The sequence below is a fragment of a genome, unplaced genomic scaffold, assembly GCF_019419815.1.
Source record: "Pyrus x bretschneideri cultivar Hongxiangsu unplaced genomic scaffold, Pyrus_bretschneideri_v1 Contig40, whole genome shotgun sequence".
In the NCBI taxonomy this organism is placed as follows: domain Eukaryota; kingdom Viridiplantae; phylum Streptophyta; class Magnoliopsida; order Rosales; family Rosaceae; genus Pyrus; species Pyrus x bretschneideri.
Window position 1 is genome coordinate 3144067 of NW_025999724.1, and position 124634 is coordinate 3268700.

Here is a 124634-nt window from a genome sequence, read left to right on the forward strand (position 1 = left end):
TTATACCATATTTTTACACCACCTTAGTTGGTATATGATGTGGACAGCCACATCATTCAAAAAAATTACAAAATCCAAGGAAATGAATGAGAAAGATTCCTCGTATACCACAATCATTATTTAATTAACTTATTTTTCTTAGTTATTAGTTTATTAAATAATAAACTAAATTTTAAAATATGATTAATTCAAATAATGTGGCTGTCCATATCAAATACCACGTAAAATGGTATGAAAATGTGGTACAAAAATATAATATGAATATCATTACTCATCCTTTTTAGTCTTGCTGCCCTTTTATGCCGCGTCAGAAGTGTTTATAAATCTTTGGGCAGTTTCCTGTTTATTTCTGTTAAAATAAATACCCAACAACAAAATCATGAGTTAAGTGAGACGTTGGGCTTGAACAGGTCCAACTGTTTAATTTGGATCAAAACAGTGATTATTGAAAGTCCATAAGTTTTTAAGGAAAATTCATGGATCAATCATCAATGCTCTTGAGTACTTCTCCTTTTAATTTTTTTATTTTTTTTTTATTTTTTTTTTACCAATTATGATGAAGAGTTAATGATTTTAGTTTGCGAATGGCTATCTTTTGATGCTTGTAAATTCTAATGGATCCCTGCTTGTTGGTGGAATACTGGAAGTATTACTTTGGAGGCAGCTCTGTTGAAGAATGGGGAGGAATGTGAATATTGTTTACAGTTTGCAGGTTGGTGAATTGTTTCTCTTTTGTTATTTTTTTATTATTATTTTTTATTTTTTATTTTTATTTTTGGAAAGCAAGTTTTTTTATTAAACACCGAAAAGCAACACAAACAAAGAAAACCCACAGGCCCAAAACTAACTTATAAACAAGCAAAAGGGGCCAAACACAAACAGAAAAACAAAAGGGCCAAACAAACAGAGTCGGCCCAAAAGGCAAAACACAACAGATAGCAACTAGAAAGTTCCACTGATTCCGCCACCACAGAGAATTCCGATCTACTCCAATCCTCACCCACAACCAAGCAACACCTCATCAAATGCACTAGCGAATTTCGATCTGCTCCGCGAGCACAGCCATAGAGTAAGGATAGCAACAACAAAGACAAAGAAGCCAACTATTAAGATGAAGTCCGTGAAGTCACTGCCAAAAAAGGCAAATAGAAACAAGAAAGTGGTGGTGTTGGAAACACACGAGTCATTAGAGCTCTACACACAATCTCAATAGGAAACATGGCTGAAAATCGAACCAAGGATGAACAAGAACAAGGCATACCAACGGGGTAAGAGACAGAAAACAAATTGAGAAACAAAACAGGAGGAGGAAGTCATAGAAGAAAAAAAAAAGAGAAGAGAAGAACACAGCAGAGAAGTGGAGAAGAGAAGAAAATAGAAGAAGAAAAGGAAAAGTGGCAACCGACTCTAGCCAAAGCTGGAGTTGGCCCTAGAGAAGGTGGGCAAGATGAAGACCCTCACCAAAGGGGGAAAGAAAACTCTCATAGAGGAGAGAAGGTCTCTCACAGAAGGATAGAAAAATGCCCTTTTTCTTCAAGGTTAAATATTTTTTGAACTTTTGTGAAGAAGAAAATGTGGCATTTTCTTTCTCTTTTGGTGTTTTTTACTTAGGTCCACTTATGAAACCTCCATTGATGTAATAATTTACAATTTTCAGCATGATCTAAACTTACTCTTTTACTCAACAACTGTGAAAGAACAAATTGAAGTGGTTCATATAAGTATATTTCTTTAAATTTCCAAGCTTTTATGTTATTGTCATTATGATTTCTCTCCTTCTCTCTCTCTCTAAATTGTTAATATATATGTGGAATATACAATTTACTTCTCTTTTTTGGTTGGCTTTGGAAGGTTAACTGGTTTTGCAATCATGTCTTTACATGTTGAGATGGATGCCCTGCATTATATTTTTAATTTTATTTTGGTTTTGGGTTTATTTTCTTCCTATTTTGCCTAAAAATATTTTGGATTGATCAGTGGTAAGAAAGCAAATTCTGTTAGATGCCATCTGCACAAACCTTTTATTAATTACAATTGCTTCCAAGTTTTTCTATTTCCAATCTTGCCAATCAGACAAACATATTTGAATATTTGGTTAAATTGTTACATATTAATAGCTATTAACACTTAATAATATAGTCTAGCGGTATTCCTCTTCACTTGTAAGTAAGAGGTTTTAGATACGAGATTTGCTAAAGGCGAATTTGAACAATATTATTGCTTTCCCTTGTAAAGCTAAGTCCACCCTTTCTTCCTTAGTGTAGAAAATATCGTTTGTTTTTTGAAGGAAAAAAAAAGGGAAGTGTTATTGACACTTCAAAAATCTCATTTTACACTCCTCACTAGTGTATTTTTCTTTTCAAATATAGAAAGTTTAGAGTTTAGAATAAGATTTTTGAAGTGCGAATAACAATTCCCAAAAAAAAAAAAAAATAGCTATTAATGCACTGGTGATTGTGAAGTGAACTTGAGTTATAGTAACGGCACTTAGGATATAGGGGCACTTAGTGTCTATGATAATAAAAATGTCCCTTGTATGCGCATCAATACATTTTAAAAAATGTGATTGAAAAAAAGTCTCACGTGCTTTCAGAGAGGCTAGTTGATTTATAAACTATATAATCAAAACTGATTTAGGAGCAAAAGGAAAGCTACCAATGGACCATCTACTTTTCTGTAGGTAGGTGTAGTAATGAAAGGATGACTCGTCACTCCAAAATAATGATAAAGCCTGCAACAATCAACACAATTCCGCGTTGATTGTTTCGTTTTGTTTACGTTTTATAAGTTTTTTTTTGTTTTTTTGTTTTTTTTTTTTTTTTTTTTTTGTTTTTGGTGGAATTAGCAAACAACATATATGCACATAATTCATGTTCTTTTGACCAAGCTAAAAAACGCAGAAAACAACATATATTTTCAACAAATTTACATTTATTTTTCAGAATGATTGTATCGGTACATAAATGTAATTTACATCTTGAGAGATCAAATTTACATTTATTTTTCAACAAGTTGCAAACTGTCAGAATGCTTAATTCACGTTATTTAGACCAGGCTAAAATACATGGAAAACACCTCAATTCTTGAGAGACAAATTCACATTTATTTTCTAAACAAGTTGCAAACAGTCAAAAGCCATTTTGGAGAATAAGAGGAAAGATGAATGACTCCCACAACATAGATGATTCTTCTCCACTTTCGTTTGTCATTTGTCTTAATCAAGTTTCAAAGTAAATTACAAGTTGAGAACAATAGAGATCTACAAACCAAAATTTACACGATGTAAGTGGAAATGTATTGTCTTGACTTAGACCCCATGCGATACTTCAAGCAAGCTCTCAAGAGTTTTAGCTATTTCGAATAATTCCACTACGACTGGGGTCTTTACAAATTTAGTCTTAAGAGTTACTAGATTAGAAGACACAATAATTGACCGACTTATATGTATTTGCACATATATTATGGTAAATTGTTGTTAGTGAAGAATCATCACTGTCATTTGACCAAGACACTACTTTTCGTCTTTTAGCAACAGTTCCTTGCATTGTATTCACTTGAGACTGTTCGTTTATTGTGTGATTATTGTTAATGCGAGGGCTTCCGGACTCGCATGAGGAAATTTAGCTAACTTGGTTTTAGCATACAACCATATTACCGTGACGATAGTTATTTTGAAATTTACTGCACGAAATGTCAAGGCAAACATTTCATTGAAGACGACCATTTTCTTACAAATTACTGATAGTGTATTTCATTGAAATACAAAGAAAAACAACACAAAATGCCTAGGGTGCTTTCTATGTTCAGGTTCAGTACAGATCTAAGGACTCTATCACGAGGAGAGCTTGGATGTGAAGTGCAGTTAGTCTTTGCTCCGGATCAAGAGTCGAACCAAACTGACTGGCTGCCCATAACAAGGAAGCAGATTTCTCACCCAAAAGACGTCTTATGTCCTCATGTACAGTTGCCAATGGGGGTGTATCCCTCCCATTTACATGACCAATGAGCAGCAGCAAGAACTCTCCACATTTCAGCAAAAGCAACATTTTTAAGTTTATTAGCAAAGAAAGGATCCAACCTAGGCAAACCAGGAAATTTGAAAAAATAACCAAAATTTGATACCAGATAGAATTATGGCCACATTTTTAAGTTTATGATAATTATTAACCAAAAATTAATATAAAAGTACTAATATACTCTTAAAAAGCCTAAGCGCATGCGAGACCCTGGAATCGGTTGGCGGGCTCCTGATCTTCAGAGGCTCCACGCCGAATATGTGATCCAAATTACACACGATCTCATCGTCCGAATCTTTTAGCGAGTGCCGAAACAGAATGGGCACCGCTATAAAACAATAATTAAATCAATTTCAACAATTAGAAAATTAAGCAAAAAATTAAGCAGAAACTAGGAATTTTGTAATTTTCTGGTTACCTTGAAGCTCGAGGAGCGATTGCGTCTGAGAGAAGAGGTTGATGGTGGAATCGGACTCGGCGGCCGATCTGAGGAAGTTGAGAAGGCCGCGGATGCTGAGGAACGAGAACTCGGAGGAACGTCGCGGAGGCCGCTCCGGAGCGCGAGCGTGACCTCGCTATAGACTCTTTGCTAGTCAACAAGTTGGCCGGATCGCCTACGGCGGTGGACGGTGGTTTGGTTCAGATTCCGACGAGGCCTTCGGTGTTATTACCTCGCCCCATAGCGGCTTCTCCTTGTACATCGGCCCAGTCTTTTACTCTCACTCTTTAGAATTTCAATCGTTGTCCTCTGCTTTTTGCCCCGGAAATGTTCTGATCAAAACGACCACGCTTTTGGTCCTAACACAGCTAACAGACGACGACGACGTTTCGGTTGAGTTTTGTAAGTAAGTTTAGCCATTGCATGCATATAGGATGTCTCACATCCTTGTTGCCTGCTGGTTACATGAGTACTATTTTTACTTAATTACTCACTTGGAACGAAACAAGTTTATATCTTGTTAGATGAGTAAAAGTCATCAATTTAAAACATTCACACTTGTGTGTCAGAATATTTGAAATGTGCAATCCAAATACATCGTAATTAAATTGCACATTTCAAATTATGTGATACAAAATCGTATTTGGGGTCTTGAGTAAAATTAAAAATCGTTGTGGATTAATGCATGTTGTTTCTAAGGGTGCTTAAGTTTGTAAGCATGGTTGCTTATGACGTATATCGTAAGCAGTTTAAGATATTACCAAAAGGAAGATCTCATATTCAATTTTGTATTACTAATCAAAAGGTATTAAAAACAATAGTACACACAACCTTAAATTTTAGCGAATTCATAGAATAACAATCACATTTGGGAGTGAGTAATCATATTAAATCGTAAACTTTTAATATGTTTATCACGTCATGAGCATACAACAGATTGAAAGAAAGAAATTTGCACACTATCTGTAAAAAAATATTTACAGATTAGTGTGTTACTCGACATATAAATAGATTTCCACATGAACTTAAAGTTTGGTGTCGGTATAAAGAATACGGTCACTGTAAATAACCTCAAAAACATGTTTTCTAAAGCCTTTTTAGAGCTCATGCTTGTGTTTTTTGGTCAATTTTTGGTGTTTTGTTAATTACGTTGAAATTTCATTGCTTTTCTTTTCATGTTTATACAACAAATTTTGTATTGAAATTAGTAACTTATATGTTCGCAAGGTCACTAGTTGCTGTATTCAGAGGCTTCGCAACTGCACTTGAAGTTATACAAGCATGGACATTAATAAATGATTTTTTACTAAACCCTTTTGTTCAATTTGAATATTTGCATGCTTGAACCGTAAAGAATTAACATTGATGATTTGAGATACAGTGATTGAATTATCTGTCTGCTTGTTCTCTCTGTAACTTGATTAATAAGTTCTTACAAGTTTCTCAAGGAAATTTATTGAAAATGATCAACTGGTACACTTAGTAAAAGAGGATGAAAAGAACCTAATTAACCCCTCAAAGATAATCTAAGTAACGTCATTGCAAAAACAAAAAGGCCACTAAATTAAACACAACACTTTCACTAAATTATAACTTCAAATTGCACTCCTCAATCTCCTTCTTCTCCAGTTTAAGGGGAGCATTGCTTACCAACGGTAGATGCACGAGCTAAAAAGATTAAAAAAACCACAACATATATTAGTCATAATTTAAAGACAATTGTAGAGACCAAAATGATATTAACCATGATGGCAATGATGCCATATCGTTATAGTCAGTTTTCTATGTAAAAGTGCACTTAGCCAATAGTATTAATAGACTCAAAACTGCAAAAATATTATTCATTATGTGGAAGAGTACTTACAGTTTGCCCATCAATCTTCGTCGCTTGATCAACGCCACCCTCACATAAAGCCAATCGTACACACAATTCAAGAACCTGTAGTATGTGTATCGCCATGACTTGATGAATATCAAACTCCCACAAACTCCCCAAAATCCAACAACAAAACCAAGCGCCAAACTCAAGTAAAATCCAGTTGTTATAAGCCCATCATTCTCTTTAACTTGATCCCCAAACATTGGTTGCTCCTCTGGACTTGTTTCCTCAGGAGAGCACAACTGTTGAAGTGGAATTCCACAAAGCAGAGGATTTCCAGCAAAATCAGATGAATCATAGGTTTGGAGCTGAGTCCCCATTGGAATTTTTCCAGACAGGTTGTTGTTTGACAAGTCCAAATCACCAAGACCATATATTTGAAAAAGACTTGTTGGTATTCTGCCATATATGTGGTTTCTTGACAGATCAAGGGACTGTAAGGACTCCAACTTCCCGATCATTGGAGTTATTGGACCTGTTAAATTGTTTCTTGACAGGTTTAAGGAAACCAACCCCACAAGATCAGTGATTTCCGTAGGAATCTCCCCCATTAATTGGTTACTCGACAGATGAATACTCTTTACAAGCCCCAAAGTACTTTTGTATTTGGACATTTTGCCTTTCCATATCAAGGATGCTTCCTCCAAATAACCGTATCCGGCAACGAAGAACTCAAAGAAATGAATGATAGTTATACTTGAACTTCCTTTTTGAGCCAAATTTGTCAAATTGTTGATGCATTTGGGTATATTTCCAGAGATGTTATTCATTGAAAAATCTAGAATTTGAATGTCTCTCATATTACACAATTGTAGTGGAATGCTTCCATAGAAATGATTAGAACGGAGGATAAGGATAGCCAAATTTGGAAGTCCAACCCCTAACCATTCAGGTATCAAACCTGATAAGTTATTTTCTCCAACATCAAAAACACTGAGTGTGGCAAAGTTCTTCAGAGATGAAGGCAATTCCCCCACAAACCCATTCTTGTCTAACTTCAGCGTTTGAATAGAAGGTAAAGAACCCATTGTGGTAGGAATTTTCCCAAAAAGAGCATTATCACTCAAATCAAGAAAGACAAGATTTTCAAAACGTGTCCAACAATTAGGAAGTTGTTCCTGCAAATTGTTGCTTGAGAGATCAAGAAAGGCTAAACCACTAACCTTGTTCGGAGTCTTTGGACACATGAAAGAAATTAACCCTGAAAGCTTATTGTTGGAGAGATCTAGAGATACAGCTGTGGAAAGGAATGAAGGGACTGGACCTTCCAATCGATTCCAACTCAAATTCACTTGACTAAAGGAAGATGAGGGAAACTCAAATCTTGAATTTGGAATTGTTCCTCTAATTCGGTTGTTGGAAAGATCTATAGAAATATATCCAGAATCCGGATGAGACAGAGGGCTCCAAAACCAACTTGGAAGCATATCAGAAATTCTTGCATTAGAAATATCAAGTCCCGCATAACTTTTCTGAGTTTGAAGCCATTTTGGAAAGTGCGGACCCACCATGCAAGAGCTCAAATATATAGAATACAATTGGAAAGGAGGAGTCCAATTAGAACTGAAGCTTAAAGATAGTGAGGTAGAGGATAGATCCAAATGCCTTAGTTTTGAGAGATTGGAGAAGTGGCTTTCCGAAACCACACCTTCCAAAGCATTCATACCAAGGTAGATACTCTCGAGTCTAGACATATGCCCAATGCTTTCAGGTACTGTTCCACTCAATTGATTGTCATGGAGAAATAATTCTTGCAATGATGAAAAGTTTGTGAGATTAGGAATTGATCCAGAAAGATGATTGGATGAGAGGCCCAGAGTCTTTAATGAGTTCTGATCAGGGCATGCAGACATTAATATTTGAACCAACCAGGAAAGTTGTCCACTCAGAGTGCTGTTGTAAAGGTAGAATTCTTGCAGATTACATAACCCGGAAAAAGATTGCGGAATCCCTCCTTTAATTTGGTTGTAAGAGAGGTCAAGAGAAACAAGGCTGGCATTGTATTTGGATAACCACACAAATATGGAAGAAGATGAAGAAAATGGGAGTTGGTTGTCCTTAAGATCAACATGAGCAAGAGATTTAGAAGAATTTATGTTAAAAAGAGTACTGGAATGAATTAGAGGAGATGGAAGACTACAATAAGACAGAGACAAGTCTGTAAGTTTAGGGAGCTTATTAACTGCTTCCATCCAGTCTGGAACATTACTGAGATTGGTGTCAGTCAGGTGCAAATATGTTAAAGCAGAAAGATGAGGCAGCCATGAATTCATATTTTCTACATTAGCAAAGTTATTGGATATGAGATCAAGATAACCAAGGCTAGCATTGTATTTGGACAACCAAAGAAGTATGGAAGAAGTGAGTTGGTTGTAATTGAGGTCAACATGAGCAAGAGATCTAGAAGAATTTTTGTTAAAAAGAGTACTGGAATGAATTAGAGGAGAAGGAAGACTGCAATCAGACAAAGACAAGTTTGTAAGTTTGGGGAGCTTATTAACTGCTTCCATCCAGTCAGGAACATTACTGAGATTGTTTCCACTCAGGTCCAAATATGTTAAAGCAGAAAGATGAGGCATCCATGAATTCAGATCTTCTACATTAGCAAAGTTATTGTATCTGAGATCAAGATATTGCAAGTGGGTAAGGTTTCCGATCTGAGTTGGAATTCGACCACCAAAAGAAGCATAAGTGAGATCGAGGTGCCTTAAGTTGGAAAGAGACCCAATGAAATCTGGAACTTGGCTTCCATTGAAGTTAATCCGTGAAAGGTCCAAATATTTCAAATGCTTCAACTTAGTCAGTTTAGGACTCATCATCTTACCTTGCAAATAATAATAGATAAACTGTGGGCGTCCTTTCTGTTGAAGTGCGTGAGCTTGATCCAAATAAGACCTTCCAAGATGAAGTTGAGTAACATGGTTGGTTCGATTGCTGCAGTGGACGCCAAGCCATTTGCAACAATCTTGCTTGTGTTCTTCTCTTCCCCACGAGGAGAGGAGATCGTAGTCATCCACCAGGCCTTGTTTGAAAGCAAGGAGTGCTTCCCTTTCACTCTCTATGCACCTCGTCACCACCCGATGGCTAATTGCTCTGAAATCGGCAGAAACATTATAGAATCCAGAGGATAGGGAAGGGTTGAAACATTGTAGAAAAAGTAGCACCACAATGGAATTATGAAAGAGTTTCTTCAAGCACATGATTCCGTCATTCTCCATCTTAATTTAACAAAATCAAGGCAAAGACGATTGAAGAATGAAGAAGAAGTGTACAATCAGAATTGATTTAGGAGCACAAGGAAAGCTACGAGTGTTTTATAAGGCTGGGTGAGTACGTAATAGTTCACAATACAATCCACACACTGAGTTGTCTTGACTCAAATGGTAAAGTATGGAACACGTGTGAGTGGACCAGCTACTTTTCTGTAGGTAGGTGTAGTAATTAGAGGATGACTCGTCTCTCCAAAATAATGACAAAGCCTGCAACAATCAACACAATTACGCGTTGATTGTTTCGTTCTGTTTACGTTTTAGAAGTCTTTTGGTTTTTTGTGGAATTAGAAAACAACATATATGCGCGTAATTTAAATTATTTGGACCAAGCTAAAAAATGCAGAAACCGTCTCAACTCTTGAGAGAACAAATTTACATTTATTTTCCAAACAAGTTGCAAACCATCAGAATGCGTAATTCACATTATTTGGACCAGGCTAAAATACAGGGAAAACGCCTCAACTCTTGAGAGACAAATTCACATTTATTTTCCAAACAAGTTGCAAACTGTCTAAAGTCGTTTTGGAGGATAAAAGGAAGGATGAATGACTCCCACAAAATAGATGATTCTTCTCCACTTTTGTTTGTCATTTATCTTAATCACGCTTCAAAGTAAATTACAAGTTGAGAACAACAAGACCAACAAACTGAGATTTTCACGATGCAAGTGGAAATCCATGCGATAGTTCAAGGTTATTGACTTAAATGGTCAAGTATGGAACATGTGTGAGTGGACCAACTACTTTTTTGTAGGTAGGTGTAGTAATTAGAGGATGACTCGTCACTCCAAAACAATGACAAAGCCTGCAACAATCAACACAATTCTGCGTTGGTTGTTTCGTTCTGTTTACGTTTTAGAAGTCTTTTTGTTTTTGTGGAATTAGAAAACAACATATATGCGCGTAATTCACGTTATTTGGACCAAGCTAAAAATACGGAAACCGTCTTAACTCTTGATAGAACAAAATTACATTTATTTTCCAAACAAGTTGCAAACAGTTAGAATGTGTAATTCACATTATTTGGACCAGGCTAAAATACACAGAAAACGCCTCAACTCTTGAGAGACAAATTCACATTTATTTTCCAAACAAGTTGCAAACCGTCAAAAGTCATTTTGGAGGATATGAGGAAGGATGAATGACTCCCACAAAATAGATGATTATTCTCCACTTTCGTTTGTCATTTGTCTTAATCACGTTTCAAAGTAAATTACAAGTTGAGAGCAACAGGAACCAACAAACCAAAATTTCCACGATACAAGTGGAAATCCATGCGATGGTTCAAGGATATTGACTTAAATGGTCAAGTATGGAACATGTGTGAGTGGACCAGCTACTTTTCTATAGGTAGGTGTAGTAATTAGAGGATGACTTGTCTCTCCAAAATAATGACAAAGCCTGCAACAATCAACACAAAAATCGTTTTGAAGGATAAGAGGAAGGATGAATGACTTCCACAAAATAGATGATTCTTCTCTACTTTCGTTTGTTATTTGTCTTAATCACATTTCAAAGTAAATTACAAGTTGAGAACAACAGGACCAACAAATCAAAATTTCTACAATGCAAGTGGAAATGCATGCTCCATGCGATACTTCAAGGTTATTGACAGCAAGTTCTCAAGAGTTTTCCTATTTCGAATAATTCCACCGCCACTGGGGTCTTTATAAATTTAGTCTTGGAGTTATTAGATTTGAAGACACACAATAATTGACCAACTTAAATGCATATGCACATATATTACGCCAAATTGTTGTTAGTGAAGAATCATCACTGTCATTTGATCGAGACAATACTTTTGGAATATTATTAAGAAAAACGGTTTCAAAATTTTGAATTTTAATAATAAAAAAAAACACATCTTATAACTTTATTAACAAAAAAAAAAAAAAAAAAAAAAAACTTAACTACGCGCGTGCAATTGCACAGCGTTTTTTCCCAGATTTTGTTTGGTTTGGTGTGCTGGTGTTTTTTCCCAGCTTATGTATTTGCTTCAATGGAGTCTTTTATCCATTTAAAATGTATGCCGCAGCTTTAAAAAATAATAATAATAATATTTATGTGGAGTGATTGATGGCTGGAGAAAGGGGATTCATATTAATAAAAAAAAATAAAAATAAAAAAAAATAAAAAATAAAAAAAAATTGCAGGAGAAGGGTTTTTTTTTTTTTTTGGAAGAAAATAAAAGCATTCTTACTTTCTTAGAGAGAACTTGTGGAGTTCATTAACATAACATAAGGAACTCCAAAAAAAAACTTTGAGTTGTGAACCATATGAATTTTCAATTACCTCTAGTTCTAATTGGTTCTTTGTTTGATTAGAAAATATAAATAATTGAAAGAGTTCAATATAAAACACTGAACCAAAAAAGAGACACTATTTATGAAATTAGACTAAGAAAGAGACACTATTTATGAAACTGTATCAATTACTATACACTATTTATGAAATTGGACAAAAAACTAGACATTATTTATAAAACATGACCAAGAACTAGGCATTATATATGAAAGTGAACCAAGAACTAGACACTATTTATAAAACTGGATAAAAAATGAGAAACTATTTATAAAATTGAATCAAGAATGAGACATTATTTATGAAAATGTACCAATTACTATACACTATTTATGAAACAGGACCCAATAACTAAACACTATTTACAAAAGTGAACCAAGAACTAGGCACTGTTTATAAATCTTGACAATAAATAGTGTAGTACCGTTTAGTTTTATAAATAGTATAGTACTGCAGTTTTATAAATAGTGTTCAGTTTCATAAATAGTATAGTACTGTTAAGTTTCATAAACAGTATAGTATTGTTTCATAAATACTGTATTATAAGGCTGCGAGTGTATTATAAGGTTGGGTGAGTACGTAATAGTTCACAATCAGAACTGATTTAGGAGCAAAAGGAAAGCTGCGAGTGTATTATAAGGCTGGGTGAGTACGTAATAGTTCACAATACAATCCACACACTGAGTTGTCTTGACTCAAATGATCAAGTACGTAACATGTGTGAGTAGACCAGCTACTTTTCTGTAGATAGGTGTAGTAATTAGAGGATGACTTGTCTCTCCAAAATAATGACAAAGCCTGCAACAATCAACACAAGTCCGCGTTGATTGTTTCGTTATGTTTACGTTTTAGAAGTTTTTTTGGTTTTTTGCGGACCTAGAAAACAACATATATCCGCATAATTCACGTTCTTTGGACCAAGCTAAAAAGCACGAAAACCGTCTCAACTCTTGAGAGAACAAATTTACGTTTATTTTCCAAACAAGTTGCAAATAGTCAAAATGCGTAATTCATGTTATTTGGAGCAGACTAAAATACATAGAAAAAGCATCATCTTTTGAGAGACAAATTCACATTTTTTTTTCCAAACAAGTTGCAAAAAGTCAAAAGTCGTTTTGGAGGATAAGAGGAAGGATGAATGACTCCCACAAAATAGATGATTCTTCTTCACTTTCGTTTGTCATTTGTCTTAATCACGCTTCAAAGTAAATTACAAGTTGAGAACAGGGACCAACAAACCAAAATTTCCATGATGCAAGTGGAAATCCATGAGATAGTTCAAGGTTATTGACTCAAATGGTCAAGTATGGAACATGTGTAAGTGGACCAGCTACTTTTCTGTAGGTAGGTGTGGTAATTAGAGGATGACTCGTCTCTCCAAAATAATGACAAAGCCTGCAACAATCAACACAATTACGCGTTGATTGTTTCGTTCTGTTTACGTTTTAGAAGTCTTTTGGTTTTTTGTGGAATTAGAAAACAACGTATATGCGCGTAATTTAAGTTATTTGGACCAAGCTAAAAAATGCAGAAACTGTCTCAACTCTTGAGAGAACAAATTTACATTTATTTTCCAAACAAGTTGCAAACCATTAGAATGCGTAATTCACATTATTTGGACTAAGCTAAAATACAGGGAAAACGCCTCAACTCTTGAAAGACAAATTCACATTTATTTTCCAAACAAGTTGCAAACTGTCAAAAGTTGTTTTGGAGGTTAAAAGGAAGGATGAATGACTCCCACAAAATAGATGATTCTTCTCCATTTTTGTTTGTCATTTATCTTAATCACGCTTCAAAGTAAATTACAAGTTGAGAACAACAGAGACCAACAAACCAAAATTTCCACGATGCAAGTGGAAATCCATGCGATAGTTCAAGGTTATTGACTTAAATGGTCAAGTATGGAACATGTGTGAGTGGACCAACTACTTTTTTGTAGGTAGGTGTAGTAATTAGAGGATGACTCGTCACTCCAAAACAATGACAAAGCCTGCAACAATCAACACAATTCTGCGTTGGTTGTTTCGTTCTGTTTACGTTTTAGAAGTCTTTTTGTTTTTGTGGAATTAGAAAACAACATATATATGCGCGTAATTCACGTTATTTGGACCAAGCTAAAAATACGGAAACCGTCTTAACTCTTGAGAGAACAAATTTACATTATTTTCCAAACAAGTTGTAAACAGTTATAATGCGTAATTCACATTATTTGGACCAGGCTAAAATACACGGAAAACACCTCAAGTCTTGAGAGATAAATTCACATTTATTTTCCAAACAAGTTGCAAACCGTCAAAAGTCATTTTGGAGGATATGAGGAAGGATGAATGACTCCCACAAAATAGATGATTATTCTCCACTTTCGTTTGTCATTTGTCTTAATCACGTTTCAAAGTAAATTACAAGTTGAGAGCAACAGGAACCAACAAACCAAAATTTCCACGATACAAGTGGAAATCCATGCGATAGTTCAAGGATATTGACTTAAATGGTCAAGTATGGAACATGTGTGAGTGGACCAGCTACTTTTCTATAGGTAGGTGTAGTAATTAGAGGATGACTTGTCTCTCCTAAATAATGACAGCCTGCAACAATCAACACAAAAATCGTTTTGAAGGATAAGAGGAAGGATGAATGACTCCCACAAAATAGATGATTCTTTTCCACTTTCGTTTATTATTTGTCTTTATCATATTTCAAAGTAAATTACAAGTTGAGAACAACAGGAATCAACAAATCAAAATTTCTACAATGCAAGTGGAAATGCACGCTCCATGCGATACTTCAAGGTTATTGATAGCAAGTTCTCAAGAGTTTTCGTATTTCGAATAATTCCACCGCCACTGGGGTCTTTACAAATTTAGTCTTGGAGTTATTAGATTTGAAGACACACAATAATTGACCAACTTAAATGCATATGCACATATATTTTGCCAAATTGTTGTTAGTGAAGAATCATCACTGTCATTTGCTCGAGACAATACTTTTGGAATATTATTAAGGAAAACCGCTTCAAAATTTTGAATTTTAATAATAAAAAAAAGCACCCTATAACTTTTTTTACTAAAAAAAAAAAAAAAAAAAACAAACAAACCTTGCTACGCCCGTGCAATTATGCCAAATTGTTGTTAGTAAAGAATCATCATTGTCATTTGTTCGAGACAATACTTTTGAAATATTTTTAAGGAAAACCGCTTCAAAACTTTGAATTTTAATAATAATAAGAAAGCATCTTATAACTTTTTTTACTTAAAAAAAAAAAAAAAAAAAAAAAAAACCCTAACCACGCCCGTGCAATTGCACAGCGTTTTTTTTCCCAGATTTTGTTTGGTTTGGTGTGCTGGGGTTTTTTCCCAGCTTATGTATTTGCTTCAATGGAGTCTTATATCCATTTAAAATGTATGCCGCAACTTTAAAAAAAAAAAAATATATATATATATATATATATATATTTATGTGGAGTGATTGATGGCTGGAGAAAGGGGATTCATAAAAAAATAAAAATAAAAAAATAAAAAATTGCAGGAGAAGGGTTTTTTTTTTTTGGAAGAAAATAAAAGCATTCTTACTTTCTTAGAGATAACTTGTGGAGTTCATTAACATAACATATGGAACTCCCAAAAAAAACTTTGAGTTGTGAACCATATGAATTTTCAACTACCTCTGGTTCTAATTGGTTCTTTGTTTGATTAGAAAATATAAATAATTGAAAGAGTTCAATATAAAACACTGGACCAAGAAAGAGACACTATTTATGAAACTAGATTAAAAAAGAGACACTATTTATGAAACTGTATCAATTACTATGCACTATTTATGAAATTGGACCAAAAACTAGACACTATTTATGAAACATGACCAAGAACTAGGTATTATATATGAAAGTGAACCAAGAACTAGACACTATTTATAAAACTGGATAAAAAATGAGAAACTATTTATAAAATTGGATAAAAAATGAGACACTATTTATGAAAATGTACCAATTACTATACATTATTTATGAAACAAGACCCAATAACTAAACACTATTTACAAAAGTGAACCAAGAACTATGCACTATTTATAAATCTTGACAATAAATAGTGTAGTACCGTTTAGTTTTATAAATAGTATAGAACCACAGTTTCTTAAATAGTGTTCAGTTTCATAAATAGTATAGTACTGTTAAGTTTCATAAACAGTATAGTATTGTTTCATAAATAGTGTATGTGATGGATGCAGGTATCTAGGCGAGTCAGGTGTTTTTTTTTTTTTTTTAATATTAAAATTATGTCATTTTCATTAAAATTTAAGTTTTTTTGTCCTCATTATTAAAAGTTAAGGGTTTTTCATTACAGTTTAAGTTTTTTTCCATTAAATAAAATTATAACATGATTTTTTATTAAAATAAACTTAACCCAAGTTCTTTTTATGAAAACTCTCATATTATTATTCATTTTGGGTCTTTTACGTTTAGTGACAACAGTCCCTTGTGTTTTATTCACTTGTGACTATTCGTTTATTGTTAATGCGAGGGCTTCCAGACTCGCATGAGGAATTTTAGTTACCGTGACGGTACTCCGTAGAATGTTGTATGATTTTGAAATTATACTGCACAAAATTTCAAGGCAAACATTTCATTGAAGACGACCATTTTCTTACAAATTACTGATTGTATTTCATTGAAATACAAAGAAAAACAAAACAAAATGCCTAGGGTGCTTTCTATGTTCAAATTCAGTACAAATCTAAGGACTCTATCACACGACGAGCTTAGGATGTGATGATCAGTTAATCTCTGCTCCGGATCAAGAGTCGAACCAAACTGACTCGCTACCCATATCAAGGAAGCAGATTTCTCACCCAAAAGATGTCTTATGTCCTCATTCATGTATAGTTGCCAACGGTTGCCCATCCCTCCCATTTACATGACCAATTAGAGGCAGCAAGAACTCTCCACATTTCAACCTATTCAAAAGCAACAGTGTTTTTCTTCAGTGTGCATTATATTAGCAAAGAAAGGACCAAGCCTAGGCACACCAGTGTTCAGAATCCTCAAGTCTAATTAATTCCTAGCAGATGACCTCGTTACTCAATTGACAAACATGAAAATGAGCAATAGGACATAGCTTAACTAAAAGCCTAGAAAAAAAGGAAAGACGGGATTCTATTAAGAATCGTCGGATGAACAAACCTATTTTTGCCAAAACTTTAACATTTACCCCAAAATTTATCCAGATAGAGCTTTAAATCACAACTCATGACAACGAGAATCAAGCAAGCAAAGAGAAATAAATCAAAATCTGAGATTCTCATCAATTTGTTTGTCCCTTATGAGCCCTACAACTTCCTCAATACCATGAAAAGCCTCAAAATCCTACACATTACACAACAAAACAATCGAATCATAAAAAAAAAAACCCCATCACCGCTCCGAAACCAATCATAATAAGGGGTATATTCAATTGTGATTTTGTGGAATTTTAATTCTTTTAAAGAATCTAAGGGTATTCAATGATCATTCAGGATTCTAAGTTATCTTCTGAAATTCAAAATGTATTTAATCAAGATTCTGAGATAGTTTATTAAAATGCTTAGAAATCCAAGTGTATTTAATTAAAATTTTAAAGAAGTTTATAACATTCTAGGTGTATTCAATTAAAAATTGATTTTAAAGAATTTTAAAAAGTTGAGGAATTTGAGGGAATTGGAAAGATTTCGTAGTGTATTTTAAGCATTCACATATCTCACGTCTTCTATGAGATTTCGAGGGAATTGAATCAAACTTTATATAAAATCTCTACAAAAATTAAACTCCATAAATCTGACTCAAAACTGAAGTTTGAAGCTTTACCATTTGATTAGCTGATGAATCCAACATAAAAGCAATCAAAGCATCCAAACAAGCTCCTTGCTCAATCACGCCGCGAGTCGGTAATATATTCATCAAAACCTACAAAAACCCAATTACAAAAAACCGCATTCTCATCTCAGTAATCCAACCTCCATAGATTTTGGTTAAGCTATTTAGCAACATTGAGTACCTGAATGGCCTTGTGCTGATGAGCCAAAACCGCGCTGTCCGGACGAAGCAGGCAGCAACCCTCTAAAACCCTAAGCATAAGCGAAACCTCGAAATCGGTTGAAGGGCTCGTGATCTTCAGCGGCTCAACGCCAAATATGTGATCCAAATTCTGCACAATCTCATCGTCCGAATCTTTCAGTGAGTGCCGAAACAGAACCGGCATGATTGTATAACGATAATTAAATCAATTTCAACAATAAGAAAAATTAAACAAAAGATTAAGCATAAACTAGGAATTTTGTAATTTTCTGATTACCTTGAAGCTCGGAGAGCGATTGTGACAGCCTGTCCCGGATTTTTCGTACCGTAGGGGTGAAATGACGGTTTTGCCCCTAATGTTTTTGTTTCGTTGTGTGGTCGTTTTGGGGTTTTGGTTGGTTGATTTTGGACCACACACACACACCCACACTCATTCTCATCCTTTCCCTGTCTCGTATCCCTGTCTCTCTCTCCCTTTCCTTTCTTCCTTGTACGGACAAGGTCAAACCCTTCGAAAACGTGGTAGATCGAGGAAGAAAACTATACATTTGTGCTCGTGAGGTTCTTAGGAGTTCAACCATACCCATTTCAGGTAAGGATACCTTCGTTTTCACGTCAAACTCGAGATGTTCAAATCGGGGTACTGTTCATGCACACATAAATTCATGTGTTTTTGGGAATTTTAGGCTTGTAGAAAGCTTGGTGAGGTCCTTAGGAAGCTCGGGGTGGTTCGTTTGAAGGTTTTGGACGTCGGGATCGTGAGTTGCAGGTTTGGCCAGATTTGGTGGAGTTTTTCCGGCGAGATTCCATTGGTTTTAATGCTTGAAAGTGGTAAGGTTTTGTTCCTCTAGTTGTAAGCTTCATTTTGGTACCAATTTCATGAAATTTGGGTGAAAAATGAGTGAGAAATGAAGTTTGGAAAATTTCCTAGTTTTCCGGCGACGACGATGGTGCCGGAGGTTGGCCGGAGAAGACGACGAAATATTCCGTCAGTTTGGACGGAATATTCCTAACAGCGTTAGGTTAACTTTAACAGAATCTGTCAGAGTTAACGGAATATTCCTGACGGCATTAACTGACGCCGTTAGTGTGCCAGGCACATGCCTGTGCGTGGGCGGCGCATGTGGACGTGCCTTGGCACATGGGTGCGCGTGCGAAGTCGGAAAATTGTTTTTAAAATATGGGGATGTTCGTGAGGTTGAGTAGATCACGTTGGTGTATTCATACACCCCATTTGAGCATTGTATGAGAAATTTTTACCTAGTTTGGGTTATGTGCATTAAATTAACGTTTTTATAGTTGTTTCGCATATAGGTGAGACCTATCCCAAGGACGAGCGCAGTCACTCGAGGCAAGGGGGTTACGACCCTTCTACATACCAGTGAGTGGGCTTTTGGTTTTCCGTATATACCTATATACTTGTGATTTTCCCAGAAAATGAAATGAAACCTTTATATGTTTTAAATGACATGCTTTGCATTTGCCTAATTAATTATGCATTAGTAGTTGCATATATATATATATATATATATATATATTTGGTGCTGCGGACGCACAGGTAAGTGTCAAGTAAGTTGTGGTTTATGTTTATGTTTAGTAGTGAATTGAGATGCATAGAGAGCTTATAACCTGCACCCCCGGTGTTAGTGCTCCCGCCCAGAGTACGGCACAGCCCTTCACGTGATGTTCACCTCCCACACCACACGCTCATCTTGGATCCAAGTTAGGTGCACAGTCCTGTCGTACAAACCACTTTAGGTGGTTCCGACTTGTAGGTGACCCGCGATTATTCGCCCAGTCTTCACATGATCGTAGCACTTAAGTGTACTTATTTTACACCCAGTCCTGTCGTACATACCACTTTGGGTGGCTCCGACTCGTGTGCAGGTATAGTTAGTGAGTTGGGGATTTGAGCTCTAGATTCAACCATACAGGTCACGTTAGGTGACTCCGGCTGACAAATTATATGGCATTGATTGACATTACCTGAGTACTTACATTTTATTTAGAGGCATTCGACATGGCATATTTCTGAGCATGTTTTATATATATATATATATATATATGTATATTCTATTTTCTGAGAAACTATACAGGTTTTACGGCGATGGGTTAGAACTTTTGTTATTGAAATGATTTTGAAAAGCTTTGTTTTTGCCCACTCACGCTTTCTGTTTTGCACCCCTCCAAGTTATAGTGTGGATAGCTCTTTTGGTGGCTCTCGAGGAATTCTCGGCATATCTGACAGATTGTCACCAGAGTAGGACCATATCTGGGTGTGTTTATTTAGTGTTTGTCCCCCAGACTGCACTAGGTCTTCCGTGCTCTGAATATTGTTTTTCACACTTACGCTTGCACTTGTATGTTATCTACTTAGTGTATAGTTTGGTTTTTATTTATTCGTACTTTTATTATTATTCTTAGCTTCCGTACTGTGCACATGGTTATGTCACTTTCACATGACGGCCAGCGCGCTCTGATCTCGGTCGGGGTGTGTCAGCGATTGTGTCTGAGAGAAGAGGTTGATAGTGGAATCAAACTCGACGATCGATCGAAGGAACTTGAGGAGGCCGCGAACATGGAGGAAGGAGAACTCGGCGCAAACATCGCGAAGGCCGCTTCGAAGCCTGAGCTTGACCTCGCGGTACACTCTCTGCTGGGTCAATGAGTTGACCAGATAGCTTACGGCGGTGGGCGACGGCTCTGGTTCAGATTCTGACGAGGGCTTCGGCGTTATCCCCTCACTCCATAGCGACTTCTTCAAGTACATTGCCTCAGTCGTTTACTCTCACAACGATGACATTTTGGTACTCTAGCTAACAGAGGACGACGTTTCGGTATATTTTTACACATTTCATTTGGTTGTAATTTATTTGTATCTTACTGGATAAGTGAAAATTCATCAATTTAACCATTGCAGTTACACTGGAATGAAATGTAAATTAAATTTTGAGAGATCATTTAAAGATAGACAAGGATGGGCCGAATAATTCTTATTCCTAGTTCTTGTTTTAACAACGTCGTAAGTTGAAGAAACTTCATTGTTTATGAATTTTAAGTGAAGTTACATGGATGAAATGGAGTATAAACAAACCAAACAAACCAAACAAACAAACTACATTCATATCATTACTCATGTTTCATTATTTTCTCTTTTTTTTTCCTTATGTTTTTAAATGTCAAGTTATTTGAGAAATTGACCAAAATGATTATTTTTCAAATTTTAGTTACTAAAACGGCCAATTTTGTATATGTCGTCAATATATGATTGTATTGTTGTCAATCTTTGATCAACCCCTTTGGCCTTGGACTTACGTCATGTAGTCACATCTTCTAACTGGAGCGTCAGTAGGTCTAAAACAGTTAAATATTATACAAAAATCAAAATCTGACATTTTTCATGTCATGAACGTGTAACGTGTTAGAAGTTGTTACACATGATCTATTCGATATTTCGGACTATCAGATACTGAGTCTTTTAATAGTTAAATATTATACAAAAATCAAAACCCGACATTTTTCATGTCATGAATGTGTAATGTATTAGAAATTGTTATTCACATGATTTATTTAATATTTCGGAGTATCCCTTTGAGGCTTTTAACCGTTAAATATTATACAAAAGTCAAAATTCGACATTTTTCATGTAATGAATGTGTTAGAAGTTGTTATTCACAAGATTTCATAAATTTTTTGGTACTGTGTCAATTACCTCATTTTTTAAAGCAATTACCTATATATTTTACTTATAATTTTATTAAAACGCTATATGTATATATAGTTGTGGTGTACTACAAAAGTAACAATTGTACAAAGTATGTTATGATTATTTACTCCAATTTAATTGGAACAACAGCAGCCTTAATTATTTTCATTTTTTTTTCCTTGATTTCTAATTAGGTTTTTTTGAATAGACCACACATGGATCAATATTTTAGCTGGTTGATTGTTGCGATTGTTAGGGGTGAAATTTTTTACCAAATTACCGTACCAACTGTCCTACCAACCATACCATACCAAATTATTATAAAAAATTTGTACCAATTGGTAACAGTACTGTATTGGTACCGTACCATACTGTTTCGGTACGGTATACCATACCTACCAATATTATTAATATTATATTATGTATTTATTCATATAATTATTTAAGGACAAAATTAATAATAATTATTGTAGAAGTGTAAAAAGTGTAAAAAATGTAAAATATATATATATATATATATATATATATATAATCACACATAGTGATAAGCTTTACAACTTTCATGAAGATGTCAACTTCAAAATCCAACGCTATAATCCATAAACCTTAAATTTATATTTAACCATCGATTGTCATTTACGTTTTATTCTTCTTATTGAATTTCATTTTTTAAATTTTCTTTTTTGAAAACATGATCATCTGGCAGATGTAAGAAGATGAACGGTTCAAATCTTTGATATCACGTTTCGATATTTACGGTTAACTGAAATATGAGTCGATGTCATATAGTTTGTAGAAACTTTATAAACATCAAGCAATATTTTTACTAACCGTAAAACTTTGAACATAATATCAACGATCCAAATCGTTCATCTTCCTGCATCCTCTAATAGATCATGTTTTCAATTAAGAAAATCCGAAAAAAAAAACAAAATTTGATGAGAAAAATAAAGCGTAAATGTAAACAACAATCAACGGCTAAATTTTGATCTATGATTTATATGATTATAATGACGAATTTCAAAGTTAAGCTCTTCATGAAAGTTGTAAAGCTTGTCATTACGAGCTTTATATATTTTTTCTATATTTTTTATACTTCTACATTAATTAAAAAATATTAGATTTTAGGTAAATTAAGTAGCGTAAAACAAAGTGGCAATTACCATTGATATACCATACCAACCAAATTATTTGGTATACTGATATTCGATATACTGAAAGTTTAGCACGATAATGATAATAGATTTTGCCGTTCCAAATATTTAGTATAGTAATTGGTACAGAGGTTTTTGTACGGTAATGTACCAAAACCACCCTACTAAAGATTATGAGTCGCATGAAATTTTACTACAACAAAAGTATCAAATAATTAGATAAAATTGTGAAGTATCGAACCTTGCAAAGTGACATGTAGTCAGGATCGGAGCTCCGATCGCCGATCCCGAGATCCGGCGCTTCGTCGCCGAACTCCTTCAGAACCGCCAAACGCTTCAATTTCCCCACCAAAACCCCGGGCTTCTTCACAAACCCTGTCGCCTTCTTCGTCTTCGTATTCACTTCGATCTCCGTCCCCAGCACCATGTCCCCGCCCAGAAAATCCTTCGCGAACGGCTCCACCATCACTGTCGGATTCGCCATCACCACCACCTTCCTCTTGCACTTGTCAAACACCTCGAAGCTCTCCGCCCTCACATCCGCCGCATAGAACTTAACAATTATTTCATAAATTCAAAATTAACATTTTAAATTAAAATATTTAGATACACATATACGTGTGTGTGTGTGTATTTACGGTACCTGGGGAGGACGGCGCGAGAGGTGCGCTCGATGTCGCGGATTTTGAGGCCGGAGAAGGAAATGAAGATAAGAATCTGGATGCCGAGGGCTTCGGAGAAGAAGAAGTAGGAGACGATGACGAGGGGGAAGGATAGGAGGAGGACGAGGCCGCGGAGGCTGCAGGCTTCGATGGCCAGCAGCATGAAGGGAATGAGCTCCGGGAGATGAGCAGCGTCCCTTCCAGGTCCGCCGCGATCGACTTGTACGATGCTGTTTCGCTCGCGTTGCAAGCCGAGATCGACGGGAAGCTCCGCCGTTGCTTCTGCGGCGACATGGTTCGTTACTGAATCGCGCTCTCTTTCGGAACGAGTTTTTTTCTTTCTTTTTTTTAGGCTACTTTTTGGAGTGTGGACTGTGGAGTGGGGGAGTGAGAGGGAGAAATTAAGCGGGGGTTTCAAATGAGGGGGGTGGGGATGCAATTACTGTTGTACCCCTGCTGGGTCTAGTGAAATTAATTTACCATTTTTCATGTTTTTGGCTGCAAAATATGGTTGGGGTTGGACTTTGGTGTTAAATATTTGCATGAAATTTTGTCTTTTCTTATCATTTTTTTATAAAAATCAACAGGGAAGAGGAGAGTTGAATGCGTTAGATGTCAGAGTAGGAAAAAAGAAACGTTTAGAATGGTAACCAAACAAAGTGAAATGCAACTAGGTAATCGGCTACGTCTATTACTATAATTAGAATGTATTGGATTATTAGTTTCTAAACTAAAAATTTGCGAGTAATGGTCTCTAAACTTGTCACAGTGTGATCAATAATTTTTTGAGTAACTTCATTAGAACTTTGAGCACCTATTGGTCTATGAACTTGTAGCATTGCTTTAACGAAAATACTAATCGAGTTATCCAAGCTGACCATTATTTCACATAGTAACAAGTTTAGGGGACTCGATACTCACAGTTTCTTAGATCAAAGACCAAAGCTTCAACTCGACCAAAATTCAAGGATCAACGCTAATTTTCTCGCTTGGTTAATTTACAGTTGATATTTGTGCATTTGATTGATTCCTATTGATTTTTCACTAACTGATTAGTATCTTTTGTCACCAAAATAATTGTCCTACAGCTAGCTAGCTGTAGGGTCAAGTGAGCATTAAATAGGTGGCCACACCCAAAAATAGCTATGAGACAAGAGATGTTCATGCGTTTAGTTTCGATATTTGGGACCATCGTCGGCCTGGATTTTTATGTTTGAAAAGTAAAACTTGCAAATACAGCTTTCTTTATATAATTCAACATAACAATCCAATTTGTGATGATGTGCAACTTTGGTGACAGATATTTCTTTAAATTTTGAAATTTGAATCTATCCACTTCATATATCTTGAAATTTAAACTCATCTAACAGTGATAGATGAGTCGGTGAGCAAAAATATTTCCCTTTTCGACAATTCAATATTAAAAAATACTCTGATTTAATAAATGGTAGGTAATTTTAAACTTGGGTAGACGAGTATACTACTCTGACCAAGCAACTTAAATCGCATCTGCTAATAGATTGAAATCAAACTCAAATTTTTCGGCTTTGAATTGGAGTCAAACTCAATTTTTCGGCTATTTGTAAAAGGCCTAAATAATAGATTGACAAGACAATATCGTAAACTAATATAATTTACGAAGGAAAAAAAAAATTCGAATAAGTAAGCACATTGCCTTGTCAGCTCATGTAGACTTGCCATTTGACTTCGTAGTGAAGAAAACTGTCTCCCAAGAAATTAAATGTAGGAAGCATAGAGGGAGCTGAATACTGTTGGAAGTTAGATCATCAATCCGAGCAAATTTAATAATTTTATTTAGGGGGTTGGTTGGAATTGGTGAAGCCTTAAAGAGTTAACTGTTTACTACCATATCTAAATATGTTTCAACTTTTATGATTGCGTGCAAGGAATTAATTTTAGGACTTGTTTGGTTGCCTAGAAAATGTTTACTACCTTTTTTACGTGTGAGAATGTTGTTAAATTCGTTGTTTAGGAGGAAAACCACCCATTATGTGAACACCAATTGCCAATGCATACTGTTTTCAGCTCTACTGATACCTCTTTTGGTTTCCAATCAAACTACTCCCGATATTGCCAAATGAATTGTTATTACGAGTATATCATTTATCGCTCGGAGAAATGTTCCTTTGTTAGACAATCTAAAATGTTAGATTGGTAATCTGAACCGATAGAAGTTGATTGTAATTGAATGTGTCGTTTATCAGCTGCTAGTTTTTGGTGAGAGTTGATTAAGCAGATGGTGACAACATCGAACTACACTTTGACTTTAATATCATCACTGGTAAAAAAGCACTAGCTTCTGACGGTGAATCAGCTTATGAAATGATAAGACATGCTGATGCACAATCTTCACACATTAATGGAACGCATACAAAACACATTCAGTAGCTGGATTCTATCTGTCGTATCTATCCATTAACCATGAGAGTCGAACCAAGACGCCAAGGTGGTGGTGTATGTCAAGCCCATTACCCGACGTCATGTGTTTTAACTTGCTCAGATGACATAACGTGATTTAGTTGGAAAACAGTCACCTTGGCGTCCCAATTAGATGGTTCTTCTCCAATGATATGGTTCTTCTCCAAAATTATTATCAAAATACGGCACTTTAAGTTACCAGGAACCTCCTCCTGCTCTGAATCTCTCCTGCGCTTCAGCTGCCTTGTCCTCTTGCAATTGCCTTACAAGTTGAATAATTTTGGGATTGTAAAAACGGTCGCGAACATACTTCTTCTCCTCAGCTTGTATTTCCTTGATAGCGCTGGGATATGGGTTTGGAGGAGGCCTCTTCCCTTGAAGGCGTGCAATTTTCTTCAAGCGGGAATATGCCTTCTTCTTCTCTTTTCTCTCCATCCGGTATTCCATCTAGAAGACAACGTGAACCAACAGTCAGAAAACAACTTAGAAAACGCACACATTTAGGGACAGGAAATCCAAATACATACATCAGCTACTGCCATTGCTTCTTCCTCAGCAACACCTTGCTCTTTCAACTCAAGTACCCGCAAACCAAATATACGGGCTGGAGGAGGATCAAAAGAAGAAATCCTATTCAAACATGATGAATAAGTTAATAAGCCTTGCGTTTTCTGATAAGAAGTTAATAAGTCTTCGGATTCACGCAACATGTTCAATCCTGAATTACCAACCACATCTACTAGCCAAGGATAAACTCATGACAAGACCAAACAACAGTAACGAGACAACAACTCATATTATACCAAAAAACAAAGATAAACCATACTTGATGGCATCTTCATGTTTGGAATCTGGATGCTTCTGGAAAAACTTCTTTATGTAAACATCCTCTGGGAGAGTGATTTTCTGAATTGCATTTGCACGAGGAAACGTTACAGGCGGTGCCCTGAAAAATTCACAATACATGATGTTTTTAACAAACAAGTAAAACGAAAAGGCATTCCAAGAATTACAAAATGGTGAGAAAGAGAGGGGCAAACTTTTCCATGGCTTTGAGCCAAACAGGCTCGGCCTTGGCCAGGCCCTTCACCAGCTTTCTGGTTCTCGTAAGTAAATCTCCTTTTATGAACGACATAGTTGCCTCCCCTTAGGTTCTCCAACCAATGATTAATTTCTACCTAGAAACAAGAAAGCAGTAGATTAGCACAGCAGTGTACTAGCTGTTTGGTTGACTATAGTTTGTATTATCTGTTATTAACCACCAAGAGAAGAAGCTCAAAGTTTCATGGAGAGAATTTCCAACAAGATATACATTATAAATAAAAAAGCTTACTAGGATTATTAAATTATGCAAGGCAATCAAGTATTACAACAAATTAAAGATTTAAAATTTTACAAAACATAGAATCTGTAATCCAAAGAACAACGAAAGGAAGATTAACACCGGGAATTGATTTCAACACAGAACTGAATCATTAAAAGAAGAATTCATCTTTCGAACTTGGATGACTTACAAAAACTACATCACAAGGAGAATTTGACGAAAAACAAGTTCCATTGTCTACTAAAACCTTATTTAAACTGCCCTTGACATCAATTAAATTTTATTTTGGTACTAAAAGAAAAACTAGTTCACAGATAAACCAAAGATAAACTAAACACAAAAACCAGCAAAAGCCCATTCAATCCATCATTGCTCAAAACCCATCTAATTGATAACAAACTAATCAAAACCCACCAAATCCCATATCCAGAATCCTAACATCATCTAAAATTTCAAATCTTTCGGCAAAGTTGAGGGGAACAGGAACTACCCACTTTAGCAAATTGCTCTACCAAGCTACCAAATTGAAAGAAAACAATTCAAAGACTGGAACTCAAATCAAAATTGAAGCTTTATATTATATGGGTTTTATTAAGTTAGCAGAGATTGCTTCGCAGCACAAATCAAAGCAGAAAGGTTCATTTCGGAGAATTGGATATGCACTGATCGAAACCATATGAATAGAAAAAAAATACAAAAATTGAACTTATTCCGATAAAATAGCTAGAGACTGAAAACTCAGCAAGTGCAGTGGAGGATGAGTGGCGGTGTTACCTGGTAGAGGTGGCGTGAAGGCTGACAACGGGCAGAGAGAGATGGAGAAATGTCGAGGGAGAAGTGGGAGAAATGGTGATAGGAAAGTTTGGGTTACTCGAATTTGGGCTTTTGTATGGGGAAGAATTGAAGGGCGGGCTTTGTGTCTGTTTTTGGGTGCCCTCTGTTGCTACCCAATTTGTCTGCCTTCAAAACAAAACAAAAAAAACAACTTTTGATAGAACACGTGGATGTGGATGTGCCACTTAATACTACAGTTTAGTGGTATTCTCCGTCATCGATAAGTGATATGTTTTAGGTTCAATTCTCTCAAAAGTGAATTTGAACCACTTTCTTGCTAGCACATTATAAGGCTTAACCCACTTTCCCTCTCTGTTAGTGTAGATAATATCGTTTGTTCGAAGAAAAAAAAATTGCATTGCAGGGGATCTCAGTAAAAGTCGAACTAGGAAAAAGAGAGCACGACACATATGTTTAACAAGTCAAACAAAGGATCTTGTTTATGCCAAGGTATCTTCAAATAAAATGCCTCCAGTTAAATCAACAATAGAAAGGAAAAAAATGCCTTAATTAAATTCGTGTAAAGGGTGCTCTCAGAATCAACTAAAGATGCAGCCTAATCTGAATTACTTGAAAATCTTATAAGTGCACCACTCGACAGCATTAACTCCAACTACCAATTACCAAAGCTCGGCCATTGAAATCTACCGTATACTCTTAGAGCATCTTTAAAAAAAATGTTCAAATCAGTATTAACAATAAAAAAAACTAACAACAATGTTTTCTAACGAAAAGCCAAATCTAATGTGGCATGACATTTATCATAATGCCACTAAGTACTACGGTCTAGTGGTATTCATCTTCACTTGTAAGTGAGAGGTCTTAGGTTCGATTCTCGCCAAATGCGAATTTGAACCACTTTATTGTTAACTCATTGTAAGATTAAGCCCACTCTCCTCCTCTTCAATGTTAAATATAATTTGTTAAAGAAAAAAAAACATTTATTATAATAAAAATATAGTTTAATTTGACATATTAGGTGAAGAACAAAACTTTAAAAGATATCAAGGTGTTATATAAGCTGTTAAATTTAAATTTACGTTTGAAATTTGACATCTCCTTTGAAAATGCTCATAAGCTGTCACAATGTTTGGCATCGTTCGTTCTGATGTCCTTTGCTGAATCATAATTATGATATTCTATCATTCCCAGCCGAACGCTTTATTCAATCGTTGTCTGCTGAATAATATGGTGATATTCAATTGTCACATCCCGAACAGCTTTGTTGTGTTCCCTTTTTTATCATTTTATTCAAGACTATAATAGGAAGTATGAAATTCATCCATTGTGAATGAACTTCAAGAAAACTTAGGTGCCACAATAAAACTTAGGTGCCACAATAAACGAACAAACAAAACATATTTTAAGTATAAACACGGTCTAACAAGTTTTTTGACCTATTTACTTAAAATATAATATTTTTACCTCTCTTCTTTATCCCTCTCGAACAAAACGAATCATGAAACCCTAATGCCTAACGATCTAACCTCCCTTGTAAAAATAACGAAGAAATTAAGTAGAAACTTTTTTTGGAGAATCAATAACCTTCTCTATTGTTATTAACTCGGTTTAAGCATGATTTTGTTGATTAAACAATTTAAACCAATCATTAATTAAATCAACCTTTCGAGGGTCAGGGATCTGCTGTCCCGAATTTGATGTCTCTTTTTGTGTCTCGTTCTCAATTTTTTGACACTTGTCTATTAATTGAACACCAAACTTAGCACTGCTAATTTTTTATAAACTAATTGAAAATTTAAAAATTAAAGAAAATAAAAACCCACTCGATAGCTATCCACTGCAACTACAGAATCCCATCGCCAATGGCCACTACAACCACACAACCTATCGCCTCCGACCACTGCAACCACACCAGTGACACCACCCCATCCCCGCCGACGCTGCTCCTCACAGCGGAGAAGCTTTATTTCCTTTCATTTCTCTCCTTTCAAATTCCCATACTCTCGTCAATACGTGTGAAGTTTGAAGTTCGAAATTTGGGATATCTAATCGATCCATCTCGTCACAGCCGGCGAACAGTGTGTGAAGTTTGAAATTTGAGAATATCGTATCGATTGATTGGGGGAGGATGCTAAAGGGTTTGGGGGTGGTGGCTGCAGTGATAGATTGAGAATATCTAATCTAATCGATCCATCTCGTGGCCGAAATGCATGGTGGGGAGGTTGGGTTTCATCAGCTCTTGTGCCTTTAATTTTTCAGTTTTTTCTTTTTAATCAAATTCTATGTAAAGTAACTGTGTTAAATTTACAGTTAAGTAAAGGAACATGTGTCAATTAAAAGGGAAATATAGAGGAGACGCATTATCTCTCGTTATCAACTCGGTTCGAGAATGATTTTGTTGATTAGACAATTTAAATGTGGCTAACCAAGTCATTAATTAAATAAGCCTTCCAATGTAAAAACAAGGATTAACATAATAACAAAGTATAAATAAATTAAATAAAGTTTTCCACTAATGTAACAGGATAAATAACATATATGCACATTAGCACCTCAAATACTCCACTCTCGACATTAAAACACAACGAACGAAATAAACACAATCGCAGCATTTAGACAGAACAAGGCCCCGACGGGAAGACCCGAAAGGGATTACTATGTCAATCCCTGGTCTTGAATGGGATGGCTCTGATGACTATCTGATGGTAGAGTGCAGCAAGTGCAGCTCCGATGAATGGTCCGACCCAGAAGATCCACTGCAAACAAAACAAAATCATTGAAGATGTAAGACACGTATCCTCGCTCGCACATTTAGATCGATGCAACTTAATGATGTAAACAATTTAGTTTCACTCACATGATCATCCCATGCGTGGCCCTTGTTGTAGATGATGGCAGCCCCGAGACTCCTAGCAGGGTTGATGCCAGTTCCGGTGATGGGGATGGTTGCCAAATGCACCAAAAATACAGCAAACCCAATGGGGAGTGGAGCCAAGATCTGCATTTCCATTCGTATATAAGAACAAGTTTATAGACATAGCTGCAAAAGGGATACCAGTTGCTACTACATGGAAGAGTTTCGTGTGATGCTCGAGTATTGTAGATAAAGTGTTCCAACAAGCACTATGTACAACCTTGAAGAATTTCATCACGTTCTAAATCACAGAGAAGATTGACTAATCGGCATGGTAATTTTGGCACAAAGAAAAGTTTGTGATCATGTACCAGAGCCAAAAAACACTAACTTTCAACCAAAGACATTGCAATTAGCAATGACGATTGAGTGGCGGTTAGCTAACCGTCAATCACAATATACTCAAAACTCAATGAAATCTATGCCTTAGTAACCATGGCATTACAATGATACAAGTAGACATATGCATAAATACAACATTTACAGAAAATAGTTAAGAGCGCAGCGTGTAAACTAGTACTCAAGCAAAGGTGAGATATACTTACAGGGACATGAGAGTCTCTGGCATTTCTCTTGGCATCAGTGGCAGAGAAAACTGTGTACACAAGAACAAAAGTCCCAACAATCTCAAAGCCAAGGCCGTCACCCTTGGTATAGCCATGGTTCACCACATTAGCTCTACCGCCGAGCAACTCATACTGCTTCTTTTGGAACCCCTTCACCACCCCGGCACCAGCCATTGCGCCAAGGCTTTGCATGATGATGTAGAACACGGATTTGGTCAGGGAGAGCTTCCTTGCTAGGAAGAGACCAAATGTCACAGCTGGGTTTATGTGACCACCTGCCCAACATATCAAAGGTTAATATAATGTTACAACGAAATATGAAAATTGGTGAGGAAACATATGGTTTGAATTCATTTTTGGCTGTAATTATACACTGTCAACTTTTTACAGCAAAATAAAGATGCAGATTTTCATTTTTCCAGAAATTTGAATTTGTGAGGTAAAGTTATAAAAGACCAGTAAATCCAACAAGAAGATCAGGAACAAAGTTGATATCTTAAACCAATCCAAATTTTTTTACTCTACTATTCTTATTTTCAGCAGTAAAAATTGCTAACTATACAAGAATTTAAGAAAAATAACCCTTACAGTTAATCCCAATAATCTAAAGTTCTCACTTTTTTCTTCTCTTTTTGTTAAGTGGTTTATTTATTTTTCATCAATTTTCACACACCCAAGTAAAACAGTAAAGTCCTCCAAATTTCCCAGGCACACCAGTGTTCAGATTCCTCAAGTCTAATTCATTCCTAGCAGATGACCTCATTACTCAATTGACAAACATGAAAATACACAACAGGACATAGCTTAACTAAAAATATAGAAAATAAGGAAAGATGGGATTCTATTAAGAATAGTCCGATGAAAGAGCCGAAAAATGGCATTGCTCGTGATAATGATGATTTTGAAGAAGTAGTAGCTCACACAACAACTGTGTGGCTACCATAAACCTATTTTTGCCAAAACCTTAACATTCACCCCAGAATTTATCAAGAGGACTAATCATTCAAAAGACTGTACCCTTTGAAAACTATACTAAGCAGATAGAGCTTCAAATCACAACTCACGACAACGAGAATCAAGCAAGCAAAGAGAATTAAATCAAAACCAGAGATTCTCATCAACTTGCTTGTCCCTTACGAGCTCTGCAACTTCCTCAATACCATGAAAAGCCTCAAAATCCTACACATTACACACAAGAAAACAATCCAATCATAAAACCCAATCACCGCTCCGAAACCAATCACAATAAATTTGACGCGAAACTGAAGTTTGAAGCTTTACCATTTGATTAGCTGAGGAATCCAACATAATAGCAATCAAAGCATCCAAACAAGCTCCTTGCTCAATCACCCCGCGATTCGGTAATATATTCATCAAAACCTACAAAAACCCAATTACAGAAAACTGCATTCTCATCTCAGTAATCCAACCTCCATAGATTTTGGTTGAGCTATTTAGCTACATTGAGTACCTGAATGGCCTTGTGCTGATGAGCCAAAACCGCGCTGTCTGGATGAAGCAGGCAGCAACCCTCCAAAACCCCAAGCGCAAGCGAGACCCCGGAATCGGTTGAAGGGTTGGTGATCTTCAGCGGCTCGACGCCGAATATGTGATCCAAATTCTGCACGATCTCATCGTCCGAATCTGTCAGCGAGTGCCGAAACAGAGTGGGCACCACTGTAAAACAATAATTAAATCAATTTCAACAATCAGAAAATTAAGCAGAACTAGGAATTTTGTAATTTTCTGGTTACCTTGAAGCTCGGGGAGTGATTGCGTCTGAGAGAAGAGGCTGATGGAGGAACCGGACTCGGCGACCGACCGGAGGAACTTGAGGAGGCCGCAGACGCGGAGGAACGACAACTCGGCGGAAAGTCGCGGAGGCTGCTCCGGAGCGCGAGCGTATCTCGCTATAAACTCTCTGGTGGTCAACAAGTTGGCCGGATCGCCTACGGCGGTGGACGGCGGTCTCGTTCAGATTCCGACGAGGCCTTCGGTATTATTCCCTCGTCCCATAGCGGCTTCTTCTTGTACATCGCCCCAGTCTTTCACTCTCACTCTTTAGAATGTCAAATCTTTCTCCTCTGCCTTTTGCCCCGGAAATGTTCTGACAGACGACGACGTTTCGTTTAGCTTTGTAAGTAGGTTTAGCCATTGCATGCATATGAGATGCCCCACATCCTTGCTGCCTGCTGGTCACATGAGTACTATTTTTACTTAATTACTCACTTGGAACGAAACAAGTTTATATCTCAAAAGATGAGTAAAATTCACCAATCTAAGACACTCACACCTGTATGTCATAAGATTTGAAATGTGCAATCCAAATACATCGTAATTAAATTGCACATTTTAAATCATGTGACACACGAGTGTATTTAGAACCTTTTGTAAGATTAAAAACTGTTGTAGATTAGTGCATGTTATTTCTGTAAGCATGGTTGCTTAGGATGTATATCATAAGCAGTTTAAGATATTACCAAAAGGAAGATCTCATATTCAATTTTGTGCTACTAATCAAAGGGTTTCAAAAACAACAATACACACATCCTTACATTTTAGCGAATTCATAGAATAACAATCACATTTGGGAGTGAGTAATCATATTAAATCGCAAACTTTTAATATGTTTATCACATCCTAAGCATACAACAGACTGAAAGACAGAAATTTGCACACTATTTGTGAAAAAATATTTACAGATTAGTGTGTTACTTGACGTATAAATAGATTTCCATATGAACTTAAAGTTTAGTGTCGGCATAAAGAATACGGTTACTGTAAAAAGCCTAAAAAAACATGTTTTCTAAAACCATTTTAGAGCTCATGCATGTGTTTTTGGGTGAGTTTTTGGTGTTTTGTTAATTACGTTGAAATTTCATTGCTTTTCTTTTTCGTGTTTATACAACGAATTTTGTATTGAAATCAGTAACTTATATGTTCACAAGGTTACTAGTTGCTGTGTTCATAGGCTTCGCAACTGCACTTGAAGGCTGGGGATGGAGGCTGCTGCTGAAGCTGACCTACTTCAATTGGTGAAAAGGTGATTTTTTTAATCTCATGGTTCTCTTCCGATACCTTTGTTCTTTTATGTTAGGGCTTTTGATGAATCTGAAAAATTTTAATGGGGTCTTGGGTTTTTATTTTCATGTTGTTTTTATAAAGGCAATTGGATTCATGTAACGGTGAGGCATAAACAACATGGTTGGAATTGGAACCCACAAAGCTCAAAACACCATAGCTCTTTACAGTTTTATGAAAGTAATTTATGACGGCTCGTATATTTTCAGAGACACAAATGGGTTTTCACAAAAATGTCTCACCGAGGTGGGAAATGAGCAAAACTAGGCTGAAATTTCAAGGTTGGGTCACTTTTTAAAGATGTTCTGCTAAGTTGCTTTTAGAATTTTGGTATATTATATAGGAAAATTAGTCTTTGGCATAATCTGAATGTGGCATATCAAAGTGCATGGATTAAGTGATTACAACAATTATATGGAAAAATTTGAAGCATTTTTGTTTTGTTTGGGTTGGAGTTGCAGTTCGATAACTGTCATATTTGAATTATTTACACCCTTGATTTGAAGTTTAGCAAGGAAATTGATTAACAAAATTGATGGATCATGTTGGAAGAATAGCAAGTGGAGCTTGAAAATGGAGAGCAAAGCATTACACCAAATCACCACATTCGAGATATTCATCTGACCAAGCTGGATTGGCAATGCTGCATCAGTATTTAAGCCATTGAATAATGTAGTTAGCTCTTAGTATTACTCGGCATGCGCACCATATAGATTGTGTACTTTTTAGGACCAACAACACCACAGTGAAAGTATGAAATAGTTTCAGGCACCTACCGTCACCCTCCATCTTAATTCAACAAAATCAACGCAAAGACGATTGAGGAATGAAGAAGAAAAACTATATACCAACTTGAGCATCTCCAAAAGTGATGTCAAATACTAAACATTAAATTCAAATTTGATGGCTTATATGTCAATTTGACTTCTTCATTCATTTTAATTTCCGACCGATATGTTACTTTATTCACTGTTCTAAAAATTGGCAGTGTTTCAGCGATTTAGATCAAATTGTCCAACAAAATCACGTAAGAGTTAGGCGCCCACCTAAGTGCTCTCTTGGTAATGGGTTTTTTTTTTTATTTTTTTTTATTTTTTATTTTTATTTTTTACATACTGACTCTCACTTGTCTTCGGTCTGTCGCATCTCTCGCAGACAATGGAAGATCTAATGAGAAGAGGGAGAGTGGGTACATAAATTTAATTTACATCTTGAGAGAACAAATTTACATTTATTTTTCAATAAGTTGCAAACTGTCAGAATGCGTAATTCACATTATTTAGACCAGGCTAAAATACATGGAAAACACCTCAATTCTTGGGAGACAAATTCACATTTATTTTCTAAACAAGTTGCAAACAGTCAAAAGCCGTTTTGGAGAATAAGAGGAAAGATGAATGACTCCCACAACATAGATGATTCTTCTCCACTTTCATTTTTCATTTGTCTTAATCAAGTTTCAAAGTAAATTACAAGTTGAGAACAATAGAGACCTACAAACCAAAATATACACGATGTAAGTGGAAATGTACTGTCTTGACTTAGACCCCATGCAATACTTCAAGCAAGCTCTCAAGAGTTGCAGGTATTTCGAATAATTCCACTACGACTGGGGTCTTTACAAATTTAGTCTTAAGAGTTACTAGATTAGAAGACACACAATAATTGACCGACTTATATGTATTTGCACATATATTATGCTAAATTGTTGTTAGTGAAGAATCATCACTGTCATTTGACCAAGACACTACTTTTCATCTTTTAGCAACAGTTCCTTGCATTGTATTCACTTGAGACTGTTCGTTTATTGTGTGATTATTGTTAATGCGAGGGCCTCCGGACTCGCATGAGGAATTTTAGCTAACTTGGTTTTCGCATACAACCATATTACCGTGACGATAGTTATTTTGAAATTTACTGCACGAAATGTCAAGGCAAGCATTTCATTGAAGACGACCATTTTCTTACAAATTACTGATAGTGTAATTCAAGGTTGATAATCTCGAGTCTAGACATATGCCCAATGCTTTCAGGTACTGTTCCACTCAATTGATTGCCATAGAGAGATAATTCTTGCAATGATGAAAAGTTTGTGAGATTAGGAATTGATCCAGAAAGATGATTGGATGAGAGGTACAGAGTCTTTAATGCGTTCTGATCAGGGCATGCAGACATTAATATTTGAACCAACCAGGAAAGTTGTCCACTCAGAGTGTTGTTTATAAGGCCCAATTCTTGCAGATTACATAACCCGGAAAAAGATTGCGGAATCCCTCCTTTAATTGGGTTGTAAGAGAGGTCAAGAGAAACAAGGCTGGCATTGTATTTGGATAACCACACAAATATGGAAGAAGATGAAGAAAATGGGAGTTGGTTGTTCCTGAGAACAACATGAGCAAGAGATTTAGAAGAATTTATGTTAAAAAGAGTACTGGAATGAATTAGAGGAGATGGAAGACTACAAGAAGACAGAGACAAGTTTGTAAGTTTAGGGAGCTTATTAACTGCTTCCATCTAGTCTGGAACATTACTGAGATTGGTGTAACTCAGGTCCAAATATGTTAAAGCAGAAAGATGAGGCAGCCAAGAATTCAGATTTTCTACATTAGCAAAGTTATTGGATCTGAGATCAAGATATCCAAGGCTAGCATTGTATTTGGACAACCAAAGAAGTATGGAAGAAGTGAGTTGGTTGGAACTGAGGTCAACATGAGCAAGAGATCTAGAAGAATTTTTGTTAAAAGGAGTACTGGAATGAGTTAGAGGAAAAGGAAGACTGCAATCAGACAAAGACAAGTTTGTAAGTTTGGGGAGCTTATTAACTGCTTCCATCCAGTCACGAACATTACTGAGATTGCTTCCACTCAGGTCCAAATATGTTAAAGCAGAAAGATGAGGCATCCATGAATTCAGATCTTCTACATTAGCAAAGTGATTGAAGCTGAGATCAAGATGTTGCAAGTGGGTAAGGTTTCCAACTTGACTTGGAAATTGACCACCAAAAGAAGCATAAGAGAGATCGAGGTGCCTTAAGTTGGAAAGAGACCCAATGAAATCTGGAACTTGGCTTCCATTGAAGTTAATCTGTGAAAGGTCCAAATATTTCAAATGCTTCAACTTAATCAGTTTAGGACTCATCATCTTACCTTGCAAATAATAATAGGTATTCTGTGGGCGTCCTTTCTGTTGAAGTGCGTAAGCTTGATCCAAATAAGACCATCCAAGATGAAGTTGAGTAACATGGTTGGTTCGATTGCTGCAGTGGACGCCAAGCCATTGGCAACAATCTTGCTTGTGTTCTTCTCTTCCCCACGAGGAGAGGAGATCATAGTCATCCACCAGGCCTTGTTTGAAAGCAATGAGTGCTTCCCTTTCACTCTCTATGCACCTCGTCACCACCCGATGGCTAATTGCTCTGAAATCGGCAGAAACATTATAGAATCCAGAGGATAGGGAAGGGTTGAAACATTGTAGAAAAAGTAGCACCACAATGGAAGTATGAAAGAGTTTCTTCAAGCACATGATTCCGTCATTCTCCATCTTAATTTAACAAAATCAAGGCAAAGACGATTGAAGAATGAAGAAGAAGTGTACAATCAGAATTGATTTAGGAGCACAAGGAAAGCTACGAGTGTTTTATAAGGCTGGGTGAGTACGTAATAGTTCACAATACAATCCACACGCTGAGTTGTCTTGACTCAAATGGTCAAGTATGGAACACGTGTGAGTGGACCAGCTACTTTTCTGTAGGTAGGTGTAGTAATTAGAGGATGACTCGTCTCTCCAAAATAATGACAAAGCCTGCAACAATCAACACAATTACGCGTTGATTGTTTCGTTCTGTTTACGTTTTAGAAGTCTTTTGGTTTTTTGTGGAATTAGAAAACAACATATATGCGCGTAATTTAAGTTATTTGGACCAAGCTAAAAAATGCAGAAACCATCTCAACTCTTGAGAGAACAAATTTACATTTATTTTCCAAACAAGTTGCAAACCATCAGAATGCGTAATTCACATTATTTGGACCAGGCTAAAATACACGAAAAACGCCTCAACTCTTGAGAGACAAATTCACATTTATTTTCCAAACAAGTTGCAAACTGTCAAAAGTCGTTTTGGAGGATAAAAGGAAGGATGAATGACTCCCACAAAATAGATGATTCTTCTCCACTTTTGTTTGTCATTTATCTTAATCACACTTCAAAGTAAATTATAAGTTGAGAACAAAAATGGCCAACAAACCAAAATTTCCACGAAGCAAGTGGAAATCCATGCGATAGTTCAAGGTTATTGACTTAAATGGTCAAGTATGGAACATGTGTGAGTGGACCAACTACTTTTCTGTAGGTAGGTGTACTAATTAGAGGATGACTCGTCTCTCCAAAATAATGACAAAGCCTGCAACAATCAACACAATTACGCGTTGATTGTTTCGTTCTGTTTACGTTTTAGAAGTCTTTTGGTTTTTTGTGGAATTAGAAAACAACATATATGCGCGTAATTTAAGTTATTTGGACCAAGCTAAAAAATGCAGAAACCGTCTCAACTCTTGAGAAAACAAATTTACATTTATTTTCCAAACAAGTTGCAAACCATCAGAATGCGTAATTCACATTATTTGGACCAGGCTAAAATACACGGAAAACACCTCAACTCTTGAGAGACAAATTCACATTTATTTTCCAAACAAGTTGCAAACTGTCAAAAGTCGTTTTGGAGGATAAAAGGAAGGATGAATGACTCCCACAAAATAGATGATTATTCTCCACTTTTGTTTGTCATTTATCTTAATCACCCTTCAAAGTAAATTACAAATTGAGAACAAAAGGGGCCAACAAACCAAAATTTCCACGAAGCAAGTGGAAATCCATGCGATAGTTCAAGGTTATTGACTTAAATGGTCAAGTATGGAACATGTGTGAGTGGACCAGCTACTTTTTTGTAGGTAGGTGTAGTAATTAGAGGATGACTCGTCACTCCAAAACAATGACAAAGCCTGCAACAATCAACACAATTATGCGTTGGTTGTTTCGTTCTATTTACGTTTTAGAAGTATTTTTGTTTTTGTGGAATTAGAAAACAACATATATGCGCGTAATTCACGTTATTTGGACCAAGCTAAAAACGCAGAAACCGTCTTAACTTTTGAGAGAACAAATTTACATTTATTTTCCAAACAAGTTTGCAAATAGTTAGAATGCGTAATTCACATTATTTGGACCAGACTAAAATATACGGAAAACGCCTCAACTCTTGAGAGACAAATTCACATTTATTTTCCAAACAAGTTGCAAACCGTCAAAAGTCATTTTGGAGGATATGAGGAAGGATGAATGACTCCCACAAAATAGATGATTCTTTTCCACTTTCGTTTGTTATTTGTCTTAATCACACTCCAAAGTAAATTACAAGTTGAGAATAACAGGGACCAACAAATCAAAATTTCTACAATGCAAGTGGAAATGCACGCTCCATGCGATACTTCAAGGTTATTGATAGCAAGTTCTCAAGAGTTTTCGTATTTCGAATAATTCCACCGCCACTGGGGTCTTTACAAATTTAGTCTTGGAGTTATTAGATTTGAAGACACACAATAATTGACCAACTTAAATGCATATGCACATATATTATGCCAAATTGTTGTTAGTGAAGAATCATCACTGTCATTTGTTCGAGACAATACTTTTGGAATATTATTAAGGAAAACGGCTTCAAAACTTTGAATTTTAATAATAATAAAAAAAAAAAAAAAAAAAAAACCTATCTACGCCCGTGCAATTGCACAGCGTTTTTTCCCAGATTTTGTTTGGTTTGTTGTGCTGGTGTTTTTTCCAGCTTATGTATTTGCTTCAATGGAGTCTTTTATCCATTTCAAATGTATGCCGCAACTTTTAAAAAATAAAAATATTTATGTGGAGTGATTGATGGCAGGAGAAAGGGGGTTCATAAAAAAAATAAAAATAAAAAAACTTGCTGGAGAAGGGTTTTTTTTTTTTTGGAAGAAAATAAAAGCATTCTTACTTTCTTAGAGAGAACTTGTGGAGTTCATTAACATAACATAAGGAACTCCAAAAAAAAACTTTGAGTTGTGAACCATATGAATTTTCAATTACCTCCGGTTCTAATTGGTTCTTTGTATGATTAGAGAATATAAATAATTGAAAGTGTTCAATATAAAACACTGGACCAAGAAAGAGACACTATTTATGAAACTAGACTAAAAAAGAGACACTATTTATGAAACTGTATCAATTACTATACACTATTTATGAAATTGGACAAAAAACTAGACACTATTTATGAAACATGACCAAGAACTAGGCATTATATATGAAAGTGAACCAAGAACTATATACTATTTATAAAACTGGATAAAAAAATGAGAAACTATTTATAAAATTGGGTCAAGAATGAGACACTATTTATGAAAATGTACCAATTAGTATACACTATTTATGAAACAGGACCTAATAACTAAACACTATTTACAAAAGTGAACCAAGAACTAGGCACTATTTATAAATCTTGACAATAAATAGTGTAGTACCGTTTAGTTTTATAAATAGTATAGTGTTCAATTTCATAAATAGTATAGTACTGTTAAGTTTCATAAACAGTATAGTATTGTTTCATAAATAGTGTCTGTGATGGACGCAGGCATCTAGGCGAGTCAGGTTTTTATTTTTTTATTTTTTATTTTAATATTAAAATTATGTCATTTTCATTAAAATTTAAGTTTTTTTGTCCTCTTTATTAAAAGTTAAGGGTTTTTCATTACAGTTTAAGTTTTTTCATTAAATAAAGTTATAGCATGATTTTTTATTAAAATAAACTTAACCTAAGTTCTTTTGATGAAAACTCTCATATTATTATTTTCTGCATCGAAAGATTGCATGGATCTATTATCTTTTCCTATACATGTGAGTGCCCGTATGCTCAATTTTGGAGGAATCAATTCCGTACCTGATTGTAGTATGTAGGCATCCATGTCAATAGAATAAAGGTTCCCCAATTGTGGCAAAAGTGGCAGACTATAAGAGCCCAAACAGGTGTTTTTGATAATATTAGCTTCCAAGGAATGACCTTAACAGGCTCCTTAGATGTGTTTCCAGTTCCACCCATGATAAGTCCTTTTTCCTCTGCGCTAAGCTCTGGATCTTCTTTTGGTGTGCTATATGCCTAACGATACAACAATAAAGATGGTCTGGAGTTAACTTTAATGGATCAACATCAAAATGCAGCTCAAATCAGTTCATTCGTATATTTCATACATGTCATGTCTAATTCCGATTATATTTTCATGGTATAAGGAGAAGATCACCAGTTAAGTACGACGAATGGGCATGAGAAACAGTTAGTGTAAATCATTTCATATTTCAAAAGACAAGTGACCTTAATAACAATAATTCTGTACACTTACACTTTTAAAAATGAAGATTCAGTACCACAGTTCATTCACACAATCCCGAAAATGAAAGGAAAAAAGTTGTCGCCCCGAGAAATCAAAGCAAGTCTATCCAACAAATTTTCGTCAAATACCATTGTGAGTCAAAGAATACATTAAACACTACAATTGCATATCACATCAAACTTTCCTTTCTAAATGAAAGCATTACTGGATATTGCACAGCTCAAACAAGAACATATTAACGGTCCGGAGATAGGATAATATTTATTTTTCTTTTGAAATAGTCTATCTTAAATCAAGAGTAGACAAGGTAATTCAAGTATTTGAAATGTTGAAGGAAGCAAGAACATACTTTATTCAGCCATAATGCCAACCAGATACTACCAAGAGAGCCAAATGAGTAAAACACAGACGGCCATTTGAACTTCTCGATTAGAATCGGAGAAACGGCCAACCCAGTGACAGAACCAAGGTACATGCCAGTATATACTAGTGAAAGTGCTCTGCTTCTCTCAGACACTGGAATCCACTTAGAGAGTATATTATTCATAGCAGGCATAGCGACACCCTGTGAAACAAACAAGGAATATCTGTTCAGCAATGATAACCCTCACTTGAATTACCAAGAGAAAAATCCTATTTCAGAAAGGAAGCTGAGATACAATTAAATATCAAATGAGAAAAAATTTAAATAATTATACATAAAACCTGAAAGAAAACTTCTGCGTGCTAAACTACAAAAGTGAAATGGGACAATTGGTGTCCAAATTAACTTGTCATACAAATAAAAGTCCCTCATTCTTTTACAAGTTTTAAGGGGTAATCATTTTAGGTTATTTATTTTACTCCTGTTTTGTTTCTTAAGCTGAATGATTTGTTCAAAGCCAATTTCTAAAGGAAAAGTAAGTGTCAAGTGTCAACTAATACAATGCAGAATCGGGGTAAAATAGGATTAGAGATCCAAAGCAAAGCACTAGAAAGACGAACCTCACCAATCCCCATGAAAGCACGCATGATAAGCAAAAAAGGGAGGCTGATTTTTGCTGCAATAGGTGTCAAAATTGTCGCTACTGACCACCAGATCACTCCAAAACCCAATACACGCTTTCCACCAATTTTATCTGCCAAAATGCCTCCAAGAATCTATATACAAGAGCAATCATAAAATTAATACGATCATGCAGGAGAACTGAGAGTAGAAATTGTAGCTTCTAAGCACATCTGTATGGGAAAAAGAGATAGCATATATCATATATGTATCTTGAACAACAAATATATGCTGTTCTTAATAAAACAGTATCCTCTAGACCATAAAAGGACACAACCATGATTAGATGCCCACTAATGTGCTTAGGAGATTAAGAATGAAGGTGTGCTTAGGAGATTAAAGTTAGTTTATTTTTGAGTAATGCGCATACATTAGTATACTTAGTCAAACCTGAGTAAGCAGGTAACCCCAGAAAAAGGAGGACTGAATCAAGCCAACTGTTGCACTATTCCAGTTGAATTCCTGTGACATGGGAAGTATTGCAATGCTCATGTTTACCTACAATATAAAAATTTTACACTGTTAGCTGATTGAGAAGTATCACATTAAAAATCCAATACATTAAAAACATATTTTTGAGTTGTGCAATGCTTATGTTTAACGATGATGTAACATCAAGGTTACTATGATATAGGAAATACTTTTATCTTGAAGAGAATTGCCTTGGTAGCTTGAGACATCTTGTAACTAATTATACAAGAGTATCTGTTGTCAGGAAAGAGGCTATATATGTATGTATATATAAGTGTGTCTATATATCTTGAACCTTACAAACAACATATATGCACAATGATGCAAAACAGAAAAATACTCACACGATCCATGTTGCACAATAGGAATGCTGTAAAACAAAGGAGTACAATCACCCAGCGCTTGGGAATCTCCCACCAAGAAGGTACTTTACGAACATTTCTGGCTGCCAAAACAGCTTCACCTGACCCCTCTATTGATGTGAGTGAGTCCACCTCTGATTCTGTAATGTCATTCTCCTCCGACTTGTAATAAGCACAGGTCCTGTTAACCTTAGCATGTTCATACTTATGATATTTCCCGTAATCAAGCTTATCCAGCTTTCTTGATTGGATACAACTTCTAAAAGAGTGATTCGAAGAAAGATAGCTTTTACATCTTCCTCTAAGTATTTGTTTAGTAATGGTGCTCTGAGACCTTATACCAGATTGCAAGGACATTAGATAAGGGTTATTGCCTTCATCACGCACCCTACCTGTTGCCTTCAGAACGTTTGTATCTGAAGAATCAATTGCACGCTGATAAGGGCTGTATGAATATCCAGATATAGAACCACTAGCCCTGGGAGTACATAAAGTTGGGTAAACTGTTTTCCCCTGATAATACAGACGCTCTCCCTTCTGATGCACAATGGCGTGGTTTGTTTGACGTACCTTTCCTGCCAATATCAAAGAGTCATAAAGTAACAATGTAACCGCCTCTGAAACATCAAAATTTCAACAGTATCAGCAATCCTAAATTGTCTCATTATCTATTTGTAGTCTCCTGGTATATAATTTGTCCAAATTTTGTTGAGCCAAATTAAGCAAGTCCTTAATGAACTTAGCAAGACAAAATTATTCCCAAATTTGCTCAGTGGTTGAGTGAAAAAGGTAGTTTCTTGCTTAGTGCTTACGTGCACATATTCATACATACATGCACACATAAATGTACATATCCATGTCTGTGTGAAAACAAGAAACCCATCTAAATTTATTGGCGGAAAAATTTACATGCACCGAAAACCGCAAATTGTATTGAATTGTTGAATTCAATAGTAGAATTCAATTAAAGAATAATACTTGCGTTCCCTCATGGGGAATGCATTTCCCACCTTTTGCATATAATTATCATAATCAGAACCATTCAAATTCTTTATCTTCATTTGAAGATCATCCCTATAAAAAATTTATTCAAATCGGAGATTGTTTAGTTATCGATATATTTGGATGACTAGATGTTCTTCGATTCGAATGATTGTTTATAGGGATGATCCTCAAATAAAGCTTAAGAAGTTAAACGGTTTTGATTATAAAATTCATATGGTGAATATAGGTTATTCGAAAGAAGTGGGTTATGTGCATTCCCCCATTGGGGGAACACAAGTATTATCCTCAATTAAATTACTACATTCCCATCAAAATTCATCACAAAAATCAATAATTTGCTACTGAAAATCTATCAACATATCCAAATTATCCACATAGAATGTAAGGCGGAAGAAGCAACATGCAACTAGATTAAGTAGTTCACCTCACAAAATTGGAAAATTCAAAAAATAAAACAATCAAATTCAACCGCATGCATGCAATAATTCCACTGCAAACAAGCAAGAATTCACAAAATGCAACCAAAAATAAAAATACTGAAAAAAAAAATATATAGAACAAGTTAGAAAAGCCAAGCTACTATACCTGAACCGATAAAAGAACCGAAATTCCGGTTCGATATCAAACCTCCGATCGCCATTGAATTTATCTCCAACAAAAAAGAAGCTATAATCTCAGTGGATCGAACAAAATTCTTACTCCATTTCAGAACCCAGAGAGTCGAACAACCAGAAAGCTTAGAGGCAGTGACTGTGAGGGACGAATCGATGCGACGCCGTTTTGGAGCTCTCTCTGTGTGCCTCGTTGCTTTTCCGTCGTTTTCACTCTCTCCCAACGCTCGAGAGGATAACCAGAGGCTTTTTTCTCATACAAACATTTTATGCAAGATTTTTTCTGATTTTTATTTTTATTTTTTATTATTTAAACAAGCGGGAAAATTGGGTGGGCGTTGTACTCGAAGGAAGATCGGTCGACAGGCTGACACGTGTCGCATCATTCTCGTGAAGGGAAGAGGACAAAGTTATCCAAATACCCCTCCATGCAAGTTGGATATCCGGTGGATTTAGATGGGTGAAAGGATAATTAGAGGGAACGAGTATGGGTATTTTTGAGAATGGCGTTAAAAAATCTGGGTCCTTAAGAACAACGGAGCAATGGCTACTCACGATTATGCATAATTTATACTTTCGTTATTTATTTGTTGTGTTTATTTTTGTTTAAATTTTCTGGCCTAGTAATTTAGCCGACGTGGAATATTCGTATACGTACCCTAAGGAATACGTTGAAAGTGGGGATGGTAAACGTCAGTTTTATTAGGCCTAATGTCAAAGAGATCAAATTTTGTATATCAAATGTGTGGACGCTAATGATTTGATTACTATTTTAGTGTTAATTTTCTTTTGGTCCAACAATAGTTTTGTCAACACATTTTCATTACTGTGGTAAATAGCCTCTTGCTACTTAAGTGTTAATTAACGTGTTTATTTTTTATTGGTAACAGATCGTTTGGTTTACGAACTTAATTTAAAAATTGGGTAAAGTACAAAAAACTACCTCAACTATTGATGTCACGACATTTTCATACCTCATCTTTTGAAATTGACAATGTCACACTTCATCTTTAGAATTTGGTCCAATGTTATACCTTCCGTTACTTGGCCATTTACTTTTCAGTTAAATGCTGATGTGGCCGTTTACTTTTCAGTTAAATGCTGACGTGACTTGATTCGGAGTCCACTTTCTATTAAAAATCATTAAAATATTATTAAAAACTAAAAAAAATTATTTAATATTATTTAAATATTAAAATAATAATAAAAAGTAAAATTAAAAAATTAAAAAAAAAAAAAAAACCATCGGTTCGTCCCTCCCTCCCCCTCCCCCCTCTCTTCTCCCCATCTTCATTTTCTTCCCCCCACCTACAAACCCAAAAAAAAAAAGAAAATTTTGAAAACCCAACAACCCCCCCTGCGGAAGAACAAGAAGGAGAAGGAGGAGGAGGAGGAAGAAGAAGAAGAAGAAGAAGAGGGGGAAAAAAAAAATCCCCCCCCCCCCCGGGGCGGTCAGCGCGGAAGAAGAAAAAGGGAGAAAGAGAAGGAGGAAGAAAAAAAAAAAAATTTGAAAACCCATCAACACCCCCCTGCGGAAGAAGAAGGAGAAGAAGGAAGAAGAAGAAGAGGAAAAAAAGGAGGAAGGAAAAAAAAAAAAATTTTGAAAACCAACAACTCCTCTGCGGAGGAGGAAGAAGAAGAAGGAAGGAAAAAAAAATTGAAAACCCATCAAACCCCAAATCTAATACTCTTATCCATTCTCCACATCCTCTTCTGCACCCATCCTCCACCTTCTCTGCGCACCCATCTTCCCGCCGACAGGGTTTGGGGTTTTTTCTTTTTGGGTTGCAGGAGGGAGAAGAGTGTGAGTGTGGGTGTGGGGGAAATTGAGTGTAGGTGTGGGAGAAGACAAATTGGATTTTTTTTTTTTTTTTTGTTGGGATTTGCAGGTGAGGGAAGAAGATGAAGATGGGGAGAGGAGGGAGGAGGGAGGAGGGAGGAGGGAGGAGGGGAGGGATGAAATGAAGGTTTTTTTTTTTTTTTTTTCCCTCTACCTTTTATAATTATTATTTTAATATTTAAAAATATTAAATAATTGTTTTTAGTTTTTAATAATTATTTAATAGACAGTAGGTTCCGAATCAAGCCACGTTAGCACTTAACAGAAAAATTGACGGAAGTATGATATTGTCACAAATTCGTAAGATACGGTATGACATTGTCAATTTTAAAAATGAGGTATGAAACTGTCGTGATCCTAATAGTTGAGGTATTTTTTGTACTTTACCCTTAAAAATTTGGTTAGCTTTACCTGTCTTATTAATGCAATACCCCCGAATAAAAGATCTAGTTAGTTGAAAAGAGATGAGTCTTTCATGCTCTTGAAAAACCAAGGAGAAAAGAAGAGATTTATGCAACTTTGAATAATTTGATTATGTACACGAAAATAGAGTTTACAAGTAGTTTAAAATTACAGGATATAAATATTTTTTTTGCTCAAAAGCGAGTCAGAGTAGTCACGTAACTCAATGTAACAGTAAAATGGATAAAAATTAACTGCAGCTAGTGCATTTTTATTACAATCGATCCTACAATAAAATGTGCGTTGGCCACTATTGAAATGTATAAGTTCTTAAATTTTCATGTAAAAAAAGTCATGGGTTCAGTTTCGAAATAAGTTAAAATACAATTAAGTACAAATCGAACTTCAGTAATAGGTTAAAAAATATGTTTAATTTTCATGTATTGAAATAAGTTAAAATACTACATAGAAGGTGCTTGTTATATGTTCAGTTAATTTTTGAAAAAGATAATTAAAAAATTTAACAGTGTTAAGTCTTAGTTAAGTTGGAGGACACGTGTTGAAAAAGTATCAAGAAAACACATGAAGGAGACACATAGTTGGGGATAGCAGATTTGATTTGTCGACTTAGATTTAGTACGTTAATTTGATTTGATTCGTTGACTCTAATTTAGTTACCAATGTTAGTTATTTAGTTAAGTGGGTGAACACATGTCAAGTAATTAGAGAAGATGTACATAAAGGAGACACTAAAACGGTTAATGTTAGTTATTTAGTTAAGTGGGTAAACATATGACGAGTAATTAAAGAAGACATAAAGGAGGCACTAAAACGGCGGCTAGTACAAATCAAACTTCAATAATCTTTCCTTTTTTTCTTAGTACAATAGTCTCTCTCTTTTTTTTTTTTTTAAATACAAACAATACAATACAATACAATACAATACAAATACAAATACAAATACAATACAATACAACGCAAACAATAATAAAGACCTAGCTCCATACTCCAAAAGGCACCCCTATAGAATATTAGCGCACAAATGATGCATGCATGGCAACTTTGACTGATGACGGGGAGCAGTTGGTAATTTCCTCGATCAGAAGATATCAGGAGCTACCTAAGAGATAAAAGTAAACAAGCGGCGGTAGTTAAGTTTGATAACAAAATTACTACTCATATATGTGCGTGTGTACGTGTATCTGTGAGATGAAGATCGGTACGTACCTCGTAGTAAAATTACCGCGCGCTTGTCGTTTGAGATGTTTTGAGCATCCACCGTTGCCTGATCAAGGCAATCCTCACATAAAACCAGTCATCTAAAACATTTAAGAAGTTGATGTACGCGTATCTCCATGACCTGATGAATATCAAACTGCCACAAACTCCCCAAAATCCAGCAAAAAATCCAAGCCCCGCACATATGTAAAATCCCTTGCTTATAAGCTCATCCTTCTCTTCTTCTTTTCTCATCCCAATGTTCTGATCTGGATGATCTGTTTTTTCTGGAATACACGGCTTTTGAAGTGGAGGTCCACACAACTGAGGGTTTCCAGCATAAGTAGAGGGATCAAAGCTTTGGAGCGGAGTTCCAATGGGAATTTCGCCAAACAAGTTGTTGTATGACAAGTCCAAGACACCAAGGCGATCTATTCGAGAAAGGCTTGTCGGAATTCTTCCATCTAACTGGTTTCTTGACAAATCAAGGGCATCCAATGACTGCAACTTTCCAATGTCTGGAGTTATGTGACCTGTTAATCGGTTTCTCGATAGGTTTAAAGAAACCAATCCAACTAAATGACTGATTTCTTTTGGTATCTCCCCGATTAATCTGTTGCTTGAGAAATCAATTCTCTTCATAAGCCCCAAAGTGTTTCTGTATACTTGCATGCTTCCCTTCCATATGAAGGCCGCATCATCCTCATACTCATCTGAAATCTCGGGCGCCTCGTAATAATGTGTGATCTTCATATTTGGATTTCCTTTCTGAGCTAGAGTAGTCAAATTATTGAGGCACTTGGGTATACCTCCCGAGATGTTGTTCATAGAGAAATCCAAAATCTGAATGCGTGATAGACGACATAACTGTGATGGCATGCTTCCATTGAAATTATTAGATGAAAGCATTAGGATAACCAAATCCTTAAAACTGACTCCTAACCATTTTGGTATAGGTCCCGATAATGTATTATTTCCAAGATCAATGACTCTTAAACCTGTGCAGTTCTTCAAGGATGAAGGCAATTCTCCCAAAAACCTGTTGCTTCTTAACTTCAGCGTTTCCATCCGAAATAAGGAGCCTATTGTGGCAGGAATTTTCCCAGAAAGAGCATTGTAACTCAAATCGAGCATGACCAGATTGTCCAAATATGTCAAGAAATCTGGAAGTTGTCCATAGAGATTGTTACTTGAGAGATTAAGAAAGGTTAAACTTGTTGCGGTCGGTGCACGCAACCAAGTAATCGGCCCAGAAAAATTATTATTTGAGAGATCGAGGAATGACCCTTGTGATAGAAATGAGGGGATTGGACCTTCCAATTTGTTGGAACTCAAATGTAATTGAGGGGAATATGCAAACTCCAATGTCAAATTTGCAAGTATTGTTCCTCCAATTTGATTGTGTGAGAGATTCATGAAGGCCAAATTAGGAGACATTCCTCGCCAAAACCAACTTGGAAGGATATCGAAAATTCCAGCATTTGAAATATCAAGTCTAGAATAAAAGTTCTGAGTTTGAAGCCATTGTGGAAAATTTGGACCTACCTTGCAAGAACCTAGTATTATATAATCCAATTGGAAAGGAGGAATCCAATCCGAATGGAAGTTTAAAACTAGAGAGTTAAAGGACAAATCCAAATATTTCAATCTGGCAAGTCGTGAGAAATGGCTTTCGGAAATCACCCCTTCCAAATGATTCATACTAAGGTCGATACTCTCGAGCTTAGACATTTTCCCAATAGTTTCAGGAATTATTCCACTTATTTGATTGCCAGAGAGATTTAAATCTTTCAACGACAAAAACTTTATAAGATTAGGAAATGGCCCGACAAGATGATTGTAAGAGAGGTCCAGAAACTTTAATGAGTTTTGAGCGCATGCAGACATTAATATTTGAACCAACTGGGAAAATTGTCCACTCAGTCTGTTGTTCCTGAGGACCAACGATCGCAAACTGCATAATCTAGCAAAAGAATGCGGACTCCATCCTTCAATTTGGTTAAAAGAGAGATCAAGATAGGAAAGCGAGGTCATGTTTCCAACAACACCAGGAATTGGACCAGTTAAATTGTTGCCAATGAGGTCAAGATAAACAAGGCTTGTACTATAGGTTGAAAACCATATGAATATCGAAGAACATGTGAGACGGTTCAAACTGAAATCAGCATGAGCAAGATATTTAGAAGAATTTATGGTAAAGAGAGTGGAAGGCATTGGAGGAGAATGAAGAGAACAATCCCTTAATGAAAAGTCCCTTAGCTTAGGGAGCTTATTAATTGCTTCGAGCCAGTCATAAGTGTTATTGAGATTGTTGTAACTCAAATCCAAATGTGTTAATGAAGAAAGACGAGGGAGCCAAGAATTGAGATTTTGCACAACATTAGTAGCAAAGTGGTTGTAGGCAAGATTGAGTTGTAGCAAGTGTGAAAGGTTTCCAAGCTGACTTGGAATTCGACCACCAAAAGAAGCGTCAGAGAGATCGAGGTATCTTAAATTGGATAGGGAACCAATGAAATCTGGAATTTGGCTCCCATTGAAGTCAATTCCATAGAGGCTCAAATATTTCAAATGCTGCAACTCAATCAGTTTAGGGCTTATCGTCTTACCTTGCAAATCATATAGTAGAAGATCAAGCTTGATAACATGATCACCTTTGGTTTGGTTGCTGCAGAAAACTCCTTCCCATGTGCAACAATCAGGAGATCCCCAAGAAGTGAGTTGGTTGTATTGATCCACGAGGCCTTGTTTGAAAGCAAGGAGTGCTTCCCTTTCCCTCTCTATGCACCTCACCGCCACACCAGAAGCATCACCGTGGCCAAGTGCTACTCCTGAAGAAACTTTATTATCGAATCCAAGGGATAGTGAAGGGTTGAAATGTTGTAACGAAATTAGCACCGCAATCAAAGCATAAAAGTGCATCTTAATATTCAAATCAACGTAAAGGCGATTGAATAATCGAGAAGCAGCACAACTATTTGGGGTTTGTTAATGGAATGTAATATCGAAAAAGATGGGAGCACAATGAAGGTGCAAGTGTATATGGATGTCTGAGTACTTCACAAACAAGCTTGCATCGAATATATATATATATATATATATATATATATATGTTGAAAATCAATGTCAAAGTTAGGTATGGAAAATTAGGCAATGTTAGGCATGGTTGAATAAAAATAAATTAGGTGCAATTAATGTGTTTTGTGTGGTAATAAATAATCTTAGTTTATTCATTTGGTTTGCTATAAATACCCAAGTCCTCAAGCATTGTAAATCATCCAAGGAAAAACAAAGCCTAGAGCTAAATAAGAAAAGCTTTGCTAATTAGTTTGTTTTGTGAGCTTTCTTTAAGAGTGTGTTCTGTTTTCTTCTTCTTGGGATCATTAGAGTTATCTTGGATACTCTTCTTATTCAACAATTGGTATCAGAGCCAAGTCGGTCAGGGATCGGTCTTGGTAGAGCATTGGTTGTAAAGTCTCTTGGAATTCCGAGTATGCTCTGTGGTTGCAGTTTTGACTGATCTTCCACATCAGAAAAGGTTTCTTGAGATTATTGTTGGGGTTATCACAAACCTTGAGAGGGAGCTTCTTTGTGTCGAGAGTAGTGTATTACTCTGCACGGTAGTCACTCAAGCTTGCTCGGTGTAGTCAAAGTCTTGCCGATACGATGGGTGATCTTCAAGTTGTTGGAGGAATCAAGAAGCTCAACAACCAAAACTATAACATGTGGGCAACGTGTATAGAGTCTTACCTTCAAGGTCAAGACTTGTGGGAGGTTGTCGGTGGTAGTGAAGCTACACAACCGGCAGCGGAAGATGCTAAGGGTGTCTTGCAGAAGTGGAAAATTAAAGCAGGCAAATCAATGTTTGCTTTAAAGACCACAATAGAAGAAGAAATGTTGGAGCACATTCGGGATGCTAGAACGCCAAAGGAAGCATGGGACACTTTTGTTACACTCTTTTCGAAGAGGAACGATACAAAATTGCAACTTCTCGAGAATGAGTTGCTATCAATGGTACAACGCGACATGACGATTGCCCAGTACTTTCACAAGGTGAAGTCGATATGTCGCGAAATTTCAAAATTAGATCCAACAGCTCCTATTGGGGAAACCAGGATGAAGAGAATAATTATCCATGGTTTGAGACCCGAATATCGAGGGTTCATTGCCGCTATACAAGGATGGCCGACACAACCATCGCTTGTTGAGTTTGAAAATTTGCTTGCAAGTCAAGAAGCTATGGCCAAGCAAATGGGAGGAGTCTCACTGAAGAGTGAAGAGGAAGCGCTCTACACCAACAAAAGCAAAGGCAGCTTTAAGCAGCGTGCTGGTGGTGGATCTAAAAGAAATGGTGACAAGGAAAAAGGTCATCAAGGAGGAGGGAGTTCTCGGCCAGGGGGAGCTCCGAAGTATCACGGCAACCGTGGTCAGTCCCAGAATAATAAAAGATTTGAGGGCAAGTGTTACAATTGTGGAAAGAATGGCCACATGGCGAAAGATTGTTGGACCAAGAAAAAGCCTGTTGAAAGTAATACTGCTACTTCCAGTTCGAAGGAGAATAGTGAAGATGGCTGGGATGCTGAAGCATTATTCGCTACGGAGGAAGAATGGGACGCAGAAGCATCATCTTGTTGGTGCTCAGAAAATGAGGCGTCACCTGACCCAAAAGAGTTTGAAGATACGTTGCAAGGGAAACTGGGAGACCAAGCTGCCCAAATCCAATCAAGTCCAGATGAGCCTGAAGATTTGCTTACTGGAGACGATGTCGACCAAGAAGTACCTAAGAGTCTTTGGCAAACAGGTGTGTATCAACAACCAGACGAAGAAGGTGGGCCTAGTGTACCGGAAGAATCAACTCCGAAGGTCAACAAGAGCACGGAGACCAAATCCCAAATATGCCAATGCAGCCATAATTGAAGAAGCAACAGAACCTGAGACGTTCGAAGAAGCATCGCAGAGTTCTGAGTGGATGACAGCTATGAAAGAAGAGCTTGATGCACTTCAGCAAAATCAGACTTGGGATCTCGTGCCAAAGTCAAGAGATGTGAAACCCATATCTTGCAAGTGGGTTTACAAGATAAAGCGTCGTCCAGATGGGTCAATCGAGAGGTACAAGGCACGATTGGTAGCTCGTGGTTTCTCTCAACAGTACAGACTAGACTATGATGAAACGTTTAGTCCAGTGGCGAAGCTTACAACAGTCCGAGTCTTACTTGCACTTACAGCCAACAAAGACTGGAATCTGTGGCAGATGGATGTGAAGAATGCTTTTCTTCATGGAGAGCTGGATTGGGAGATCTACATGATCCAACCAATGGGATTTCAGAACCAAGATCATCCTGAATATGTGTGTAAACTGCAGAAAGCACTCTACGGATTGAAACAAGCACCCAGGGCGTGGTATGGTAAGATTGCTGAATTTCTAACACAAAGTGGTTATTCAGTAACACCTGCAGATTCCAGCTTGTTTGTCAAAGCCAATGAAGGAAAGCTAGCTATCGTGCTAGTGTATGTGGATGACTTGATCATAACCGGTGATGATGAGGCAGAAATTCTTCGGACGAAGGAGAATTTATCAGTCCGTTTCCAGATGCAGGAACTTGGTCAACTCAAGCACTTCCTTGGTCTAGAGGTTGATCGCACACAAGAAGGAATATTTCTCTGTCAACAGAAGTATTCCAAAGATTTATTGAAGATGTTCGGAATGCTCGAATGCAAGCTGATCTCTACGCCGATGGAGCCAAATGTCAAAATGAGTGCACATGAAGGAAAAGATTTGGAAGATGCGACGATGTATCGACAATTGGTAGGTAGTCTGATCTACTTAACCTTGAGGTGGGATTTGTGGAGGTATTTTTTTTTCCTTATTCTGGGTATTTTCTTTATATCATTAGATCAGCTGTCTGGGTCGATGATTTGTTTGTGTTTTTCGTTTCAAAACGTGTTGCTCTACGTTTTTTGGAATTTAGTTTTTGTAATTTTGGGTGTTTTGTTTATATCCTTAGATCTGTTGTTTGGTTGTATGATTTGCTTCTGTGTTTTGTTTCAGGTAACTGTGCTCTTCGTTTTTTGGGGCTTCTGTGCACAAGCTTGGAAGCCAATTATACTCAAGGTAAATAATTTCGGTTTTTTACACATTTTCTGCAACAAATTGTATTTTTTAATATTGTGAAAGTTATGTTTTCTATAGTGTGAAAGTCCAATCTGTGGGATTTATTTATTTTCTAATTTTGGTGTCGTTGCTGTGTTGTTTTATGGTTTTGGATGGTATTGGATGACTTGGTGTTTCCATTTATGTGTTGCAAAAGATTTTATCTTTGCTGCTGAGCCATATGAGTGGTACATTGACTTGCTGCGCTTCGGGGCTGTCAAACATTGTGGTTTTGGTTTAGGATTTGAACGGATGGTTATGTTTGCTACTGGTATTGACGACATTAGAGATGTTATTTCTTTCCCTAGATATCCAAGAAGAGCAGATCGTTGAATTAGTCTATAGATTGAAAGGGATATATTTGAATTAGTTGTTATAGGTTTGTGTCCGTTACCTTTATCTACATTAACAACAGTATTGCCCGATCATCATCGGAAGAACGTAGAACAAAGAATTGCTGCTGTCAATTTGATTTGTTATTAGACAAGCAGATCTGGGTTTGAATCTTTGTTTGGTGATCGAAGATTGATTTCTTTGTTTCTTCATTGTCGATTCAGGTGCTTGCCTCACATGGCTTCGGAGAAGTGATGGTTTTGCTTAAGTGTTTTAGATAATTTGAAAAAAAAATATGTAGATACTATGATTTGGGGTTGCTTCCTTAAACCTTGATAAAGCAGTCCATGTAATTTTAGCATGGTATCATTTTTTATCTAATGCATGAGTATAAGAAATGTTAAGACAATAGTATATTGGGAAACACCATGTGATGTAAAATGCAAAGAGAAACAATGAACCATGTTTTATATTTTGTTCATATTGGTTGATTTAAATTTGGGAACTTTTGACTTGGATTAATGTGTTCCGTTTAAGATATCATTTGTAGATTATGAATCGTTTGCCAACGCAAAAATTTACATCTTTTATGGTAGGATTCATGCCTTTTTTTTCTTAATCAGTTAATCTTTCAATCTTTTAGATTTTATCAATAAATTTGATTTGGGTTTCATTTATTTGTAAAACTAGACACTATTTTGTGAAGATTTTTCTTTATAATTCAGTAAATAATTGCTTCTTTGGCTGTAAATTTAACTTTTGTAAATTTCCAGGTTGTTCTAGACTTTGTCGATACTGCACAGTTCTCTTCGCGGCCCATTTCTATTTCGTATAGCAGAGCTTGATAACAGGTTTGGGTCAGTCTCAATTGCCAGTAGATATTACTTTGTTTTAATTTATTCATCTTTTTTTCAAATTTTTGTGCAAATATTTTTGAAACCCAAATAATTCAAAGTTCAAATTTATGTGTAAATTGATAGGTGTGGGTGTGGACACCCAATATGACTTTTACATGGTGTTGCTATCTGGTTTTTCACATAATTATACTGGGAACCATTGAAATTTAGGTTTAGCTGCAGATAAAACAAAATCAAAACATTACAAAGTAGAGGTATAATTTAATTTTTATATTATCATTGGATTAAATGAATATAGTAAGAACATTGACTTGACGTATGTGCTTTTGTTTCATATCTAGAATGGATGTTTTCCTGAAATTTGCTATTAATTGGTTTTGATTTTCCTCACCGAGCATGTGAAGGGTGTAATCTACTTAAAGTAAATAACCCAAATAGTTGAAAATGCACTCACCTATTTTATTGATAACTATACAGAGATTTGAATCATTCAATTTGTGTTAAAATGTTGTATTTTTTTAACTTCAATGGTTTCTTCGTTAATTTGTATCAGCTTTTTAGCTTATTAGTTGCTTATATAATTATTCCTGTGTTTTTTGTAAATTTACGAAGAAGGATTGCAAAAGATCACTTAATGCTTTGGAAAATTGCTTGGTGATTCTATTTGGTAAGCTTTGAAAAGCCTCATCTTTTTATTCTTGGTTATTTTCCCCTTAATTTGTATTTGTCTGCTTATGCTTGGCTTGGACTTTGTTTCACTTTTTTTATTGATTGCATTTGTTTTTGCTACAGTGCAGCACAGTTTTGTCAAGCCCACGTGTTGATCGTCACGTGGTGCTTTGTTTGTGTTTTATTTTCTTCCATTTTGTTTCCTCTCAGTTCCAACTTTGCTTCGCCGTTGCTCTCACCCGTTTTGTTTCCTCTCATTTTGTATTGATATTGTTATTCCTTTCAGGGTTGAGAGATCAACACAGAAAGCGTAAGAAATAGATGAACAAAGCAGATTGAGCTGAATAATCTCGGTCAAACAACAATCATAATTGTAAGCTCAAGAGTAACTGTTTTTGTGTTAGTTGCATGTCTTAGTAGTTAGCAATCCTTTCCTTTACATTTGATGAAATCATTTATGCATTACTGAAGCTTTGTTATGCACCTAGCTCTTTGCTTCTCTTGCCTACTATCGTTTTCTACTATTGAAATACAACTTTATACATGTTTTATAAACTTTTAAAACCCGCAGCAACGCGCGGGCATTGATTTCTAGTTGTAACTAAAACAGTGACATAGAAAAAGCAAGTTAAGATGGCCAACCAACCCACAATATGTGCTTGACTTGGCTCAATGGAAGTGGCCAGGCCATTAACTAGACTTTACTAGTTGAATTGTTGACGCAAAATTAAATGATTTTTTGCCTTGATTTGGTTGAGTTTTGATTTTAATTGTATTTAATCTTGCAAATGCTGCAATCCACAAGGAGGCATATGCCCAATTGCCCATCCAACAAGACTATGCATACTGGTTTTATGTAAGTAGGAAAAAGGAAAAGAAAGTTCATGTTTTTTAGTTTTTTGTTCTTTTGATATATTTTCAGAATTTGAATCAGAATGAACTAACATTATCATAGACTAAAGAAAAGACAGTGAATGGTGTTAGGCATTATTGCATGTATTTCAAACTATAGAGTGTCTTATACTTTATATTGCTTGGAAAAACTAGAGTAATAACTTTACAAAGACCAAAGATCAACACGCTACAAAGACTATATATATCTAGCAATCATGACTTTGTATGGGGCATAGAAAATGAACAATTTATTGGGGGAGTCAACCACTGAGTTCTCTATCATGACTTCATATGAGGGGCGTAGAAAATTAACAATTTATTCGGGGAGTAAACCACTGAGTTCTCTTAGTCTACCACCCGAGCTCAATCCAAAGATTACGATCCAAATTATGAGTTTGAAGCTATGAGAATTGCTTGCAAGACTCGCTAGGCATTTGGTATTTTTATCCCATCATCAACGATTTTTCCCTCCATTATCTCATCGGACATTTCTTTCCTATTCTACCCCTTTAACTTCAATGCCCATCAGTCATGTTCTTATCGTCGATCACTTAACCAAAATTACAACTCTTTCTGGGACTGAAAAGAGAAAATTGCAGTGAAGCAGAAGCTTGGTCAATCTCATCTGGGAACTGTTGTGGGACAAATTTCATTATTTGTTTTAAGTCAAGTACAGTTCTAGTGAAACTATACTTGATGTTGTGATCGTAATGCTTTACTTTGAGATAAATGTATGATGATAGTCCATTGTGAGATTTGATAAGCCTTAGCGATCTACAGCCTCACTTGTAATTATATATATTTTATTTAGACTCAATGAATGAGGAAATAACTTCTTCAACAAATACAATTTTCACATTATATCATGATGCTTGTTTGTTGTACAGATTTCTAGAGTGCTAATATCTAACTTAATTGATTTACAATTCTAATTTTTTTTTTCTTTTTTTCGTTTAATAAAGGTATAAGTATAAGTATGGGCTTCAGTATTGATTTAAAATCAAATGTTGAAGATTGTGACGAGGAAGTTGATGTATGTGTCGATGAAGATCTAATGCTCTAATACATAGAATGGATTCATTGCCACCATGACGTCTCGTTTCAGCAAAAGAATGATAAGTAATTTTTTTCAACACATGTCATTCGTTTATGGATCAAGACATTGCGTGACATTTAACCCATTTCATATAAGTTGCGACTTTGTAAGTGATGTTTTACCTCAATGCTTAGACTTTGGTATCAACATCCACTATAGCTAGTTTCAAGATTCTGCCACCCTATTCTGTCATTCTGATATAGTTAAAAAAAATAAAAAATAAAAAAAATAAAAACACTATTTGAAAGGAACTAGTCAAATACTAAATACATTATACATCAACTACAAGAAGTAGATGAGGAGCTCAATTGGAAAATAAAAGTGAAACTTGACATGAGGGATAAAATGGGAAAGAAAAGTCTAATGAGATAATGGAGGGAAGAGTCATTTGTGGTTTGAGTTCTCCATGTTGGTTTAATCAACAATTTCAAATTTTTCTTAAAGAGCGAGAACGTCAGGTACCTTGCGAGTCTTGCTAGGACCTCAATCGTACGTATTTCAATTGAAAAGGAGAATTCTAGTTGGAAGTAAAAAAACTATTCAGTTAAAAAGATATTTGGTTGTACTTTCGACTTGCGAATGACGAGTTTAATTTTAATTTTTTTATAACAGAATTTGTAATGAATTGGGTGTCATTTTCTCTACTTCTTTTGATGTTTTTTATAAAAACTTTCTTCATTCAGAATTAAGTAATTTAAACTCGGTTCATTTCCTTTCATTCAAGTGGCTGATGTAATATTTGTCACAGGATGAGCTCCCACTTGAATACATTTGATCCTCTTGGATATATAGATTTTGTCGTTGAAAAGCACTTTTCCTATAAAAAAAAACTCCACTGAGTAATCCTTTTTGAGTAATGCTATTTATACCATATTTTTACACCACCTTAGGTGGCATATGATGTGGACAGCCACATCATTCAAAAAAATTGCAAAAGCCAAGGAAATGAATGAGAAAGACTCCTCGTATACCACAATCATTATTTAATTAACTTATTTTTCTTAGTTATTAGTTTATTAAATAATAAACTAAATTTTAAAATATGATTAATTCAAATGATGTGGTTGTCCATATCAAATACCACGTAAAGTGGTATGAAAATGTGGTACAAAAATATAATATGAATATCATTACTCATCCTTTTTAGTCTTGCTGCCCATTTATGCCGCGTCAAAAGTGTTTATCAATCTTTGGGCAGTTTCCTGTTTGTTTCTGTTAAAATAAATACCCAACAACAAAATCATGAGTTAAGTGAGACGTTGGGCTTGAACAGGTACAACTGTTTAATTTGGATCAAAACAGTGATTATTGAAAGTCCATAAGTTTTTAAGGAAAATTCATGGATCAATCATCAATGCTCATGAGTACTCCTTTTATTTTTTTTATTTTTTTTTATTTTTTATTTTTTATTTTTTTGACCAATTATGATGAAGAGTTAATCATTTTAGTTTGCGAATGGCTATCTTTTGATGCTTGTAAATTCTAATGGATCCCTGCTTGGTGGTGGAATACTGGAAGTATTACTTTGGAGGCAGCTCTGTTGAAGAATGGGGAGGAATGTGAATATTGTTTACAGTTTTCAGGTTGGTGAATTGTTTCTCTTTTATTATTTTATTATTATTATTTTTTATTTTTGGAAAGCAAGTTTTTTATTAAACACCGAAAAGCAACACAAACAAAGAAAACCCACAGGCCCAAAACTAACTTATAAACAAGCAAAAGGGGCCAAACACAAACAGAAAAACAAAAGGGCCAAACAAACAGAGTCGGCCCAAAAGGCAAAACACAACAGATAGCAACTAGAAAGTTCCACTGCTTCCGCCACCACAGAGAATTCCGACCTACTCCAATCCTCACCCACAACCAAGCAACACCTCATCAAATGCACTAGCGAATTTCGATCTGCTCCGCGAGCACAGCCATAGAGTAAGGATAGCAACAACAAAGACAAAGAAGCCAACTATCAAGATGAAGTCCGTGAAGTCACTGCCAAAAAAGGCAAATAGAAACGAGAAAGTGGTGGTGTTGGAAACACACGAGCCATTAGAGCTCTACACACAATCTCAATATGAAACATGGCTGAAAATCGAACCAAGGATGAACAAGAACAAGGCATACCAGCGGGGTAAGATACAGAAAACAAATTGAGAAACAAAACAGGAGGAGGAAGTCATAGAAGAAAAAAAAAGAGAAGAGAAGAACACAGCAGAGAAGTGGAGAAGAGAAGAAAATAGAAGAAGAAAAGGAAAAGTGGCAACCGACTCTAGCCAAAGCTGGAGTTGGCCCTAGAGAAGGTGGGCAAGATGAAGACCCTCACCAAAGGGGGAAAGAAAACTCTCATAGAGGAGAGAAGGTCTCTCACAGAAGGATAGAAAAATGCCCTTTTTCTTCAAGGTTAAATATTTTTTGAACTTTTGTGAGGAAGAAAATGTGGCATTTTCTTTCTCTTTTGGTGTTTTTTACTTAGGTCCACTTATGAAACCTCCATTGATGTAATAATTTACAATTTTCAGCATGATCTAAACTTACTCTTTTACTCAACAACTGTGAAAGAACAAATTGAAGTGGTTCATATAAGTATATTTCTTTAAATTTCCAAGCTTTTATGTTATTGTCATTGTGATTTCTCTCCTTCTCTCTCTCTAAATTGTTAATATATATGTGGAATATACAATTTACTTCTCTTTTTTGGTTGGCTTTGGAAGGTGAACTGGTTTTGCAATCATGTCTTTACATGTTGAGATGGGTGCCCTGCATTATATTTTTAATTTTATTTTGGTTTTGGGTTTATTTTCTTCCTATTTTGCCTAAAAATATTTTGGATTGATCAGTGGTAAGAAAGCAAATTCTGTTAGATGCCATCTGCACAAACCTTTTATTAATTACAATTGCTTCCAAGTTTTTCTATTTCCAATCTTTCCAATCAGACAAACATATTTGAATATTTGGTTAAATTGTTACATATTAATAGCTATTAACACTTAATAATATAGTCTAGCGGTATTCCTCTTCACTTGTAAGTAAGATGTTTTAGATACGAGATTTGCTAAAGGCGAATTTGAACAATATTATTGTTTTCCCTTGTAAAGCTAAGTCCACCCGTTCTTCCTTAGTGTAGAAAATATCGTTTGTTTTTTTAAGGAAAAAAAAAGGGAAGTGTTATTGACACTTCAAAAATCTCATTTTACACTCCTCACTAGTGTATTTTTCTTTTCAAATATAGAAAGTTTAGAGTTTAGAATAAGATTTTTGAAGTGCGAATAACAATTCCCAAAAAAAAAAAAAAAATAGTTATTAATGCACTGGTGATTGTGAAGTGAACTTGAGTTATAGTAACGGCACTTAGGATATAGGGGCACTTAGTGTCTATGATAACAAAAATGTCCCTTGTATGCGCATCAATACATTTTAAAAAAAAGTGATTGAAAAAAAGTCTCATGTGCTTTCAGAGAGGCTAGTTGATTTATAAACTATATAATCAAAACTGATTTAGGAGCAAAAGGAAAGCTACCAATGGACCATCTACTTTTCTGTAGGTAGGTGTAGTAATGAAAGGATGACTCGTCACTCCAAAATAATGATAAAGCCTGCAACAATCAACACAATTCCGCGTTGATTGTTTCGTTTTGTTTACGTTTTATAAGTTTTTTTTGTTTTTTTGTTTTTTTGTGTGTTTTTTTTTTTTGTTTTTGGTGGAATTAGCAAACAACATATATGCACATAATTCATGTTCTTTGGACCAAGCTAAAAAACGCAGAAAACAACATATATTTTCAACAAATTTACATTTATTTTTCGGAATGATTGTATCGGTACATAAATGTAATTTACATCTTGAGAGAACAAATTTACATTTATTTTTCAACAAGTTGCAAACTGTCAGAATGCTTAATTCACGTTATTTAGACCAGGCTAAAATACATGGAAAACACCTCAATTCTTGAGAGACAAATTCACATTTATTTTCTAAACAAGTTGCAAACAGTCAAAAGCCATTTTGGAGAATAAGAGGAAAGATGAATGACTCCCACAACATAGATGATTCTTCTCCACTTTCGTTTGTCATTTGTCTTAATCAAGTTTCAAAGTAAATTACAAATTGAGAACAATAGAGACCTACAAACCAAAATTTACACGATATAAGTGGAAATGTATTGTCTTGACTTAGACCCCGTGCGATACTTCAAGCAAGCTCTCAAGAGTTTTAGCTATTTCAAATAATTCCACTACGACTGGGGTCTTTACAAATTTAGTCTTAAGAGTTACTAGATTAGAAGACACACAATAATTGACCGACTTATATGTATTTGCACATATATTATGGTAAATTGTTGTTAGTGAAGAATCATCACTGTCATTTGACCAAGACACTACTTTTCGTCTTTTAGCAACAGTTCCTTGCATTGTATTCACTTGAGACTGTTCGTTTATTGTGCGATTATTGTTAATGCAAGGGCTTCCGGACTCGCATGAGGAATTTTAGCTAACTTGGTTTTAGCATACAACCATATTACCGTGACGACAGTTATTTTGAAATTTACTGCACGAAATGTCAAGGCAAACATTTCATTGAAGACGACCATTTTCTTACAAATTACTGATAGTGTATTTCATTGAAATACAAAGAAAAACAAAACAAAATGCCTAGGGTGCTTTCTATGTTCAGATTCAGTACAGATCTAAGGACTCTAACACGAGGAGAGCTTGGATGTGAAGTGCAGTTAGTCTTTGCTCCGGATCAAGAGTCGAACCAAACTGACTGGCTGCCCATAACAAGGAAGCAGATTTCTCACCCAAAAGACGTCTTATGTCCTCATGTACAGTTGCCAATGAGCAGCAGCAAGAACTCTCCACATTTCAACCTAATCAAAAGCAACATGTGTTTTCTTGAGTGTGTATTATATTAGCAAAGAAAGGATCCAACCTAGGCACGAAATTTGGAAAAATAACCAAAATTTGATACCAGATAGAATTAGGCCACATTTTTAAGTTTATGATAATTATTAACCAAAAATTAGTATGAAAGTACTAATATACCCTAAAAAAGCCTAAGCGCAAGCGAGACCCCGGAATCGGTTGACGGGCTCGTGATCTTCAGAGGCTCCACGCCGAATATGCGATCCAAATTACACACGATCTCATCGTCCGAATCTTTTAGCGAGTGCCGAAACTGAATGGGCACCGCTATAAAACAATAATTAAATCAATTTCAACAATTAGAAAATTATGCAAAAAATTAAGCAGAAACTAGGAATTTTGTAATTTTCTGGTTACCTTGAAGCTCGAGGAGCGATTGCGTCTGAGAGAAGAGGTTGATGGTGGAATCGGACTCGGCGACCGATCGGAGGAAGTTGAGAAGGCCGCGGATGCTGAGGAACGAGAACTCGGAGGAACGTCGCGGAGGCCGCTCCGGAGCGCGAGCGTGACCTCGCTATAGACTCTTCGCTAGTCAACAAGTTGGCCGGATCGCCTACGGCGGTGGACGGTGGTCTGGTTCAGATTCCGACGAGGCCTTCGGTGTTATTCCCTCGCCCCATAGCGGCTTCTTCTTGTACAACGGCCCAGTCTTTTACTCTCACTCTTTAGAATTTCAATCGCTGTCCTCTGCTTTTTGCCCCGGAAATGTTCTGATCAAAACGACCACGCTTTTGGTCCTAACACAGCTAACAGACGACGACGACGTTTCGGTTGAGTTTTGTAAGTTTAGCCATTGCATGCATATAGGATGTCTCACATCCTTGTTGCCTGCTGGTCACATGAGTACCATTTTTACTTAATTACTCACTTGGAACGAAACAAGTTTATATCTCGTTAGATGAGTAAAAGTCATCAATCTAAAACATTCACACTTGTGTGTCACAAGATTTGAAATGTGCAATCCAAATACATCGTAATTAAATTGCACATTTCAAATTATGTGATACACAAGCGTATTTGGGGCCTTGAGTAAGATTAAAAATCGTTGTGGATTAATGCATGTTGTTTCTAAGGATGCTTAAGTTTGTAAGCATGGTTGCTTATGACGTATATCGTAAGCAGTTTAAGATATTACCAAAAGGATGATCTCATATTCAATTTTGTATTACTAATCAAAAGGTATTAAAAACAATAGTACACACAACCTTAAATTTTAGCGAATTCATAGAATAACAATTACATTTGGGAGTGAGTAATCATATTAAATCGTAAACTTTTAATATGTTTATCACGTCATGAGCATACAACAGATTGAAAGAAAGAAATTTGCACACTATCTGTAAAAAATATTTACAGATTAGTGTGTTACTCGACATATAAATAGATTTCCATATGAACTTAAAGTTTGGTGTCGGTATAAAGAATACGGTCACTGTAAATAGCCTCAAAAACATGTTTTCTAAAAGCTTTTTAGAGCTCATGCTTGTGTTTTTTGGTCAATTTTTGGTGTTTTGTTAATTACGTTGAAATTTCATTGCTTTTCTTTTCGTGTTTATACAACAAATTTTGTATTGAAATTAGTAACTTATAAGTTCGCAAGGTCACTAGTTGCTGTGTTCAGAGGCTTCGCAACTGCACTTGAAGTTATACAAGCATGGACATTAATAAATGATTTTTTACTAAACCCTTTTGTTCAATTTGAATATTTGCATGCTTGAACCGTAAAGAATTAACATTGATGATGTGAGATACATTGATTGAATTATCTGTCAATGTAATGTATGATGTTCTCAATGTTAACGTATCCAATCTTTTATTGAATTATCTGTCTGCTTGTTCTCTCTGTAACTTGATTAATAAGTTCTTGCAAGTTTCTCAAAGAAATTTATTGAAAATGATCAACTGGTACACTTAGTAAAAGAGGATGAAAAGAACCTAATTAACCCCTCAAAGATAATCTAAGTAACGTCATTGCAAAAACAAAAAGGCCACTAAATTAAACACAACACTTTCACTAAATTATAACTTCAAATTGCACTCCTCGATCTCCTTCTTCTCCAGTTTAAGGGGAGCATTGCTTACCAACGGTAGATGCACGAGCTAAAAAGATTAAAAAAACCACAACATATATTAGTCATAATTTAAAGACAATTGTAGAGACCAAAATGATATTAACCATGATGGCAATGATGCCATATCGTTATAGTCAGTTTTCTATGTAAAAGTGCACTTAGCCAATAGTATTAATAGACTCAAAACTGCAAAAATATTATTCATTATGTGGAAGAGTACTTACAGTTTGCCCATCAATCTTCGTCGCCTGATCAACGCCACCCTCACATAAAGCCAATCGTACACACAGTTCAAGAACTTGTAGTATGTGTATCGCCATGACTTGATGAATATCAAACTCCCACAAACTCCCCAAAATCCAACAACAAAACCAAGCGCCAAACTCAAGTAAAATCCTGTTGTTATAAGCCCATCATTCTCTTTAACTTGATCCCCAAACATTGGTTGCTCCTCTGGACTTGTTTCCTCAGGAGAGCACAACTGTTGAAGTGGAATTCCACAAAGCAGAGGATTTCCAGCAAAATCAGATGAATCATAGGTTTGGAGCTGAGTCCCCATTGGAATTTTTCCAGACAGGTTGTTGTTTGACAAGTCCAAATCACCAAGACCATATATTTGAAAAAGACTTGTTGGTATTCCGCCATATATGTGGTTTCTTGACAGATCAAGGGACTGTAAGGACTCCAACTTCCCGATCATTGGAGTTATTGGACCTGTTAAATTGTTTCTTGACAGGTTTAAGGACACCAACCCCACAAGATCAGTGATTTCCGTAGGAATCTCCCCCATTAATTGGTTACTTGACAGATGAATACACTTTAACAGCCCCAAAGTACTTTTGTATTTGGACATTATGCCTTTCCATATCAAGGATGCTTCCTCCAAATAACTTAGTCCGCCATATGAGAACAGATAGGAATGAAGGATAGTTATACTTGAACTTCCTTTTTGAGCCAAATTAGTCAAATTGTTGATGCATTTGGGTATATTTCCAGAGATGTTATTCATTGAAAAATCTAGAATTTGAATGTCTCTCATATTACACAATTGTAGTGGAATGCTTCCATAGAAATGATTAGAACGAAGGATAAGGATAACAAAATTTGGAAGTCCAACCCCTAACCATTCAGGTATCAAACCTGATAAGTTATTTTCTCCAACATCAAAAACGCTTAGTGTCGTCAAGTTCTTCAAAGATGAAGGCAATTCCCCCACAAACCCATTCTTGTTTAACTTCAGCGTTTGAATAGAAGGTAAAGAACCCATTGTGGTAGGAATTTTCCCAAAAAGAGCATTATCACTCAAATCAAGAAAGACAAGATTTTCAAAACGTGTCCAACAATTAGGAAGTTGTTCCTGCAAATTGTTGCTTGAGAGATCAAGAAAGGATAAATGACTAACCTTGTTCGGAGTCTTTGGACACATGAAAGAAATTAACCCTGAAAGCTTATTATTGTTGGAGAGATCTAGAGATATCACTGTGGAAAGGAATGAAGGGACTGGACCTTCCAATCGATTCCAACTCAAATTCACTTGACTAAAGGAAGATGAGGGAAACTCAAATCTTGAATTTGGAATTGTTCCTCTAATTTGGTTGTTGGAAAGATCTATAAAAATATATCCAGAATCCTGATGAGACAGAAGGCTCCAAAACCAACTTGGAAGGATATCAGAAATTCTTGCATTAGAAATATCAAGTACCGTATAACTTTTCTGAGTTTGAAGCCATTTTGGAAAGTGCGGACCCACCATGCAAGAGCTCAAAGATATAGAATACAATTGGAAAGGAGGAGTCCAATTAGAACTGAAGCTCAAAGATAGTGAGGTCGAGGATAGATACAAATACCTTAGTTTGGAGAGATTGGAGAAGTGGCCTTCCGAAACCACACCTTCCAAAGCATTCATACCAAGGTTGATACTCTCGAGTCTAGACATATGCCCAATGCTTTCAGGTACTGTTCCACTCAATTGATTGTCATCGAGATATAATTCTTGCAATGATGAAAAGTTTGTGAGATTAGGAATTGATCCAGAAAGATGATTGGATGAGAGGTACAGAGTCTTTAATGAGTTCTGATCAGGGCATGCAGACATTAATATTTGAACCAACCAGGAAAGTTGTCCACTCAGATTGTTGTTGGAAAGGTCCAATTCTTGCAGATTACATAACCCGGAAAAAGATTGTGGAATCCCTCCTTCAATTTGGTTAGAAGAGAGGTCAAGATGAACAAGGCTGACATTGTATTTGGATAACCACACAAATATGGAAGAAGATGAAGAAAATGGGAGTTGGTTGTCACTGAGATCAACATGAGCAAGAGATTTAGAAGAATTTATGTTAAAAAGAGTACTGGAATGAATTAGAGGAGATGGAAGACTACAAGAAGACAGAGACAAGTTTGTAAGTTTAGGGAGCTTATTAACTGCTTCCATCCAGTCTGGAACATTACTGAGATTGGTGTAACTCAGGTCCAAATATGTTAAAGCAGAAAGATGAGGCAGCCATGAATTCAGATTTTCTACATTAGCAAAGTTATTGTATCTAAGATCAAGATGACCAAGGCTAGCATTGTATTTGGACAACCAAAGAAGTATGGAAGAAGTGAGTTGGTTGTAACTGAGGTCAACATGAGCAAGAGATTTAGAAGAATTTATGTTAAAAAGAGTACTGGTATGACTTAGAGGAGAAGGAAGACTGCAATCAAACAAAGACAAGTTTGTAAGTTTGGGGAGCTTATTAACTGCTTCCATCCAGTCAGGAACATTACTGAGATTGCTTCCACTCAGGTCCAAATATGTTAAAGCAGAAAGATGAGGCAGCCATGAATTCAGATCTTCTACATTAGCAAAGTTTTTGAATCTGAGATCAAGATATTGCAAGTGGGTAAGGTTTCCGATCTGAGTTGGAAATCGACCACCAAAAGAAGCATCAGAGAGATCGAGGTGCCTTAAGTTGGAAAGAGACCCAATGAAATCTGGAACTTGGCTTCCATTGAAGTTAATCTGTGAAAGGTCCAAATATTTCAAATGCTTCAACTTAATCAGCTTGGGACTCATCATCTTACCTTGCAAATAATATAGATATGCTGTGGGCGTCCTTTCTGTTGAACTGCGTAAGCTTGATCCAAATAAGACCATCCAAGATGAAGCTGAGTAACATGGTTGGTTCGATTGCTGCAGTGGACGCCAAGCCATTGGCAACAATCTTGCTTGTGTTCTTCTCTTCCCCACGAGGAGAGGAGATCATAGTCATCCACCAGGCCTTGTTTGAAAGCAAGGAGTGCTTCCCTTTCACTCTCTATGCACCTCGTCACCACCCGATGGCTAATTGCTCTGAAATCGGCAGAAACATTATAGAATCCAGAGGATAGGGAAGGGTTGAAACATTGTAGAAAAAGTAGCACCACAATGGAAGTATGAAAGAGTTTCTTCAAGCACATGATTCCGTCATTCTCCATCTTAATTTAACAAAATCAAGGCAAAGACGATTGAAGAATGAAGAAGAAGTGTACAATCAGAATTGATTTAGGAGCACAAGGAAAGCTACGAGTGTTTTATAATACAATCCACACGCTGAGTTGTCTTGACTCAAATGGTCAAGTATGGAACACGTGTGAGTGGACCAGCTACTTTTCTGTAGGTAGGTGTAGTAATTAGAGGATGACTCGTCTCTCCAAAATAATGACAGAGCCTGCAACAATCAACACAATTACGCGTTGATTGTTTCGTTCTATTTACGTTTTAGAAGTCTTTTGGTTTTTTGTGGAATTAGAAAACAACATATATGCGCATAATTTAAGTTATTTGGACCAAGCTAAAAAATGCAGAAACCGTCTCAACTCTTGAGAAAACAAATTTACATTTATTTTCCAAACAAGTTGCAAACCATTAGAATGCGTAATTCACATTATTTGGACCAGGCTAAAATACACGGAAAACGCCTCAACTCTTGAGAGACAAATTCACATTTATTTTCCAAACAAGTTGCAAACTGTCAAAAGTCGTTTTGGAGGATAAAAGGAAGGATGAATGACTCCCACAAAATAGATGATTCTTCTCCACTTTTGTTTGTCATTTATCTTAATCACACTTCAAAGTAAATTACAAGTTGAGAACAAAAATGGCCAACAAACCAAAATTTCCACGAAGCAAGTGGAAATCCATGCGATAGTTCAAGGTTATTGACTTAAATGGTCAAGTATGGAACATGTGTGAGTGGACCAACTACTTTTCTGTAGGTAGGTGTACTAATTAGAGGATGACTCGTCTCTCCAAAATAATGACAAAGCCTGCAACAATCAACACAATTACGCGTTGATTGTTTCGTTCTGTTTACGTTTTAGAAGTCTTTTGGTTTTTTGTGGAATTAGCAAACAACATATATGCGCGTAATTTAAGTTATTTGGACCAAGCTAAAAAATGCAGAAACCGTCTCAACTCTTGAGAAAACAAATTTACATTTCTTTTCCAAACAAGTTGCAAACCATCAGAATCCGTAATTCACATTATTTGGACCAGGCTAAAATACACGGAAAACACCTCAACTCTTGAGAGACAAATTCACATTTATTTTCCAAACAAGTTGCAAACTGTCAAATGTCGTTTTGGAGGATAAAAGGAAGGATGAATGACTCCCACAAAATAGATGATTCTTCTCCACTTTTGTTTGTCATTTATCTTAATCACACTTCAAAGTAAATTACAAGTTGAGAACAAAAATGGCCAACAAACCAAAATTTCCACGAAGCAAGTGGAAATCCATGCGATAGTTCAAGGTTATTGACTTAAATGGTCAAGTATGGAACATGTGTGAGTGGACCAACTACTTTTCTGTAGGTAGGTGTACTAATTAGAGGATGACTCGTCTCTCCAAATTAATGACAAAGCCTGCAACAATCAACACAATTACGCGTTGATTGTTTCGTTCTGTTTACGTTTTAGAAGTCTTTTGGTTTTTTGTGGAATTAGAAAACAACATATATGCCTGTAATTTAAGTTATTTGGACCAAGCTAAAAAATGCAGAAACCGTCTCAACTCTTGAGAGAACAAATTTACATTTATTTTCCAAACAAGTTGCAAACCATCAGAATGCGTAATTCACATTATTTGGACCAGGCTAAAATACACGGAGAACGCCTCAAATCTTGAGAGACAAATTCACATTTATTTTCCAAACAAGTTGCAAACTGTCAAAAGTCATTTTGGAGGATATGAGGAAGGATGAATGACTCCCACAAAATAGATGATTCTTCTCCACTTTTGTTTGTCATTTATCTTAATCACGCTTCAAAGTAAATTACAAATTGAGAACAAAAGGGGCCAACAAACCAAAATTTCCACGAAGCAAGTGGAAATCCATGCGATAGTTCAAGGTTATTGACTTAAATGGTCAAGTATGGAACATGTGTGAGTGGACCAGCTACTTTTTTGTAGGTAGGTGTAGTAATTAGAGGATGACTCGTCACTCCAAAACAATGACAAAGCCTGCAACAATCAACACAATTCTGCGTTGGTTGTTTCGTCTGTTTACGTTTTATAAGTATTTTTGTTTTTGTGGAATTAGAAAACAACATATATGCGCGTAGTTCACGTTATTTGGACCAAACTAAAAACACGAATACCGTCTTAACTCTTGAGAGAACAAATTTACATTTATTTTCCAAACAAGTTGCAAACAGTTAGAATGCGTAATTCACATTATTTGGACCAGGCTAAAATACACAGAAAACGCCTCAACTCTTGAGAGACAAATTCACATTTATTTTCCAAACAAGTTGCAAACCGTCAAAAGTCATTTTGGAGGATATGAGGAAGGATGAATGACTCCCACAAAATAGATGATTCTTCTCCACTTTCGTTTGTCATTTGTCTTAATTACGCTTCAAAGTAAATTACAAGTTAAGAACAACAGGGACCAACAAACCAAAATTTCCACGATACAAGTGAAAATCCATGCGATAGTTCAAGGATATTGACTTAAATGGTCAAGTATGGAACATGTGTGAGTGGACCAGCTACTTTTCTATAGGTAGGTGTAGTAATTAGAGGATGACTTGTCTCTCCAAAATAACGACAAAGCCTGCAACAATCAACACAAAAATCGTTTTGAAGGATAAGAGGAAGGATGAATGACTCCCACAAAATAGATGATTCTTCTCCACTTTCGTTTGTTATTTGTCTTAATCACACTTCAAAGTAAATTACAAGTTGAGAACAACAGGGACCAACAAATCAAAATTTCTACAATGCAAGTGGAAATGCACGCTCCATGCGATACTTCAAGGTTATTGATAGCAAGTTCTCAAGAGTTTTCGTATTTCGAATAATTCCACCGCCACTGGGGTCTTTACAAATTTAGTCTTGGAGTTATTAGATGTGAAGACACACAATAATTGACCAACTTAAATGTATATGCACATATATTATGCCAAATTGTTGTTAGTGAAGAATCATCACTGTCATTTGTTCGAGACAATACTTTTGGAATATTTTTAAGGAAAACGGCTTCAAAATTTTGAATTTTAATAATAATAAAAAAAACATCCTATAACTTTTTTTACAAAAAAAAAAAAAAAAAAAAAAAAAAAAAAACCCTAACTACGCCCGTGCAATTGCTCAGCGTTTTTTCCCCAGATTTTGACCTGGTTTGGTACTGAGGTGATTCTGAAAAAAGCTGCTATCAAAAAAAGCTGGGAACTGTTTTTGTGTTTGGTAAACACTTAGCTTCAGCTTTTTTCACAGTTTTGGATGAAAAAAAGCCAAAAACAAGAAGCTGCAAAACCTAGCTTTGAAAAACTGGCTTTTTTTCACATCTGTTTTACATAAAAGTTTACCAAACACTCTAATACTGCTTTTTTTTTTCCTTTCAAAAGCACTTTTACAAAAAAGTTTACCAAACACTCTGCTGCTTTATTTCACAGCTGCTTATTCTCACAGCACAGCAGAAGCAGTTTTTCTTCAAAGCACAGCAATACCAAACCAGCCCACGGTTTCAAAATTTTGAATTTTAATAATAAAAAAAAATAAAAAATAAACATCCTATAATTTTATTAACAAAAAAAAAAAAAAAAAAAAAAAAACTTAACTACGCGCGTGCAATTGCACAGCGTTTTTTCCCAGATTTTGTTTGGTTTGGTGTGCTGGTGTTTTTTCCCAGCTTATGTATTTGCTTCAATGGAGTCTTTTATCCATTTAAAATGTATGCCGCAACTTAAAAAAAAAAGAAATATATATATTTATGTGGAGTGATTGATGGCAGGAGTAAGGGGGTTCATAAAAAAAAATAAAAAAACTTGCAGGAGAAGGGTTTTTTTTTTTTTTGGAAGAAAATAAAAGCATTCTTACTTTCCTAGAGAGAACTTGTGGAGTTCATTAACATAACATAAGGAACTCCAAAAAAAAACTTTGAGTTGTGAACCATATGAATTTTCAATTGCCTCCGGTTCTAATTGGTTCTTTGTTTGATTAGAAAATATAAATAATTGAAAGAGTTCAATATAAAACACTGGACCAAGAAAAAGACACTATTTATGAAACTAGACTAAGAAAGAGACTATTTATGAAACTGTATCAATTACTATACATTATTTATGAAATTGGACCAAAAACTAGACACTATTTATGAAACATGACCAAGAACTAGGCATTATATATGAAAGTGAACCAAGAACTAGACACTATTTATAAAAACTGGATAAAAAATGAGAAACTATTGATAAAATTGGATCAAGAATGAAACACTATTTATGAAAATGTACCAATTAGTATACACTATTTATGAAACAGGACCCAATAACTAAATACTATTTACAAAAGTGAACCAAGAACTAGGCACTATTTATAAATCTTGACAATAAATAGTGTAGTACCGTTTAGTTTTATAAATAATAGTATAGCACCGCAGTTTCATAAATAGTGTTCAATTTCATAAACAGTATAGTATTGTTAAGTTTCATAACAGTATAGTATTGTTTCATAAATAGTGTCTGTGATGGACGCGGGCATCTAGGCGAGTCAGGTTTTTTTTTTTTTTTTTAAATATTAAAATTATGTCATTTTCATTAAAATTTAAGTTTTTTTGTCCTCTTTATTAAAAGTTAAGGGTTTTTCATTACAGTTTAAGTTTTTTCATTGAATAAAGCTATAACATGATTTTTTATTAAAATAAACTTAACCTAAGTTCTTTTCATGAAAACTCTCATATTATTATTCATTTTGGGTCTTTTACTTTTAGCAACAACAGTTCCTTGTGTTTTATTCACTTGTGACTATTCGTTTATTGTTAATGCGAGGGCTTCCAGACTCACATGAGGAATTTTAGTTACCGTGACGGTACTCCGTAGAATGTTGTATGATTTTGAAATTATACTGCACAAAATTTCAAGGCAAACATTTCATTGAAGACGACCATTTTCTTACAAATTACTGATTGTATTTCATTGAAATACAAAGAAAAACAAAACAAAATGCCTAAGGGTGCTTTCTATGTTCAAATTCAGTACAAATCTAAGGACTCTATCACATGACGAGCTTAGGATGTGATGATCAGTTAATCTCTGCTCCGGATCAAGAGTCGAACCAAACTGACTCGCTACCCATATCAAGGAAGCAGATTTCTCACCCAAAAGATGTCTTATGTCCTCATTCATGTATAGTTGCCAACGGTTGCCCATCCCTCCCATTTACATGACCAATTAGAGGCAGCAAGAACTCTCCAAATTTCAACCTATTCAAAAGCAACAGTGTTTTTCTTCAGTGTGCATTATATTAGCAAAGAAAGGACCAAGCCTAGGCACACCAGTGTTCAGAATCCTCAAGTCTAATTAATTCCTAGCAGATGACCTCGTTACTCAATTGACAAACATGAAAATGAGCAATAGGACATAGCTTAACTAAAGCCTAGAAAAAAAAAAAATAGGAACGATGGGATTCTATTAAGAATCGTCCGATGAACAAACCTATTTTTGTCAAAACTTAACATTTACCCCAAAATTTATCCAGATAGAGCTTTAAATCACAACTCATGACAACGAGAATCAAGCAAGCAAAGAGAAATAAATCAAGACCTGAGATTCTCATCAACTTGTTTGTCCCTTATGAGCCCTACAACTTCCTCAATACCATGAAAAGCCTCAAAATCCTACACATTACACACAAGAAAACAATCGAATAATAAAAAAAACCCATCACCGCTCCGAAACCAATCATAATAAGGGGTATATTCAATTGTGATTTTGTGGGATTTTAATTCTTTTAAAGAATCTATAGGTATTCAATGATCATTCAGGATTCTAAGTTATCTTCTGAAATTCAAAGTGTATTTAATCAAGATTCTGAGATAGTTTATTAAAATGCTTAGAAATTCGAGTGTATTAAAATGCTTAGGAATTGGAAAGATTTCGTAGTGTATTTTAAGTATCCACATATTTCACGTCCTTCCATGAGATTTCGAGAGAATTGAATCAAACTTTATATAAAATCTCTACAAAAATTAAACTCCATAAATCTGACTCAAAACTGAAGTTTGAAGCTTTACCATTTGATTAGCTGATGCATCCAACATAAAAATCAAAGCATCCAAACAAGCTCCTTGCTCAATCACGCCGCGAGTCGGTAATATATTCATCAAAACCTACAAAAACCAAATTACAAAAAACCGCATTCTCATCTCAGTAATCCAACCCCCATAGATTTTGGTTAAGCTATTTAGCAACATTGAGTACCTGAATGGCCTTGTGCTGATGAACCAAAACCGCGCTGTCCGGATGAAGCAGGCAGCAACCCTCTAAAACCCTAAGCGTAAGCGAAACCTCGAAATCGGTGGAAGGGCTCGTGATCTTCAGCGGCTCAACGCCGAATATGTGATCCCAATTCTGCACGACCTCATCGTCCGAATCTTTCAGCGAGTGCCGAAACAGAACCGGCATGATTGTAAAACGATAATTAAATCAATTTCAACAATCAAAAAAATTAAACAAAAGATTAAATTTTGAGAGATCATTTAAAGATAGACAAGGATGGGCCGAATAATTCTTATTCCTAGTTCTTGTTTTAACAACGTCGTAAGTTGAAGAAAGTACATTGTTTATGAATTTTAAGTGAAGTTACATGGATGAAATGGAGTATAAACAAACCAAACAAACAAACTACATTCATATCATTACTCATGTTTCATTATTTTCTCTTTTTTTTTTCCTTATGTTTTTAAATGTCAAGTTATTTGAGAAATTGACCAAAATGATTATTTTTCAAATTTTAGTTACTGAAACGGCCAATGTTGTATATGTCGTCAATATATGATTGTATTGTTGTCAATCTTTGATCATTATGTAGTCAATATCAATATTTAATTTTGATTAATTCAGCAATTTAGATTTTAATTTATGATTAATTTCGCACAGACACTTAGTACTACGATGTAGTTGTGTTTTATCTTCACTTATAAATGAATGCCTTACATTTAAAGCTGGTGAATGGTGAATTCAATATCAATTTATTAAGAAAATTTTATTTGAACCCATATAACTTATCTTTACACCCAACTTACTCTCTACACCCATATCATTTTTATTTAAACTATCAATATCTCTTTGAACCTAAATTTACTACCTAAACTACCCTCCACAACTATCAATACCAATTTATTTGGTTTTTGAGACGGTTCTTTGAAATTGGACGGGCTGATTTGCTAGGCGGCACCATGTAGCCTTCTGCTCAATATTAATTACCACAAACATATAGTGAGCAAAAATGTACCGACATAACTCCATAGTAAACGAGAATTTGAAGTTTACCAGAAGATATAAAATAATAATGATACTCGTATGTATAGCATATGAAATATCAACAATGTCGTTCACTTTATGAATTTTTTCATGTCATGAACATATAATATGTTAGAAGTTTTTCACAGGATTTATTCAATATTCCAGAGTATTGGATACTTTGAGTCTTTTAACCGTTAAATATTTTACAAAAATCAAAATCCGACATTTTTCATGTTATGAATGCGTAACGTGTTAGAAGTTGTTACACATGATCTATTCGATATTTCAGAGTATTGGATACTTTGAGTCTTTTAATAGTTACATATTATACAAAAATCAAAATCCGACATTTTTCATGTTATGAATGCGTAACGTGTTAGAAGTTGTTACACATGATCTATTTGATATTTCAGAGTATTAGATACTTTGAGTCTTTTAACAGTTAAATACAACAACAACAACAACAAAGCCTGTTTCCCAATAAGTGAGGTCGGCTATATGAATCCTAGAAAGTCATTGCACTCGGTCCTGTGTCATGTCCTTTGTTAGATCCAAGTACTCTAAGTCTCTTCCAAAGTTTTCCTAGGTCTTCCTTTACCCCTTCGGCCCTGGACCTCTGTCCTGTAGTCGCATCTTCTAACCGGAGCGTCAGTATGCCTAAAACAGTTAAATATTATACAAAAATCAAAATCCGACATTTTTCATGTCATGAATGTGTAGCGTGTTAGAAGTTGTTACACATGATCTATTCGATATTTCGGACTATTAGATACTGGGTCTTTTAATAGTTAAATATTATACAAAAATCAAAATCCAACATTTTTCATGTCATGAATGTGTAATGTGTTAGAAATTGTTATTCACATGATTTATTTAATATTTCGGAGTATCCCTTTGAGGCTTTTAACCGTTAAATATTATACAAAAGTCAAAATTCGACATTTTTCATGTAATGAATGTGTTAGAAGTTGTTATTCACAAGATTTCATAAATTTTTTGGTACTGTGTCAATTACCTCATTTTTTAAAAACAATTACCTATATATTTTACTTATAATTTTATTAAAACGCTATATGTATATATAGTTGTGGTGTACTAGAAAAGTAACAATTGTACAAAGTATGTTATGATTATTTACTCCAATTTAATTGGAACAACAGCAGCCTTAATTATTTTCATTTTTTTTCCTTGATTTCTAAATGGGTTTTCTTGAATAGACCACACATGGATCAATATTTTAGCTGGCTGATTGTTGCAATTGTTAGGGGTGAATTTTTTTACCATATTACCGTACCAACCGCCTTACCAACCATACCATATCAAATTATTACCAAAAATTTGTACCAATTGGTAATGGTACTGTATTTGTACCGTATCATACTATTTTGGTACGGTACTGGTATCCAAAACCAGTACCGGTGGTATACCATACCTACCAATATTATTAATATTATATTATGTATTTATTCATATAATTATTTGAGGGCAAAATTAATAATAATTATTGTAGAAGTGTAAAAAGTGTAAAATATATATATATATATATATATATATATATAATCACACATAGTGACAAGCTTTACAACTTTCATGAAGATGTCCGCTTCAAAATCCAACGCTATAATCCATAAACCTTAAATTTATATTTAACCGTCGATTGTCATTTACGCTTTATTCTTCTTATTGAATTTCATTTTTTAAATTTTCTTTTTTGAAAACATGATCATCTGGCGGATGTAATGTCAGATCCCGGCCCGGGTGGGACCACTTCCCTGGCCCGCTCCACCACCGTAACACGATATTGTCCGCTTTGGACTTACCATTCCCTCACGGTTTTGTTTTTGGGAACTCACGAGCAACTTCCCAGAGGGTCACCCATCATGGGATTGCTCTAGCCCTCTTCTCGTTTAACTTCGGAGTTCCTACGGAACCCGAAGCCAGTGAGCTCCCAAAAGGCCTCGTGCTAGGTAGAGATGGAATATACATATAAGAATCAGTCCCCTAGGCGATGTGGGATGTCACAATCCACTGATGCGAATTTATACGCACACAAATTAAACCCTCTTTTTGTGAATTGTAGTATAAGTATAAGTAGGGATCGTTCTGGACCGGGGATTAGGAGGGATTGTTAATCTCTTGGAAACTGACTCAAAAACGTAAAAACAAGATAAAACATTAAACTAGACTCAAAGAATGTGAAACTAAACGTTAAAACACTAAGACAAACCAAAAGACTCAAAATGCTTTAAAAACACAAACTAAATTGATTTCTAACTAAATTGAACAATAAAGTAAAGGGAGATTGGATTTGGACGACTTTAAACTAAAAATGGAAACTTGGAAACAAAACAAATTGTAAATATGGATTTGACGGAAATGAATGGATGGGAAGCTAGCTAAGGGGTTCATCGCCACACATGTTATACTTGCATACAAAACGATGTCTAATTGCTTTTCAATAAACCATGAATTCTCAACGCCCCGGGTTAATTAGGTCCGCTTAAATTAACCGTCAAGTTTTCCTTAAGTTAATGAATTGGATGATTGCATACGACAATCCAAAGCATTCCTCACAAGTTCCCTACATGAATTGCATAATAGAGATACAAGCAAGAATCATTAAGCAACATGAAAACTATAAGTGTTGACGAGGCATTCGTTACTATGATTGCATGAAACTTATGCCAAGAATATGTTTAACACGATTGTTTATAAGCAACCTCCACTACTTGTGAATATAAGTTCATAACTATTACGTGAAACTCACTTATATTCTAGCGTCAAATTCATGCATGAAAATTAAGCGTTCATTCTTAATAAACATACATAAATAGGTTATCAATTAAACAGTTAAACAAATTGAATTCACAACTTATGAAACGTAATTAAAAGTAATCAAATCATATTACAAACATAAACATAGTTTCGAATCACCCCCTAGCTAAAGGGGGTTTAGTTCCTCATAACTTTGAAATCAAAGAAACACCTAAACATTCCAACAACTCAAAACTTGAATTGTATGAACGTTTAAGCACTCTTTTCTTCCATTTCTCATACGTACAAAACAAAGAGAATTAAAATGAAACTTTGAAATCAAAGAAACACCTAAACATTCCAACAACTCAAAACTTGAATTGTATGAACGTTTAGGCACTCTTCTCTTCCTCGTTGTTGTAGCACAAGGTTTAAGGATAGGTTGGTTGGGGGGATGGAAGTGTTGGGGAATTATGGAAATGGATGAGGATTGGTGGAAATGGAAGATGGTTTTGGATTCTAAGGGAGAGAAACTCACGGCTAGGGAAGTGTTTGTGGTGTGTTGTGTTGTGAATGAGATGAGATTTGAATGAATGAATGCAAGGGTATTTATAGGAGGAGTGGAGATGTATATGGCTATTTGTTTAAGGTGTTTGTGGTTGCAATGATGAAGAATTGCATGTGGAAATAAAAGGGAAAATGTGGTGAAATGATGAAGTAGGAAGGTGGAAATGCATGTGAGATGTTGGAAAGGAAATGGGAATATGAGTAGGCCATGGCATGGGAGTTGTTTTGTTGGTGTAAATGTGCCATGGTTGCAATGATGAAGAATAAAGGGTGCATGTGGGGTGGAATTCAATGAATGCAAAGTGAATGAATAATGAAATGACTTAAAGAGGGAGAATGTGGTGAAATGATGAAGTAGGAAGGTGGAAATGCATGTGACTTGTTTTTGTGGAATAAAGAATGAATGGTGGAATGATGAAGAGTTGCATAAAGAATGCATGTAGGGTTAGCTAGGTTGGCTTTGTTTGGGTGCATGTGTGTTAATGGTGGTTTTGCATGTGAATTGATGGATTGTTTTTTATGGAATGGATGGTTCTTTGCATGGCTTTTGAAGTGATTGTGGGCTTTGGAATTGGAAGGAAATGCATGGCCTTGGGGTTGGTTTAAGAGAGAATGGGCTAGGCCCTTTGTTTTATGTCCAAAATGAATACAAGGCCTTCAAATTCGTCCAACACTTTGGCTCCAATCATATGCTATCCATTCCAAGCCCAATTTTGCTCCAAAATGCTCCAAAATGCATCTTTTTGCTTCCTTAGCCATATGAACCTAAAAACACACGAAAATGACTTAAACTACTAAAACAACTATGAATTAACAACATACATGCACGAAAACAAGCTAAGTAAGTCGCCTAAATATGCTCCTATCATCCACCCCCCTTAGGGGCCCGACGTCCTCGTCGGCACATTTCCGGCCAGGGATAGGCTCTGATACCAATGTAAGATCCCGGCCCGGGTGGGACCACTTCCCGGGCCCGCTCCACCACCGTAGCACGATATTGTCCGCTTTGGGCTTACCATTCCCTCACGGTTTTGTTTTTGGGAGCTCACGAGCAACTTCCCAGAGGGTCACCCATCATGGGATTGCTCTAGCCCTCTTCTCGCTTAACTTCGGAGTTCCTACGGAACCCGAAGCCAGTGAGCTCCCAAAAAGCCTCGTGCTAGGTAGAGATGGAATATACATATAAGGATCAGTCCCTTGGGCGATGTGGGATGTCACATGTAAGAAGACAAACGATTCAGATCTTTGATATTACGTTTCGATATTTACGGTTAACTGAAATATGAGTCGATGTCATATAGTTTGTAGAAACTTTATAAACATCAAGCAATATTTTTACTAATCGTAAAACTCTGCACATAATATCAACAATCCAAACCGTTCATCTTTCTGCATCCTCTAATAGATCATGTTTTCGAAAAAGAAAAGCCGAAAAAAAACAAAATTTGATGAGAAAAATGAAGCGTAAATGTAAACAACAATCAACGGTTAAATTTTGATCTATGATTTATATGATTATAATGACGAATTTTAAAGTTAAGCTCTTCACAAAAGTTGTAAAGCTTGTCATTACAAACACTTATATATATTTTTTTATATTTTTTATACTTCTACATTAATTATAAAATATTAGATTTTGGGCAAAGTAAGTAGCGTAAAACAAAGTGGCAATTATCATTAACATATCATAACAACCAAATTATTTGTTATACCGATATTTGGTATACCAAAAGTTTGGTATGATAATAGTAATAGATTTTACCGTTCCAAATATTTAGTATAGTAATTGGTATAGAGGTTTTGGTACCGTAATGTACCAAAACCACCCCTAGTTAAGATTATGGGTCGCATGAAATTTTACTACAACAAAAGTATCAAATAATTAGATAAAATTGTGAAGTATCGAACCTTGCAAAGTGACATGTAGTCATGATCGGAGCTCCGATCGCCGATCCCGAGATCCGGCGCTTCGTCGCCGAACTCCTTCAGAACCACCAAACGCTTCAATTTCCCCACCAAAACTTCACAAACCCGGTCGCCTTCTTCGTCTTCGTATTCACTTCGATCTCCGTCCCCAGCACCATGTCCCCGCCCAGAAAATTCTTCGCGAACGGCTCCACCATCACTGTCGGATTCGCCATCACCACCACCTTCCTCTTGCACTTGTCAAACACCTCGAAGCTCTCCGCCCTCACATCCGCCGCATAGAACCTAACAATTATTTCATAAATTCAAAATTAACATTTTAAACTAAAATATTTAGATACACATATACGTGTGTGTGTGTATTTACGGTACCTGGGGAGGACGGCGCGAGAGGTGAGCTCGATGTCGCGGATTTTGAGGCCGGAGAAGGAAATGAAGATAAGAATCTTGATGCCGAGGGCTTCGGAGAAGAAGAAGTAGGAGACGATGACGAGGGGGAAGGATAGGAGGAGGACGAGGCCGCGGAGGAGACTGCAGGCTTCGATGGCCACCAGCATGAAGGGAATGAGCTCCGGGAGATGAGCAGCGTCCCTTCCAGGTCCGCCGCGATCAACTTGTACGATGCTGTTTCGCTCGCGTTGCAAGCCGAGATCGACGGGAAGCTCCGCCGTTGCTTCTGCGGCGACATGGTTCGTAACTGAATCGCGCTCTCTTTCGGAACGAGTTTTTTTCTTTCTTTTTTTTAGGCTACTTTTTGGAGTGTGGAGTGGGGGAGTGAGAGGGAGAAATTAAGCGGGGCTTTCAAATGACGGGGGGTGGGGATGCAATTACTGTTGTACCCCTGCTGGGTCTAGTGAAATTAATTTACCATTTTTCATGTTTTTGGCTGGAAATATGGTTGGGGTTGGACTTTGGTGTTAAATATTTGCATGAAATTTTGTCTTTTCTTATCATTTTTTTTATAAAAATCAACAGGTAGAAAAAAAGAAACGTTTAGAATGGTAACCAAACAAAGTGAAATGCAACTAGGCAATCGGCTACATCTAGTACTATAATTAGAATTTATTGGATTATTGGTTTCTAAACTAAAAATTTGCGAGTAATGGTCTCTGAACTTGTCACGGTGTAATCAATAATTTTTTGAGTAACTTCATTAGAACTTTGAGCTCCTATTGGTCTATGAACTTGTAGCATTGCTTTAACGAAAATACTAATAGAGTTATCCAAGCTGACCATTATTTCACATAGCAACAAGTTTAGGGGACTCGATACTCACAGTTTCTTAGATCAAAGACCAAAACTTCAACTCGACCAAAATTCAAGGATCAACGCTAATTTTCTCGCTTGGTTAATTTACAGTTGATATTTGTGCATTTGATTGATTCCTATTGATTTTTCACTAACTGATTAGTATCTTTTGTCACCAAAATAATTGTCCTACAGCTAGCTAGCTATAGGGTCAAGTGAGCATTAAATAGGTGGCCACACCCAAAAATAGCTATGAGACCAGAGATGTTGATGCGTTTAGATGCGATATTTGGGACCATCGTCGGCCTGGATTTTTATGTTTGAAAAGTAAAACTTGCAAATACAGCTTTCTTTATATAATTCAATTCCTCACAAGCAAGCTTGTACATAAGATTTTTATCATTTTTGCTAGAAACTCTCTCCTCAAAATCACACAACATAGTTCAAAAATATACAAACGATAGCGAATACTGAATGAATTGAATTGAACAACGACAAACATTGTTGTGTGACAAAATTTTCCAACATAACAATCCAATGTGTGATGATGTGCAACTTTGGTGACGGATATTTCTTTAAATTTTGAAATTTGAATCTATCCACTGCATATATCTTGAAATTTAAACTCATCTAACGGTGATAGATGAGTCGGTGAGCAAAAATATTCCCCTTTTCGACAATTCAATATTGAAAAATACTCTGATTTAATAAATGGTAGGTAATTTTAAACTTGGGTAGACGAGTATACTACTCTAACCAACCAACTTAAATCGCATCTGCTAATAGATTGAAATCACACTCAAATTTTTCGAACTTTAAATTGGAGTCAAACTCAATTTTTTGGCTCGTTGTAAAAGGCCTAAATAATAGATTGACAAGACAATATCGTAAACTAATATAATTTACGAAGGAAAAAAAAATTCGAATAAGTAAGCACATTGCCTTGTCAGCTCATGTAGACTTGCCATTTGACTTCGTAGTGAAGAAAACTGTCTCCCAAGAAATTAAATGTAGGAAGCATAGAGGGAGCTGAATACTGTTGGAAGTTAGATCATCAATCCGAGCAAATTTAATAATTTTATTTAGGGGGTTGGTTGGAGTTGGTGAAGCCTTAAAGAGTAAACTGTTTACTACCATATCTAAATATGTTTCAACTTTTATGATTGCGTGCAAGGAATTAATTTTAGGACTTGTTTGGTTGCCTAGAAAATGTTTACTACCTTTTTTACGTGTGAGAATGTTGTTAAATTCGTTGTTTAGGAGGAAAACCACCCATTATGTGAACACCAATTGCCAATGCATACTGTTTTCAGCTCTAATGATACCTCTTTTGGTTTCCAATCAAACTACTCCCGATATTGCCAAATGAATTGTTATTACGAGTATATCATTTATCGCTCGGAGAAATGTTCTTTTGTAAGACAATCTAAAATGTTAGATTGGTAATCTGAACTGATAGAAGTTGATTGTAATTGAATGTGTCGTTTATCAGCTGCTATTTTTTGGTGAGAGTTGATTAAGCAGATGGTGACAACATCGAACTACACTTTGACTTTAATATCATCACTGGTAAAAAAGCACTAGTTTCTGACGGTGAATCAGCTTATGAAATGATAAGACATGCTGATGCACAATCTTCACACATTAATGGAACGCATACAAAACACATTCAGTAGCTGGATTCTTTCTGTCGTATCTATCCATTAACCATGAGAGTCGAACCAAGACGCCAAGGTGGTGGTATGTCAAGCCCATTACCCGACGTCATGTGTTTTAACTTGCTCACATGACATAACGTGATTTAGTTGGAAAACAGTCACCTTGGCGTCCCAATTAGATGGTTCTTCTCCAATGATATGGTTCTTCTCCAAAATTATTATCAAAATACGGCACTTTAAGTTACCAGGAACCTCCTCCTGCTCTGAATCTCTCCTGCGCTTCAGCTGCCTTGTCCTCTTGCAATTGCCTTACAAGTTGAATAATTTTGGGATTGTAAAAACGGTCGCGAACATACTTCTTCTCCTCAGCTTGTATTTCCTTGATAGCGCTGGGATATGGGTTTGGAGGAGGCCTCTTCCCTTGAAGGCGTGCAATTTTCTTCAAGCGGGAATATGCCTTCTTCTTCTCTTTTCTCTCCATCCGGTATTCCATCTAGAAGACAACGTGAAACAACAGTCAGAAAACAACTTAGAAAACGCACACATTTAGGGACAGGAAATCCAAATACATACATCAGCTACTGCCATTGCTTCTTCCTCAGCAACACCTTGCTCTTTCAACTCAAGTACCCGCAAACCAAATATACGGGCTGGAGGAGGATCAAAAGAAGAAATCCTATTCAAACATGATGGATAAGTTAATAAGCCTTGCGTTTTCTGATAAGAAGTTAATAAGTCTTCGGATTCACGCAACATGTTCAATCCTGAATTACCAACCACATCTACTAGCCAAGGATAAACTCATGACAAGACCAAACAACAGTAACAAGACAACAACTCATATTATACCAAAAAACAAAGATAAACCATACTTGATGGCATCTTCATGTTTGGAATCTGGATGCTTCTGGAAAAACTTCTTTATGTAAACATCCTCTGGGAGAGTGATTTTCTGAATTGCATTTGCACGAGGAAACGTTACAGGCGGTGCCCTGAAAAATTCACAATACATGATGTTTTTAACAAATAAGTAAAACGAAAAGGCATTCCAAGAATTACAAAATGGTGAGAAAGGGAGGGGCAAACTTTTCCATGGCTTTGAGCCAAACAGGCTCGGCCTTGGCCAGGCCCTTCACCAGCTTTCTGGTTCTCGTAAGTAAATCTCCTTTTATGAACGACATAGTTGCCTCCCCTTAGGTTCTCCAACCAATGATTAATTTCTACCTAGAAACAAGAAAGCAGTAGATTAGCACAGCAGTGTACTAGCTGTTTGGTTGACTATAGTTTGTATTATCTGTTATTAACCACCAAGAGAAGAAGCTCAAAGTTTCATGGAGAGAATTTCCAACAAGATATACATTATAAATAAAAAAGCTTACTAGGATTATTAAATTATGCAAGGCAATCAAGTATTACAACAAATTAAAGATTTAAAATTTTACAAAACATAGAATCTGTAATCCAAAGAACAACGAAAGGAAGATTAACACCGGGAATTGATTTCAACACAGAACTGAATCATTAAAAGAAGAATTCATCTTTCGAACTTGGATGACTTACAAAAACTACATCACAAGGAGAATTTGACGAAAAACAAGTTCCATTGTCTACTAAAACCTTATTTAAACTGCCCTTGACATCAATTAAATTTTATTTTGGTACTAAAAGAAAAACTAGTTCACAGATAAACCAAAGATAAACTAAACACAAAAACCAGCAAAAGCCCATTCAATCCATCATTGCTCAAAACCCATCTAATTGATAACAAACTAATCAAAACCCACCAAATCCCATATCCAGAATCCTAACATCATCTAAAATTTCAAATCTTTCGGCAAAGTTGAGGGGAACAAGAACTACCCACTTTAGCAAATTGCTCTACCAAGCTACCAAATTGAAAGAAAACAATTCAAAGACTGGAACTCAAATCAAAATTGAAGCTTTATATTATATGGGTTTTATTAACTTAGCAGAGATTGCTTCGCAGCACAAATCAAAGCAGAAAGGTTCATTTCGGAGAATTGGATATGCACTGATCGAAACCATATGAATAGAAAAAAAATAAAAAAATTGAACTTATTCCGATAAAATAGCTAGAGACTGAAAACTCAGCAAGTGCAGTGGAGGATGAGTGGCGGTGTTACCTGGTAGAGGTGGCGTGAAGGCTGACAACGGGCAGAGAGAGATGGAGAAATGTCGAGGGAGAAGTGGGAGAAATGGTGATAGGAGAGTTTGGGTTACTCGAATTTGGGCTTTTGTATGGGGAAGAATTGAAGGGCGGGCTTTGTGTCTGTTTTTGGGTGCCCTCTATTGCTACCCAATTTATCTGCCTTCAAAACAAAACAAAAAAACAACTTTTGATAGAACACGTGGATGTGGATGTGTCACTTAATACTACAGTTTAGTGGTATTCCCCATCATCGATAAGTGATATGTTTTAGGTTCAATTCTCTCAAAAGTGAATTTGAACCACTTTCGTGCTAGCACATTATAAAGCTTAACCCAATTTCCCTCTCTGTTAATGTAGATAATATCGTTTGTTCGCAAGAAAAAAATTGCATTGCAGTGGATCTCAGTAAAAGTCGAACTAGGAAAAAGAGAGCACGACACATATGTTTAACAAGTGAAACAAAGGATCTTGTTTATGCCAAGGTATCTTCAAATAAAATGCCTCCAGTTAAATCAACAATAGAAAGGAAAAAAATGCCTTAATTAAATTCGTGTAAAGGGTGCTCTCAGAATCAACTAAAGATGCAGCCTAATCTGAATTACCTGAAAATCTTATAAGTGCACCACTCGACAGCAATTACCAAAGCTCGGCCATTGAAGTCTACCGTATACTCTTAGAGCATCTCTTAAAGAAATGTTCAAATCAGTATTAACAATAAAAAAACTAACAACAATGTTTTCTAACGAAAAGCCAAATCTAATGTGGCATGACATTTATCATAATGCCACTAAGTACTACGATCTAGTAGTATTCATCTTCATTTGTAAGTGAGAGATCTTAGGTTTGATTCTCGCCAAATACGAATTTGAACCACTTTATTGTTAGCTCATTGTAAGATTAAGTCCACTCTCCTCCTCTTCAATGTTAAATATAATTTGTTAAAGAAAAAAAACATTTATTATAATAAAAATATAGTTTAATTTGACATATTAGGTGGAGAATAAAATTTTAAAAGATATCAAGGTGTTATATAAGCTGTTAAATTTAAATTTACGTTTGAAATTTGACATTTTCTTTGAAAATGCTCATAAGCTATCACAATGTTCGGCATTGTTCGTTCGAATTTAATGTCCTTTGCTGAATCATAATTCTGATATTATGTCACTCCCAGCCGAACGCTTTATTCAATCGTTGTCTGCTGAATAGTATGGTGATATTCAATTGTCACATCCCGAACAACTTTGTTGTGTTCCTTTTTTTTATCATTTTATTCAAGACTATAATAGGAAGTATGAAATTCATCCATTGTGAATGAACTTCAAGAAAACTTAGGTGCCACAATAAACGAACAAACAAAACATATTTTAAGTATAAACACGGTCTAACAAGTTTTTTGACCTATTTACTTAAAATATAATATTTTTTTCCTCTCTTCTTTATCCCTCTCGAACAAAACGAATCATGAAACCCTAATGTCTAACGATCTAAATTCCTTTGTAAAAATAACGAAGAAATTAAGTAAAAACGTTTTTGGAGAATCAATAACCTTCTCTATTGTTATTAACTCGGTTTAAGCATGATTTTGTTGATTAAACAATTTAAACCAAGTCATTAATTAAATCAACCTTTCGAGGGCCAGGGATATGCTGTCCCGAATTTGATGTCTCCTTTGTGTCTCGTTCTCAATTTTTTGACACTTGTCCATTAATTTAACACCAAACTTAACACTGCTAATTTTTTATTAACTAATTGAAAAATTAAAAATTAAAGAAAATAAAAGCCCACTCGATAGCTTTCCACTGCAACTACAGAATCTCATCGCCGATGGCCACTGCAACCACACAACCTATCGCCCCCGACCACTGCAACCACACCAGTGACACCACCCCATCGCCGCCAACGCTACTCCTCACAGCGGAGAAGCTTTATTTCCTTTCCTTTCTCTCCTTTCAAATTCCCGTACTCTCGTCAATACGTGTGAAGTTTGAAGTTTGAAATTTGGGATATCTAATCGATCCATCTCGTCACAGCCGGCAAATAGTGTGTGAAGTTTGAAATTTGAGAATATCGTATCGATTGATTGGGGGAGGATGCTAAAGGGTTTGGGGGTGGTGGCTGCAGTGATAGATTGAGAATATCTAATCTAATCGATCCATCTCGTGGCCGAAATGCATGGTGGGGAGGCTGTGTTAGATTTACAGTTAAGTAAAGGAACAGTGTTAAATTTACTTTACGTAGAATATCTAATCAAATTCTACGTAAAGTAACAGTGTTAAATTTACAGTTAAGTAAAGGAACAAGTGTCAATTAAAAGGGAGATATAGAGGAGACACATTATCTCTCGTTATTAACTCGGTTCGAGAATAATTTTGTTGATTAGACAATTTAAATGTGGCTAACCAAGTCATTAATTAAATAAGCCTTCCAATGTAAAAAAACAAGGATTAATATAATAACAAAGTATAAATAAATTAAATAAAGTTCTCCACTAATGTAACAGGATAAATAACATATATTCACATTAGCACCTCAAATACTCCACTCTGGACATTAAAACACAACGAACGAAATAAACACAATCGCAGCATTTAGACAGAACAAGGCCCCGACGGGAAGACCCGAATGGGATTACTATGTCAATCCCTGGTCTTGAATGGGATGCCTCTGATGACTATCTGATGGTAGAGTGCAGCAAGTGCAGCTCCGATGAATGGTCCGACCCAGAAGATCCACTGCAAACAAAACAAAATCATTGACTCGCACATTTAGATCGATGCAACTTAATGATGTAAACAATTTAGTTTTACTCACATGATCATCCCATGCATGGCCCTTGTTGTAGATGATGGCAGCCCCGAGACTCCTAGCAGGGTTGATGCCAGTTCCGGTGATGGGGATGGTTGCCAAATGCACCAAAAATACAGCAAACCCAATGGGGAGTGGAGCCAAGATCTGCATTTCCATTCGTATATAAGAACAAGTTTATAGACATAGCTGCAAAAGGGATACCAGTTGCTACTACATGGAAGAGTTTCGTCTGATGCTCGAGTATTGTAGATAAAGTGTTCCAACAAGCACTATGTTGTAACCTTGAAGAATTTCATCACGTTCTAAATCACAGAGAAGATTGACTAATCGGCATGGTAATTTTGGCACATAGAAAAGTTTGTGATCATAAACCAGAGCCAAAAAACACTAACTTTCAACCAAAGACATTGCAATTAGCAATGACGATTGAGTGGCGGTTAGCTAAACAGTCAATCACAATATACTCAAAACTCAATGAAATCTATGCCTTAGTAACCATGGCATTACAATGATACAACTAGACATATGCATAAATACAACATTTACAGAAAATAGTTTAGAGCGCAGCGTGTAAACAAGTACTCAAGCAAAGGTGAGATACACTTACAGGGACATGAGAGTCTCTGGCATCTCTCTTGGCATCAGTGGCAGAGAAAACTGTGTACACAAGAACAAAAGTCCCAACAATCTCAGCGCCAAGGCCATCACCCTTGGTATAGCCATGTTTCACCACATTAGCTCCACCGCTGAGCAACTCATACTGCTTCTTTTGGAACCCCTTCACCACCCCGGCACCAGCCATTGCCCCAAGGCTTTGCACGATGATGTAGAACACGGATCTGGTCAGGGAGAGCTTCCTTGCTAGGAAGAGACCAAATGTCACAGCTGGGTTTATGTGACCACCTGCCCAACATATCAAAGGTTAATATAATGTTACAACGAAATATGAAAATTGGTGAGGAAACATATGGTTTGAATTCATTTTTGGCTTAATTTATACACTGTCAACTTTTTACTGCAAAATAAAGATGCAGATTTTCATTTTTCCAGAAATTTGAATTTGTGAGGTAAAGTTATAAAAGACCAGTAAATCCAACAAGAAGATCAGGAACAAAGTTGATATCTTAAACAAATCCAAATTTTTTTACTCTACTATTCTTATTTTCAGCAGTAAAAATTGCTAACTATACAAGAATTTAAGAAAAATAACCCTTACAGTTAATCCCCATAATCTAAAGTTCTCACTTTTTTCTTCTCTTTTTGTTAAGTGGTTTATTTATTTTTCATCAATTTTCACACACCCAAGTAAAACAGTCAAGTCCTCCAAATTTCCCAGGCACACCAGTGTTCAGATTCCTCAAGTCTAATTCATTCCTAGCAGATGACCTCATTACTCAATTGACAAACATGAAAATACACAACAGGACATAGCTTAACTAAAAATATAGAAAATAAGGAAAGATGGGATTCTATTAAGAATATTCCGATGAAAGAGCCGAAAAATGGCATTGCTCGTGATAATGATGATTTTGAAGAAGTAGTAGCTCACACAACAACTGTGTGGCTACCACAAACCTATTTTTGCCAAAACCTTAACATTCACCCCAGAATTTATCAAGAGGACTAATCATTCAAAAGACTGTACCCTTTGAAAACTATACTAAGCAGATATAGCTTCAAATCACAACTCACGACAACGAGAATCAAGCAAGCAAAGAGAATTAAATCAAAACCAGAGATTCTCATCAACTTGCTTGTCCCTTACGAGCTCTGCAACTTCCTCAATACCATGAAAAGCCTCAAAATCCTACACATTACACACAAGAAAACAATCCAATCATAAAAAACCAATCACCGCTCCGAAACCAATCACAATAAATTTGACGCGAAACTGAAGTTTGAAGCTTTACCATTTGATTAGCTGATGAATCCAACATAGTAGCAATCAAAGCATCCAAACAAGCTCCTTGCTCAATCACCACGCGATTCGGTAATATATTCATCAAAACCTACAAAAACCCAATTACAGAAAACTGCATTCTCACCTCAGTAATCCAACCTCCATAGATTTTGGTTGAGCTATTTAGCTACATTGAGTACCTGAATGGCCTTGTGCTGATGAGCCAAAACCGCGCTGTCTGGATGAAGCAGGCAGCAACCCTCCAAAACCCCAAGCGCAAGCGAGACCCGGAATCGGTTGAAGGGTTCGTGATCTTCAGCGGCTCGACGCCGAATATGTGATCCAAATTCTGCACGATCTCATCGTCCGAATCTGTCAGCGAGTGCCAAAACAGAATGGGCACCACTGTAAAACAATAATTAAATCAATTTCAACAATCAGAAAATTAAGCAGAACTAGGAATTTTGTAATTTTCTGGTTACCTTGAAGCTCGGGGAGTGATTGCGTCTGAGAGAAGAGGCTGATGGAGGAACCGGACTCGGCGACCGATCGGAGGAACTTGAGGAGGCCGCAGACGCGGAGGAACGACAACTCGGCGGAAAGTCGCGGAGGCTGCTCCGGAGCGCGAGCGTACCACGCTATAAACTCTCTGGTGGTCAACAAGTTGGCCGGATCGCCTACGGCGGTGGACGGCGGTCTCGTTCAGATTCCGACGAGGCCTTCGGTATTATTCCCTCGTCCCATAGCGGCTTCTTCTTGTATATCGCCCCAGCCTTTCACTCTCACTCTTTAGAATTTCAAATCTTTCTCCTCTGCCTTTTGCCCCGGAAATGTTCTGACAGACGACGACGTTTCGTTTAGCTTTGTAAGTAAGTTTAGCCATTGCATGCATATGAGATGCCCCACATCCTTGCTGCCTGCTGGTCACATGAGTACTATTTTTACTTAATTACTCACTTGGAACGAAACAAGTTTATATCTCAAAAGATGAGTAAAATTCACCAATCTAAGACACTCACACTTGTATGTCATAAGATTTGAAATGTGCAATCCAAATACATCGTAATTAAATTGCACATTTTAAATCATGTGACACACGAGTGTATTTAGAATCTTGTGTAAGATTAAAAACCGTTGTAGATTAGTGCATGTTATTTCTAAGAGTGCTGAAGTTTGTAAGCATGGTTGCTTAGGATGTATATCATAAGCAGTTTAAGATATTACCAAAAGGAAGATCTCATATTCAATTTTGTGCTACTAATCAAAGGGTTTCAAAAACAACAATACACACATCCTTACATTTTAGCGAATTCATAGAATAACAATCACATTTGGGAGTGAGTAATCATATTAAATCGCAAACTTTTAATATGTTTATCACATCCTAAGCATACAACAGACTGAAAGAAAGAAATTTCCACACTATTTGTGAAAAAATATTTACAGATTAGTGTGTTACTTGACGTATAAATAGATTTCCATATGAACTTAAAGTTAAGTGTCGGCATAAAGAATACTGTTACCGTAAAAAGCCTAAAAAAACATGTTTTCTAAAACCATTTTAGAGCTCATGCATGTGTTTTTGGGTGAGTTTTTGGTGTTTTGTTAATTACGTTGAAATTTCATTGCTTTTCTTTTCGTGTTTATACAACGAATTTTGTATTGAAATCAGTAACTTATATGTTCACAAGGTTACTAGTTGCTGTGTTCATAGGCTTCGCAACTGCACTTGAAGGCTGGGGATGGAGGCTGCTGCTGAAGCTGACCTTCTACTTCAATTGGTGAAAAGGTGATTTTTTTAATCTCATGGTTCTCTTCCGATACCTTTGTTCTTTTATGTTAGGGCTTTTGATGAATCTGAAAAATTTTAATGGGGTCTTGGGTTTTTATTTTCATGTTGTTTTTATAAAGGCAATTGGATTCATGTAACGGTGAGGCATAAACAACATGGTTGGAATTGGAACCCACAAAGCTCAAAACACCATAGCTCTTTACAGTTTTATGAAAGTAATTTATGACGGCTCGTATATTTTCAGAGACACAAATGGGTTTTCACAAAAATGTCTCACCGAGGTGGGAAATGAGCAAAACTAGGCTGAAATTTCAAGGTTGGGTCACTTTTTAAAGATGTTCTGCTAAGTTGCTTTTAGAATTTTGGTATATTATATAGGAAAATTAGTCTTTGGCATAATCTGAATGTGGCATATCAAAGTGCATGGATTAAGTGATTACAACAATTATATGGAAAAATTTGAAGCATTTTTGTTTTGTTTGGGTTGGAGTTGCAGTTCGATAACTGTCATATTTGAATTATTTACACCCTTGATTTGAAGTTTAGCAAGGAAATTGATTAACAAAATTGATGGATCATGTTGGAAGAATAGCAAGTGGAGCTTGAAAATGGAGAGCAAAGCATTACACCAAATCACCACATTCGAGATATTCATCTGACCAAGCTGGATTGGCAATGCTGCATCAGTATTTAAGCCATTGAATAATGTAGTTAGCTCTTAGTATTACTCGGCATGCGCACCATATAGATTGTGTACTTTTTAGGACCAACAACACCACAGTGAAAGTATGAAATAGTTTCAGGCACCTACCGTCACCCTCCATCTTAATTCAACAAAATCAACGCAAAGACGATTGAGGAATGAAGAAGAAAAACTATATACCAACTTGAGCATCTCCAAAAGTGATGTCAAATACTAAACATTAAATTCAAATTTGATGGCTTATATGTCAATTTGACTTCTTCATTCATTTTAATTTCCGACCGATATGTTACTTTATTCACTGTTCTAAAAATTGGCAGTGTTTCAGCGATTTAGATCAAATTGTCCAACAAAATCACGTAAGAGTTAGGCGCCCACCTAAGTGCTCTCTTGGTAATGGGTTTTTTTTTTATTTTTTTTTTTTTTTACATACTGACTCTCACTTGTCTTCGGTCTGTCGCATCTCTCGCAGACAATGGAAGATCTAATGAGAAGAGGGAGAGTGGGTACATAAATTTAATTTACATCTTGAGAGAACAAATTTACATTTATTTTTCAATAAGTTGCAAACTGTCAGAATGCGTAATTCACATTATTTAGACCAGGCTAAAATACATGGAAAACACCTCAATTCTTGGGAGACAAATTCACATTTATTTTCTAAACAAGTTGCAAACAGTCAAAAGCCGTTTTGGAGAATAAGAGGAAAGATGAATGACTCCCACAACATAGATGATTCTTCTCCACTTTCATTTTTCATTTGTCTTAATCAAGTTTCAAAGTAAATTACAAGTTGAGAACAATAGAGACCTACAAACCAAAATATACACGATGTAAGTGGAAATGTACTGTCTTGACTTAGACCCCATGCAATACTTCAAGCAAGCTCTCAAGAGTTGCAGGTATTTCGAATAATTCCACTACGACTGGGGTCTTTACAAATTTAGTCTTAAGAGTTACTAGATTAGAAGACACACAATAATTGACCGACTTATATGTATTTGCACATATATTATGCTAAATTGTTGTTAGTGAAGAATCATCACTGTCATTTGACCAAGACACTACTTTTCATCTTTTAGCAACAGTTCCTTGCATTGTATTCACTTGAGACTGTTCGTTTATTGTGTGATTATTGTTAATGCGAGGGCCTCCGGACTCGCATGAGGAATTTTAGCTAACTTGGTTTTCGCATACAACCATATTACCGTGACGATAGTTATTTTGAAATTTACTGCACGAAATGTCAAGGCAAGCATTTCATTGAAGACGACCATTTTCTTACAAATTACTGATAGTGTAATTCAAGGTTGATAATCTCGAGTCTAGACATATGCCCAATGCTTTCAGGTACTGTTCCACTCAATTGATTGCCATAGAGAGATAATTCTTGCAATGATGAAAAGTTTGTGAGATTAGGAATTGATCCAGAAAGATGATTGGATGAGAGGTACAGAGTCTTTAATGCGTTCTGATCAGGGCATGCAGACATTAATATTTGAACCAACCAGGAAAGTTGTCCACTCAGAGTGTTGTTTATAAGGCCCAATTCTTGCAGATTACATAACCCGGAAAAAGATTGCGGAATCCCTCCTTTAATTGGGTTGTAAGAGAGGTCAAGAGAAACAAGGCTGGCATTGTATTTGGATAACCACACAAATATGGAAGAAGATGAAGAAAATGGGAGTTGGTTGTTCCTGAGAACAACATGAGCAAGAGATTTAGAAGAATTTATGTTAAAAAGAGTACTGGAATGAATTAGAGGAGATGGAAGACTACAAGAAGACAGAGACAAGTTTGTAAGTTTAGGGAGCTTATTAACTGCTTCCATCTAGTCTGGAACATTACTGAGATTGGTGTAACTCAGGTCCAAATATGTTAAAGCAGAAAGATGAGGCAGCCAAGAATTCAGATTTTCTACATTAGCAAAGTTATTGGATCTGAGATCAAGATATCCAAGGCTAGCATTGTATTTGGACAACCAAAGAAGTATGGAAGAAGTGAGTTGGTTGGAACTGAGGTCAACATGAGCAAGAGATCTAGAAGAATTTTTGTTAAAAGGAGTACTGGAATGAGTTAGAGGAAAAGGAAGACTGCAATCAGACAAAGACAAGTTTGTAAGTTTGGGGAGCTTATTAACTGCTTCCATCCAGTCACGAACATTACTGAGATTGCTTCCACTCAGGTCCAAATATGTTAAAGCAGAAAGATGAGGCATCCATGAATTCAGATCTTCTACATTAGCAAAGTGATTGAAGCTGAGATCAAGATGTTGCAAGTGGGTAAGGTTTCCAACTTGACTTGGAAATTGACCACCAAAAGAAGCATAAGAGAGATCGAGGTGCCTTAAGTTGGAAAGAGACCCAATGAAATCTGGAACTTGGCTTCCATTGAAGTTAATCTGTGAAAGGTCCAAATATTTCAAATGCTTCAACTTAATCAGTTTAGGACTCATCATCTTACCTTGCAAATAATAATAGGTATTCTGTGGGCGTCCTTTCTGTTGAAGTGCGTAAGCTTGATCCAAATAAGACCATCCAAGATGAAGTTGAGTAACATGGTTGGTTCGATTGCTGCAGTGGACGCCAAGCCATTGGCAACAATCTTGCTTGTGTTCTTCTCTTCCCCACGAGGAGAGGAGATCATAGTCATCCACCAGGCCTTGTTTGAAAGCAATGAGTGCTTCCCTTTCACTCTCTATGCACCTCGTCACCACCCGATGGCTAATTGCTCTGAAATCGGCAGAAACATTATAGAATCCAGAGGATAGGGAAGGGTTGAAACATTGTAGAAAAAGTAGCACCACAATGGAAGTATGAAAGAGTTTCTTCAAGCACATGATTCCGTCATTCTCCATCTTAATTTAACAAAATCAAGGCAAAGACGATTGAAGAATGAAGAAGAAGTGTACAATCAGAATTGATTTAGGAGCACAAGGAAAGCTACGAGTGTTTTATAAGGCTGGGTGAGTACGTAATAGTTCACAATACAATCCACACGCTGAGTTGTCTTGACTCAAATGGTCAAGTATGGAACACGTGTGAGTGGACCAGCTACTTTTCTGTAGGTAGGTGTAGTAATTAGAGGATGACTCGTCTCTCCAAAATAATGACAAAGCCTGCAACAATCAACACAATTACGCGTTGATTGTTTCGTTCTGTTTACGTTTTAGAAGTCTTTTGGTTTTTTGTGGAATTAGAAAACAACATATATGCGCGTAATTTAAGTTATTTGGACCAAGCTAAAAAATGCAGAAACCATCTCAACTCTTGAGAGAACAAATTTACATTTATTTTCCAAACAAGTTGCAAACCATCAGAATGCGTAATTCACATTATTTGGACCAGGCTAAAATACACGAAAAACGCCTCAACTCTTGAGAGACAAATTCACATTTATTTTCCAAACAAGTTGCAAACTGTCAAAAGTCGTTTTGGAGGATAAAAGGAAGGATGAATGACTCCCACAAAATAGATGATTCTTCTCCACTTTTGTTTGTCATTTATCTTAATCACACTTCAAAGTAAATTATAAGTTGAGAACAAAAACTAGGCTGAAATTTCAAGGTTGGGTCACTTTTTAAAGATGTTCTGCTAAGTTGCTTGTAGAATTTTGGTATATTATATAGGAAAATTAGTCTTTGGCATAATCTGAATGTGGCATATCAAAGTGCATGGATTAAGTGATTACAACAATTATATGGAAAAATTTGAAGCATTTTTGTTTTGTTTGGGTTGGAGTTGCAGTTCGATAACTGTCATATTTGAATTATTTACACCCTTGATTTGAAGTTTAGCAAGGAAATTGATTAACAAAATTGATGGATCATGTTGGAAGAATAGCAAGTAGAGCTTGAAAATGGAGAGCAAAGCATTACACCAAATCACCACATTCGAGATATTCATCTGACCAAGCTGGATTGGCAATGCTGCATCAGCATTTAAGCCATTGAATAATGTAGTTAGCTCTTAGTATTACTCGGTATGCGCGCCATATAGGTTGTGTACTTTTTAGGACCAACAACACCACAGTGAAAGTATGAAATAGTTTCAGGCACCTATCGTCACCCTCCATCTTAATTCAACAAAATCAACGCAAAGACGATTGAGGAATGAAGAAGAAAAACTATATACCAACTTGAGCATCTCCAAAAGTGATGTCAAATACTAAACATCAAACTCAAATTTGATGGCTTATATGTCAATTTGACTTCTTCATTCATTTTAATTTCCGACTGATATGTTACTTTATTCACTGTTCTAAAAATTGGCAGTGTTTTAGCGATTTAGATCAAATTGTCCAACAAAATCACGTAAGAGTTAGGCGCCCACCTAAGTGCTCTCTTGGTAATGGTTTTTTTTTTTTTTTTTTTTTTTACATACTGACTCTCACTCGTCTTCGGTCTGTCGCATCTCTCGCAGACAATGGAAGATCTAATGAGAAGAGGGAGAGTGGGAGAGAGAGAACTAGAGAATAGTTCAGACACAAGTCTGCAATTGAAGAGAATGTAGTGAGACAGTGGTACTTAGAGCATAGCAACTTACACGGAGGCTGTTCTCACGAAAGATTCCTGATGTATTAGTAGGAGTTTAATGCTCTACGTTATTACAGCAAGCTACTAATCAATTTGTTGAAGTGTGTTGAATCTTTACAGAATATGGTCCTTATTTTGTTTTTCTGACATTGCGCAGCTGAACTGATGCATTATTGGGGGCGCTGGGTACGAAAATCCAGTTTCCATTACGTTATTGCAATGATGCATGCATCGTCTGTCATGCTAAATTGCCCAATTGGTGCACTCGATAACCTCATGTTTTACGTTGGTTGGCTGAAGGTGGCAATGAGAATTAATGAATGATGAGAATCGTCAATTAAACCAGTAGTGAGCTCTTACTCAAATCAGATTTTAATAATTCGAATTACTTTTCTCGGTTGTCAAGATAATGCGGTCTGATTAGACTTAAACAATAAAGAATCAACAATTGATGATGTGAGATATATTGATTGAATTATCTGTCAATGTAATGTATGATGTTCTCAATGTTAATGTTTCCAATCTTTTATTGAATTATCTGTCTCCTTGTTCTCTCTGTAACTTGATTAATAAATTCTTGCAAGTTTCTCAAAGAAATTATTGAAAATGATCAACTGGTACACTTGGTAAAAGAGGATGAAAAGAACCTAATTAACCCCTCAAAGATAATCTAAGTAACATCATTGCAAAAACAAAAAGGCCACTAAATTAAACACAACACTTCACTAAATTATAACTTCAAATTGCACTCTTCAATCTCCTTCTTCTCCAGCATTGCTTACCAACGGTAGATGCATGAGCTAAAAAGATTAAAAAAACCACAACATATATTAGTCATAATTTAAAGACTCAAAACTTCAATAATAGTATTCATTATGTGGAAGAGTACTTACAGTTTACCCATCAACCGTTCTTTGTTGCCTAATCAACGTCACCCTCACATAAAGCCAATCGTACACATAGTTCAAGAACTTGTAGTATGTGTATCTCCATGACCTGATGAATATCAAACTCCCACAAACTCCCCAAAATCCAACAACAAAACCAAGCGCCAAACTCAAGTAAAATCCTGTTGTTATAAGCCCATCATTCTCTTCAACTTGATCCCCAAACATTGGTTGCTCCTCTGGACTTGTTTCCTCAGGAGAGCACAACTGTTGAAGTGGAATTCCACAAAGCAGAGGATTTCCAACAAAAGCATATGAATCATAGGTTTGGAGCTGAGTCCCAATTGGAATTTTTCCAGACAAGTTGTTGTTTGACAAGTCCAAATAACCAAGACCATATATTTGAAAAAGGCTTGTTGGTATTCCACCATAAATGTGGTTTCTTGACAGATCAAGGGACTCTAAGGACTCCAACTTCCCAATCATTGGAGTTATTTGACCTGTTAAATTGTTTCTTGACAGGTTTAAAGAAACCAACCCCACAAGATCAATGATTTCCTTAGGAATCTCCCCCGTTAATCGGTTACTCGACAGATGAATACACTTTACAAGCCCCAAAGTACTTTCATATTTGGACATCATGCCTTTCCATATGAAGGATGCTTCCTCAAAATAACTCAGCTGTCCAATTGAGCTATTATATGTATTCCAGATAGTTAGACTTGGACTTCCTTTTAGAGCCAAATTAGTCCAATTATTGACGCATTTGGGTATATTTCCAGAGATGTTATTCATCGAGAAATCCAGAATTTGAATGTCTCTCATATTACACAATTGTAGTGGGATGCTTCCATAGAAGTGATTAGAACGGAGGATGAGGATAGCCAAATTTGGAAGTCCAACCCCTAACCATTCAGGTATCAAACCTGATAAGTTATTTTCTCCGACATCAAAAACACCAAGTCTGGTTAAGTTGTTCAAGGATGAAGGCAATTCCCCCACAAACCCATTATTGTTTAACTTCAACGTTTTAATAGAAGGTAAAGAGCCCATTGTGGTAGGAATTTTCCCATAAAGAGCATTATCACTCAAATCAAGAAAGGCAAGATTTTCAAAACGTGTCCAACAATTAGGAAGTTGTTCATACAAATTGTTGCTTGAGAGATCAAGAAAGGCTAAACGACTAACCTTGTTCGAAGTCTTTGGACACATGAAAGAAATTAACCCTGAAAGCTTATTGTTGGAGAGATCTAGATATGTCGCTGTGGAAAGGAATGAAGGGACTGGACTTTCCAATCGGTTCCAACTCAAATTCACTTGACTAAAGGATGATGAGGAAAACTCAAATCTTGAATTTGGAATTGTTCCTCTAATTCGGTTGTTGGAAAGATTTATAAAAATAGATCCAGGATCCTGATGAGACAAAGGGCTCCAAAACCAACTTGGAAGGATATCAGAAATACTTGCATTAGAAATATCCAGGTCCTTATAACTTTTCTGATTTTGAAGCCATTTTGGGAAATGTGGACCCACCATGCAAGAGCTCAAAAATATCGAATACAATTGGAAAGGAGGAATCCAATTAGAACTGAAGTTTAAAGATAGTGAGGTATAGGACATATCCAAATCCCTTAATCTGGAGAGATTAGAGAAGTGGCTTTCCGAAACCACACCGTCCAAAGCATTCATACCAAGGTAGATACTCTCGAGCCTAGACATATGCCCAATGCTTTCAGGTATTGTTCCACTCAATTGATTGGCATAGAGATCTAAATATTTCAAAGATGAAAAGTTTGTGAGATTAGGAATTGATCCAGAAAGATAAGTGTTTGTGAGGGCCAAAGTTTCTAATGAGTTCTGATCAGGACATGCAGACATTAATATTTGAACCAACCAAGAAAGTTGTCCACTCAGAATGTTGTTGGAAAGGTACAATTCTTGTAGATTACATAACCCGGAAAAAGATTGCGGAATCCCTCCTTCAATTTGGTTTTCAGAGAGGTCAAGATGAACAAGGCTGACATTATATTTGGATAACCACACAAATATGGAAGAAGATGAAGAAAATGGGAGTTGGTTTTCACTGAGATCAACATGAGCAAGAGATTTAGAAGAATTTATGTTAAAAAGAGTACTGGAATGAATTAGAGGAGATGGAAGACTACAATAAGACAGAGACAAGTTTGTAAGTTTAGGGAGCTTATTAACTATTTCCAGCCAGTCAGGAACATTACTGAGATTGCTTCTACTCAGGTACAAATATGTTAAAGCAGAAAGATGAGGCAGCCATGAATTCAGATTTTCTACATTAGCAAAGTTATTAGCATTGAGATTAAGATATTGCAAGTGGGTAAGGTTTCCGATCTGAGTTGGAATTCGACCACCAAAAGAAGCATAAGAGAGATCGAGGTGCCTTAAGTTGGAAAGAGACCCAATGAAATCTGGAACTTGGCTTCCATTGAAGTTAATCTGTGAAAGGTCCAAATATTTCAAATGCTTCAACTTAATCAGTTTAGGACTCATCATCTTACCTTGCAAATAATAAAGATATACTGTGGGCGTCCTTTCTGTTGAAGTGCGTACGCTTGATCCAAATGAGACCATCCAAGATGAAGTTGAGTAACATGGTTGGTTCGATTGCTGCAGTGGACGCCAAGCCATTGGCAACAATCTTGCTTGTGTTCTTCTCTTCCCCACGAGGAGAGGAGATCATAGTCATCCACCAGGCCTTGTTTGAAAGCAAGGAGTGCTTCCCTTTCACTCTCTATGCACCTCGTCACCACCCGATGGCTAATTGCTCTGAATTCGACAGAAACATTATAGAATCCAGAGGATAGGGAAGGGTTGAAACATTGTAGAAAAAGTAGCACCACAATGGAAGTATGAAAGAGTTTCTTCAAGCACATGATTCCGTCATTCTCCATCTTAATTTAACAAAATCAAGGCAAAGACGATTGAAGAATGAAGAAGAAGTGTACAATCAGAATTGTTTTAGGAGCACAAGGAAAGCTATGAGTGTATTATAAGGTTGGGTGAGTACGTAATAGTTCACAATACAATCCACACATTGAGTTGCCTTGACTCAAATGGTCAAGTATGGAACACGTGTGAGTGGACCAGCTACTTTTCTGTAGGTAGGTATAGAATTAGAGGATGACTGTCTCTCCAAAATAATGACAAAGCCTCCAACAATCAACACAATTAGCATTGATTGTTTCGTTCTGTTTACGTTTTAGAAGTCTTTTGGTTTTTTGTGGAATTAGAAAACAACGTATATGCGCATAATTTAAGTTATTTGGACCAAGCTAAAAAATACAGAAACCGTCTCAACTCTTGAGAGAACAAATTTACATTTATTTTCCAAACAAGTTGCAAACCATCAGAATGCGTAATTCACATTATTTGGACTAGGCTAAAATACACGGAAAACACCTCAACTCTTGAGAGACAAATTCACATTTATTTTCCAAACAAGTTGCAAATTGTCAAAAGTCGTTTTGGAGGATAAAAGGAAGGATGAATGACTCCCACAAAATAGATGATTCTTCTCCACTTTTGTTTGTCATTTATCTTAATCACGCTTCAAAGTAAATTACAAGTTGAGAACAACAGGTCAACAAACCAAAATTTCCACGATGCAAGTGGAAATCCATGCGATAGTTCAAGGTTATTGACTTAAATGGTCAAGTATGGAACATGTGTGAGTGGACCAGCTACTTTTCTGTAGGTAGGTGTAGTAATTAGAGGATGACTCGTCTCTCCAAAATAATGACAAAGCCTGCAACAATCAACACAATTACGCGTTGATTGTTTCGTTCTGTTTACGTTTTAGAAGTCTTTTGGTTTTTTGTGGAATTAAAAAACAACATATATGCGCGTAATTTAAATTATTTGGATCAAGCTAAAAAATGTAGAAACCGTCTCAACTCTTGAGAGAATAGATTTACATTTATTTTTCAAACAAGTTGCAAACCATCAGAATGCGTAATTCACATTATTTGGACTACGCTAAAATACACGGAAAACGCCTCAACTCTTGAGAGACAAATTCACATTTATTTTCCAAACAAGTTGCAAACTGTCAAAAGTCACTTTGGAGGATAAAAGGAAGGATGAATGACTCCCACAGAATAGATGATTCTTCTCCACTTTTGTTTGTCATTTATCTTAATCACGCTTCAAAGTAAATTACAAGTTGAGAGTAATAAGGGCCAACAAACCAAAATTTCCACGATGCAAGTGGAAATCCATGCGATAGTTCAAGGTTATTGACTTAAATGGTCAAGTATGGAACATGTGTGAGTGGACCAGCTACTTTTCTGTAGGTAGGTGTAGTAATTAGAGGATGACTCGTCTCTCCAAAATAATGACAAAGCCTGCAACAATCAACACAATTACGCGTTGATTGTTTCGTTCTGTTTACGTTTTAGAAGTCTTTTGGTTTTTTGTGGAAATAGAAAACAACATATATGCGCGTAATTTAAGTTATTTGGACTAAGCTAAAAAATGTAGAAACCGTCTCAACTCTTGAGAGAATAAATTTACATTTATTTTCCAAACAAGTTGCAAACCATCAGAATGCATAATTCACATTATTTGGACTAGGCTAAAATACATGGAAAACGCCTCAACTCTTGAAAGACAAATTCACATTTATTTTCCAAACAAGTTGCAAACTGTCAAAAGTCGTTTTGGAGGATAAAAGGAAGGATGAATGACTCCCACAAAATAGACGATTCTTCTCCACTTTTGTTTGTCATTTATCTTAATCACGCTTCAAAGTAAATTACAAGTTGAGAACAACAGGGACAACAAACCAAAATTTCCACGATGCAAGGGGAAATCCATGCGATAGTTCAAGGTTATTGACTTAAATGGTCAAGTATGGAACATGTGTGAGTGGACCAGCTACTTTTTTGTAGGTAGGTGTAGTAAGTAGAGGATGACTCGTCACTCTAAAACAATGACAAAGCCTGCAACAATCAGCACAATTCTGCGTTGGTTGTTTCGTTCTGTTTACGTTTTAGAAGTATTTTTGTTTTTGTGGAATTAGAAAACAACATATATGCGCGTAATTCACGTTATTTGGACCAAGCTAAAAACGCGGAAACCACTTAACTTTTGAGAGAACAAATTTACATTTATTTTCCAAACAAGTTGCAAACAGTTAGAATGCGTAATTCACATTATTTGGACTAGGCTAAAATACACGGAAAACGCCTCAACTCTTGAGAGACAAATTCACATTTATTTTCCAAACAAGTTGCAAACCGTCAAAAGTCATTTTGGAGGATATGAGGAAGGATGAATGACTCCCACAAAATAGATGATTCTTCTCCACTTTCGTTTGTCATTTGTCTTAATCACACTTCAAAGTAAATTACAAGTTGAGAACAACAGGGACCAACAAACCAAAATTTCCACGATACAAGTGGAAATCCATGCGATAGTTCAAGGATTTTGACTTAAATGGTCAAGTATGGAACATGTGTGAGTGGACCAGCTACTTTTCTATAGGTAGGTGTAGTAATTAGAGGATGACTTGTCTCTCCAAAATAACGACAAAGCCTGCAACAATCAACACAAAAATCGTTTTGAAGGATAAGAGGAAGGATAAGAGGAAGAATCATCGCTGTCATTTGTTCGAGACAATACTTTTGGAATATTATTAAGGAAAACCGCTTCAAAATTTTGAATTTTAATAATAATAATAAAAAAAACATCCTATAACTTTTTTTACAAAAAAAAAAAAAAAAAAAAAAAAAAAAAAAAAACCTAACTACGCCCGTGCAATTGCACAGCGTTTTTTTCCCAGATTTTTCCCAGCTTATGTATTTGCTTCAATGGAGTCTTTTATCCATTTAAAATGTATGCAGCAACTTTTTTTTAAAAAAAAATATTTATGTGGAGTGATTGATGGCAGGAGTAAGGGGGTTCATAAAAAAAAATAAAAAAACTTGCAGGAGAAGGGTTTTTTTTTTTTTTTGGAAGAAAATAAAAGCATTCTTACTTTCCTAGAGAGAACTTGTGGAGTTCATTAACATAACATAAGGAACTCCAAAAAAAAACTTTGAGTTGTGAACCATATGAATTTTCAATTACCTCCGGTTCTAATTGGTTCTTTGTTTGATTAGAAAATATAAATAATTGAAAGAGTTCAATATAAAACACTGGACCAAGAAAAAGACACTATTTATGAAACTAGATTAAGAAAGAGACTATTTATGAAACTGTATCAATTACTATACATTATTTATGAAATTGGACCAAAAACTAGACATTATTTATGAAACATGACCAAGAACTAAGCATTATATATGAAAGTGAACCAAGAACTAGACATTATTTATAAAACTGGATAAAAAATGAGAAACTATTGATAAAATTGGATCAAGAATGAGACACTATTTATGAAAATGTACCAATTAGTGTACACTATTTATGAAACAGGACCCAATAACTAAACATTATTTACAAAAGTGAACCAAGAACTAGGCACTATTTATAAATCTTGACAATAAATAGTGTAGTACCATTTAGTTTTATAAATAGTATAGCACCGCAGTTTCATAAATAGTGTTCAGTTTCATAAATAGTATAGTAATGTTAAGTTTCATAAACAGTATAGTATTGTTTCATAAATAGTGTCTGTGATGGACGTGGGCATCTAGGCGAGTCAGGTTTTTTTTTTTTTTTTTTTTAAATATTAAAATTATGTCATTTTCATTAAAATTTAAGTTTTTTTGTCCTCTTTATTAAAAGTTAAGGGTTTTTCATTACAGTTTAAGTTTTTTTCATTGAATAAAGTTATAGCATGATTTTTTATTAAAATAAACTTAACCTAAGTTCTTTTCATGAAAACTCTCATATTATTATTCATTTTGGGTCTTTTACTTTTAGCGACAACAGTTCCTTGTGTTTTATTCACTTGTGACTATTCGTTTATTGTTAATGCGAGGGCTTCCAAACTCGCATGAGGAATTTTAGTTACCGTGACGGTACTCCGTAGAATGTTGTATGATTTTGAAATTATACTGCACAAAATTTCAAGGCAAACATTTCATTGAAGATGACCATTTTCTTACAAATTACTGATTGTATTTCATTGAAATACAAAGAAAAACAAAACAAAATGCCTAGGGTGCTTTCTATGTTCAAATTCAGTACAAATCTAAGGACTCTATCACACAACGAGCTTAGGATGTGATGATCAGTTAATCTCTGCTCCAGATCAAGAGTCAAACCAAACTGACTCGCTATCCATATCAAGGAAGCAGATTTCTCACCCAAAAGATGTCTTATGTCCTCATTCATGTATAGTTGCCAACGGTGGCCCATCCCTCCCATTTACATGACCAATTAGAGGCAGCAAGAACTCTCCACATTTCAACCTATTCAAAAGCAACAGTGTTTTTCTTCAGTGTGCATTATATTAGCAAAGAAAGGACCAAGCCTAGGCACACCAGTGTTCAGAATCCTCAAGTCTAATTAATTCCTAGCAGATGACCTCGTTACTCAATTGACAAACATGAAAATGAGCAATAGGACATAGCTTAACTAAAAGCCTAGAAAAAAAGGAAGGACGGGATTCTATTAAGAATCGTCCGATGAACAAACCTATTTTTTGTCAAAACTTTAACGTTTACCCCAAAATTTATCCAGATGGAGCTTTAAATCACAACTCATGACAACGAGAATCAAGCAAGCAAAGAGAAATAAATCAAAACCTGAGATTCTCATCAACTTGTTTGTCCCTTATGAGCCCTACAACTTCCTCAATACCATGAAAAGCCTCAAAATCCTACACATTACACACAAGAAAACAATCGAATCATGAAAAAAACCCATCACCGCTCCGACACCAATCATAATAAGGGGTATATTCAATTGTGATTTTGTGGGATTTTAATTCTTTTAAAGAATTTAAGGGTATTCAATGATCATTTAGGATTCTAAGTTATCTTCTGAAATTCAAAGTCTATTTAATTAAGATTCTGAGATAGTTTATTACAATGCTTAGAAATCCGAGTATATTCAATTAAAATTTAAAGGAGTTTATAACATTCTAGGTGTATTCAATTAAAAATTGATTTTAAAGAATTTTAAAAAGTTGAGGAATTTGAGAGAATTGGAAAGATTTTGTAGTGTATTTTAAGCATCCATATATCTCACGTCTTTCATGAGATTTCGAGGGAATTGAATCAAACTTTATATAAAATCTCTACAAAAATTAAACTCCATAAATCTGACTCAAAACTGAAGTTTGAAGCTTTACCATTTGATTAGCTGATGAATCCAACATGAAAGCAATCAAAGCATCCAAACAAGCTCCTTGCTCAATCACGCTGCGAGTCGGTAATATATTCATCAAAACCTACAAAAACCCAATTACAAAAAACCGCATTCTCATCTCAGTAATCCAACCTCCATAGATTTTGGTTAAGCTATTTAGCAACATTGAGTACCTGAATGGCCTTGTGCTGATGAGCCAAAACCACGCTGTCGGGATGAAGCAGGCAGCGACCCTCTAAAACCCTAAGCGTAAGCGAAACCTCAACATCGGTTGAAGGGCTCGTGATCTTCAGCGGCTCAACGCCGTATATGTGATCCAAATTCTGCACGATCTCATCGTCCGAATCTTTCAATGAGTGCCGAAACAGAACCGGCATGATTGTAAAACGATAATTAAATCAATTTCAACAATAAGAAAAATTAAACAAAAGATTAAGCATAAACTAGGAATTTTGTAATTTTCTGATTACCTTGAAGCTCGGAGAGCAATTGTGATAGTGCGTCCCGGATTTTTCGTACCGTAGAGGTGAAAGGACAGTTTTGCCCCTAGTGTTTTTGTTTCGTTGTGTGGTCGTTTTGAGGTTTTGGTTGGCTGATTTTGGACCACACACACACACACCCATACTCATTCTCATCCTTTCCCTATCTCGTATCCCTGTCTCTCTCTCCCTTTCCTTTCTTCCTTGTACGGACAAGGTCAAACCCTCGAAAATGTGGTAGATCGAGGAAGAAAACTATACATTTGTGCTTGTGAGGTTCTTAGGAGTTCAACCATACCCATTTTAGGTAAGGATACCTTCGTTTTCACGTCGAACTCAAGATGTTCAAATCGAGGTACTGTTCATGCACACGTAAATTCATGTGTTTTTGGGAATTTCAGGCTTGTAGGAAGCTTGTTGAGGTCCTTAGGAAGCTCGGGGTGGTTCGTTTGAAGGTTTTGGACGTCGGGATCATGAGTTGCAAGTTTGGCAGGATTTGGTGGAGTTTTTCCGGCGAGATTCTGTTGGTTTTAGTGCTTGAAAGTGGTAAGGTTTTGTTCTTCTAGTTGTAAGCTTCATTTTGGTACCAACTTCATGAAATTTGGGTGAAAAACGAGTGAGAAATGAAGTTTGGAAAATTTCCCAGTTTTCCGGCGACGGCGAAAGCGCCGAAGGTTGGCCGGAGAAGACGACGGAATATTCTATCAGTTTGGATGGAATATTCCTAACGACGTTAGGTTAAGTTTAACGAAATCTGTCAGAGTTAACGGAATATTCCTGACGGCGTTAACTGACGTTGTCAATGTGCCAGGCACATGCCTGTGCATGGACGGCGCGTGGGGGCGCGTGCGGTGTCGAAAAATTATTTTAAAAATATAGGGATGTTCGTGAGGTTGAGTATATCACGTTGGTGTATTCATAGACCCCATTTGAGCATTATATGAGAAGTTTTTACCTAGTTTGGGTTATGTGCATTAAATTAACGTTTTTATAGTTGTTTCGCATATAGGTGAGACCTATCCCAAAGACGAGCGCAGTTACTCGAGGTAAGGGGGTTACGACCCTTCTACATATTAGTGAGTGGGCTTTTGGTTTTCCGTATATACCTATATACTTGTGATTTTCCTAGAAAATGAAATGAAAAGTTTATATGTTTTAAATGCCATGCCTTGCGTTTGCCTAATTAATTATGCATTAGTAGTTGCATATATATACATATATATACATACATATATATATATATATATATATATGTTTGGTGCTGCGGACGCACAGGTAAGTGCCAGGTAAGTTGTGGTTTATGTTTATGTTTATGTTTAGTAGTGAATTGAGATGCATAGAGAGCTCATAACCTGCACCCCCAGTGTTAGTGCTCCCGCCCAGAGTAGGGCACAGTCCTTCATGTGATGTTCACCTCCCGCACCACATGCTCATCTTGGATCCAAGTTAGGTGCACAGTCCTGTCGTACAGACCACTTTAGGTGGTTCCGACTTGTAGGTGACCCGCGATTATTCGCCCAGTCTTCACGTGATCGTAGCACTTGAGCGTACTTATTTTACACCCAGTCCTGTCGTACATACCACTTTAGGTGGTTCCGACTCGTGTGTAGGTATAGTTAGTGAGTTGGGGATTTGAGCTCTAGATTCAGTTATACAGGTCACGTTAGGTAACTCTGACTGACAGATTATATGGCATTGATTGACATTACCTGAGTACTTGCATTTTATTTAGAGGTATTCAACATGGCATATTTCTGAGCATGTTTTATATATGTGTGTATATTCTATTTTCTGGGAAACTATACAGGTTTTACGGCGAAGATTTAGAACTTTTGTTATTGAAATGATTTTGAAAAGCTTTGTTTTTGCCCACTCACGTTTTCTGTTTTGCGCCCCTCCAGGTTCTAGTTTAGATAGCTCTTTTGGTGGCTCTCGAGGAATTCTCGACATATCTGACAGATTGTCACCAGAGTATGACCACCTCAGGGTGTGTTTATTTAGTGTTTGTCCCCCATACTGCACTAGGTCTTCCGTGCTTTGAATATTGTTTTTCACACTTACGCTTGCACTTGTATGTTATCTACTTAGTGTATAGCTTGGTTTTTATTTATTCGTACTTTTATTATTATTCTTAGCTTCCGCACTATGCACATGGTTACGTCACCTTCACGTGACGACCAGCACGCCCTGATCTCGGTCGGGGTGTGTCAGCGATTGTGTCTGAGAGAAAAGGTTGATAGTGGAATCAGACTCAACGATTGATCGAAGGAACTTGAGGAGGCCGTGAGCACGGAGGAAGGAGAACTCGGCGCAAACATCGCGAAGGCCACTTCGGAGCCCGAGCTTGACCTCTTGGTACACTCTCTGTTGGCTCAACGAGTTGACCAGATCGCTTACGGCGGCAGACGACGGCTCTGGTTCAAATTCTGACGAGGGCTTCGACGTTATCCCCTCACTCCATAGCGACTTCTTCAAGTACATTGCCTCAATCATTTACTCTCACAACGACGACATTTTGGTACTCTAGCTAACAGAGGACGACGTTTCGGTATATTTTTACACGTTTCATTTGGTTGTAATTTATTTGTATCTTATTGGATAAGTGAAAATTCATCAATTTAACCATTGCAGTTACGCTGGAATGAAATGTAAATTAAATTTTGAGAGATCATTTAAACATAGACAAGGATGGGCCGAATAATTCTTATTCCTAGTTCTTGTCACTACAAAAAAAATGAGCACTGCACACAAAAAATTATATGTGCCTTTTGAGGCCAAAAAGCACCAACATTTGTGCTCATAGACCAATAGCAACAGTGCAGCAACTAAGTTTGTATCTGTGCCCTCTATGGGCGTCACCATTACTTATAGCACACAATATGATGTTTTGTGCCCAAAGCTAAGCACAAATACAACCCTTATTGTGTCTTACCTCTAAGTATGGTGTAAGATGGGCACAATTGCTATTTTAAAGGCTCAGATTGCTGTATAAATGTTAAAGCAAGGGCACAACTTTAAAATTGTGCCACTATTATATTTTAATAAATACAATAAAACTTCAGCACAATTAAAAATTTGTGGCATAATTGGATATTTTTATTTAAACATGGAAATCATCAGGTTGCTCATAGAACCTAATTTCCACCTAAATTTAGAAACTTACAAATCATCCATTACAAACTAAACATAAATCAACATTAGCACTAAAATAGTGAAGTTAATATATTACATAACCCATGTTCTCGGCTAAGACCGATTCATGCAACCTAACAATACAACCCATCCAAATGTTAAACCAAAAAATACATGTTATCCTATGCTGGACATACCCGGGATTCTCTATATACAACAAAATATAACATATCCAAGCTTGTATCCCCAAGTCAAACGTACTAATGGTTAAACTAGCAATATATAAACAAAATACACATCTACAAGGGCTGCTTGATGACAACTAACCAGTATTCTCACTTTGGCAGTCCTCATGCATCATAGCACTAGAAATTGGAGGTCCACACTGCACATTCTTGTCATTTCCACCTTCGAAACGCGTTGAAATCTGAGCGTGTGAGCTTCCACACCCTTGCTGCTGATATATATATCTTCCTTCATTTTCCTTGTACCCAAGAAAAGAAAAACAATTTAGTGCCAAACTTAAAAAAAAAACCTGTAAAATCCACAGCAAGAATTCTTGAATACATATATTTTCAAACATATTTAGGCAAACACAAAATTCAAAACTAAATTTGTAGTAAAAAAAACATTTAAAGGCAAATCACATTGATAATATCAACCCAAATCAGTAAATAAGAGTAATATTGGGAAATATTGACCAGTACCTTAGACAAAAGGCCGTTTTCAATAATCGTGTGGTTGTTTGTAAACCCTTTGATGGCCACACAGAGTATCAAGAGTGATGTGATGACAAAGCCAAAATTTCCTACAAAGATAAAAAGAAATGAACAAAAATTAGTCAACTTTGATTTGAGCAGAGGAAAAAAAAACAAAAAAACAAAAAAAAAAACTCAAAATTCAAGGAAATGGAAGGAGAAAATCACAAATTACATAAGCAAAATTAATAAAACAATAAATAAAATAAGACACCAACATCCGCAAACATAAAAATAATGGGTAAAAGCAAGGAAATCCATCTGTTAAGGAGTTTTTTTTTGCTTTGAACCTTGACAACTGGATCTCCTGAACAGTAAGGTGATGAGCACAATGATCCCGGAAAAAATTGAGGCCATGCTTCATAAAATTGATCCAAAGTGTTATGAATGTTTTGAAGGGTGCAAGCACAACCGGAATTAGCAACACCAAGACAAAATTAAGAGGATGTCGTCACAACAAAGACTGAATCGATGATGGCTTCTATGGTTTGACAGGTATGCAAACAGTCGGAATCCATGAGGTACGAAAGAGGAATAGCGAGACAGAGCAAGTTCAACAACAATAGAAAAGAAATCTGTTAAACCAGCGGAAACAAATGGAAAACTGCAGAACATACAACTAAAATAGAGGGTGGGTCGATGGTGAACATGTAGATGGAAAGGGTAGAACAGTCAGTGGACTGTACAAAGAAGGAAACAGCGGGGAAAACAGAGGAAAATCCGAGGAACAAAAATGCCCACAGTGGATGTCCACAGTAATATCATTCCACATAATGTAAATCCTATAAGAAAAAAAAAATTGAAAGGCCATCTTTGAGTATGATCGACAAAACCACAACAAACATAGGTAGTTATGGAAATATCACACCACATGATTTGTATTAATTTATGATAACCATGGTCTGTAATGTAGTGGAAATATCCTACATGATTAGTGATAAACTAATTTGAAACAGGTTTTGCTTCCCAATAGCCATTTTTAGAAGCTATCCCAATTTTCTTAAGAAGCAAAGTTTTTTGCCCGCTTGAGTGCTCATAAATCACCAATGCCATTAATTAATTATTGAAAGCATGAACATCCCAATATGCATCTGAATGAACAAACCGTTGACAAAATTTACACATTAAAAAGAGTAGGCAAACAAAGAATAATGACACCTACACTTACCAATTTACACATAAATTCCAATTTTGAATCATTTAGGCTTCCAAAAAATTGCACAAAAATGCTAAAGAAAATGAACAAACTGAAATAAAGCAACATGTACACGCGAAGACTCACCCCAAATTGCTATGAAGGTCTGCTGCACACGCGAGAACACGTTCACAAAGCCTTTCAAAGGCTGATATCCAACTTTCAAATATGAAGATTTTAACCCACAATTGTTCTTTCTTAGCTTTAGCCACTTCAGCTACATAACCTGAAAATAATAATAATAATAATAATAATAATAATTAATTACAGTTAATTAATCTGGGTTAAAATTAATAAAAAAGCTGGGAAATTTCAGATCTAAAATCACACCTCAGGCTGCAAGTAGAATCAAAACCATGGAATTTCAAAACCACTCACCTTAAACACAAAGGTCTTCGCAGGCTTCAAATGTAATTTCTGCAGAACAAAAAAACCAAAAAAAAAAAAAAAAAAAAAACTTGGAAATCTAATAAAAATGAAGAACAAATATTACAAATCAGATAACCAAAATCACTAAAAACAAAAAAAATCAACATGCATGAAACGGAAAACTAATCTGTAAAAGCGAAGAAATCCATTTGCAAATATGCTTTTTGGTTTCGAACCTGGAAAGTTTGGTATTTTGACCAGCACACCGAGGAATCGAAACATACAAAGCAAAACCCAAAAATTAATCATCAGTATTCCTCTTTTTTTTTCTTTTCTTCTTTTTTTTTAAAGTTTGAGGGAAAAATCAAAGCACAAACAAAAAAAAATAACACCAAAGAGATAAATTATATACCTGACCCAGAAAAAGCTAGGAAGAATAAAACCCTAAAACTTGAAGAACAATGTTTCCTGCAACCAAAATGCAAAATCAGAGATAACAACCAGACGTAGAGCGCGAAAAAACAAAGAAAACGCTGGGCAAAAAAGCCGAATAGCCCATATTCACAACAATCAATCATAAAATTTTCTTCCTAACCAAACAGAAAATAAACCAACACATGAATCAACATACCTGAACGGGAGCGATGCGTTTGTGCAAAACAGGGGAAAAAACGCCAAACACCTTCGAGAAGATCCGATTGGAACCGAAATCAAAAAACAGACGGGAAAACTAAAGAGAAACGGAACGACTGAGAGAAAAACGAAGAGGAAAAGAAAAAGTAGAAGATGCTTCTGGCATCTTTCCTATAAAACATAACGTGGCCAAATAAGAAAAGAAAGGGGCAAAATAGACCATTTACTGCACAATCCCACCAAAGTACAAAAACCATGAATTAAATGAGGGGTAAAACCGGGTCGGCACTGTTAATGAACAGTGCCAAAAGGGGTAAAGTTGAAATAAAAGAAGAATGTGCGAGGACAAAATGGGAAATCCACTGGTCATCCACAGTGACCAACCCTTACGGGTTTTAGGATATATGATAATGTCTCATAATCTTTGTGTTGCCACGCTGTGAATTCACTGAATTCTGCGGTATGAAGCGGACGAGAAACATAATTATAACCTAAAAAAATATATACTAGGAGTAAATCTACAAGGGCTAATTAGAAAGAAAACATTATTATATTAGAATACGACATAAGTTGATAAAAGGACCCAAGAGGAGTCCAGCATAGCATAAGATAGTTATATTTTCATAGTACACCAGTGAAATATAACACAATACAAAATATATTAATTGTCCTCGTCATCGCTGCTTAAAATCTCAACGGTAACATTCTGCATATTTCGTGAGCTCAACTGTGGGACAGACAGACCTCTAGGACGAATTTGTGCTTGATAAGTGCGTGGTTCTTCAATAATAACGACAGAATTGGTAGACTGTTCAGTTGTTGTTTCAGCAGAAACCAAATTGACAGGATATTGTTCTGTCCTACCTGGGTTTGCCCATGCTGGCAATACACGTCCTTGAGGTGCGCGTACGCATCCGTTATTGAAGGGTAATGCGTAGCCAAGGCGACCATCAACAAAAGTAGTAAGAATGTACTGATTATTAAAAGGACGAGGCATGCGCCCGGCATTAACAGGTTGTCGTGGACGTTGAACTGGAGGATTCGTTGTGGAATTTTCTGTTGTAATGTTGGAAGCAATATATGAATGTGATGCTGGAGATTCAGTTCCAATTCTAACTCCACGACGTCGCCTGTCCGCCATTGTCAATGATGTAGAACTTGCTCAAATTCAAAAGAAACATATGTGTATGAAGCAACCTTCTTAATTTCCATATACAAATTAGTAAGGGAGTGTGTGGACGTTTTATAGTAGAATAAAGGCACAAATCCATAATTGTGCCAACATATTCTTTTGCTATAGAGTATTTATTATTTATTAATATTTACTGGACACAATTTCTAACATTTGTGTCAGAAAAGAGGAATTTATAATTATTAAAATATATTCTCTATTTGAAGACCCAATGAGAAGTAGAGTGATTTATTATTTATTAATATTTAGTGGACACAATTTCTATCATTAGTGTCATAAAAAGGAATCTACAATTATTAACTCATTTGTCTATCTGAAGACCAACTAACTTTTGCACAGAGACCAACCCTAAGGGCACAATTGTTGGTTATGTGTCACTGCAGGTAGGACTTTAAAACCAAAAACCATATCACCAAGTATAAAAAACAAACCTGCAAGAAGATAACAATCCAAAAAGCAATTCAAAAAGATACGAATCTAACAAACATTCATTGCACCTGGAAATGATCCTTTGTAAATCTAAAACATGCCACTTAGTACTATGGTGTAGTGGTATTCTTCTTTACTTGTAAGTGAGAGATCTGAGGTTCAGCTTTCGGGAAAAACAAATTTGAACAACATTATTGCTAACTTATTTTGAGGCTAAAATATTGCACGGTAATAAACAGCTTCATACCATTATTTACCACAATTTTATAAATTTTAATTATTGGTGTGCTAGTGAAGGTAAAGACAAACGAGAGAGAACATATAGTGCCTTTGACAAATAATTTTTATAGACACAAAATATTTTTTGTGCCCATTTTCAGTAAAAAAGTTGTCATGTGATCCCACTCGACACGATTTCCGTGCCCATTATTGTTTTGTGTCTGCTTTTTTTAACATTGGGCACAATAGATGGTGCCCTCTATGGAATGGGAATTGTTTAAGCTTTTTGGTGGTCAAACTGACACAAAATTCTCAATTGTGCCCTTTATTTTGTACCCAAAGCTCACTTTTCTTGTAGTGTGTTTTAACAACGTCGTAAGTTGAAGAAACTACATTGTTTATGAATTTTAAGTGAAGTTACATGGATGAAATGGAGTATAAACAAACCAAACAAACCAAACAAATAAACTACATTCATATCATTACTCATGTTTCATTATTTTCTCTTTTTTTTTCCTTATGTTTTTAAATGTCAAGTTATTTGAGAAATTGACCAAAATGATTATTTTTCAAATTTTAGTTACTAAAGTCTAAAACGGCCAATTTTGTATATGTCGTCAATATATGATTGTATTGTTGTCAATCTTTGATCATTATGTAGTCAATATCAATATTTAATTTTGATTAATTCAGCAATTTAGATTTTAATTTATGGTTAATTTCACACGACACTTAGTACTACAATGTAGTTGTGTTTTATCTTCACTTATAAATGAATGCCTTACAGTTAAAGCTGGTGAATGGTGAATTCAATATCAATTTATTAAGAAAATTTTATTTGAACCCATATAACTTATCTCTACACCAAATTTACTCTCTATACTCATATCATTTTTATTTAAACTATCAATATCTCTTTGAACCTAAATTTACTACCTAAACTACCCTCCACAACTATCAATACCAATTTATTTGGTTTTTGAGACGGTTCTTTGAAATTGGACGGGCTGATTTGCTACGCGGCACCATGTAGCCTTCTGCTCAATATTCATCACCACAAACATATAGTGAGCAAAAATGTACCAACATAACTCCATAGTAAACGAGAATTTGAAGTTTACCAGAAGATATAAAATAACAATGATACTCGTATGTATAGCATATGAAATATCAACAATGTCGTTCACTTTATGAATTTTTTCATGTCATGAACATATAATATGTTAGAAGTTTTTCACATGATTTATTCAATATTCCAGGGTATTGGATACTTTGAGTCTTTTAACCGTTCAATATTTTACAAAAATCAAAATCCGACATTTTTCATGTTATGAATGCGTAACGTGTTAGAAGTTGTTACACATGATCTATTCGATATTTCAAAGTATCGGATACTTTGAATCTTTTAACAGTTACATATTATACAAAAATCAAAATCCGACATTTTTCATGTTATGAATGCGTAACGTGTTAGAAGTTGTTACACATGATCTATTTGATATTTCAGAGTATTAGATACTTTGAATCTTTTAACAGTTAAATACAACAACAACAACAAAGCCTGTTTCCCAATAAGTGGGGTCGGCTATATGAATCCTAGAACGTCATTGCACTCGGTCCTGTGTCATGTCCTTTGTTAGATCCAAGTACTCTAAGTCTTTTCTTAGAGTCTCTTCCAAAGTTTTCCTAGGTCTTCCTTTACCCCTTCGGCCCTGGACCTCTGTCATGTAGTCGCATCTTCTAACCGGAGCGTCAGTAGGCCTAAAACAGTTAAATATTATACAAAAATCAAAATCCGACATTTTTCATGTCATGAATGTGTAGCGTGTTAGAAGTTGTTACACATGATCTATTCGATATTTCGGACTATTAGATACTGGGTCTTTTAACAGTTAAATATTATACAAAAATCAAAATCCGACATTTTTCATGTCATGAATGTGTAATGTGTTAGAAATTGTTGTTCACATGATTTATTTAATATTTCGGAGTATCCCCTTGAGGATTTTAACCGTTAAATATTATACAAAAGTCAAAATTCAACATTTTTCATGTAATGAAAGTGTTAGAAGTTGTTATTCACAAGGTTTCATAAATTTTTTGGTACTGTGTCAATTACCTCATTTTTTAAAACAACTACCTATATATTTTACTTATAATTTTATTAAAACGCTATATGTATATATAGTTGTGGTGTCCTAGAAAAGTAACAATTGTACAAAGTATGTTATGATTATTTACTCCAATTTAATTGGAACAACAGCAGCCTTAATTATTTTCATTTTTTTTTCCTTGATTTCTAATTAGGTTTTCTTGAATAGACCACACATGGATCAATATTTTAGCGGGCTGATTGTTGCAATTGTTAGGGGTGAAATTTTTTACCAAATTACCGTACCAACCGCCCTACCAACCATACCATACCAAATTATTACCAAAAATTTGTACCAATTGGTAATGGTACTGTATTTGTACCGTACCATACTGTTTTGGTACGGTACTGGTATCCAAAACCAGTACCGGTGGTATACCATACCTGCCAATATTATTAATATTATATTATGTATTTATTCATATAATTATTTGAGGGCAAAATTAATAATAATTATTGTAGAAGTGTAAAAAGTGTAAAAAATATATATATAATCGCACATAGTGACAAACTTTACAACTTTCATGAAGATGTCAACTTCAAAATCCAACACTATAATCCATAAACCTTAAATTTATATTTAACCGTCGATTGTCATTTACGTTTTATTCTTCTTATTGAATTTCATTTTTTAAATTTTCTTTTTTGAAAACATGATCATCTAGCGGATGTAAGAAGATAAACGGTTCAGATTTTTGATATCATGTTTCAATATTTACGGTTAACTGAAACATGAGTCAATGTCATATAGTTTGTAGAAACTTTATAAACATCAAGCAATATTTTTACTAATCATAAAACTCTAAACATAATATCAACAATCCAAACCGTTCATCTTCCTGCATCCTCTAATAGATCATGTTTTCAAAATAGAAAAGCTGAAAAAAAACAAAATTTGATGAGAAAAATGAAGCGTAAATGTAAACAACAATCAACGGTTAAATTTTGATCTATGATTTATATGATTATAATGACGAATTTCAAAGTTAAGCTCTTCACAAAAGTTGTAAAGCTTGTCATTACGAACGTTTATATATTTTTTCTATATTTTTTATACTTCTACATTAATTATGAAACTTTAGATTTTGGGTAAAGTAAGTAGCGTAAAACAAAATGGTAATTACCATTAACATATCATACCAACCAAATTATTTGGTATACCAATATTCGGTATACCGAAAGTTTGGTATGATAATAGTAATAAATTTTGCCGTTCCCAATATTTAGTATAGTAATTGGTATAGAGGTTTTGGTACGGTAATGTACCAAAACCACCCCTAGTTAAGATTATGGGTCGCATGAAATTTTACTACAAAAAAGTATCAAATAATCAGATAAAAATGTGAAGTATCGAACCTTGCAAAGTGACATGTAGTCATGATCGGAGCTCCGATCACCGATCCCGAGATCCGGCGCTTCGTCGCCGAACTCCTTCAGAACCGCCAAACGCTTCAATTTCCCCACCAAAACTTCACAAACCCGGTCGCCTTCTTCGTCTTCGTATTCACTTCGATCTCCGTCCCCAGCACCATGTCCCCGCCCAGAAAATCCTTCGCGAACGGCTCCACCATCACTGCCGGATTCGCCATCACCACCACCTTCCTCTTGCACTTGTCAAACACCTCGAAGCTCTCCGCCCTCACATCCGCCGCATGGAACCTAACAATTATTTCATAAATTCAAAATTAACATTTTAAATTAAAATATTTAGATACACATATACGTGTGTGTGTGTGTGTGTGTATTTACGGTACCTGGGGAGGACGGCGCGAGAGGTGAGCTCGATGTCGCGGATTTTGAGGCCGGAGAAGGAAATGAAGATAAGAATCTTGATGCCGAGGGCTTCGGAGAAGAAGTAGGAGACGATGACGAGGGGGAAGGATAGGAGGAGGACGAGGCCGCGGAGGAGGCTGCAGGCTTCGATGGCCACCAGCATGAAGGGAATGAGCTCCGGGAGATGAGCAGCGTCCCTTCCAGGTCCGCCGCGATCGACTTGTACGATGCTGTTTCGCTCGCGTTGCAAGCCGAGATCGACGGGAAGGTCCGCCGTTGCTTCTGCGGCGACATGGTTCGTAACTGAATCGCGCTCTCTTTCGGAACGAGTTTTTTTCTTTCTTTTTTTTAGGCTACTTTTTGGAGTGTGGAGTGGGGGAGTGAGAGGGAGAAATTAAGCGGGGGTTTCAACTGAGGGGGGTGGGGATGCAATTACTGTTGTACCCCTGCTGGGTCTAGTGAAATTAATTTACCATTTTTCATGTTTTTGGCTGGAAATATGTTTGGGGTTGGACTTTGGTGTTAATATTTGCATGAAATTTTGTCTTTTCTTATCATTTTTTTTATAAAAATCAACAGGGAAGAGGAGAGTTGAATGCGTTAGATGTCAGAGTAGAAAAAAAGAAGCGTTTAGAATGGTAACCAAACAAAGTGAAATGCGACTAGGTAATCGGCTACATCTATTACTATAATTAGAATTTATTGGATTATTGGTTTCTAAACTAAAAATTTACAAGTAATGGTCTTTGAACTTGTCACAGTGTGATCAATAATTTTTTGAGTAACTTCATTAGAATTTTGAGCTCCTATTGGTCTATGAACTTGTAGCATTGCTTTAACGAAAATACTAATAGAGTTATCCAAGCTGACCATTATTTCACATAGTAACAAGTTTAGGGGACTCGATACTCACAGTTTTTTAGATCAAAGACCAAAGCTTCAACTCGACCAAAATTCAAGAATCAACGCTAATTTTCTCGCTTGGTTAATTTACAGTTGATATTTGTGCATTTGATTGATTCCTATTGATTTTTCACTAACTGATTAGTATCTTTTGTCACCAAAATAATTGTCCTACAGCTAGCTAGTTGTAGGGTCAAGTGAGCATTAAATAGGTGGCCACACCCAAAAATAGCTATGAGACCAGAGATGTTGATGCGTTTAGACCAACTCCAACAATGGCTTATAACCTAAAATTCCCCTTTTTTTCCCCCTCAAAACCCACTCCAACCCATGTGCTAAACAAAACCTAAAACCCAAAACTCAAAACAAGGCCAAATACCGGCCTGTTTTTAGGCCAAAAGTCATTATGGGCCCTACTTGTTGTGAGTGAAACACGGGCTGTGAAGCCCAGTTCCCTTTCCCCGACTCGCCCACGCGCTGCACGCGCGAGGCACTTCAGCCAGCCAACAGCCCCACGTGGGGGTGTTCCCTCAGCAATCAATCCAAAAAGCAGCCCAACGACTACTTTTTATAATCCAACGGTCACGTTTAACTGGGCTATTGGTTAATCCAACGGTCCAGGTTCAAATTTTTTTTTTTTTTAGTTTTATATTTATGTATTTATTGAATCCAACGGCTTAGATCAAATATAATTAAATATAATGGTAAAAAAAAAAGATCTAACGGTCCAAATTTAAATCCAACGGCTAGAATAATTTTAAAAAATTATTTAACTCAAAATTCAACCAAAAACTCTATAAATACCTATGTATTTGTTCAAACATCCACACAAAACTCACTTTTCTCCTACAATTCTTCCAATTATTCTTTATACCATTTATTCTCATTTCTAGAATTTTCAAGATGGCAAAAGAGCATGTTAGAGGTCGTAATTGGACTTTTGACGAAGATATTGCTTTATGTTTGGCATGGATTTCGATTAGCGAAGATGGTGCCGTTGGCACCAATCAAAATAGAAAGGTTTTATGGGGTAAAATCGTTGATAAGTTCCATGAAAACTCCAACGCCGGTCGAAGGGAAGTTGGTGGTGTTTATGATCGGTGGAAGATTATCAACAAAGCGTGCACTTTGTGGAAAGGAAGCTTGGAGAGAGCCATGGTTGACATGCCTAGTGGAAGGGGCGCCTCAGAAATTGTGAGTTTATTTGTTGATATTTTAGTTGTCATGTACATAATAGTATTTTGCAACTAATTATTTTTATGTATTTGTTGCATAGGGTGACAAAGCAATGGCAATTTATAAGACAAGAACCACACCAAAAAATCAAGCTTTTAAGTTGCATCATGCTTGGAACATCCTCAAGGATTGTCCAAGGTGGGGGAACCGATGCGAACCAACAATATGGAAGATTATTTCATAATGAAGCCCCACCCCCAAATGATTTCAACGAAGGTGTGAATTTTGCCGACAATGAAGGTGTCGAACAAATGACCCCAACTTCTTCTTTTGCAAGGCCCCCGGGTAGAGATAAACAAAAGGAAGCAAAGAGAAAAGGGAAGTCCCAAGATCCGACACGTGCACAATTTGCTAGCGAAATGGCAATAATGAACGAAAACCAATGTCGTCGGCAAGAAGAATCGGCCCAAATGCTTTTGGCCATGAAGGAAGAAGGGGATAGGGAGCAAGAAAGGTACGAAACTAATTTGATAATGGAGGACCTCAACAAATACACTCCAGAGAGGAAGAGATACTTACGTGGTAAGCAAAATGAAATTTTACGAAGGAATGCCACAAAAAGTATATTTCAAGATGATGATTCATCTCAAGACTATCACCTAAGTCCATCACCAAGTCAAGATGGTGGATATCATTATTAAGTTTATGTAGTCTATGAGTTTTCGATTGTATTAAGTTTATATGGTTTATTAGTTGTCTTTTTTATTTTTTAAGTTTATGTGGTTTATTAAATGTCGTTGGTATTAAGTTTATGTGGTTTATCTTGATTTTCATATATTGATTTAGTGATTTTTCAAAATTTATTGGAATTTAAATATTTTTAGGTTAAAATGTTCATAAAATTAATTTAGGATAGTCTACATAATTTTTTTTTTTAAAAAAAGTTAATTTAAAAAAAATAGCCTTAATTCATTATTTGATAATCTGAGGCTAAAATTTTATACTAGAATGGTTGGAGTAGAAAAACTATTTCTGGGCTAAAACCTAAATTTTCTGGGCTAAATATTTGTAGGTTTTAGGTTAGCATTGGAGATGATCTTAGATGCGATATTTGGGACCATCGTCGGCCTGGATTTTTATGTTTGAAAAGTAAAACTTGCAAATACAGCTTTCTTTATATAATTCAATTCCTCACAAGCAAGCTTGTACATAAGATTTTTATCATTTTTGCTAGAAACTCTCTCCTCAAAATCACACAACATAGTTCAGAAATATACAAACGATAGAGAATATTGAATCAATTGAATTGAACAACGACAAACATTGTTGTATGACAAAATTTTCCAACATAACAATCCAATGTGTGATGATGTGCAACTTTGGTGACGGATATTTCTTTAAATTTTGAAATTTGAATCTATCCACTGCATATATCTTGAAATTTAAACTCATCTAACAGTGATAGATGAGTGCTGAGCAAAAATATTCTCATTTTCGACAATTCAATATTAAAAAATACTCTGATTTAATAAATGGTAGGTAATTTTAAACTTGGGTAGACGAGTATACTACTCTGACCAACCAACTTAAATCGCATCTGCTAATAGATTGAAATCAAACTCAAATTTTTCGGCTTTAAATTGGAGTCAAACTCAATTTTTCGGCTTGCCGTAAAAGGCCTAAATAATAGATTGACAAGACAATATCGTAAACTAATATAATTTACGAAGGAAAAAAAAAATTCGAATAAGTAAGCACATTGCCTTGTCAGCTGATGTAGACTTGCCATTTGACTTCGTAGTGAAGAAAATTGTCTCCCAAGAAATTAAATGTAGGAAGCATAGAGGGAGCTGAATACTGTTGGAAGTTAGATCATCAATCCGAGCAAATTTAATAATTTTATTTAGGGGGTTGGTTAGAGTTGGTGAAGCCTTAAAGAGTTAACTGTTTACTACCATATCTAAATATGTTTCAACTTTTATGATTGCGTGCAAGGAATTAATTTTAGGACTTGTTTGGTTGCCTAGAAAATGTTTACTACCTTTTTTACGTGTGAGAATGTTGTTAAATTCGTTGTTTAGGAGGAAAACCACCCATTATGTGAACACCAATTGCCAATGCATACTGTTTTCAGCTCTAATGATACCTCTTTTTGTTTCCAATCAAACTACTCCCGATATTGTCAAATGAATTGTTATTACGAGTATATCATTTATTGCTCGGAGAAATGTTCTTTTGTAAGACAATCTAAAATGTTAGATTGGTAATC

General features: G+C 35.9%; 16 protein-coding genes, 2 long non-coding RNA genes and 1 pseudogene across 30 annotated transcripts; 1 reads left to right on the forward strand and 18 right to left on the reverse strand.

Annotated features, from left to right (window-relative positions):
• Nucleotides 1-3691: 3691 nt before the first annotated feature.
• Nucleotides 3692-10135, reverse strand: LOC103957410 (receptor-like protein EIX2). Its single transcript, XM_009369564.3, has 3 exons — nucleotides 6320-10135; nucleotides 4435-6123; nucleotides 3692-4344 (listed from the first exon to the last, which is right to left on the reverse strand). The coding sequence occupies exons 1-2, from the start codon at nucleotides 9550-9552 to the stop codon at nucleotides 6102-6104; spliced, it is 3255 nt and encodes a 1084-aa protein (XP_009367839.2). The 5' UTR covers nucleotides 9553-10135; the 3' UTR covers nucleotides 3692-4344; nucleotides 4435-6101.
• A 191-nt stretch (nucleotides 10136-10326) lies between these two features.
• On the reverse strand, nucleotides 10327-23866 carry LOC103957409 (glycerol-3-phosphate acyltransferase RAM2-like). Of its 7 annotated transcripts, none has more exons than XM_048566109.1 (6): nucleotides 20464-20836; nucleotides 18233-18256; nucleotides 17936-18108; nucleotides 17746-17844; nucleotides 16755-16859; nucleotides 10327-11006 (listed from the first exon to the last, which is right to left on the reverse strand). In XM_048566109.1, the coding sequence occupies exons 1-5, from the start codon at nucleotides 20723-20725 to the stop codon at nucleotides 16779-16781; spliced, it is 639 nt and encodes a 212-aa protein (XP_048422066.1). In that variant the 5' UTR covers nucleotides 20726-20836; the 3' UTR covers nucleotides 10327-11006; nucleotides 16755-16778. The 7 variants fall into 7 exon arrangements, with proteins under 7 accessions (XP_048422066.1, XP_048422068.1, XP_048422067.1 ...); XM_048566111.1 differs by lacking the exon at nucleotides 10327-11006 and adding an exon at nucleotides 12686-12704; XM_048566110.1 differs by lacking the exon at nucleotides 10327-11006 and adding an exon at nucleotides 14123-14494.
• A 1872-nt stretch (nucleotides 23867-25738) lies between these two features.
• On the reverse strand, nucleotides 25739-28169 carry LOC103957408. The gene is made up of 5 exons (XM_009369563.3): nucleotides 28015-28169; nucleotides 26957-27094; nucleotides 26743-26862; nucleotides 26444-26546; nucleotides 25739-26363 (listed from the first exon to the last, which is right to left on the reverse strand). Exons 2-5 carry the CDS (start codon nucleotides 27049-27051, stop codon nucleotides 26112-26114), a joined length of 570 nt encoding a protein of 189 aa, XP_009367838.1. The 5' UTR covers nucleotides 27052-27094; nucleotides 28015-28169; the 3' UTR covers nucleotides 25739-26111.
• A 2334-nt stretch (nucleotides 28170-30503) lies between these two features.
• Nucleotides 30504-33102, reverse strand: LOC103940146 (probable aquaporin PIP1-2). 3 transcript variants are annotated; one of them, XM_048566115.1, is made up of 6 exons: nucleotides 32987-33102; nucleotides 32797-32919; nucleotides 32621-32694; nucleotides 31495-31790; nucleotides 30893-31033; nucleotides 30504-30791 (listed from the first exon to the last, which is right to left on the reverse strand). In XM_048566115.1, exons 3-6 carry the CDS (start codon nucleotides 32631-32633, stop codon nucleotides 30696-30698), a joined length of 546 nt encoding a protein of 181 aa, XP_048422072.1. In that variant the 5' UTR covers nucleotides 32634-32694; nucleotides 32797-32919; nucleotides 32987-33102; the 3' UTR covers nucleotides 30504-30695. The 3 variants fall into 3 exon arrangements, with proteins under 3 accessions (XP_048422072.1, XP_048422073.1, XP_048422074.1); XM_048566116.1 differs by lacking the exon at nucleotides 32987-33102 and having other exon boundaries at nucleotides 32533-32694; XM_048566117.1 differs by lacking the exons at nucleotides 32621-32694; nucleotides 32987-33102 and having other exon boundaries at nucleotides 32797-32914.
• On the reverse strand, nucleotides 32725-33551 carry LOC125469051. Its single transcript, XM_048565945.1, has 4 exons — nucleotides 33507-33551; nucleotides 33270-33399; nucleotides 32987-33192; nucleotides 32725-32895 (listed from the first exon to the last, which is right to left on the reverse strand). The coding sequence occupies exons 1-4, from the start codon at nucleotides 33549-33551 to the stop codon at nucleotides 32725-32727; spliced, it is 552 nt and encodes a 183-aa protein (XP_048421902.1).
• A 96-nt stretch (nucleotides 33552-33647) lies between these two features.
• LOC103957406 (ascorbate transporter, chloroplastic-like) lies at nucleotides 33648-45916 on the reverse strand. Of its 3 annotated transcripts, none has more exons than XM_048566104.1 (7): nucleotides 45477-45916; nucleotides 43869-44461; nucleotides 43444-43551; nucleotides 42993-43148; nucleotides 42358-42573; nucleotides 41561-41776; nucleotides 33648-33704 (listed from the first exon to the last, which is right to left on the reverse strand). In XM_048566104.1, exons 1-7 carry the CDS (start codon nucleotides 45529-45531, stop codon nucleotides 33663-33665), a joined length of 1386 nt encoding a protein of 461 aa, XP_048422061.1. In that variant the 5' UTR covers nucleotides 45532-45916; the 3' UTR covers nucleotides 33648-33662. The 3 variants fall into 3 exon arrangements, with proteins under 3 accessions (XP_048422061.1, XP_048422062.1, XP_048422063.1); XM_048566105.1 differs by lacking the exon at nucleotides 33648-33704 and adding an exon at nucleotides 35198-35239 and having other exon boundaries at nucleotides 45477-45915; XM_048566106.1 differs by lacking the exon at nucleotides 33648-33704 and adding an exon at nucleotides 36524-38011 and having other exon boundaries at nucleotides 45477-45915.
• A 2358-nt stretch (nucleotides 45917-48274) lies between these two features.
• LOC125469131 (receptor-like protein EIX2) lies at nucleotides 48275-52018 on the reverse strand. The gene is made up of 2 exons (XM_048566103.1): nucleotides 48972-52018; nucleotides 48275-48864 (listed from the first exon to the last, which is right to left on the reverse strand). The coding sequence occupies exon 1, from the start codon at nucleotides 51879-51881 to the stop codon at nucleotides 48984-48986; it is 2898 nt and encodes a 965-aa protein (XP_048422060.1). The 5' UTR covers nucleotides 51882-52018; the 3' UTR covers nucleotides 48275-48864; nucleotides 48972-48983.
• Nucleotides 52019-55989: 3971 nt separating this feature from the next.
• LOC103957405 lies at nucleotides 55990-57552 on the forward strand. Of its 2 annotated transcripts, XR_007251454.1 has the most exons (4): nucleotides 55990-56294; nucleotides 56913-56967; nucleotides 57256-57342; nucleotides 57541-57552. It is a non-coding gene; the product is annotated as an uncharacterized LOC103957405 (long non-coding RNA). The 2 variants fall into 2 exon arrangements; XR_007251453.1 differs by lacking the exon at nucleotides 57541-57552 and having other exon boundaries at nucleotides 55991-56294; nucleotides 57256-57471.
• A 5957-nt stretch (nucleotides 57553-63509) lies between these two features.
• LOC125469133 lies at nucleotides 63510-64654 on the reverse strand. The gene is made up of 3 exons (XR_007251455.1): nucleotides 64234-64654; nucleotides 63997-64143; nucleotides 63510-63821 (listed from the first exon to the last, which is right to left on the reverse strand). It is a non-coding gene; the product is annotated as an uncharacterized LOC125469133 (long non-coding RNA).
• Nucleotides 64655-65747: 1093 nt separating this feature from the next.
• On the reverse strand, nucleotides 65748-69492 carry LOC103957404 (receptor-like protein EIX2). Its single transcript, XM_018649885.2, has 2 exons — nucleotides 66173-69492; nucleotides 65748-65976 (listed from the first exon to the last, which is right to left on the reverse strand). Exons 1-2 carry the CDS (start codon nucleotides 69142-69144, stop codon nucleotides 65955-65957), a joined length of 2994 nt encoding a protein of 997 aa, XP_018505401.2. The 5' UTR covers nucleotides 69145-69492; the 3' UTR covers nucleotides 65748-65954.
• A 2348-nt stretch (nucleotides 69493-71840) lies between these two features.
• Nucleotides 71841-108441, reverse strand: LOC103957403. The gene is made up of 5 exons (XM_048566119.1): nucleotides 108387-108441; nucleotides 75673-75930; nucleotides 75486-75581; nucleotides 75016-75089; nucleotides 71841-72029 (listed from the first exon to the last, which is right to left on the reverse strand). Exons 2-5 carry the CDS (start codon nucleotides 75874-75876, stop codon nucleotides 71927-71929), a joined length of 477 nt encoding a protein of 158 aa, XP_048422076.1. The 5' UTR covers nucleotides 75877-75930; nucleotides 108387-108441; the 3' UTR covers nucleotides 71841-71926.
• On the reverse strand, nucleotides 81723-82748 carry LOC103957402 (probable glycerol-3-phosphate acyltransferase 8). The gene is made up of 2 exons (XM_018649891.2): nucleotides 82336-82748; nucleotides 81723-82248 (listed from the first exon to the last, which is right to left on the reverse strand). The coding sequence occupies exons 1-2, from the start codon at nucleotides 82518-82520 to the stop codon at nucleotides 82041-82043; spliced, it is 393 nt and encodes a 130-aa protein (XP_018505407.2). The 5' UTR covers nucleotides 82521-82748; the 3' UTR covers nucleotides 81723-82040.
• LOC103957401 lies at nucleotides 84740-87168 on the reverse strand. Its single transcript, XM_009369554.3, has 5 exons — nucleotides 87014-87168; nucleotides 85956-86093; nucleotides 85742-85861; nucleotides 85443-85545; nucleotides 84740-85362 (listed from the first exon to the last, which is right to left on the reverse strand). Exons 2-5 carry the CDS (start codon nucleotides 86048-86050, stop codon nucleotides 85111-85113), a joined length of 570 nt encoding a protein of 189 aa, XP_009367829.2. The 5' UTR covers nucleotides 86051-86093; nucleotides 87014-87168; the 3' UTR covers nucleotides 84740-85110.
• On the reverse strand, nucleotides 89473-91858 carry LOC125468106 (aquaporin PIP1-3-like). The gene is made up of 5 exons (XM_048566118.1): nucleotides 91758-91858; nucleotides 91581-91654; nucleotides 90455-90750; nucleotides 89851-89991; nucleotides 89473-89771 (listed from the first exon to the last, which is right to left on the reverse strand). The coding sequence occupies exons 2-5, from the start codon at nucleotides 91591-91593 to the stop codon at nucleotides 89676-89678; spliced, it is 546 nt and encodes a 181-aa protein (XP_048422075.1). The 5' UTR covers nucleotides 91594-91654; nucleotides 91758-91858; the 3' UTR covers nucleotides 89473-89675.
• Nucleotides 95487-97099, reverse strand: LOC125469052 (receptor-like protein EIX1). Its single transcript, XM_048565946.1, has 2 exons — nucleotides 96225-97099; nucleotides 95487-95894 (listed from the first exon to the last, which is right to left on the reverse strand). The coding sequence occupies exons 1-2, from the start codon at nucleotides 97097-97099 to the stop codon at nucleotides 95531-95533; spliced, it is 1239 nt and encodes a 412-aa protein (XP_048421903.1). The 3' UTR covers nucleotides 95487-95530.
• LOC103957433 (receptor-like protein EIX2) lies at nucleotides 99361-102710 on the reverse strand. Its single transcript, XM_018649887.2, has 2 exons — nucleotides 99670-102710; nucleotides 99361-99576 (listed from the first exon to the last, which is right to left on the reverse strand). Exon 1 carries the CDS (start codon nucleotides 102322-102324, stop codon nucleotides 99673-99675), a length of 2652 nt encoding a protein of 883 aa, XP_018505403.2. The 5' UTR covers nucleotides 102325-102710; the 3' UTR covers nucleotides 99361-99576; nucleotides 99670-99672.
• Nucleotides 106705-111108, reverse strand: LOC103957399 (annotated as a pseudogene).
• A 499-nt stretch (nucleotides 111109-111607) lies between these two features.
• On the reverse strand, nucleotides 111608-115662 carry LOC103957398. The gene is made up of 8 exons (XM_048565947.1): nucleotides 115225-115662; nucleotides 114520-114692; nucleotides 114301-114356; nucleotides 114125-114153; nucleotides 113898-113936; nucleotides 113607-113736; nucleotides 112274-112374; nucleotides 111608-112050 (listed from the first exon to the last, which is right to left on the reverse strand). Exons 1-8 carry the CDS (start codon nucleotides 115660-115662, stop codon nucleotides 111889-111891), a joined length of 1128 nt encoding a protein of 375 aa, XP_048421904.1. The 3' UTR covers nucleotides 111608-111888.
• Nucleotides 115663-119057: 3395 nt separating this feature from the next.
• LOC125469132 (probable glycerol-3-phosphate acyltransferase 8) lies at nucleotides 119058-120849 on the reverse strand. 2 transcript variants are annotated; one of them, XR_007251452.1, is made up of 3 exons: nucleotides 120268-120849; nucleotides 119870-120172; nucleotides 119058-119391 (listed from the first exon to the last, which is right to left on the reverse strand). XR_007251452.1 is itself a non-coding variant. In XM_048566121.1 (2 exons), exons 1-2 carry the CDS (start codon nucleotides 120447-120449, stop codon nucleotides 119965-119967), a joined length of 390 nt encoding a protein of 129 aa, XP_048422078.1. In that variant the 5' UTR covers nucleotides 120450-120849; the 3' UTR covers nucleotides 119618-119964. The 2 variants fall into 2 exon arrangements, 1 of the variants encoding a protein (XP_048422078.1); XM_048566121.1 differs by lacking the exon at nucleotides 119058-119391 and having other exon boundaries at nucleotides 119618-120172.
• Nucleotides 120850-124634: the final 3785 nt, after the last annotated feature.

Excerpts from the sequence above, each read along its gene's own strand:
- LOC125469132 (XM_048566121.1), bottom strand. The coding sequence starts at position 120,449 with ATGCTGGTGGCCATCGAAGCCTGCAGCCTCCTCCGCGGCCTCGTCCTC. Across the intron at positions 120,173-120,267 it reads TCTCGCGCCGTCCTCCCCAG|GTTCCATGCGGCGGATGTGA; the intron begins GTACCGTAAATA and ends AATAATTGTTAG.
- LOC103957401 (XM_009369554.3), bottom strand. The coding sequence starts at position 86,050 with ATGTCGTTCATAAAAGGAGATTTACTTACGAGAACCAGAAAGCTGGTG. Across the intron at positions 85,862-85,955 it reads TGGCTCAAAGCCATGGAAAA|GGCACCGCCTGTAACGTTTC; the intron begins GTTTGCCCCTCC and ends TGAATTTTTCAG. Across the intron at positions 85,363-85,442 it reads AAGCAATGGCAGTAGCTGAT|ATGGAATACCGGATGGAGAG; the intron begins GTATGTATTTGG and ends GTTGTCTTCTAG.
- LOC103940146 (XM_048566115.1), bottom strand. Across the intron at positions 31,034-31,494 it reads CCAGAGACTCTCATGTCCCT|ATCTTGGCTCCACTCCCCAT; the intron begins GTAAGTATATCT and ends ATGGAAATGCAG. Across the intron at positions 30,792-30,892 it reads GCCACGCATGGGATGATCAT|TGGATCTTCTGGGTCGGACC; the intron begins GTGAGTGAAACT and ends TTTTGTTTGCAG.
- LOC103957408 (XM_009369563.3), bottom strand. The coding sequence starts at position 27,051 with ATGTCGTTCATAAAAGGAGATTTACTTACGAGAACCAGAAAGCTGGTG. Across the intron at positions 26,863-26,956 it reads TGGCTCAAAGCCATGGAAAA|GGCACCGCCTGTAACGTTTC; the intron begins GTTTGCCCCTCT and ends TGAATTTTTCAG. Across the intron at positions 26,364-26,443 it reads AAGCAATGGCAGTAGCTGAT|ATGGAATACCGGATGGAGAG; the intron begins GTATGTATTTGG and ends GTTGTCTTCTAG.
- LOC103957410 (XM_009369564.3), bottom strand. The coding sequence starts at position 9,552 with ATGGAGAATGACGGAATCATGTGCTTGAAGAAACTCTTTCATAATTCC. Across the intron at positions 6,124-6,319 it reads CGAAGATTGATGGGCAAACT|CTCGTGCATCTACCGTTGGT; the intron begins GTAAGTACTCTT and ends TAATCTTTTTAG.
- LOC103957398 (XM_048565947.1), bottom strand. The coding sequence starts at position 115,662 with ATGGCGGACAGGCGACGTCGTGGAGTTAGAATTGGAACTGAATCTCCA. Across the intron at positions 113,937-114,124 it reads CAAAATACCAAACTTTCCAG|AAATTACATTTGAAGCCTGC; the intron begins GTTCGAAACCAA and ends TTTGTTCTGCAG. Across the intron at positions 112,375-113,606 it reads GACCTTCATAGCAATTTGGG|GAAATTTTGGCTTTGTCATC; the intron begins GTGAGTCTTCGC and ends TTATCTTTGTAG.
- LOC125469052 (XM_048565946.1), bottom strand. The coding sequence starts at position 97,099 with ATGGAGAATGACGGAATCATGTGCTTGAAGAAACTCTTTCATACTTCC. Across the intron at positions 95,895-96,224 it reads ACTTCTTCCATACTTCTTTG|GTTATCCAAATACAATGCCA; the intron begins GTTGTCCAAATA and ends CATATTTGTGTG.
- LOC125469131 (XM_048566103.1), bottom strand. The coding sequence starts at position 51,881 with ATGCACTTTTATGCTTTGATTGCGGTGCTAATTTCGTTACAACATTTC.
- LOC103957402 (XM_018649891.2), bottom strand. The coding sequence starts at position 82,520 with ATGCTGGTGGCCATCGAAGCCTGCAGTCTCCTCCGCGGCCTCGTCCTC. Across the intron at positions 82,249-82,335 it reads TCTCGCGCCGTCCTCCCCAG|GTTCTATGCGGCGGATGTGA; the intron begins GTACCGTAAATA and ends AATAATTGTTAG.
- LOC103957404 (XM_018649885.2), bottom strand. The coding sequence starts at position 69,144 with ATGGCTTGGCGTCCACTGCAGCAATCGAACCAACCATGTTACTCAGCT. Across the intron at positions 65,977-66,172 it reads CGAAGATTGATGGGCAAACT|CTCGTGCATCTACCGTTGGT; the intron begins GTAAGTACTCTT and ends TAATCTTTTTAG.
- LOC103957406 (XM_048566104.1), bottom strand. The coding sequence starts at position 45,531 with ATGGCGATCGGAGGTTTGATATCGAACCGGAATTTCGGTTCTTTTATC. Across the intron at positions 43,552-43,868 it reads TATTGTGCAACATGGATCGT|GTAAACATGAGCATTGCAAT; the intron begins GTGAGTATTTTT and ends TTTATATTGTAG. Across the intron at positions 33,705-41,560 it reads TGCCTACATACTACAATCAG|GCAGCAAGGATGTGGGGCAT; the intron begins GTACGGAATTGA and ends TGTGACCAGCAG.
- LOC103957409 (XM_048566109.1), bottom strand. The coding sequence starts at position 20,725 with ATGTACTTGAAGAAGTCGCTATGGAGTGAGGGGATAACGCCGAAGCCC. Across the intron at positions 18,257-20,463 it reads TATCAACCTCTTCTCTCAGA|CACAATCGCTCTCCGAGCTT; the intron begins CACAATCGCTGA and ends GGGACAGGCTGT. Across the intron at positions 18,109-18,232 it reads ATCGCTCTCCGAGCTTCAAG|ATTCGGACGATGAGATTGTG; the intron begins GTAATCAGAAAA and ends ACTCACTGAAAG.
- LOC125468106 (XM_048566118.1), bottom strand. Across the intron at positions 89,992-90,454 it reads CCAGAGACTCTCATGTCCCT|ATCTTGGCTCCACTCCCCAT; the intron begins GTAAGTGTATCT and ends ATGGAAATGCAG. Across the intron at positions 89,772-89,850 it reads GCCATGCATGGGATGATCAT|TGGATCTTCTGGGTCGGACC; the intron begins GTGAGTAAAACT and ends TTTTGTTTGCAG.
- LOC103957433 (XM_018649887.2), bottom strand. The coding sequence starts at position 102,324 with ATGGCTTGGCGTCCACTGCAGCAATCGAACCAACCATGTTACTCAACT.
- LOC125469051 (XM_048565945.1), bottom strand. The coding sequence starts at position 33,551 with ATGTACAAGAAGAAGCCGCTATGGGACGAGGGAATAATACCGAAG. Across the intron at positions 33,400-33,506 it reads ACGAGGGAATAATACCGAAG|CCTCCGCGACTTTCCGCCGA; the intron begins GCCTCGTCGGAA and ends GCTCCGGAGCAG. Across the intron at positions 32,896-32,986 it reads ATCAGCACAAGGCCATTCAG|GTTTTGATGAATATATTACC; the intron begins GTACTCAATGTA and ends GGGTTTTTGTAG.
- LOC103957403 (XM_048566119.1), bottom strand. The coding sequence starts at position 75,876 with ATGCCGGTTCTGTTTCGGCACTCGCTGAAAGATTCGGACGATGAGGTC. Across the intron at positions 75,582-75,672 it reads ATCAGCACAAGGCCATTCAG|GTTTTGATGAATATATTACC; the intron begins GTACTCAATGTT and ends TGGTTTTTGTAG. Across the intron at positions 72,030-75,015 it reads CAAGTTGATGAGAATCTCAG|GCTTTGTCGTTATTTTGGAG; the intron begins GTCTTGATTTAT and ends TGATTGTTGCAG.